Source organism: Zosterops lateralis (genome assembly GCF_965231275.1).
Source record: "Zosterops lateralis genome assembly, chromosome: 1".
Taxonomy (NCBI): Eukaryota; Metazoa; Chordata; class Aves; order Passeriformes; family Zosteropidae; genus Zosterops; species Zosterops lateralis.
This window is the reverse complement of record NC_139762.1, coordinates 56921387-57054226: the sequence shown is the minus strand read 5'-3', so window position 1 is coordinate 57054226 and position 132840 is coordinate 56921387. Positions and strand designations below refer to the sequence as shown.

Sequence of the window (132840 nt, the reverse complement as noted above, 5' to 3'; positions counted from 1 at the left end):
TCTTTGCTAATGAGTAGATTACCACAGTGGTTTCCTGCTTGGTGAGTAGAGTTCCTGACTGTAATTCAAGGGGGCTGGAATTTAAAATAATCTCTTGAATAAAAAGGTCACAGTGGATTTCCTGCTTCTGAAATGTTGTGATTTAAGCATTCAAGTATTGTATGTCTGCAGTCACCTTGGAAATACAGTGTCATCTCTGCAGGTTGGTTGCACTGGTCCTTGCCTGTGCTGAATGATAGCAGTTTGGAAAACTACTTGCAGGAGAGTTCTTACCTAATGCTGAACAAGGGTGATGATCTGAATGAGAAAAATCTCTCTGAGAAACTAGTTTTCTGTCTCTTGTTATGTAGTTCTGGATATCTATACTGTATATTCAGGCAGTCTAACCTTTACCCCTGTTTGTAAATGCTAGACATAACATCAGGGTCTCTTCCTCTCCAGAAAGCTTCCCCCTCAAGTGCATCTTTGCCAAATACTTGGTATAAATCAACTGCTGTACTTTCAAAACAATTCAAACAAGACTAGTAAGAAAAGAAGTACCTCATTTAGAGAATGACTCTTTAATTATATACTTTTGGGACTGTCTTCTTATTCTATTGTCCCATGAAAGATTAATTTACTTTTGGCATTATAAATATCCCTAGATGATGTTTTTTCTGTTCTTCAGGACAATGTGTGCTTTCTTTTACTGTAATCAGATATTAAATTATGCATAAAACAGGACACCTGAAGTGTCTGAGGCATCAAATGTAGAAGAGAATAGAGTGTGTGAGAAGTTCTAAGAGAAGTTAATGAGTCATAGTAGGAATGACCTAAATTTAGCCTTAAAAGCCTTCCATAAATGGGGATAATAATAATCCTTTGCAATAGAGCAGGTCTTAGAGGTTCTGGTAAGTTCTGACTACGACATTCACCCAGGAGTCTGTAGTGTGAATGGACAAGGCTGCCAGTGGCCTCTGCTCCTGGATTGTGCTTAGGACCACTCATGATTCAGGAGTCAGAAATGTGCTGAGTGGAGGCTGATACCCCTCCAGCCTGAAGGAGCTGCCAGCGGTGGAGGTGTAGTAGTATAATTAAGGGCTAGGAACTGGCAGGAACTGCAGAAGGCACTTGAATTGGTGGTAGGGTTTTTCTGCCCTTTTAGTCAGATCCCAGTAGAATTTAAGTCCAGTTAGGTTTACAAGGTAATAATATCTTGTTGTCTGATAGCTGTAAAATCACATTTACCAAGATGTCAGCTGGATGACATATTCCAAATAGTGCTTACATAGGATACAGATTTATCTGTTTTGCTGAGAATAATGGATGGGAGCCACAATAAATAAGTTGTGAATTTTTAAAAAATCAGTTTAAGTGAAATGTTATTTAAAATGAGTAATTGTCTTACATTTTATCATGTGTTTGGAATAAAGCAGTAGTTGGGAAGGTGCAGATGAAAACAGTGTTTTTATTGTTTAAGACCCATTCAGTAGCAGCTATTTTTGCACATGCTGGCACAAGAATCACTGAAGCACTTTCCAGTGTGTCCAACTCTAGTGTGTCTTCATCTGGAATTTCTTCAAAATCGTGAAGATCTTTAGTTAAGCAAAGCCAAATTTGGTAAGCATTTTCCCTGTGTTTCCCTGAACACTTCAGCCAAGAATATATTTCTGGCATAATTAAGTTCTATGCTATACAGACTTTTATTCTCTCCGCAGTATCAAAAGGCTTTCCAGTGATGGGCTAAGAGAAGTATGTTCCATTTACATAATTTCATAACCATTATTTCTCTCTTTTCTCCTTCTCCCCTTCACCACTCTCCACTCCCCTCTGAATATATGGGTTGGAGTGAGTGCCTGTTTTTTAATTGTGTAGTGATTTTGAGTCATTATCTGCAAACACACTGTGCTGTGTATGTGTTAAAGCATGTATTTTGTATATCCTGTGGAAATAGCCAGGTCCTTGTTCATCGTTGGTTCCTGGGGGAGTTCATTATGTGGTGTCAAGCTGAGGAAAACATTTTCCTTCAGAGGCAAACTTTCCAGGACAAAATTGTCAGTGGTACAAAGAGAATCACTGAGATAGGATGGGACCTTTCTGGATCATCTTATCCAGTTCCCCGGCTCCAGCACTGGTTGCTCCATCACCTTCCCAGGGATTGATTGAGTCTACAAGCCTGTGATTTTCCAGATCCAACTTCTTGTCATCTAAAGTTGATGATATGGTTAAAATGAGAACTAGAGCATTGAAGAGTGAGATCTACTTTTCTCCAGTCTTCAGAAACCTCTTCTGCTTGACATGGTCTTTCAAAGATAATCAAGAACATTTTTTTAATGCTGTAGGCTTTGTGCCTGGGTTTTTTATAATGTTGCGGTCTAGTCCAGAGATGAAGCCAGTATAAACTACTGTTGGGCTAAATCATGTTCCCCAGCCAAAGAGCAGATGCTCCTAAATGCTTTCACAGAAACAGCACTGAGTTCCTCAGCAGTGGTAAAAATGCAGCAGCCACCACCATCTCAGTCCAGGAGTGGCCACCTGGCTGGGACTGCATGGCGAAGATCAGGATGGCCAGGGGATCAGGATGGCCAGGGGAGTGCCACGTGGCTGCAGCTATCTTGGCATGGCTCACAATGATCTTTATTTGCTTAGCCACTTTTAGCCAGCCATAGAGTGAACAGAAGGGCAAAAAGCAGCAGAAGCAGCTTTTCCTTTTCAGCGCTCTGCATGAAGAGAGGTGCTGAGTCGAGCCAACGGCCGGCGCAGCCCACATGGTGCCAGCAGGGACCGCATGACCAGCAGTGAGAGGCATGGCAAGCAATTCCCCAATGCAGAGCCCAGATGGGATCAATCTTTCTGTGCTGCAGAACTCTATAAAATCTTTTCAATTAATAGAAATTGAGAACAAACCTACATACACCAATTCTCTCCCAAGTCAGTGAAAAGGAAGAAGTGAAGACGTGAGGAGAACAATATGGCAGCACTAATGTTCAATGCAAAAGAGGGAGAGGGAGGAAGAAATGCTTTGAGTGTCAGAGCTGAGATTCTTCTGCAAGCTGTGATGAGGATTAAAATACAAGAGTTTCCCTGTAATTCACGAAGTGCATGGGGGGATGCAGCATTCACAGCCCATGAGAAAAAGGCACTCGTGCTGGAGCATGTGGATGCTGAGAAGCTGTGATCTGGTGTGAGGCTTGAACAGAGTGAGAGAACCCTTGCTTCCAGAAACAGAAGAAGACCCTTGCTTTTATACTAGAATAGCTCATCCTTATAAACAAAATCCCATTAACTAAATGGCCCACCAGAAAAAAAGCAGTCGTGGGAAGACTGCTTTGCCCATGGGACATGGCAGCAGACTTGGGAGGGACTGCTACTCATGAAAATTAGAATCACGTTGGAAAAAGTGCACAGAGAACTGTCTCCCATGGGAAGGACCCCATGGCATGCAGCATTCATGGCCCATGGCAGAACATGCAGGAATAACTCAAACTGTTGGTCATGGGAGGCTTGGACTTGACATGAGGAAACACTCCTTTAACCAGAGGGTCGCCAAAACCTGGACTAAACTTTCTGGAGAGGTGCTTGAGGTCTCCCCCAGCTATGCTTGTCAGTGCTAAAGAGGCATTTGGACAGTGCCCTTAAAGCCATTCCATTCCATTCCATTCTATTCTATTCTATTCTATTCTATTCTATTCTATTCTATTCTATTCTATTCTATTCTGCTCTGTTCCTGTGCTCACCATGAGCTGAATAATGATGAGATTGTTGTAGATGACAGAGGTTTTCAGCTCCAAAATCACTTGAAATAATGTAATACAGGCCTGCATGTTGACTAAAAGTCCAGAATCTTCTTTTAGATATTTCAAAGCTGCATCCTACAGGTTCCTTGAAGGTCTACATGTAAGGTCAATAGATCATACCATTAAAACTTACACTGAGCACGTGAATGTCTTTCATCTTTTGCCTCTTGTATGATAAAAAGAGGTTTGTTCCACAAAAGGTTGAGCTGCACAGCTGAAATTGCTGTGGACACAAGACAGCTACAGTATTTAGTTCCTCAAAAGATAGCCCTTAATTTTTGCTAATGTTTATCTCCACTACTACTTCAAAAATGTGCAGCTAACTTGAAGATAAAGTTCACAAACAAAAGAGAAATTAAGATGGGATTATAATGGCTCCATTCAAAGTTGCATTCATGCCTCTTCTGATGTGCTTTCATCAGGCACAGTCACTTTTACCATGGTCCCTGTAATGAAAGAGTGTTTGGGGTTAATGAATCAGAGGAAATGTTTTTCCATTCAAATTTGTTCTAAGGTAGCAGATCTATTTTTATGTTGATTTAAAGTCAGTTAAAATGCTTTGAGGAAGCAGGAAGGTGATCTGAAATAACTCCTCTGTGGAACCTCAGTGATTTCTGACACAGTGTCCTGTGTTCAGGCATGAAGCTCACAGGGACTCTGTGGTAGTGACTGATGCCAGGCTGGTGTGTCAGCAGAAAACCAGCATTTGTGTGTGTCTCTGACAGGCTCTGCATGAGCAGAGCAGGACTGTAGCAGGCTCCCCTTCCTTCCCCATGATGTCAGATGCTGCCCCATTTGCTGCAATGACAGCTTGCTTAAGGGGCACACGCCAGCCTTGCCCATGCACAAGGTCCCCTACCCTAAGCCATTTGATCTGCTTCATTTGGTACCAGCTGTGCCAGGATGCTAAACTCTCCCCAGTGAAGGAGCCAGTAAAAGCAATTTAGCATTCCTACTCTAAGCATGAAGATGTGAAGCACAATACCTCGTTTCATTTACTCAGTGTAGAAAATTTGGATCTTTATTTCTCTCAAGCCAAGATTTGTTCCCAGATTTGTTTCCTTTCTGCTCTCCCACTGCATATCACTGTAGCAGGCATCTGGCTGGCTGCTACTAGGTTTTAGGGATGGTGGGTGGAGGTGATGCACTAGAAGGGAGCACTGCAGTCCTTCTGAGACAGACATCATTGCTCCACTGTTATTAATCTTTCATTGGCACGAGAAATGTCATTGACTTGGGAGCAAATATAATCAATGATTTCATTCAGCCAAAATCTCTCATTGAGAATGTCACTGCAACACTTTCAGCTACTCAGACTACTGGGTGGTACAACAAAAGCCCGTACCTAATATAGCTGCAATCCTGAGAGGTCAACAGTTCAATTCCTGCTTCACTTCAAATGGCCAATAAAACTCACTAAATGATAGATGGTTGGGTTTCAGAATGATGGTGAAAAGAAAATTAGCTGGTGCTAACTCTGAGAACCCTGGACACCAAAATGGCTTTGATGCCTTAGAGACCTAGAAATGAAACTACACACTTCTGAGATAATATTAACATAGGAGGTAATATAAAGGCTGGTCTTTATTGGAGGCCTCCAGGGGCAGATACAGAAAATGCCCACCCCTGCATGGGGTGAATACAGTTTTATAAGCTCAGAAAATTAGCATAATTTACAAAAAACCCCAGTTAGCGATGTAACTGGTGAGGTAATTCCCACACTGTTCAACCCTTTTCTAAATCCTTCCCCCCTTAGATAGGAACTAAACTTAGTTTATGAAAATGTGTCTTGAAGAGCTGGTTTCAACCTTGGCTCCCAGGAAGAACTAAGATAGGACAGGGGCTCTGGATCCCTTGGCTTGGAGCCTTTGGGTTGTGTTTTGTTTTTCTGCCTGTCAGGGTAGGGAAAAGTACTGGGGCTAGCTGTGAATACAATAATAGGCTACAGAGCTATAAATATATGTGTAAAGAATATAGAGAATATATAAAAGCAAAAAAGGCAAAAATCAATTTGACATCAGCTTGATACAAACATAAGGTCAAGATAACCTCATAAATGATAGCTTGCTGTTTGGATTAAAATAAATGCATGAAAAGTGTACAGGGTCCAGCCAATACATAGGCTTTAGCTCCTCTTCATGTGTTTTTTTCCAAAGAAGTGAATATAACTCTTTGCAACCTTGTTTATGTGTTTAGTTTCTTTCCATCATGCGACTGAACTGCAAATCTAAAATCAGGAAACAACTAAAAACAGTAACAATAAAAATTGTAAAAATGCAGGTTAAAATATGTAACACAGAACATGACTGTGGTAAAAGCAAAATCTCTGTCTTGCACTCTTACTTTGAAGCAACCATTCCAGAGTGAGGTAGTAGAAATCCATATTTTGGAGTGGTTTCTTAATCCGAAAAACAGAGAACAGCTAGGCTGGCATCAGAGAGCAACACAGTGTGAGTGGAGCAAAGGAAATAAGGATGAGGATTCAGTTTCTTCCTTATAGATGCCTTTACCTGTCTTGCTTTAGAATCAGTCTGGTTTGGTCCTTTGGGCTGTGCATCAGCAGCAACTGGAGCAAAAAAGGATCAATTCTGGAAGCACATTTTCTGTTTTAGTTACATACAAAAGAATCCAGTTTGCATGTCGTGCTGCTCTGAGGCATGAACTGAAGCACTGTGAATGGGCATGATGGAAGAATGGCCTAAGCCACAAGACTAACAAGATCAGTGACAATCTGTGGTTGTATTCTCCACCTATGAGGACAAAATAGCAAAACTCAGCCAGAACTGTGGTAGAACTTGGTTTGGTAGATTTGTAATGTTTTTTAAGAAAAAAGGTAAGGGTAGATTCATACCTTATATAGTAACATAGTTAATTTGATTTTTATAGATGTATTCAGATGTATCTAGTTTTACATCTGCAATTTGTTGTTTTCCTGGACTCCATTTGGATGGACTTGTAAAGCAAGAATTATGAAAACAGAACCTCAATAAAGCAAGAGTTAAATTCACTGCAGTCGTTTTAATTATATTCAAGCTTTCATCCTTCTTTTCAATACATTTAACTGTGAAAAGCAACAGAAGAAACGATACTTTCTTACTCAAAATATATTTGATTGCTCTTCCCAGTTATGTATTTTAGGAAGCAAAAGGTTGGTGTGTAAACAGCTATAGCACCTCCTCTTAATGTTGTGTTAATCTGTTTATGAGATTGCCTCTTTGTGTCTGCAATACACTTATGCCTCAAGCTGCCTGTGAGTATTCTGCTGGAGTGCAGAAATAGCCCTGATTTGCAAACTAAATCAGTTTCACTTGAAAATTTTAAAGAGCACCTTTGAGATGAAAAAAATAAAAATAAAAAAGTGTAAAAATATTCTGGTGACGCATCTTTCATATGATATGTTTTTATTCGCGCATAAATCCATTTTTCATTTAGTTACCTTTTAGCTTCACAATTAAAGCAGAAATGGGCGGGGGAAAGCATTGTACAGGCATTGTCATAATTTCCAGGGTTTTAGGGGGTTTTTTATATTTCTCAATGCTCAGTAAAATTCAGGTTGAAACAAAATATTCACATCTGGAAATCCTCCCTCAGTTGATACTTCTACAGTTTTAGCTACTAGCATTAATGAATATATAAAATGCTCTTTTCAGAGCAAAGGGTTTGTTCCAAAGTGAACTTGTTTTCTCTATTTCATCCTGTCATTAGAATCCTCTCCTCTGTTACCTGCTGACCAGTGCTACAATGCACTAAATATATTCACATCAGTAGTTCTTATCAGCACATGCCTTTTGTTCTCATCTGCAGAATACTAAAAAAATCGCTGGATTATTGAAAAGGTAGTTTTCACTACTCTAAGAGTCTCATTGCCATCAGCAAACCCCAGATCAAATTCACGCAATTTTGGATAGCTAATAAAATCTTTCTGATCATTCAACTTTTCAATTTCTCCATAGGCAGATGAATTACTAAAGACTGGTTAGAAGATTTGCCTAATGAAGTTAATTATGCACTTTAGAAGGATCTCTGTAGGGACAGGAAAAATAATACTGGTGATCAGCTTGCTGCCTTTTGTTGTTTTGTCTGTTCTGAAATTGTACCAGTTCTTGGTCAGCTGCCTTTCCTTTTTCTGTGGTAAGTCATGCACAGCAGCTCTTAGGATTAATAAGGGCTGTTCCTAGCATGTTCCTCTCATTTCTGGTGTTCCAGTATAGTCATAATCTGATTTATTTATGGTCATGACCTGATTTATTGAGATATTACAGTCGTATATTAGGACTGCTTCTATGACTACCTTACAAGGGATGCACAAGATATCTGGAATTTATAAATGCAGTGGTGTAACACACATGATGGATCGCCAGTGTAAAAATCATGGCACCAAAACCATGTTGGAGATCCTGGGGCAATGAAAAATATTGTAAAAATTTAAAACTTCTGAACTGCTGGTCTTCTACAAAATTTGTGTGGTTTCATGTTGATATCAGTTTATTTCTGCTTCCATTACAGGTGACCTGCTACATCTCTTTAAATATTCATTGTGGCCATGTGCCTGAACTATGCTGACTGAACAAGATACCATAGCCTCATCTGATATGCATCCCAACCTCTCCTCTTTCTTCCTTTTCATCCTCTGGTCTCTCAGGCACTAAGCAGCAAAACTTGCCTTTTACTTTGAATTGGTGACTTTTCTTAGTGATGACTTTGACTCACCATTTAAAGATGTGAGCTTCAAAGTTCACAGCAGGTATGCCATAGGCAATTGCTGTCATTTGCTTTAGGAGTGTCCTCCCGTTCATTTGTCTAAATAGAGCCTAATTTCTTCAGAGGGCTGCAGGGAGGGGAGATGAGACCCACACTTAACAATTAGTGTAAAGACTTACAAAAGGAATTTGATTTTCTCAACAATCTTAAACCCTGGCCTTGTGCTTTAATTTTGTTCCCTCTAGAATGTGATACCGTTAGAGGGATTAGGTTTGTACTTTTTCCATTTCAAAAGGAGCATGTTTCACTTTTACTAAATGACACTGGTTCACGTAAGAATAAAATAAACGGAATAAAATATGTCTTTAAACTCACATTAAAGATAAATAAAAAGTACAAGATGCAGAGAAACTTCAAAGAAAAACTGTTCATCGTATTTGCAAAGGCATTAAGGTTGGGTAGTACCAAAGCCTATGTTAAAAGTAAAGTGGATTTGTGTTGCACAGAGCCAAAACACATGGATACTCTGCCTCAGAGAATGAGGTCCTAAACCAAAGCATATTCAAGACAAAGAAGAGTTTTTGTTTACTTTTATAGCAACTGGGACAGGACTCAAAGCCCCAGAACTTCAAAGAAGTTTTCTAGTTCCCTATGATTGTACTAAAAAACCATAAAAAGTGTAAGCAATTCCACCTGGTCCTCTACCAAGGCTGCCTCTTGATTGTTTCAGACTACAAAAGTGACCAACATTAATAGGACATTGGTTTGGTTTTGAGAATTAGGCAGTAGGTTTGACACTCTAACACTCATTCATGTGATCCTTTAATTTTCACTCCCTGTGACAGCTTTTTAATTTTTTTCTACAACAATTTTCATACTGTGCCAAAGCTAAATGTGTATCTTAGTTAGAAAAAATATTATCAATATAGAAAGAAGATTATGTTCAATTGCATCGTGATATGCTTCAATAATAGCACAGACAACTTTTCCCTCTCTCAGGTTGAGTTCTGTTAACCTTCTCCAAGCTCCTTATGTAGAGGAGTTTTTCAAAGCAATGAATGTTGCAAAAGGTTATGGCAGCAGAGAGGTTTTGTTGATTTGTGCTAAATGATAAATGATCCCATCTTACTGCCCTTCTGACATCTGCAGGCTAAATTTAGACCCCTGGAATTGGCAGCATTTTTGGATCAAGGTTTGAGTTATATCTCAAAGCATGTGGAAACGTGTCATGTAAATTCTACATGTTGAGCAATATATTGATGAGTCATATCAGATAAAGCATGACTCAAAATATCTTTTCAAGTCTAGATTACACCAGTCTGATTCAGTCTACTTCTGCTCACCTTTATCGTGTTCCATTTCTCCCTGAAAAATCCTGCATCTCCAATATGCTGTCCTTGCCTTTCATCAGGCCCAGATGCAAATAAAACCTCAGCAGGTCAGTCCTGCAAATCCTACACTGCATTGCAAAGTTGGTTCTAGAGGGTCTGAGACAGTTTCTGAAGTTTCCTCAGCTCTGATGGATGGAAAAAGGAAAAAAAAAAAACATTAACTATGCAGCCCAGACTCCCTCACTTTGTTAAGGGAGCTTTTACCATAAGCAGATGGAAACTAACAGCAAGGTGTATACAGAATATCACACAGAGAGGACAAATTGCAAAACAGTTCACTATTGTCTAATTGCTAAGACTGGGGAGTTGCTGAGGCACCACTCCAATAAAATACTGGATGAGTCTTAGCAGGCCAAGGACAGGCCTCCATTCCACCTTGTGAGGAGCTGAAACTTTGCTTTGCTTTTCTGAGTCCTTGTTTTTCCCTTCTATTTTAATATCTTTTCAGGTCACAGTTTTTCCTGAAATTTCCTCAATTTGCTGTTTACCCTAGCTCAACAAAGTTGTCTTTGCCTGATGTTTTCTTCTGCATATCTCTAGCCAATGTGCTTTCTCACAGTGTCTCTATATCTCAAGAGCCTGAGCCCAGATTGTGCAGCTGGACTTTGTCATATTCAGCCTTCAGGTCATGCAAGGCCCCAACCTGGGAATGAGGATTGAAAACAGGCTCCTCAGAGAAACTCTCACTGTGGATGTACTTCTGTCAGTTGCTAAGAAATTCTGAAGATAGGGATGTTTTTCTCATGAGAACATGGGTGTAGGAAGGCATCTTTGTGAACAGGACTCAGCACCTGATGCTTTAAATCATGATTTTTCTTCTCTGAGTGGGAAGAGCATGAGGTAGGGTTGCTACCACCCACTTGTCTAGTAATAGTCTAGCATTTGGAGCATCTACCCTACAAAGGGCAGTATGAGGTCTGGGATTTGCTTAAAGCCTCGTCTCTCAAATCCATGAGAGTGCTGTAAGCAGCAGTCTGGAGGGCAGTTATTCTGCAGTCCTTGGCAACAGCCATTCCTGGATTTTCAGCAGGTTCCTGTACACACATAGGGCTGCCCTGACAGAGCTCAAGAACAGCTTTGAAGCAACCCATGCCCCAGTATGGCTCCCTACAGTGAAGACTACGAGGGAGTCTCCTGGCATTAGGTAGACCTTACTTCCCCACAGTCCCAGTGAAGTCCTGCAAATGGCTGAAAAATATGCAATCAGGCTTTTACAGTTTAAGTTTTACGTGCTCAGATATTTGAGTTCATTTTGGGGGAAACTCAGTATGAATAGTTAATAGTTTAGTCCTCATGAAGCAAATTAGGTTAGGTATCCCTAACCTTCTCATGAATTCTTAAGACATTTTTAAAATATTTCCTCCAAGTTTTCTCATCCTATTTCTGCCCCAGGGTTTAAACTAAATGGACATAAGTGCCTGGGCATGGTATGGATTTCTTTGCATGAGCACCTCAAGGTGGGTCTTACAGCAGGTTCAGGCACAGACCTTGACTTCTACCTGCAAAATGGAACTCCAGACAGCTCAGTTCAGTTCTCTCTGCTGCCAGCAAGATGGAGTAATGCAAAGTCAATTTTACACCAAGTCTGAGGTGATGTAATGAGAAAAAAGGTTTCCCAAGAAGATTCCTCTTCTTCCTTTTCAAAAATACCCTTTGTCACACGAGGACACGAAAAGAACCACACTCACTCATCAGGACACGAGATGAAAAAGAAGGAGAGTTTATTTGGGGATCTCAATTTACATAGTCTCTGGGATTTGGTCAAGGACTGGGGGACAAGAGGAACACCTCTCTGACCCCAGTGGTCAACTTAGAAGTCTATCGATTTGTCCTTCCCTCTGGAAAGGAATGCATGTTTACAAAATATCAGTCTTTGCTTTTGTTACAATGTGTGAGAACTCTCTAGTCCAGAATGAAAACATCAGAAGGCTGAAAAATTAATTTTTAATCTTGTTTTTGGATTTATGAGCAGTTTAGCGGGTACTGGCTAACAGGAAGAAGGGGGGGGGGCTTGGCAGACATGTAGAGAAAGATCAGAAGAAACTTGTTTCTCCCTTGACATAGAGAACAGGTGAAGGCTTCAAAGACTTTTTCATGGGTAGATACATACATACTATCCTGCAACAATTAACTTTGTATATATCACTGCTCTTACCCACGCCTCTGCACCATTTCATCAATCATTTTGTTCTCCTTGTTAAGGTGCATGTCAACTGGTCCATGTCAGCCCTGACACAGTGATACTACTGACACCTTGCATTCAGTCTGCTAACACTCTTAAATTTATTTATTGCTCATCTACTATTCCACTAGTCTTGATCAAAAATTCTTCCCTTGAAATTGAAGGGGATATGATTAGATCTTTTGCTTCAAGAGAAAAGTAGGGTGGTACTTGAAAATACTGGGTTTGAACAAAGTTACACTGAGGTGAAGAGAAACATGGGCACAGTGAAAAATATTCCAGCAGGTTCTGCTCACGTATTTTCTACAAATCCTTACTCTATCTACAGAAACCTTTATTCTAGAAAAGCATCAAGAAGACCTGCCTGAGCCTTCAGTCTGATTTCTTTCTAACCCCATTCCTCATTTTCCTTGGCATGACTTTATTTTATTTTAGCTTAGTTTCCCTAGATTTTAGTTTCCTTTTAGATTTTATTTTAGTTTCCCTATTTTACAGGTGTTCAGGGAGTACAGAGTAATATATGAAGTCCATGACCTCTCCCTACACAGCAATGCATTCATTATTGATTATACAAGATGCATTCAATCAAAGGCATTTGCAGTTTAAAGAAAAAATAATCGTTATGTCAAAGTTATTAATTCATTAGTAATTAAGTTTTACTAAAGGTTTTCCTTCTGAAAGCATATTTTTGAGACCTACAGTCAGGAGATTTCATTGTTGTGTAGTTAGCTCTCTCATCTTCAGCATGTCGTTTCTGAGATACAACAGAGGGAAAAGTAGCAACGTGTGAACATTTCTCAATATTGTTTTGAAGAAGGGAAGAGAGAAGGTGTTAAAATTTAACTTTCATTTTTACCAAGGCAGTCTCTGATAAAAGCTGCAAGAAGCTGCAAAAAGATGCCTCTAAAATAAGACTAGCATAACATTATTAGCTAAAGACTTCTTTTTCCCACAGTGTGAGAAAAATCAGTCTCGCATGCCAAGGACTAGGAAGAGTTTGGTTCCTATAGTGACTGTTACAGCAACTGTTAGCATCCAAAGTGTCTTTTCATCTAATGATAGAAATAGTTCAAATTTCCTTCTAGACACAGTCTCTGGGTGAGTGGAGTGTTTATTGTCATGTATACATCTACAATAAGGTGAAACAGATCAGAAAAGGAGACTGAGAGAGGACCAAACAAAGTTCTGTTGTGATCCGGATGCAAAGACTATTTTGCCTCCAATCCCTGCTGTCTGTAGCTCTTTTTAAATGCTGCAGAAACCTTTCTGGTGAAAAAGAACAAAACAAAACATTACAAAACTCAGAAAAAGACAGAAATGGAACACAACTTTTCATGTATGCTGAAGAATACACTAGTCACAGCAAAATAAGAATCTCTTAAGGAAGTCTGGCCACTTACAGGTAAGATTATTTTAACTGACTCCAGGGACTGCTTCTCAGAGGATCTGTCTAGGACACTACTGGAATGAATAATATAGATGGAGCCATTGTAAATTAATGATTTTCTTTATGTAAAGAGAAATGTATGGTGCAACTTTTCAGTGCTTTTCCTAATTTTGATAAGGGAAGTGCTGGCATTCCCAAAGTCCTGATGCAGAGGACAGGCATCAAATTCAGTCTGGGATTCCTTGAAAAAATTATGGATTGTGGTAAGAGAAGTCAGGACAAATCTAGCTCAATCAGGAACAAATAATGTACTGAGAAAGAAGCATGGGGATAGTTGAATAAGGATCCTTGATAATCAAAAGCTGGGGTCATTTTTGGAGAGTCCATAGGTTTAAAACCTGACTTTTGACTATACAATTGAAAGCAGCAGAACCTACAACTTGACAGAGTCTCCAGATAGGCATTCCAGGGGCACCTTTCTGAAATTTGATTAAGTCTTTGCTATGATGTATTGTATTCATGATAAAAGAGTCTCTCCTGTGGCCAGAAGTCACACAATTCCCTGCAAATCATGGCTTTTTGGGACATGCCTGATACATCTAGGACTAGTGGCAAGAGTTGGGAAGTGCTGCTTTTGCAAGCCATCTTCTGTATCTGTGCAAGCAGATCCCTGGTTGCTCTAAATTGTTATTGCTTCCTGGAAAGCAGTTAGTGTCAAGGCAAGAAGAACTCCCACAGGAGCAGGAAAAGAGGCCTCCAACCTCCATAGTCTAGCTTCAATTGACTAGGAAGAAAAATTTCCTGATATTTAGAAAATGACATGTTAGATACTAAACGAGAACAATCAACTCACAGTGGTTTACATGCTTCTATCTTCTTAAAGAAAAAAAATTGTATGACCTTCATAATGACATCAATGTATTCATTATTTTGCATGCATATATTATTTTGCATTTCATGGCCTTTTTAAATTAGGGGCACACACAGAATAGATACAGCTAGTCACTTTTCTTCAAATTTTAAATATTTCAGGATTAGGACTGCACATTTCTTTGCTACATCCCTCCTTCTAACCCATATAAGTGGTGGAAGCAATGGCACAGTGTAAATGTGCATTACCGCTAGGAATAAAAGCAGAGAGGCTAGATGATGCTTTGTGATGTGTGCATAATGCCATTAGCAGCCAATTCATGAGCAAAGAGTAATTTAGGGAATCATATTGGTGCTATGCATGCCAAGACCCTTTCACAAGTGCCTAACCTGACTGAGAAACTCATCACTGGTGAGGCATTCCCCAAAGAGAAGGCAAGATTGTGCTGGAATGACTTTAAAATAAAAGTAAAAAATAGAGAGACTGTTACAATATTAATTTTTATTGTTATGCAAACCAAAAGGTATCAACTTCTAGATAATACTGTAAATACTAGCAATTTGTAAATATATTTGATGGGAAAGAGAAAAGGAGGGAAAGTTGCATGTAGACAAATAAACTTTTTAACTGAGACTGACTTTTCTTTCAGGAAAGATCCAAAGGATGTTCTACAGAAAGTCTTTCTGTCCTTTTTACCTGACAGGTAAAAAGGAAGTTATTTCTGGTTCTGGCCTATATTCTTCTGACCAAGAAGATGAAATGTCCCAAGCACAATGAAGTTCAGATTTTTCAAAGGCAATTTTCAATGATCTTCTGATGCTGACCTCAGATAGACTAAGGGAGCCTGAATTTTGGCTAAAAGATGTTCGTACTTACTGTGTGGTGGGTGTCTTTCCTATTTAGATGGAACAGCTCATATGTAATTAGTATAATTATTAAAATTCTTCTTTTGTGCAGCTCACTGCACTTTTTATTACAAAGAGCATCAGGAGGAGGCCAACCAGAGCACAAGAATCCTGATCAACATTCATTCCTAATGCTGGAATCAGTATTGTATCCACAGCCTGTCAAGGCACAGTTGCCATCTAAATGATGAACATAAAGCCAAATTCTTTGCACAGGACCCTTTACAACAGGCCCAAACTGCCAGTTATCCTCACTGAGGGAGGGAGCTGTGGATCTCTGCAGCTCTGGCCATGTTGAAATACATTCTTGGATCTCCAGAAGTCTTGCCCTTTTTTTCACCCTAATCTTTTCCTTAAGTTTGTATTTTATTGACATGTCACACCAACTGTGTAAAAAGTAAAAAAGCCTGGTATTAACTAAGTGATATTTAGTTATTTAGTCCTCCTACCCCCACCTGCCAATCCTAAAGGATTTTGGATCTCTCGTCATGTCTTCTTATCTACTTGCACTGCCTCAAACCTGAAAAGATTCACCCAAGGGTAGCAGTAATTCCAGGATTCTTCATCCAGAAGCATTTTTTCTATTTTAAGTTCATTTCTTTAATTCCTGTTTTTTCAGGGAAGAGGACTTGGAGCATGGAACATCATCTCCTCCCCCAGAAGTCCAGCATGTCCTGTGGGTACTATCTAGGAGTGAATTTCCTATGGAAATGTCACTGGTGCTTGTTCTGTGAGTGAGCTCTGCAGCCCTTCATTAGTCATATTTTCCCTTGTAAAGCTCATTTTACATAGTTTCAGAGACTGTGATGTCATCCCAGAAATTTGCTGATTGAAGTCAGCAGGACAGACTTTCCAGGGTAACAAAGTGAGGCCATTGCTGGACACCACCTACCTGTATGTAGCTCTTGAAGCCAGATAGATTCAAATAATGAAAATGAAATCAAAGAGCACCTTTCAAATAAAATGCTTCCCTGCGATGGAACTGGTGTTCTGTGCTGGAATGTAAGTACCAGTCTAACGTATGTTAACACTTTAACGGATGAGAGGTGTTGATCTGAAGGTATGGCAATGAAGGAAAATGAAAAAAACAACCAAAATCCAAACCAAAAATAAAACAAACAAACAACCCTCAAAATATGTGTCTTTAATAAGAAGAATTTTAACTAAAAATAAGGGTCTAAATATTAAAATATAGAACATGTATGGGTTTTAATTTAAGATGTTTATTAAAAATTTCCTAGATTTTTACAAAACTTAGAACTACATTTACTTTATGAAAACATTTTTCTTTTGATGCATGTTTTCCACTGTGTTCCTTACGTGATACAGCTCTCCCCTCTCTGACTCACATCCAAAAGTCAGCAAGACCTACAGAAACTGCTCAGATAATTTAGACAATCTTTTGTTGCTCATTACATGCTGACCTAAACCACAAGTACAGTACGAAGTTGTCACATATAAAAGAAGATTTAAAATTCAAATCCTGTACACCTGAAACCATTAATTTTCTCATACTGTTTTCTTAGGTTTGCTATTCTATTAGTCCCATCTTGCCTTGTATTTTTGTCCATACATTCTGCCTCCCAAATTCCACACTACAGTGCAATTTCAACCCCTTGAAAATTGAGGAGTCTTCAATTCTGCCCTGCAGTTTCATTTCCCACTCCAATTTTCCACTGCATTGAATATTGAATTGGTGTGCTTATAATGGGGATGCCTTTTATCTGCCATGTCTGGTAGTGTGAATTGTGATTTGTAGAGCTGCAAGTTGCTTGTTACACCACAGCAGCTGATATCTGTATTTTAATTATTGTTGCAATGGAGATGGCTGCAAGATATCTGCCAATTTTTCTATCATCAATATTGTAAAATTGATTCCTATGGACCAGTACCTTTTAATTTTACTGCTTTACACAAAAGAAGAGTGATCAGAATAGTACAAATGTGTGATGAGAAACCATGTTGTTGATGAGCCAGAAATTCTCCAGATTTTGTCTTTTTCTGACTAGCATTTTGGGTCAACAGGGATCAACAGCTGGAAAAAGTGGTGACATAGGAGTTTTACTAATATTTACTTTCTCCCTTCCCTTTAGAAGGAATTTTGTGTTGAAAAATCACCACTCCCCTAGAAGCATTTTTCTATGAATGACTGCTACTCAGGAGGGAAACTGAAGTGAAATTTCATCTTAAAATAACACCAAATAAACAATAACAAAAAAAAAATAGAGAAAAAATGGAATAAATTGTAGTAAAGCATAATTCATTTTTAAATATCATCTATTTCAGACTAAATCATGAGCAATATGTGGAGAAAAATTTGCTTTGAAACACATCTTAATGGAGAAATTTTCTCTGAAGTATTAATTGCAATAAATGTTCTATGCAACAGACAGAGAGTATGGAGAGATCAGCCTGATCATTTGCTGATAATTACTTTCCAAAATCTAGTTGATGGAGAGCAACACACACATTGATAAACCAGCCAGTGAAAAAGCATTGGCTGCTGTCCAAGGCCATTAAATGGGGCAAAGCCAGTGCAGGTCAACTGACTGAGGAGGAAGAGACTGGCTGTCTAAGAACTCATCTTCATTTTCCTCATCCACTGGCATGAAAAAGCATTTTTGGTCTTGGTGACGACGGTTCTACTGCTACAGCAAACAACAGGGATCTAAAGGGCACAAGAAAGTGGTCCTCCCACCCTCTCCTAGCCCAAAGGCAACCAAATGCACTCTGTTCTGCTGATACTTCCCACCTGTGTTACCCTTTGGTGAAGAAAATGCATGAGTAATCAGTTAAGACTACCTCTTTTTGTGATTTTGTTAATCATTCTTGAAGTGGTGGAATCAGAAGCCAAACTGGCTAGAAAAATATACTCTAGAGATGTGAAAAATTACTTCAAAGAATTTGGGAGCTCTATGCACACTGAGATTTTGTTTTGATTTTTCACCAGTTTAATAGCATTGTAAAATACACTACTGTAATATCTTAGACATAATAATTTCCTTTGTTGCTGTGATATTTTTCTTTAGTTTTCTGCATATGTTTTGGATTTGGGGTTTTTGTGTGACTACTTTTTTCTTTTTAAATAATATTTACCATGAGAATTAAGTAAGTACCTACTCTTACTAAACTCTTACTGCTGCAGTTGGCATGCTAAATCAACTTCTTAAAAGTGCAGGAAAACTTGTCAGGCACATGTGGGACTGAGCAGATGTCAGAAATACAGAGTCTCAGGAAACATAGCTGGACTTACTAAATGTATGAGACGTTTTCTTTTGGCAGGTAGAAGACCTGATTTGTGTTTTGTACCAATCTGAAAAATCAATTAAAAGTATAATGAACATAGGATAGTTCCCTATAGAAGGATACAGGCTCAGGCTAAGAGAGTTGAGTTCCAGTGTTTTGCTTTGTTTTGCTTTGTTGTGTTTGTTGCTGGATTTCTACTCTCCACATCAGGGAATTCCACGCGTGGCCAAACAACAGAAATAAACATTAGGAGTGAATTTGGGGCTTGGTATCTCGGAAGGATGACTTTGCCAGCCTTGAGTGACTGGTGCTGTGTGATCCCTAGAAGATTTTAGGGTGCTGGAGTGTCAGGGGAGGACAGAGACTTCTGTGATGACTGCCCTTTAGTTTTGACTTAAAGTTGTAATTTCAGAAATAAGATCAAAAACCACGAAACCAGTCCGGAACCGTTTTTTTTGCTGTTGGTTGCTACACTGAGACAGGAGTGAGGAATGGATGGGGGGAGGATGTCGAGAGCAGCAGAGTGGCAAGTCAAGGGTACCACATTGAGCAGCACAGGCAAGGGAACCCCAGAGCCGCTGGTGGCTGTGCCAGCAAGCCCAGCCCTGGCAGAGCTGGGGGTGCAGGTCCCTTAACCGCAGCAACATCTGCTGCACTTGATGCTGCAGCCCCCAAACCAGGGAAAAGTGTCAAAGGAGTTTGGAGTTGTGGAAGCTTCTAGGGGAATAAGTAGGTGCCTACGGTTCTCCATGCTGTACCAGGGAGCTTGTGCCAGTAGTGGACGCAGCCACCGGCTGGTGGTTCTATAAACCATCATCCTCATTATCTCTCTGGATGTGTTTTATGATCATCTGCAGGAATCACCGCTATCCCCCAGCGGGTCCCGACAGCGCCTCCCCGGGGCGGGGGGGGCCGAGGCTCACCTGAGGCGGCGGCGGTGGCCACGCCTCTCCCTGCTGTGTCGTTAAAGCCCTCCTCCTCCTCTCCCTCCTCCTCCTCTCCATCCCTCCATCCCTCCTCAGCGCTGCCGCTCGCAGCCGCCGGGCTCTGCCTCGCCCGCCTTCTCTCCCCACCCTCCCCATCCATCCCGCACCGCCATGGCCGACATGAAGACCGGCATCTTCGCCAAAAACGTCCAGAAGCGCCTCAACCGCGCCCAGGAGAAGGTGCGCTCCGGGGCGGGGGAGCCCTGGGGAGGGGTGAGGGGGAGGAAGGATGCGGCGGCGGTGCCCGGGCTCTGTGAGAGGATGCGGCTCCGCTCCCCCGCCGCTGCGGCTTCCCCTGTCCTTGCCCGGGGGGCGGGGGCCGGGCCCGCCGGCCTCGTTATTACATAACTGCCCCATTTCCCCGCCTGCCCCGGCCCTCCGGCCCCTCGCCCCCCGCGGGCACTGCGGGCGGCCCCTTCTCCTGCCCCAGCCCGGCCCCGCCGCTCCCTCTCGCCCTTGGGGGGCTGCCCAGGGGGGGCCGCTCCGCACCTCGGTTTGTCTCTCCTCGCCTCTCTCGCCTCACCGCCCGCCCTCCTAAGAGGATTGCCTTTCCTTTAATACCCGCGCCGGCTCATCCCTGGCTGCGGCGACCCGCCCGCCCTGCTGCAGCCGCGGCGCGACAGACCCGCTGTGTGCCGTGACAGGACCGCGGGGGATGCTGGCGGGGGATGCTGCGGTGCTCAGCAGCTGCTCGGGCTGTCGTGAGGCTGGGGCTCTGCAGCTCACAGCGTGCGCTGCTTAGCAAAGTCGGTACCGATTCTGGCGTTATTGTGGCCTGGAAATGAACGACGGGCGAAGTCGGGGAGAATTTGCACGAGTTCCTGACCAAAGAGAGGACCTTATGTTTGTTTGTGTTCATTATAGAAAGCTGATAGGTATAAATGTTATGCGTAAATAGCTCCTGTGTAGCTGTTGGGTGTCTCAAAACAGGATCACAGATAGAGATGTTGGGCTCAGCAGAAAAGCATTTGTGTGTGATTATATGCAGCAGCCGTGTCTGCTGTTAGTACAGTTTGCAGTGAAGCTGTTGCCAGCGTGCATTTTGCAGACATAGTTGTTGACAAGTGTTGTAAGTCATCTCTTTTGAGGGTTAATGAAACCTTTATACCCCTCTAGCATATATCCCATATTGCTAGGCAGCTTAGGTAATAGGGCTCTGGTGCATTAGGAAGGATTGTTTTATGAACATATTTTTTATACTTCACTTCCTATAAATCCTCATTTTCTTTTTGGCCACACATTGAATTCTGTGGAGCTCGGGCAGAAGAAAAAATGCAGCAATTAATATGTACAAAAGTCTTATACATAGTGGTGTTATTATTTAAGAATCTAAAAGTTGAGGCTGTCACAGACTAGTGGTTAATTTTTCCTTTCAAATACTCCTGTCTAGCCCACCAGGTTATAAAATACTAGACTTTTCAACATCAAAGTCACGATGTGTTTCCATTCTTGCGGGTTTGGACTGCAAATGTTTTCAGGTAGAACACATAAATCCTCTTTAATATTTCAAAGAGATCTGATGACTTTATGGTGGGAGTTGACTTGAGTTCGTAGTTGGAGTAGAAGCCTAAAAATATTGTTTGTTTCCTTGTGGATATGATTAACCATCTGGAAAAGCACTGGTGCAAGTCGTACATGTACTGCTTCAAGCTGTGTCTGTTCCAGTGTGGGGATCCTGCTCACAGAAGTGTGTGGGCACACCAGAGAGAACAGCATGATGTGAACACCTGAGATACCCCACACCTCTCAAAGACTGCTCATGCACTAGCCCCAGGATGGGTGCCTTGGGTGCAAATTGAAGATGCTGTTGGGCTCTGACAGATGGTCTGCTCTACTTCCATTTTGGTGATCAGCCACGCTAACAAGGGGGAAATTTGTCTGGTTTGATTTTCATGTACTGCAATCAGGCATCTGGCAATTTTGGCTTCCTTATAGTCTCTGTAGTGGTAATTTCTTATGTCAGTGATCTGAAAGTTGCTTATTTACAGGGTTATTTACAAGATGTTAGTGTCCTTACACAGAGTAGGTCATAGTACCAGTGGTCTGACACAGAGTAGGTGACAATACCGTGTAGCTCTGTATCCTTGCCTCCTCCTTCCTGGCACGTGTTATTGCATGAGCTGTGCATGTGTACTCTCTCATGTCTACATTTCTGGTTAGCTTTGAGTTCATTTATGTCTTTACAGCATAAAACCCTTCATTATTTTTGCTGAAACTTTACTCAAAGAGAGAATACAGTCCCCAAAGGGGAATGATTGGGTTTTATTTGCTTTGGGTACTTGATGACGACAAGTAAATTTTGTCTAGGAGTTGAAAATGTATGATTTGTCTGATTCTTAATGGTGTAAATGGGATGGCATTGTGACAGCTGCATAATATCACACTGGCTTAAAGAGATAAATACATTGAGGTTTTTTTATCTTGATGCTTATACTGGATTTGTGCACCTTCAGTTTACTGAATGCATTCTTATAGCTCAGAGTTTTTATAAAGCATTTTTGCATTGCTTTCTCGTATTTATTGATGCAACATATATTAAAAACATGGAGTGGCTCTAAAACATAGACTTTAATTTTGGATTTTAGTAAAGCTTTTGATACTGTCTCTCACAGGATCCTGCTGGATAAAATGTCAAGCCCACAGCTGGATAAAGACATCATGCAGGGGGTGAGCAACTGGCTCACAGGTTGGTATCAAAGGGTTACAGTGAATGGGGTGACACCAGACTGGTGAACTGACTGGCTTCATCTTCAGCCCAGTGTTCTTCAACATCTTCACAAATTACTTGGACGCAGGACTGTAAGGGATACTAAGCAAGTTTGCAGATGATAGAAAACTGGGAAGAGCTGTTGGGTCCCTTGAAGGCAGAGAGGGCTTGAAGAGAGAACTTGAAAAATCAGAGGGCTGGGAAATCACCAACTATATGAAGTTCAGCAAGAGAAAGTGCCAGATTTTGCACCTGGGATAGGGCAACCCTGAGGAATGGGACCTGGGGGTTGAAATGGGACAGAAAGTTGAATGTGAGTCAGCAGTGTCCTCACAGCCAGGAAAGCCAACTGTATCCTGGGTACATCAGGCACAGCATCACCAGCCGGGCAAGGGAAGAGATTGTCCCACTCTGATCTGTGCTGGGGCCACCTCACCTTGAGTATTGTGTGCAGTTTTGGCTACCACAATGTACGAAAGATACAAAGCTACTAGAGAGCACCCTAAAAGAGAGTTAACAAAGATCATGAAGGGTCTTGAGGGAAGTTTTCAGGGATGAGTGACTGGGGTCACCTTGTGTCTTCAGCCTGGGGAAGAGGAGACTGAGGGGAGATCTTATAGTAGTCTATACCTTATTCGTGAGGGATAGAAGGGCAGACACTGATCTTTTCTCTTGTGGTGACCAGTGACAAGACCTGAATGAAGGGACTGAAATTATTTCAGGAGAGATGTAGGTTGGATATTAGAAAAAGGTTCTTCCCCAGTGGGTGGTGGTTGGGCACTGAGCAGGCTCCCCAGGGAAGTGATTGCAGCACCAAGCCTGACAGAGTTTAAGAAGTGTTTGGACAATGCTCTTGGGTACATGGTGTGACTCTTGGGGATGGTCCTGTGCAGGGCTGAGAGTTGGACTCAATGATCCTTGTGGGTCCCTTCCAACTCAATTCATTCTGTGATTCTCTGATTCATTAATGGAAACTATTTTTCTAATAATGCCATCATTATCTTCAGTTCCTTGCTGCCTAGAAGAACTTTTAGTTGTACAGTGTAGGTAGTGTGTGTGTCTAGTTACTATTTATATGACAAAAGCTAAATAACTTGAAAATTTCATATTGGACAGATGTCTAACTTGCATTAGAAGTGCTAATCTGAGAGTTAGATGGAAGTAATAATTGGCCACTCGATTTTTCACATCATCCAGATGATAGTGCTTTATGCAGTAGCATATCTCCCCTGGCACCCTGATCTTGAATCCATGAGTGTGCCTCTGTTAAAATCCTCTGGTCATCACATTTCTTCAATGACTTTTGCCCCAAAATGCAGGAAGTGTGGACATGCTAAGCTTGCAGCATCTGTTAAAATCTGCCAAAAGTCAGCTGAAGAAACAGAATTAAAGTTTTAAAATGACCAGATCGATTTAGGAGACTGCATCCCAGCCATAAAAATTAATGAAATGCCAATGCGTTTTAAATGAAACACATTGGTTTTGGTAACGAAGGCTGACCGAGTCAATTCTAAGGACAGGGTTACTTGAATGAAAAGGCTGAATTTGTATCCCCAGGTTTCTCTGGGAAAATCCATTTAAGCAGATAACCCAGTGTATAACACTAGTTATCTCCTTGTCCTCTCTTCTATAACCCAACAACTCTAAATGAATAGAATAGTTCAGCTGGAGGAGACCTACAATGACCATCTAGTCCCACTGCCTGACCAGCTCAGGGCTGACCAGAGTTAAATCATGGCTTTAAGGGCACTGTCCAAATGCCTCTTCAGCACTGACAGGCATGGCTGGAGGAGGCATTGGCCACCTCTCTAGGAAGCCTATTCCATGTTTGGCCACCCCTGGAGTCATGAAATGTTTTCTCATGTCAAGTCTGAACTTCCCCTGATGGGCTCAACTTGGAACCATTCCCAGTGTCCTGGCACTGGGACAAGAAGAAGAGCTCCGCACCTCCTTCTTTACTTCTCCTCAGGAAGCTGTAGGCAGCAGTGAGGTCACCTCCTCCTCTCCAAACCATAAAAGACCCAGTGGCCTTCAGCTGCCCCCCAGAGCACATTCCTGCCAGCCCTTTCCCCTGCTTTGCTGCCCATCTCAGGACATGTTCAAGTACCTTCACATCCTTTTTAAATGGTGGGGCCCAGAACTGCTCACAGTACTCAAGAGGCTGCACCAGTGCTGAATTCAGCAGGATAATCACCTCTCTTGGCTGGCTGGTGATGCTGTGTTTGATGCCTCCCAGGATGAGATTTGTCCCCTTGGCTGTCAGGGGACACACAGCTGATCCCATTGAGCTTCCTGCCCACCAGCACTCCCAAAACTCTGCTCCAGTTCAGACTTGTGTCTGGCATTACTCCATCCCAGGTGCAGAATCCAGCAGCATTTGGTTGGTCTTGCTCAGCTTTGTCATTGGTGACGGCTCAATACTCAAATCCATCCAGATCCCTCTTCAAAGCAAATCCTCTTGTCGTATGGGAGAGCCAGCAGCACTTCCCAGTTTGGTATCATCACCTCACTACCTGTGCATTCAACTGCAGCCTCCAGATCACTGAGACTGAGCCAAGCTGCCTCTAGAACTGAGCCCTGAGGAACTCACTGGTCACCAGCCAGATGTCCTGTTTGAGCAATAATTTCAGCCCTGGTATTCAACCAATTCTTCACCCAGTGCACTGCATACCTGGTCATCCCACTGTTGGAAAACTTGTCTAGAAGGAGGCTTTGAGGGACAGTATCAAAAGCCTTTCTAAATCCACTGTCTTTACTTCATCCAGGCAGGTGAGCTTGTTGTAGAAGGTTATTAAATTAAACAGGACTTTGGCTTTGTGAACCCATGTTGACTCTGTCTGATAATTGCATCGTTTTTCAAATGTCTTTTAATAGAACCCAGCGTGATTTTCTCCATACATTTTCCAGGTACTAAGGTTAGACTAACAGGTCTGTAGTTTGCTTGGTCTTCTCTCTTGCTTTTCTTGGAAACTGGTGTAACCTGGGCTAATTCTTTGTTGGTGGGGCTTCCTAAGACCTTTTGTAGATGATTGGAAGTGGTTGTGTTGTAATGTCTGCTGCAGTTATGCACAGTACTCTGGGGTGAATCCTGTCAGGCTCAATGCACTTATTAATATTCAGCTGATGACAATTGGTCCCTTTCAGTTTCAATGTCCATAAACGGAAAGTTGGTGTTCCTGCAGTCATTGTCCTCCATGAGAATTGGAGAACCCAAAGTAGCAACATGGACATAGTTCCATCACAGGGAGAAGACAGCTCTTATGGGGGGCATTCCTCCGAAGAATGCTGGGAGGAGGGATGGCTGGTCTGTGACAGGCAAGGCTGTGTATGAAGGACCCCACCACCCTCATGTCACAGTTCACTACCCTACAGTGCAGCCGTGCCTTGGAGGGGCAGGATAAAAGAGAGCATCCTCCCATGTCCCTCTGTCAAAGCTGGCCTGGAGCCAGCCCACAGACATCCAAAAGAAAGCCCTTGAGGAGACAGTGGAATTACTTGGGGGAGGCTAAGGGAGGAAAACTGAAGGCAAGGCCAGCTGGCATTGTCACTCAGCCTTTGGGGAACAGATGCAAGCCCCTCAGAGGAGAAGAACCACCAAGCTCTGTAGGTGCCTGAGGTTGTCTGACCTTTTCAGCTGGATAGCAAAGTTCAAGTGAACACGTTCTTGAGGAGCACTGCACAGCTCTGTCCTCAGCCCCTTGTGGAGCCAGGGGCAGCTGCTGTAAGAAATGGGATGCAGGGAGGTTGTCAGAGGTTCTAGGGCTTTGTAACACCCACTGGTGCCCTGCCAAGATTCTTGACCCTCAGGTTGATCAGGCTGAGGACATTTGGCAACTCTTGGAAGCCCCTGAGATGGCATCAGGTTGAGGGAGAGTAGGGGTTAGGCATGTCCTGGAAGGCAAGACCAGACTGTGGGATGAAGACTGAGGCCTTCCTCACATGCTTAAGGAATAGCTGATTACCAGCAATGGCATCAGGAGGGAATTTTGCCTTGGATTAGATTGGCACTGGTTCATGGGGGCAAGGGGGAGAGATGGGGTTGCACTCCTCTGCAGCACTGAGCATGACTGCAGTTCAGGAATCCTTCAGTCCCTTTTTGGCTGGGTTGCTGCCTGCTGCTCATGCCCCATGAAGATGGCCTGTCATGCCCTGCAGCTGCAGGCAGGAAGTTTTCCAGACTCTCAGGGTGGGCCCCAAGGGTGACCTGGGGCTGTCTTCTTGTCCTCCTGTAGCACTGGGCACAGCCCCCCTTCTCAGGGCTCCTCTGGGCCCCTGTGGCTCTGTTCTTGCCTGCTGCCCTCACACCTCCAAGGCACCACTCGTGCCCTGGCTCTCTCTGCCTCTCTTGCCCATTGCAAGCTTGGAGTGGGGCTGAGCTCTGCTCTTCTTCTGCCTCCATTTTCTATGGGGTTCTTGGTTGTTCAAAACATGTGATTGGAAAGGTTCCAGGCTTGCTTCCCCATCCAGAGCTGACACTCTTCAGTTTTCCTGCCTGCAACACAAGCACAAGGGCAGGCACAAGAGTGCTTTTCATACACCCCTACTCTGGCTGGGAAGTTCAGCAACAAAGCAAGTTTTGGAAGGCAAGATTGTGCCCATCATTTATATGTGTTATACTTTGGAAAATACCTCATGGTACCACACATCTTTTCTTCTGACCTATATGCCTGCTGCTGCTTTCTGTAGCTCTGTCATTTGCCTTTTCCAGACTACAGAGAATGTATTTTCGAATAAGAAATGAATCAGTCGCTCCTGGCTACACATGCATGTTGTGTTAGTGCTTGTGAGCATCGGCTCTGACACAGATGGAGAAAAATAAAAATTGAAATATTATCCTGCTTCCAGTTATAACCTGCCTGTTATGTGTCCTTGAATGTCTTTTTTGGAGCTCAAAACCACCTGGTGTGTCAGACAAACAACAGTCTCACCATCATTTGACTCAAGGTGAGTGCAGGGAATAGAAGAGGACAGAGCAGTTACACCCAGAGCTCTGCATGACAAGGTCCCACCCAGGTCTGAGGGTTCCACCTCAGAGAGCAGCTCCGTGCAGGGCAGGTCCCAGGCCAGTGCACCCAGCAGACAGGGGCAGAGGCAGGCACACCTACAGCAGGGCTCAGGCAGGGACTGAAGGTCCCAGGCAGAGGTGGGTCCCTTGGCAGGAGGTGGTGGGGCTGCAGGTCCCAGGGGAGGCCAGTCCCAGCCACTGAGGCCTGTGAGCACCCCCAGGACCCTGTCAGGACTAGACTTCAGTGCTCACGTGCTCTTCTTCAGACACAGGTGGTTGGACACTTTGGAGACAGAGGATGGACCAGATGGACTTTCCCTCTGAGGGAGTGCTGCTGTGCTCAGGCTCCTCTATTTTGGTATGTTCTTCTGTAGAAAACAGACCAGACATTTCTAAAAATGAGTACAAGGAGCAAAAACGAATAATCATGGGGAAATGAACAGGTATTGCTCCTCTCCAAGGGTTTGCAACCATTTAGATGAGAAGCACATCTTGCACCAGACAGAAGGCTTTATTGATCTTTGAGCCTCACTAGTGTCAGTGATGTGGTGTTTTGCCATCTCATGAAAACCTAGCTCAGTTGAACACTGATGAGTTTAAAAAAACCACATGACACTTGCTTTTTCCTAATTTGTGCAGATGGTCCCTTTATCTTGAGATGATCCACAGCCCTGACCACCCCCAGAAGTGACACCCCTCCTTCCCACAAGGTGACAGAGCCAGTGCCTGGGCTGGGAGATGCTCATGGGTATTCAGTGCCTTCTGCTGGTGCAGGGCTGGCAGGAATTGTCTTCAGAGATTTCCCCAGTGTCTACTGGTAGGGAAAGAAGCAGGTAGGAGAAGATAGATTTGGGTAGAATAAAATAGTTCAGTTTAAACAATCTATAATAATCATCCAGTCCCACTAACTGACCATTTCAGGGCTCTCCAAAAGTAAAAGCATGGCTTTAAGGGCACTGTCCAAATGCCTTTTCAACATATAGACATGGGTTCATTGACCACCTCTCCAAGAGGTCTCTTCCAGAGCTTGACACCCTCTCATAATAAACCCAGCTGGTGCTGTCACAGCATTTCCAAAACTCGTTTTCAGTAAAGTTTGTTCCTGGGCGTTTCTTGTGTAGCTTCTGAAAATCAAGCTAATGTGCTTTTTGATGTTTAACTTCTAAGTCACAAATATATGTGGTTTCATCTGAAACTTAAGCCAGTACATACTTCAGTGTGTGGGAACTTTGGAGGCATAACAAAGGTTTGAATATTGTAAAGGAGGAGATTCTATGAAGGAAACAGTAAACTTTCATCTGGAAGGGAATTTTGCGGTTCTGTACAAGTTCTGTTCTGTAATTAATAATGTCTGCTCTGAGGCAGGAGTATGTGGAAGAATATACTTGTGAAAGGGATGTTACATCTATTGTAGCAGTGCTGACCTGCTTGCAGTTTGATGACATGGTTCTAGCAGCCTCAGGTTCGTAACAGAAAACTACTGTCTAGTGATTTAGAATGTTGGCCCCACAGATATTATAAAATGTATTATACTGAAGTCATTACAGTATTATGACAGGCCTTGCTATTTGGAGCCCTGCTGGCCCAAACATACAAAATGATGAGGCAACTCCACATCTGAAGAGCTAATTCTTAGTCTCTGAGTTTATAAACAAAACCAATAACAAGTCAATAATTTCTCATGTGAATAGTATGGTCTAAATTACACAGATGATATTTTTCTATCTCAGGTTCAAGTGTAATGAAAATTTTAATTTCCTTTTTTAAAAGTTTTTTTTTTTTTTTTTCTAATAGAAATTATAGAAAAGATGGAGTGCAAGTGGTTATCTGGCCCATCCTACTAAATGAAAGTGGAATCAACTGTACTTTAAAATATTCCTCAGGAAAGATTTTCTGGCCAGCCTTTTAAAGTTTGTAATGGTGGAGATTTTACAGGCTCCCTAAATTGATCTGTACCTTTGCTTACGCACCTCCAGTCAGAAATTCTCTTCTCATAGAACATAAATGTCTTTTTTGCAGTTCCAGTTTTTTATTCCCTGTTCTAGCTTTCCTTGTTGTAGAGGAATGTGTTCTTTCTTCTTGCCTCAAAATTTGGAAGTGGTTTTCATCTTTTGTCAGCATTCCCTCTGATCTAACTGGAGTTATCACATGACTCTCAATCAAGTGAAACAGTAGCTCTTATAAAATATTGATTGCTTTCAATTATTTTAGTTTCTAATTTGCAGGTTAAAAGGTAGAGATAGGTTTTGGTTTTCTGGGTGCAAAGCATGGAAGAAAGGGGAGAGAAACCCCCCAATGCTCCTTCCTGTTAGGTTCTCATATGATATTTTCCCTGCTTTATAAGGAAAGGTAATCTGTTTCTCTTTTCCCAGTTTTCCCCATATATGCAGTATTAACCATGATCCTGTAAGTTGTTACATAATACACTCTTTCTCATTGTCACTTAGTTTCCACAAGACAAGGAAGTGCTGATTCTTAAGTTTTAAGGGGATCCATAGCTCTGTATTCACTGGCCAAAGCATTATTTGTATCAAGGTGACGTCATCCCTTGTTCTTGCTTGACAATTTCATATTTTATCTCCTATTCTTTCCTATTTCCTTTTTAGTTCTTCAGTGTGGGTCCCTTCCTCTACTGTTCTCTCTATATTTCACTTAAACTCTCTCTTAAAAATAAAGTAAAATTTTTAAAAATCTACTGCTGATTCATTGGATTTGGGTCTAGAGTGCCTTCCCTACATCTTGCCCCTCTAGCAGATCATCTATTTGGCATTGTTATATTATCTAAGACTTGATGTTTTGGACCCAAGGACTACCCCGTGGTAGCTGTCAGTGGTCTGCAGGCACTCCACAGTGCATGCCACCTTCCTGTTGTGGCACTATTAAGAGTGTGACTTTAGGGGCACATAGAGGAGAAATGTTGAGGTGGTGATAACCTGTGTATCTGGAAATGGCAGGAATTGCTGGTCTGGACTGCTCACCAGTGCCTGCCTCTTAGGATGTGCACTGGACCCTGGTGCAACCAGTTGTTGTAGATGGCAAGGGTGAGAGAGCAGTAGGCAAGGGCAGGAAACGAAAATACAAGTTGATTTTCACCTCAGTGGCCCAGGTTTTATGCACTGGCTAGGAGGAACAGTGAATAAAACTGCCCAGCCTCTGTCATAGCAGCATATTTCAGTGCAAATAAATGGCAGAGAAAAGCAGGCTAGGTATAAGGTGGGGGTGAGCATGGAGGGGAGAGCAGCATGCCTGTGCTCACCTTTCCTGCAACACACCTGTCCAGACTGGGGAGCCTCTCTTACTGGCTTGCCAAGCCAATGTGGGATGATGGACAGTATACTAACCTTGGTAGAAAACAAACATAAAGGGTGAAAATGCCCTTGGACACATTTTTTGTGGTTGCCTACATGAATAGGACTGTAGCTCTCTGAAGTTGCCTGAAGATGGTAAGGGGATTTTTCATTTGCCTAAAATATACACAGGGGGATTCACCCCCACCAAAACTGCTGATCAGGCAGCAGTCACTGCCTGTTACGCCAGTGCTCTCACTTGCCTCAGGCACTGCAGTGTGTGGGGAGAAGGAGGAGAAGAAGGTGGCTCTGCTGCTTCAATACAGAGGGCATTTTCCCTAGGAAGCAGTTGTTTGGTTTAGTTCATTTGGCTCTGCTGCAAACTCAGCTGCTTGGAGCCTCCGATCCAGAATGTTTCAAGGGCTGGTTCACTCTTCCCTAAATGTTCTGTGGCATCAGCGTCAGTGCTGTGCAACACTGTGCAAATCTTTGCTGTTCTCTAACACAAAATCACTTATTCAAGACTTAATGAGTAGCCAGTTAGTCTGTAGTTGTCAGAATGATAAACCAATGACCAAATAGGGAAAGCAGTTGTGTCATGTTCGATCATGTTGAGTCTCTGCTAATTGGAGTTTATTAATTGGTTTAAGATGCTAAAACTTAGGCTGCAGTAAAGACACATGTAACATATTTCTGCTTGGGCTATGAGAAAGCCAAGTCCTGTTCCTCTTCCTGGTGGCTCTACCTTTCTTTCTGTTGTCTCAATAATTATTCTTGTTATCTGTAGGACATTAGCACCTATGAGATTCTGCAGAATTGGGGACAAACCCAATTACAAGCGCGTAATGGTGTGGACAAGCACTTAGTTGGTCAAATTCTGCATAGACAATTTCTCAGAATGTTGGTAGGGCAGTGGGAATGCTTAGAGGCTTTTCGGTGGGAAGGGTCACAAACAAGTCAGAGACTGTACCACGCTTCAAGGCTCTGGGCTTAGATTCCCAGTGCCCTGCTGCTACTATTTATTGTTGTGTCTTTTTACCACCTCTTTTCTGAGAAAAAGCTTCTGCTTACTCCCAGATCCTCTGCTTTGTTCTCCCTGTCTCTGTAGCAGATTAATTCCTTTGATGCTCGAATCAAAGCTGAAATCTCAGCTTTCTCACTTTCTAAGCCCACTTCTTTGTACCCACAATATTGCTAAATCTGTGGTTTGTAATGATACAGAGGCCAGTGCTACAGTCTATGAACTGCAGTCTATCCTCTTTATCTATGATATGAAAGAGGAGAATATGTACACATGAGCCTGTACATGCTTGAAAAACACTGATGTCGCAAGAGGACAGGAAGGAAACTACACTCACCTGTCAGGTTAAAGTGAGGAAAAGAAGGGAAGTTTATTATGATTTGGGGTGTAAATAGGATTTGGAATGTGAACAAGGATTGGGAGATAAGGGAACACCCCCTCTGACTCCAGTGGTTAAACCAGCAGTCCATCGCAGAGAAAAATGAAAACAATCTACTTTTTTTTATGTTATATTCCTGAGACACTCCACTGAAAAGTATGTTAACAATATCAGAAGGTTAAAGAATCAAAGTGACACACTAACTATGGTGCTTTTCCCAGGATAAATTGACAGACATGCTAGGAGTAGGTTCATGCTTTATTTTTGGACAGATTTATATGGGACAGATTTTAGTCCTGTAAAAATCATAGAGAATGGTTAATGAGCGTAATCAGAGAGGAAAGAATTGATTGTCTCATGTTTTTCAAATCTATACTAACCAAATTCTTATCACAAGGGAGACAGAAGCTGTGGATGAAAGGCAGAACAAAAGCAAAAGAAGAGTTCATAGGTGTTCTGAGGCCTGAAGAGAGGCAAGAGCGTGGTGCAGTCTAGAGGCAGATTGGTCTGGGACAGCCTTAGGGCAGACATTCCCATGATTTGTCTTGCTCAGGAGACAAACTCATTGGGAGAAAAGTGCACAGTAGTAACTGAACACAGGCAAGGGATGGTTGGCTGCTGCTACCACAGCATGGTCACTGCAGGACACAATTAGGAAATGGTCATGGAGTGGATTCATACTATGTGAAGCAGCAAGTGGAAAATAAGCACAACAGAAGAAGGTTAATGGCCATGGTTAGCTGAAGGCCAAAAAACAAGCTGTGCTTTTGGAGATGTGATGTGAATTTGAAATATGGAATTTGGATTAAAAGAAATGTGGAAATCTAACAATGCAAGGAAATTTTTTTTGATTTTAAAAAATAGCACAGACCTCCTTTTCTATTCTTCAGTGCTTCTGGATTAATTAGTTAAGAAATGCGTATACTCCTTATGATGTGATAGTCTTGCAAACTGCCAAAATGTGATTTTATTGATAGTACATCTATAAAAATTGTTCTGTTTAATTCTCAGCCAAAATGTGCAGGCAGAGTTAGTACCAGGAAAATTGTATCTTCATGTTTGTTAAACTTCCTTTTTTTCTTGCTTATCTCTCTGTTTCTGTTCTTCTGTCATCCTTTCCTTACTGCTTGCTCTTTCCCTTTCTCTCTTATACATCTCACAAAACAAGTTGTTGCAGATATAACCACTAAAGTCATTTAGAAAATGATTTGACTTCTATTACTTGATAGGTGAACCCAGTTGCACACCTCAGATTGTTTAAAAATCAGTACTGAGCCTCCAAACGTTGTAGGCTATGAAAGAATACTGAATGCTCATTTTGTTTTATTTGACTTCTGTTGTGCATGAGAGGAGGGACAGATGGTGCTGCTGGAACAGGGCTCTATTCCCTCAGGGTCTGCAGGGCTGACCAAGGTCCTCCCTGTGTGGAGGAAAGCTGGGAATAAAGTGGCAGCACTGCACATAGGCAGTGCTGAGTATCTGCATAAAAACTGAAAGACAGCGAAGGTGACATGGAGAGCCAAGTTGCCGAGTAATTAAGACAGTAATTAGACAGGCACTGTGAGAACTGTGAGTGTGCAAGCTGAAGGAGCCTGCAATGGGCTACATTCATAAGCTTTGGTTTTATCAGGAGCTCCAACTGAGTTCACAGGAACTTCACCCGACTTGTAGCCTTAGGGTTAAGCCCAGCAGTGCTGTCACTCCAGATTCAGCAAAGTCAAGGTGCTGTTTGTATCCCAGGGCTTTTCAACTTACTTTTGCTCTCTATTCTTGTACTAAAAAAAAAAAAAAAAAAAAAAAAAAAAAAAAAAAAAAAGAATCCCTCATGAAATTTGTGCTTCCAGGGTCTGAAAAGCCTGTTTCAGAGAAAACAAAACTCACTGATACTTTGCAGAGCTGAACAGGGTTTTATTCTTAACACCACCCTGGCATCACGTTTTCCTGTAGTATCAATCCAAGAATGTAGTTGTTGTAAGCATAGTGCCAGCATCTTTTATGCAGAGTTTTGTATTAGGGTAAAAATAAACAGTAATTCAGAAGTTGGCTGAGAATCTACATTGATTTGACAGCCAAGCTGAGAAGCAAATCAGGAAGAAATCCAGGCAACCCTTAGATGAAAAACATACATACATGCCATTTGAATGGCATCTTAACTTCTAAACAAGTCACTTCTCCAAAAGTCATGACTTAGCACTTTCTGTAGGAAGACAGAGAGGAACAAACTCCATCAAATACGGTTCTAGTATGGACTGAAAAAATATTTTGGATCAAGAACACGTGTTTACAGACTGTGGGATGAATGCAAAATTCAGTACAGTGTAGTTTTTTCTCAGCATTTCAACTCAGATCACGCTGATTTCTATTGTGAGGGTTGTGTTCTATATGCAATGTTTATCTGGAAAAGAAATAAAAAAAGTGTACCCCATGAAAAAGGACATTTTAAAAGAGGCACTGTGCAGTATTGAGATTACTAAGTCACTTCTCTGAAGGCTCTGTTTTTGTGAGCAATATTGGTTTTTCCCTTTAGTATCCAATTTCCAGCTTGCCTCAAAGCACTTACAACAATATTGTTTTGCTAATCCACATCAGTAGTCCATCCTACCAAAGGCTTACCATGAAGTATGTGATTAATACTAGTGTTGGATTGCTCAGTAGCATCTGTTATCAGAAGTGTTGGTGGGATTCGAAGTAGTCATATCAACCTGACTCAGACTTTTCCCTTCTCTGACTCAAAGAAGGATATTTTTTACACTCTTTTATATAGAAAGATTCCTTACTGCGTATAAGCAGTCACCAATCAAGCAAATTTTGTTACATATTAATGCATCTTGGATTTTTTTGCACATTGAATGGGTCTAAAAAAGAAAGCAGTGTGAACTCAGTCTAAAATGCCAAGCACTTGCTATTCCTCCTCTCTCATTCTGAAGCTCAGTGTATTTTCAGTTCTTCAGAAGGAATGTTTGCATTACATGTTGAACAAAAAAATCCAAAACCACCTCTGGTGGACTGTGATAGATCTCTATCTTTTTTGTTAAAAAAGTGAAAATAGAAAAGGGTTGGAGAAAGGCTTTCTAAAAGTGTCACAAAGGCTTTCTGACAGTGTCACAAACTCATTTCCACCCTAAGATATGTATGCCATCACATACCGACAGGTTATGTCTACACCTAAACCAGCTTTAGCTATACCAGTAGTGAGCAGGATGTTTCCAATCACGACAAAATTACTTGCTGTACTACTGAAAAGTGTTAAAAATAAAATAAGTTTTGTCCAAGGTTTTTAACTCTAGGACTTCGGACAGAGCTCAGTTCCCACTGCCTTCCTCATTTAATTTCAAGTTGTTGGTAAGTCAATTCCTTAGTCATGAACATGCCTTTCTGTGCTGCTAGCACCTATTCAATTGTGGTTTGGAGAGTTTCCACATTATACCTTCAGTTATCTAGAAATCATGGCTCTGGGCAGACACAAAGAGTACAGGTTTAGGTTCCTCAGGGAAAGCATGTTCTGTTGTCTGCGTCTCATCTCTAACAAGTGTCTCCTCTAGTGAAACAGGGGTTCTTCAAGCCTTCATTTGGTGTGGTCTCACCTGAAGGGTGGAAAGTCCCATGCCTGAGCAGATGTATGTCTCTGTGTACTGCAGGAGAATGTAACCCACTTGTGTTCACCCAATCTGCACCCTGAACACAGTCAGTCTGGTCCTTACGGTGTTAGCAAAATAAGTCATTGAGAGCACATAATTTTCTTATCCCTAACCTAATGCTTTTGTGCACAAAAACTTTAGGGCCAGTCTAATATGATGCGCAACAACAAAGTTGCTAACATTTACAAATCAGGGACATGTAAAAGTCGTACACTTGGTACTGACACGTGGTCAGTCTGTGCATCCATTGAAATGAAAGAGAGTAGTCATTGAGATCACTGGGAAACAAACTGAACATCCATCTGTCAAGGGATGTTGGTTGCAATGGGAAGCTGGTAGACAAGCAATATATGGCTAAGATAAAAAGCTGCTAGATAAGTTCCTTGTTTTTACATTTGCTTGAGGTTCTTTCTGTCCCAAATGGGACATACATAGACTTTGCTTTGTAAGTCTTCCCACAACAAAATACAACTCCAATCTAAAGCTTCAGTAATACATTCCACATCCTCTACAATAACCTTTTCCATTTTACTTATTTACTATGATAAAAAACAAACATGTCTTTTGCATAATTTTATGCCAATATAGAGAGTAAGCACACTCATGTTTAATATAAATTGAACCCAAACAGATAGCTGGATAACTCTTTGATGTTATGAGAATTAAAGAACTCAGCCTTAAAGCACTTATAATTTATTAAACAATGAAGAACCTGTGTATGATGCCCACAAGATGATGTTGATACAGACTAAAGTGACAGAATGGTTAACAAGGGCCAGTGCCTTCATATGAGAATTTTATTTTTAGTGGGGCTACATGTTTAAAATTAAAGGGAAGGTGTCTTAGTGTCTTTCCACATTCTAAAAAATAAGAAAGAGAGGACTGTTGGTTCAAATATATGTAAAAATCAACACTGATGTGTTTGACATAAAATTTTGTATATCTCTATTAGGAAAAAAAGACAAAATTGTTAAGATTTACAATTAGTATGTCATATTTTTCAGAAGAGTATGTCTGCTGTAAAATATCAAACCCAGTTACTCTTTATGTTATGTATAAAGAGCTATACTAGAGAGCATAGTAATTTCAAAAGCTGTTTTTTGTTTTAAACCTAGATAGGTGAGTGTGTATTTTTCTTGGTCCATAATATCTGCAGTAGCTAATTTTACCAGAGACATGAGAAAATCTCTGTACTCTCATCTGCGAATCTGACAAACGTAAGAGTGATAGAGCTCTTCCTTCCTCACCCCTCAAAATAAAAGGCAGTGGTTGATTTGTATTTGATAAATCAGGGGGATGATCCTTCATTGACATGAGTGCTTGTGATTCATACTTAGAGGTATTTTACACTATCAGTGATCTTATGGAGATATATGGAACTATGCAGATTATTCCTATGTACATATAGCAGGAAGAAATGTGCAAAAAACTGTAAACCAGCTTTCCACTAAGGCTCCATTTATTCCCTTTGCCTTTTTTAAATGTTTTAAGTTGTTTCAATACAAAAACTGGTTTTTTTTTAAGAATTCAGATCAGAGCCATCTATTAAGAGATGTCAATTACATCCATCATAGTATTTTAGGATTTATGCCTGTTGCAAATTGTGATGAACTTAATATCAAATTGCTATAGTAGCAATATATTGCTTTTAAAGACTGATTCTCATGCCAATTTTATTTGTAGCAGGGTGAGGCTCCACAGGTTAAATATAATCCAGTTCACTGTGCTTAGATATAATACTACATATACACTCTGTACTGGCTCTGCACGGGACTGGATTTAAATTGTAGCTCATTGCATAGCTTTCTGAAAATCACACTAGTGCTTATAGCTGTAGTAGTGTGTATACATATATTCTGAGGCAAGAGGAATTTTTACCTCGAGGATATAAGAAAACGTTGCCACATCTTGAGCAGTTATAAGCTGGGGTTTCTCCTTGAATTAAGAGAATTTCCCTGGCTATGCTGGCAACAAATCTGTTCTGGGATCATAAATTTCTTGATTGACCTTCTGTTTCACCTACCCATGGCCTGCATAAATCAATACTTTTAATTTGCTGATACTTTGAATTTTGTAGCTAATTATAACTCCTTCAGCAAATTTGAGTAAAGTTGCAAGCTAGTCCATCCACTTAAGGGGAGATGGCTGACACTGACTTGTGCCAATGTTTTGCAAGGGTTCACTTGTTCAAGCCTTGTCTTGCTCCCCTTACAACATCCACTTTGCACAAATGCAAAAGATTTAATGGATCAGTTTGGGGCTGTCTGTCACTGGTTTTAATCTCCCTAATTTTTTCTTGCCTGTTTGTAACAATCATTTGATGGCACTTAAAATGGCCATGCAGTTTGATTGCTCCCTTTCCTTTTAGTGCACACCAGCACCTTATTTTATCTGTTCCACTTCCCGTGAGTCCTGGGTGAATGTGTGCAATATGTAGGCTAGACACAAACAGTTACCAGTCTAAAAGATAGTCTTTCTTCCCCTCCTTTGCTTCTTTTTCAGAATAAATATAAGCTGTTTATGTTGATTTGTTCAATTAAAAACAATAGAAAACCCACTAAACCTCCCAGCGTTGTAACGAGATTCAGAAAAGGACAGTGTACCAGGCTGGTTTTTTTCATATTTGGGGAAAAGAAAGTAATGTTGAATTTTTTAATATTACAAAATAAAAATACCTTACATGGGCTTTTTAAAAATGAGAACAGTTAGTTTCTCCTCCTTTCCCTTTGATGTGCCTTTCTCAGTGCATTCCTCAATCACTGTACAGTTCCCATTCCAATTCCTGCCTCTTCCTCTTATTGTTATTCAGACAAGCAAGTGATCCTTTATTTCAGAACAGAGTAGAATGTAGAATAAAGTATGTTGGAAGACATCAGTGGATGGTGGCTCATCCACCTCCAACTCAGAGCAGGGACAAAGTCGAATCTTGGGTAGATTGCTAATGGCTGTGTCCAGTTGTGTCTTCACTATCTCCAAAGGTTGGAGGTTGCCCAGCCTCACTGAGGAGTCTGTTGCAACATTTCACCATCTCATGGTGATTTGTTTTATCCCTTCATATCTGCTCAAAACTTCCCTTGTTGCAGCTTATGACTGTTGCTGTATCCCCCTCTCTTGTGAGCCTCTGAGTAGGGCTTGGGTCAGTCTTCTCTGTAATGACTAGTAGGTATTTGGAAATAGAAAGAAGATTTCCTTCCCTTATCATCTTTGTCTTTTCCTGGCTGAAGAAGCCAAACTCCCTTTCCATGCCCAGTGCTCCAGCCCACTGAGCATTTCAGTGGTCTGCTGGCTTCCTTCTAGTTTTCCCATGTCTTTCTTTCACTGAGTAACCCAGAAGTGGAAGCAACTGTACTCTCAGTGCAAGCTCATGAACTCCAGACAGCAAAGGGGAATTGTTGCCATTGACCCATGTCTACACTGTAGTTCTGAGTTTTGTCCTTGCAAGGGAGCACATGATTCTCAGGGCACTATCCTCAGCGGTGAAGAAGAGCAGCAGTTTTCCTTGGTTGGAAGAACTGAGAGTAAGGAGAGACAAATAGGGAGGAGGGGAAAAGCTACTGGGTACCTCAGTACCTCTTTGTCATTCATGGTTTTCAAGCTGATTTCCTGAGAAAGATCCCCAAAATGCTTACATGAAATCGGTGTCTGTGCTGCCCCTTTCCCAGCTTTTGGCTCAGATTTACCAGTTCTCTGGAATAACTTTGAGACAACAGAAATTAATTCAGCTATCACTTTTTGTGAGTTTGACTTCTTTTTTTTTTTTTTTTTTTTTTTTTTTTTTTTTTTTTTTTTTTTTTCTTTCTTTTTTCTTTTATTTTCTGTTGGGTTTTTTGTTGAGCTGTTTGTTTGTTTGCTTGTTTTTAACATGTCATTTCATTTCAATAACAGCTTTTGCTTGATCAGGGTATGAGTTGGTCCTTCTTTATTAATGGCTTCATGAAGAGTTCTGTTGATAAGCAAGGCAATATCAATGCCTCTGTGGAGAAGGTCAGGATTCAGACCCAGATCCTCTTACTAGTCAGCCTGTGGTCCAAATGAGTAGGGGATCCCACCATATGGGGTGGGTCAGTAAGTGCTGGTACCCTGCTTTGCACACTGGCTAAGAAAACTTAGGAATTACTTCAACATATTTGCAGCACCTCTCAACTTTGCAATGTCCATGGTCTCATAAGGTTTCTGGAGAGTCCAGTAACAAGAAATAACATCCTTGCACATATGATATACCAGGTAGAAATGTTATTGTTTCACATGGCAGGGAGAAAAGGCTCTCCCACAGACATACTTGTTTTTCCACACAGACATACTTTATATGGAGAGCTAGAGAAATTTTACATTATATTTGAAAATTCCTTTTCAAGCATTTACTATGTGGGAGTGACTTTGGCTAGATTTTTTTTCTATGTGTACTGTATGTCTGATTGGTAAGCGTAAGCTGTGTTGATGTGTTCAGCTCAGGAGTGCATACCTTTCTGCCTGGGAACTCAGGACCCAGAAAGATTTCTTTACATCTTGCCCTTACCTACTGTGATGCTAGATTTCTGCTATGGAAACTTTTCCTGTGTATGTTATATATCAAAACTAATAATTTGAAGGTAATATGGTGCAACCTGAAGTGGAAATACAGGGATATATTCTCAGGTGCTGTAAGCTCATGTAAGCCTGCTGGCTTCACTGGCTTTATGCTGGTTATCTTATACAGGTGAAAACCTGGCTGACTGCTAGTGCCTTTACCGACATTAAGTGTAATGTTCTTACTGCAGCAGCTTCTGTACCCTAGGAGAGTCCCACAGACATGTGGAGCCTTGTTGAAAATTTATTTAAGCATCACACAGGTAAATACAGCGTGTACCATTATATGTATGACCTGCTTACCTACTTTCTAAGAATCGTGCTACCTTGAGAGATAGACTAAGATGTTCAGTTATTTGGGGCAACCACTGTTTCTGATTCCAAAAGCATCAGGTGAAAAAAAAGAGAAATGCAAAAATTAGGCATCTAAACAAAAAGTTTAATTGTTTCAGGGTAATTCACAAACTCAAATCTGAGAAAAGACTTTGGAAACATTTTTATCCATCTTTCATGTGTGGCTACCCCTACTTGCATTATTTTCATCTTACCCATGTGGACTCTGGGCCGCCTCTTCATCGGCTTCTTTGTTGACAAGGTATTTACAATATTTAATGCAGTTGTTATGGTACTTGATAAATCACTGTTTGTATTTTACGAAATAGCAGTGGATTGCATGTTACTTCAGCTGTCTACAGAGGGAGTGTTACCTGAAATTGTCATAGAGAGGACTCTAGCTGCTATTGATGTACCTGTAGTCTCTTACAGAGAAGTCTTGTCTGAAAAGGGCCAGTCTCAGGAAGGACTCCAGTCCATGATCAAGGATGAATCTGAGACAGCAAAAATTCATGTTGGTCTGGTTTCTTATATGGATCCCAAGCATAGCCTTAATAAGATGTGCTTTGCTTCAAATTAGAAATAATAAATCAAAATACTAAAAAACCCCAAAACAACCTATGCTTACATCAGATGAGTTTAAAGCTAAGTGCAAACCAAAGAGTTTGGCTGAACCAAGACTTTATGGCTCAAAATACGCTCAAGTATCTTTAAGAGGATCTTGATGCTGGAGCAAACACATGCCAGGGGCATTAGAAGGCTTGTATTTCCCCTTCCACCATTCCCTTTTGACAGACAGTATGTCTTCATGTTTAATAAACCTGGATAGATTTTTAACTATTTACATTTTTAGATTTTTAATATATTCATGCTTTTGCAGTGTATTTTGCTCTCAGTTCTATTTTACTTCTATTTTACTTTTATTTTGGTTTACTTTATTTTCCTGACCAACAGATGCTCTGAAGCACATGATAGACCCCCATATGTTCTTCACCTAATATTTTTTTACTTACTGACTTTGCAAGCAGCATGTACTTTGCAATGTCTGTTCTTTTTAGTGTTTAATATGCAGTTAAGATATTGAATGCCAAAATGGAGACCAACTCTAAATGCTACTGGTAAAGCTCTCTTCTGCTGCAGCATAGACATCTGAAGACCTGCATTTAAGTAGTCTGTGGCATCCTTTTGCCTTCAGGATGTTAGCAAATGAAATGTCTATACATTACCTCTAAAAATGTTTCAAAAATTTGTTAAAACTACTGGAGTATTTTGAAATATTAAGAGCATGCAATGTATGGTTTTGTCCTTGTGCTGCTTTGATCAGAGCATAAAAGAGTACATAGCATATAACTCTTTTTTCTTGGGCATGTCATATTTATCTTCTGGTTTTTTTCTCCACCCTCAAAATACATGGAGATGGGAAAGAGTGGGCATGAGACCCTTAAGGCTAGGGCAGCTCAAAAAACAATGTTTTTTGTGTCCTCTCTTGAGTAATGCCATCAATCCTTCTCTGAAGTTTCATATGAAAAGGTTGGGTTGATTCCAGGGACAATCAAAAAATACCTTTGATATTGTTTGTTTGCATGCATTTTTCATTAGGGAGTCAAGGTTTTCTCTGTGGACAGAACAAAAGAGACAACAGAAAATTGTTAACCCTACACAGCTCACATGATAAAAAGCTACTGTTAGCAATTTTGCCCTTACAGGGCAGAGATGTCAGGAAGTCTTTAGATGTCACCAACTTTAAAAAAACTTTCATCTTTGTTACCTTCTTTTTTTAATTTTTTTTTTCCGATTCCAAGCCCTATTATTCTAGTGTTCTGAAGGTCATCTTTTGAGATGTGCAACTTTTTTTTTTATTTTTGATTGCAATTTCAAATCACAGCACAGTGACAAAGCAATTTGAATATTCTACAAATAGTTCCTGTGGTATAAATTGTGAGGAACATAAAATCATTATGGGTGGTAGACCTTTTGCCACTGAAACTCTTTTCTAAGTTGAGAACAAACTGTGTTTTCAACTGAATAGTTCCCCTTAATGCATAAAGAATTGAGAATGTTTTTTCAATTATTTCATCCTGTCCTGAAATTATTTTCATTATACTTTTAATTCACAGCAAAATCAACAAACTGATTTTACTTCTCACTGTTCTGTGAGCGTAACCTTAACCCTTATTTTAAAAGTCTTGAGTCTCCATCAAAAAGTCAGGTATTTAATTTTTCTAACTTTAATTAAACATTTCTACTGGAAGTTAATTTTCCATTTAACTTCTATGCATAAAACAAAATACTTCAGCAACATAACTGATATAACTCATAGAATATAGAATAACATCTATTTTCAAAACTGACAAAAATATTATTTTCCCTTTTTATGTCAGAAAGTTTCAGAGAAAAGCTGCTGATTTTTTCAAAAAAGAGATATTGTTAGGTAAGTAGTAGAAGCTCAAAAAAGGCTAACTTCAAAATATAGGTAGCTCTCCTTTTTTTGCTATCTTACGTAATTTTGTGAAACAAAGTCTGCCATTCTGCCCTATTGATTATTTGTCTTACATTAATTTTTTTTTCTATGTTTCCTATGCAATTTGGTCATCTCCTTGGTCTTTACTGTTGTCTGACAATTCCAATGAAACTTCAGAATGCTTGGCTTGGGAAAGGGTTCTGAGTGGTGTTCAGAAGGGAGACTTGCCCATCACAGCTGCCCTATAGAGGAATCCAGGTACAACCTTGAGGGAAGTTAATAAAAAAGTGTAGATATGATGAGGGAATTTCAAGCAGGAAAAAAGAAAGATTAACCAAATGATGAGTTGCAGCATTATGAATCAAACAAAAATCTTAATATGCTGGGCTGGATGGCATATAGCTTAGATATGGTATCCTGGGCAAATACACATGCTCCTTCTAGAGCACTTTTGCCATGAATACTCAGGAGATAACTTTAAATCGTCTCACTTTATGTGTAAAGAGAATCTTGGTGCAAATATTGTCACTTCTGATAAGATGCAGATACATCTGGTTAATATCTCCAACATCATGCCAGCTTGGCCCTGCAGCTATCAGTCCTTGATGGAGTAGGCAATCTGTTCAAATGACTTCAGACTGGTGCAGGATTCCCAAGGTAGAATGGAGGATGGGATGAAAATCCAAAATAATCTTGCAAACAGAACCAACAAAGTCAAATTCAGTATAAATGAACCAAGGCCAACAGTACAAGGTGAGGTCAAGGAAAAATTTCACTTTGTCATGCCCAAGAGCTAGTGGAGAAATGCTTGTGAAAATACAGGAGGTAAGTTACTCAAGCCAGAGATATTGACATCTCAGCTGTTGTCCTTTATATAGCTTTTGGCAACAATTCTTTGAAAATACACAGATGTACACAGAGGTTCAGGGAGAAAAATGATGCATAGCTAAGGGTTGAGGATATTGAGTTGTCTTAGAACAGAAAATACCAAGTGCAGGTATGGCAAGTCTCAAGTGTGAAACTACTTGCTTTTGCTTTCTTTTAAAGATGGTTGTGATCAACTGTCTTCATCTGGCTGTAGGATAAGGTGTAAACAGCTTACTCTGAAGAAAGATTTGGGCTGCTTAATAGAAAAAATGTTGCCTTTAATATTAGCAAAGCACTGAAATGGGCTACTAAGTCATGAAATATTTAGATTGTGGTTTATTTACTTGTGTTTTATAGAACAAGCCGCGCCAAGACGTCAGAGTTGGTATGGATATGCATTTCCTGTTTCAGTGCAGAAATATTGGAAAAAAATGATGTCTTGAGGTCTATTTTTCTGTACGATCTTGAGGAACAAATTAATCTTTAACTGAAGGCAAAATATTGTCTGGAGGGCAATAAGGGTAATTTAAACACAAGTCTCTTCACAGCTTTATACTATTTAATTTAGAGGACCGAACCTTTCTTACAGTCTGACAAGATGGATCAAGCCCCCATATAGGAAGGTAGATCAGAACCTCTTCCAAAGTGAGTCTCTCTAAATGCTGTAACCCTCTACATAATATAAAGTATAAAAAGTGTATTAGCAAAAATCTGATTCTTCATATTTGCCAGTGGCAAGAAAATCAGGCTAGTGGACATACATGAGGGATGGCAGGTATCACTGGACTCTGCCTCAGAAGCGGGTCAAAAATGTTTGAATTCTCTGTGATTGTGTGTTTTATTTAGGAGAATAATTTTTACTTATTTCTGTATTTTTCTTGAAATATCAGTATTGTTCTTGTTTGGAAAAGCTGTTATGAGGCCAAGTCATAGGTAGGATAAATGTGCTCTGGCAGCCTGCTATTTTATTTTCTTTAAAGCAGCATACCTGCAAACTCTGAGCCACCTAAATGACATGAAACAAAGGTTAGCTATGCATTACCAGATACAATGTCTGAAAGTTTGATTAAAATATAGGTACTTTTTCCTGCAAAGAGAAAGTTGCCTGAAAATACAGCTTTTGAGCAAGCAGGGAAAAAAGCAAAATGATATCAGTAGGACAAAACAAACCATTTAGTTCAGGCACAGAAGTGCCTTCTATCATAATTCCACAGATGGTAGCCTTGCACCAATGACTCCCCAGTTCTGCACATACCTCAGATGTTTATATACTCAGATATATATAACATACACACAGGCATATATACACATATGTGTATTTATACTTATATATGGCTGGGGGAGAAAAATCAAATTATGTATTAATCATTGCTTAATAGTGTGTGACGTGGTAATAGCAAAGCCTGAAGAAATGTGTCCTCATGTAAGGAGAATCAAAGCTGCATCATAGCTTTTAATGCATGTGAAAGCATTTTCTGGTGAAGTTACTGGACCTGTGGGGTCCCATGACCACCAGAAATACTGAAGCTTCCTTTCCAGTGGGCTTGTGTCTCTTGTTCCAATTGATTGGTCTGTGTTGTGATGGGTTATGCCAAAGTTCAGCCTGCAAGAAAACCTTAATTTGCACCACCCAAGACTCCAGTGAATCCACTTGTAGAAAAGACCTTGACTGAAAAAGGATTTACCCCATTAATTGCAGTTAAGATTTGCAATAGGGATATTGGTAAAGGAGTTTTTCTCTTCCTGTGAGTGTTGACTCTTCCTGAGAGGCACAGTTGCATATGCTCTTTACTCCCTTAGGAGCACTGTAAAGTTTGTGTCTCCTTTCATAATGAGTTTCAGACTATTTTCATTTAATAAATAGTATTTCTAGTTATGGTGCTTTCTCAGAAGTTTTCTGGTTTTCTTACAGAAGCAATTTTTAAACTAGAATAGAAATTACAGACCTATCCTCCCCAAAGTTTGGCACCTTAATTGTACACTTTTTACAAGCTAATTGGTATGTCCAAAGAGAGCTCAGTGTCCCTTCAACCCATGGGAACTCTATATGTAAAACTTACTATCACACAAAGTTAAAATTTGGGTCCATTAGTTGTGGCTTGACTCAGGGTGTCTATATAAGGACATTTAAATTCACTGAGGTGATTTTAAATGGGAAGGAATTAAATCTCATCAGTTTGAGACTGAAATTTGAGTTCATCCCATAGCATGAATAGTTTTGTGCATTTGATGGATTTAATACAGAAAATAAAGAAAATCCCTTTATTATGAAAGGGAGATTTCTCTATATCTTCTTAATCTTCAAATTTTTCATTCTCTAAACCACTGTCATGGTTTGCTAATGAAGGTCTCTTTTATAATATTACAAGATGCAAAAGCCAGTTTATAAATATTTATCTTGCACAATCTTGAATCTGAATGCTGATATGAATTTGATTATGAAAGAAGTCAAATTTTTCTTTGTTTTAGGCAAAATATGAGCCATTGGAATTGTTAATGCCTGAATAGAAACATTTTTTAATATTTTCAAGTTCTTTAACTTTTGCTGAACTCTTTTCTTCCTTAGATGCAATGACTTCCTTTCTTGTTAGACTGGATTTTTGAGCATCCACAAGGAAGGCTGTATCTTCCCTTGGTTCCACAGAGGGGAGAGGGATTAAACAATACTATAAGATACCCTGTCATTTATGATATTTTTGTCATTTAGAGACAGACTGTAATAATGCTTATTTCTCCCTAAATTTTGCTAAGTTGGGCAATATTAATATCTCTCACTACTTGTCACATATAAAGCTAGAGAACATGTAACACAACTTCATCTATTGTGACATGGCATAATAATGTCAAGATTTATTCAGGGGGAGTGTAGGAGGATCCAAATGGAAATTTCCAGCCTTAAGATGTCATTTGCTGGAAGTGCTGTCTTCAGTTACCAGCCTCAGTCGTTTGCAGATGGCATACACTTGGTTTCCTTTTCACAGAACAGAGTGTGGCACTTCTAATGGCTGTTTGTTTGCAGTGTCTGGACTGTGGGTGAGATTCTAGCTTTCTGATCAATAATGAGGAGAAAAGGACCTCTTCAAGCCTGGTGTCAGCTCCTCCTGCTCTGACAGTCCTTGGAGGCTGCAGAAGGTGTCAGGCTTGGTGCTGTATCCGTGAGCTACTCCTAAAATAGAACTGTTTCAAAGCACAATATAGCCCTTAATTATTTATTTTGAGCATGAATTATTTATTGAATTGAACACTATTGTCTTCTGCCAAGGCTGGAATAATTTTATGTGTACATTGCTCACAGCTTTGCTCTCAAGCTTTGATTGTGATGTCTGAATCCAGGGAACATGTTTTAATTTCAGTGAATGTGTAATTCCCAGAGAGGAGTGTGTGGGCATCAGGAGCAGGATGAACCTGAATGCCTAAGCTATAGACACAGCCAGAGGAGAGAGATATTTATTTGTTTGTTTATTTATTTATTTAATAAATACTGTCTTTGTTGTAAAGACCATGGAATAAAGACCATGGAATAAGCTGAGGAAAAGTGTGTGATGGATTACTAAGTATATGCCTGTAATGAGTCTCATGTTGCTCTGAAGTATCTATGTTGCTTCACTTAAGCACAATAGTGTGATGTGATTATGGGGTTCCACCCTATTCGGCTGATAACCCCATGTTGAAAGCTGCTATGATCTTAAATGGCTGTGATCTTACATAGAAAACATGCTCCAGACATTAAATTAACAAGTTTTCCCAGTACCAACTTACTTAAGGACTAGGTGTGCTTGCTTGCTGACCCTAGTATGGTCTTGCTAACTCAGGCCCTTTAGGAATGAGGTTTATTTCACAGCTGCCTGTTACTCATAACATATTTTTCCAGCATTCCTGTAACCCTGTTGACCTCCTCCTGAATGGGGAAAGAAGTTGAATAAAAGTGCCATGGTAAAAGTCAGGTGGAAATAGTAAACATAACTGGAACAATTATGCCTTGAGCAAAGGTTTGTAGAGAAACACTGTGAGTCTTACATTACTGTATATATATTTTCTGAGGTGAAATATAATTGAAACTGTTAATTTTCACTGTAGTTTACAGTACTTACCCCTTCCTTTCCCTTTCTGTAAACATCAAAGGGAAGTGAGTAAAATTGAAAGAGTTCATATGAATAAATTCTTGTATCTTGTTATCTTGAAACAACTACCTGTAAGGATATTTGTTACTTCATTTTCCACTAGTCTGAAGAATTTTGTATGCCTCTTTTCGAATGCCCAGGTCTTTACTGGTTTTATTCATGTGGGTTTTCCTTCTGGTTTTAAACAAAAATATTCAGACTCCAGTAGAAAGTAAGGAGGAATAACAGTTTGTTGGTGGGGTGCATTTAATGTACAGATACACACTCTTGAATCAGCACTGAGCCTCCAGTGAATTCTGCCTGAGTGGTATGGCTCTGGAGCACTGTGGCTCTCCTGCACCTGAAATGAGAGGTGTAAAACACAAAGACTAAAGCTGCTGGAGTCAAACAGAAGAGGAATGTATCCTATTCTACAATATATCTCCTCATTTTGTGTGTTCTTTCCACCTGGTAACCCAAAGTTGAATTATCTGGCACCAGTTTTTTTCCAGAAGCTTAAAAGCATCTGGGCTTCTGTGTATGTCAAAATATTTCTAGTAGGCTTATGGCTGGAAATATAATTTTAAAAATTGTATTCAGATGATTTCATGGCAGTCTTTCTTCAATATCCTTATGTGTACTGGTTTCCAGAACACATGGTCCAAAGTGGTCCTTGCTGGGATGTGTCTACCAAACACTGGAGTCCAAGCCTGCTGTTTCAGGAACGTGTTTCAAATACCTGCTTGGGATTGCATTTCAGTTTATTTGTTTTTTTCTAAGGCATTTAACACATTGTTCAGTGAGTTTTAGGATAAAGCAGTGATTTTATGACCAGGTTTCTTTGGAAGAAGCATCTGCACTGGAGGACCATGTAAACTAGGCCATTTGGGGATATCTGCTGTGTGCTCTGCAGCATTGCGTGGTGGTATCCAGCTCTCTTTACAAGTGTCTGGGAACCTGGTGTGCTATGGCAATGACACCCATGCTTCTGGTTCTCTAGGTTTGCTAAAGTGTGTTGGAATGGAGTTACACAGCTGCCATATATTCTGCGTAATATAATCCATCACTGATGAGAAAAGGCTTACATTTTTACAGTATTGGCTCACATCCTCTGTAAGTTCCTAGAAAGGAAAACTGTTATCTGAAAGTATATAAATTTGAGTCACAAGTCTGTCTTCTGTAACCTCTCTTCCATGATGCCTCAAAACTTTGGGTTCTGATGTTGTCTTGGTTTAAGAGAATCCAAGGGGAACACTCTATACAAATGAGTGTTCAAAGTGTGTTTCGAACCAATCCCTTTCCACCAATAAGGGAAAACAAAATTCCAGTAGACATAAGTGAAAAAAATAACACTTTAAGCAGCAGAAACAGCAACAGGCAAAAATAACAATAAATAATCGTTGGCTACGAAACTGCTAAATTTAAACCTCTTGAACACCACGGGAACTAAAAGAAACTTCAGATGGTGGAATATCCCTCCTTTCCAAGACAGCGACCTTCGCAGGTGACTACCAGCAGTGGCAATTCCATCAGCAGGTATGACTGGCACTCACCAGTGGCCAGTGTTCAGCTGGGGGCTGGGGCTGGCAGGGAGCCTTGTCCTTGCTGTGGGCACCCAGAGCAGCAGCCAGCCGGGGGCCCCCGGGGACTGTGCAGGGTGCGACCCTGTGCCCCTCTGGGTGGCTGCAGAGGCACGATGGAAATGCTCTCTGAAACAGGAGGTCTTGATTGCCACACGGCTTCTGCTCACCGTACTGCTGTGGAGAGCAAAGGCAAGGAAAAACCAGAGGCAACCCAAGAGATTCTGCCTGGGTGCCTCCACTTTTAGAGGGCCTGGAACACCCACCCTCCCTCGGCCCCGTTTTTGTTTTCCAGCAACAGGGTATGACAGAGACAGTAGCAATTTTTTGGGCACAGATAGATATGGAATACAACATTTTTGGTCACCTACGATAGTGCATTGCCCTGTAAGACACTGCTCTTACCATGCTGTGTTCCTGTTGGGTTTGTTATTAATTTTATTTTACGCAAAGGAAGAAAACTTGCCAGGAAACCATACCTGCATTTCTCAGAAAAGACTGATCACTTGCACCCTAGATGTAATTATATGAAAAATATTTATGAAAATATAGTATGTGAGAGACTAATGTATAGACAAACTATTCACACCCTACCAACAAACAGCAGTATTTTAAAATTCTGATTTAAATAGATTTAGATATTCCTCTGTGTTTACTTGAATTGGAGGTTATATTTAAAGGAATAAATGCTTTTTGAGAAGCAGCTTAGGCTATTTAGCAATGAGATGGTAAAATGTTGAGATAAGCCAGGAAAACTGAGATAAATTAAATGGAACATTTTTTAAAAATCATTATGAGTTACTTTTTCCAAACTCCCCCTGACTGATTTATACACTGCTAATGAACATTTCATGTGATGAATTAGCAGTTAGTGCTTCACAATTTGTTAACAAAGAATGGAAGCTTCATATTGCTACCAATGATTTGAAAGCATTGAGCCTTGATCATTCTGAGGTCTACTAAGTTCAGATAAAGAGCCTGAAGCCCTGATTTATATATTCATAGCCTCTACTTCAGAGTGAGGAAAAAAAATGAATGGTCCAGGAAATGAAAAATAATGCAAAGCCATTCTTTGATAAAATTTTCACCACAGTTTGTAATGCAATTCCCAGTTCAGGCAGTTATTATTTGATTCTGTTAAGAATCAAATGTGTTGATTATTACTGGGGGTGGATTGACTCTGAAGCTTTTTCTTTTAGAGTTGTCTTCATCGTCCTTCTCAAAAACCTCTTTGTTGTTCCACCATGTGATGAGAGATACACAGCAAGAAAAGCACTAAAGCCAGTTTTGCTCCTTAATCAGATCAAACAGTAGCAGGCTATTCCTGAAAAGATAAAAGCCTCCTGTGACTTACTCCCATGAGACACCTTACTAATATGAAACTGTTTAACTCTTGCATTAATATGGTAATAATTCCCACTCATGAGAGGTTGGCTTGGGCTGCTGTGATTGCACAGGGAGGTCTCCCTGTAGCAGGAAACAATATCAAAGTGTGAGCATGTCTAGTTACAGCTGAAGAAATAATTCCTGTGGAAATAATGTATATTTCTGAATTTAATCTGATTTTCTTAATCTTTTGTGCTTTAGAGCAGATTGTAATTCTTTCAAAGATAGTTACTGCTTTAGTGCATTCTTTAAAAAGATTTTCAATTATTTTTAATTCAGATTTGCTAACCTCCAAATTGAATATCTCTCTGTTGTATTCCATGGCCCCTCACTTGCTATAAACAGACTGTATTTTTTTTAATCAATTAAAAATAGTTTAACTGGTCATGCAGCTTTTAAAAATTTATTTATAAAGTAGTTTGAATAAATTATCAGTGGGAAAAAATATAATTTAAATTAAATTAAATTAATTTAATTAAATTTAAAAATAATTACATTAAAATTTAATTAAACTAGAAAGAGAAGTTTATCAAGCTGGATGTGTAATTAAGAGCCAAAAAGTTATGTCTCTGGTTATGAGAGGAGTTTTTGTTTAATTGAAACAATGGATCTAAGAGGTAGTACCAAGTTAGATTGTGCAGTAGAGATTTTTAGTTGAAGATCAAAAGCTCTTATCCTGAAAGAAGAGGTGATCATAAATTGGTAAAAGGAAAACAAGCTGAGAAAATTACTTCTTTGGAGAGAAAGGAAGAATTGGACTAAGGACAGAACATGAAAACAGAAATCTTGGGAACTCTGCTACAGAATAAAAGGGTAAAACAAAGAATAAAAGTGAAAAATTAAAGGGAATGTTTCAAGGGAAACTGTTAGTGGAGCTGTAGATGGAAAAAAAAGGGGGAAAGAGCAGAACTATACATCCCTTGTCCATCACTGATTAATAACTATATGCATGTTTAATTTGGGAGAGTGACAGTTGCTTTCTCTAAGAAATGCTGATTAATTTCAATTTTTTCTCACATGATATACTTTAGGAGCTTGATGCAGTATTTCACTCTTGCATATGAGTATTCAGAAAATGACAGAAAATCCTGATGTAACCTTGTATATTACCTGTTTGTTGTCAATAAGACTTTTAACAAATAAAGCTGTGATTCACAGGAACTATTAGTGTGCTGTATTGTTAAGGGCTCCTTGAAATATACTTTTCTGAGTTAGCGAAGGTTACTTTGCTAAAACCTGAGTCATCATAATTTCCTTAAAGCCTGTTGTAACAGAAAATATTAATTGCCAAAGGATTTTTTTGTATCTGGTTACAGTTGCCTTTATTTTTACAATTGCCACTCCTTTCTATAAGTACTTCTATTGCTAGCATTTAAACAAATTTGTATTTAGGTGTGTAGTAAAATAAATTCAGTGCACTGATACCAAAACTATGTCTTTGAGAGCTGTATAGCCGTGTTAGCTTGCCCACAAGAGCTGGAGAGGGATTTCACTTGGCAGGATGGAGCTTCTGCTCTAGGAAAGTTACACAAACCCACCCAAGTCTGGTGTCTCTGTGCACCCTTACACTTATGCTTTTTGATCAGCCATCTGATATTCATTTAGCTGTTAAATCTGCCTCCTTCCTTCATTGCAACAGCCTCCAGTCCTCTAAGTCAAACAACAACTTTAGACATTTGACAGCAGGATAATTGAAATATCTGATTGTAAGCAATAAAAACCCCATTTTTTTGATTGTGATTTTTTGCAGCAATATGGTCTTTCCAATGGCAGAAATCAGGTTTGGAGGATTTATTCTATAAGAAAACCAAGGGCTCAGTTTATAGGGATGTGTATAAATTGAATGCGACGTATTGCTAGCAGTACAGCCAGTACCTTTTTTCAGTAAGAAAATGCTCTTGTATTCTTGACAAAAATCAGTGTGAATATTTCACCCTGTGTGTCACTGGTACAACTATGTGCATGGAGGCTCTCAATTTATGTCTATATTTGTGCTCCCCTATGCTTTATTAAATACATCTAAGATGCTGGTAACCTTCAGCAAGGGCTTCCAGCTAAGCTCAGCTGCTCTTAAATTTTCTTCCTGGCAGCATCCTCCTTCCCACAGATTCCATGAACAGTGACAGTGAGTGTATTTCCTTTTCTATACTCAGCCTTTTCCTGAGCTGGCAGTGATGGGACTCACCTTGCTCAGGGACACAGTGAGTCAGCAGAACAGCTCAGTGCAGAGCAGCAAACACTGGGTGAGCACAGTTGTGGAAAATATGTTTGTTTACAAAAAGCCCTCTTATTTTTCAAGAAGGAAAAAACAACTGAGCAGATGCTTCAGTCCAACAAAACTTCTTTTTCAAGCATTCATTTGACTTACATCTTTCTATCAGAGGCTATATTATCATTTGGGAGGTGATTATCTGATCTCTGAGGAAAAGATAAAGAAAATTAAGACACACTGTTCTGATTCCAGCTCAACCACTACAGATATATCAGAAGATTCTTCTAACCTGGGGGCTACAAGACCAGTCCTGTAAACTACCCAGCAAATGTTGAGAATACATAATAGTGGCCTCACTGTATGCCCAGATGTGTTTTCAATTTTCCAGTAACATCCTCCTGTATCTGTTTTCCCCCTCTACATATGAAAAGCTTATAAATCTGAACTAATCTGGACAAGAAATAAATTCTAGAAATGGCCAAGTCTTTCATTATATTACTCAAGGGTAAACTGTCTCAATTTAAAATTTAAAAAAAGGCAAAACCAAACAAGAAAACAAAAGAACAAAAACTTTCCAGGTCTAATATATTGATGATATACAGAATCCAGACTGTGGGAATTAAGTTCTTGCTGTCATACTCATTGATGAAAAAATAGACTTTTCAACCAGAATTTATCTTTTGAAGTCTATGGGGAATTTTAATGTAAAAAATTATTGCTCCTTATTGGCACAGCAATTCTAACAAAAGGAGGTATAATTGCATTTTAGAGGCCAACATTAGATATGCTTCTTGAAAGACATTGGAAATTGTTCTCCAGAGTAAGGAAGTCCTTTATTACAATGGGTTTTAATCACATGGAAGCTGCACTTAGTGACTAAAAGGTCGATTTAAAAAAAGTGGACTTCAAAAGTGCAAACCTTGTAGATAGGAAAGAAAATAATATCCAGCATTTAATAGGGGAATCCTGATTATCCTTTATTATGGACTCTTGCTCAGTTTTTTTATGTAGATTACTAAACAGTAACTGAACGGATTTGTTGTTCTCAAAAGAATATCATGCCTGAATTCCTCAGCTCTCACCTCAAATTAAAATTTGTAGATGTCACTGTAATGACCTCTGTGCAGCATACAAAGATCAAGCTCTCTGAATCCCACAGAAAAAGATTATAACACACAGTAATAAAGCAGTGTGAGTTGGTGCTTCAGAACAGTACCATATCCATCATGTCTCTCTGACTCAATGAAAGTTGTTCTATCCTTGGGCTTAAGGGGGTTTTTGGACTGTAATTTGCTTGATATGTGACAGCATATTTATATCTGATCTATGGTGCACTACAGTACTTTGCAAGAAGAGAAAGAAGGAACTCCAGCTACAAAAGGAGATCCAAGTCCTGCAAGATTGGAAGAAATGAGAGTGCTGTTAATGATCAAGGGGCAAGGTAGAGTTCTTCCTGCCCTGTCCCTTGCTGTGTATAGGGTACAGTGTATTCTCCTGATATGGACATTTCCTGACTCTCTTGAGGAATATCTATTTCCTTTAAGTTAGGCAAGTTAAAAAGTGAACTCTGAAAAGCTGAATGTTCATTACCTTTTATATCACAGCTACTGCTAAGGTTCTTCAACTGTTTGAAAGCTGTGTATGAGTTTCCAGATTTATGATTTGGAATGATACGGTGAAGAGAAAAGAAAATCCCTCAGATAATAAGTTTCTTGAAGGGAGTGTTTAGAATGGCTCTGTTATTTCAGGTTAAAAATCTCTGTTCACAGATGATTCACTTTCTTCATAGCTGGTTGTCTACAGTAAGTCTTACTGAAGTATGTTCTGGATTGAAACTGATAGAAAAATCCTTTTAGTTTACCTCATGACACAGAAAACTGGCAAAACATGTTACACCTTTTAGACAGGGTAAAGGGTTCCAGTTTATCTGAAGGTCTTTCAGACCTTCTTATCAGGTTTTTCTGTTGATAACTAGACATTAAGCTACTTTGCAGTTTAGTGTCTAAATATTTATTAATGCGACTCAACTTTACTGATCTGTGGACATGTAGATGTGTATTTATGTTTCAGTTCTCCTCTCTCTCTGTTGGTCCCTTTACTCTATTGGCATCTTTTTATAATGTAAAATCTGCTCACAGGAGAAGTAATTGCATTGAAATTATCTGGCAGTGATTGCATAGTTGGGCAGAAATTAGATGGGGTAAAGTGATGGAAAGTTAAAGCTCAACATTTTACGATATGTTGTGGAAAAAATATTTCATTCTTTCACTTGTGCAATAATCTCTCCACTCCTTCCTGGACTTTCTATCCTGGATAAGTTAACAGGGTAAATTCTCCTGCTGCTGCTTCAAATTCTTCTCTAAATTACCATGTCAGCAGAGTTGCATTCACATTCCTAATGTCTTTGATTATTTGATTGATTCCCTGATGATATCCCTTAAATGTAATAGCGGTGGCTTTCCAAGCTGTTTTCATGTGGAGGTGAAGTTTTGCAGGGTCCAGTGCATTTGCTGGGGTTTTGTGTTTTCTTTCTTGTGTTTAAACAGTATTCCTCAGAGAGTTTTTTCTTTTTATTTTTTTGTTTGTCGGTTGGTTTGGTAGTTTTGGTTTTGTTTTGTTCTTAGAATGGACAGACTCGCTGCTATGAAAAAAAATTCAGAACTACTTTTTTTTCCTTCTGAAAGGGTATATATTGACAAGAACTTCAAAGCATAATAGTGTTGAGCATGCACTGCATACTAGGAGGGGGAGATGTAGGATCGTTGGAAAAATCAGATCTGACCAGAGACTAGCAGATTTCCTAGGGGTTATCATACTCTAGAATATGCCCAGCACTTCCCAACTGCTCCTGAATAGCACAAGAGCCATCCTAGAGGATGCAGGATAGCACAAGGGCCATCTCTCTCAAGAAAGTGCCCATCTGGGGACCAGGCTTAGGCTGAATCTGAGACAGATTGTAGAGTGCTTGATTTTGGAACCCAAATTCTACAGTAAATTGTTCTTATTTCCACATTTCTTTTCCTGAAAGAAGCAAAGAAAAAAAAAAAAAAAAGAAAAAGAGAGAAGGAAAAAACCCATAAAAACACAAAAAAAGGGGAAAACAGTGGGGAGGGGCACGGGGGAAAGGCAGCAGCTCCTGAGATCTCTCCTATATTTCTGCTCTTCATTGCACTGATCCTTTCTATGGGTTTGGCTATTAATACCTGATTGTGGGTGCTGTGATGAGGGGTCCTGCTCAGCGGGTGAGGGGGAGCAGGTAGGGGTGGGAAGGTCACTCGATGCCCTTACGTAAGGCGCTGAATCCGCAGCGATTTGTGCTCAGCAAAGCTGCCTCTGACTTACGTCATGTGGCTGCAGAGCCCAGAGTGGTGCCCAGTGCTGCCTGCAGCAGCAGCAGTGTAACCTTTCAGTGAAACTGTCAGTGCTTTCTCTCTCTGTGGAGAGCCTGGTGGATGTAGCAAGGTGGCTGTAAAGGGAAAAAAAAAAGCACTTTTTGATTGACCAATCTTGATTCTTGTTAAGGATAATTGGGTTTTAGAAGGTTACTGCTTCGAGCAGTATGTGTCTGTCTATTTATAAGATTTCTGAACACTCAGGCTGGATTCTTCCCCATCTTTGTCCAGGGATTGAGAAATTCTTGCTCTGGTCTGCGATTTTTAATAGATTTCATATACTTTCAAATGCTGCTTTCGGAGCTGGTAAGGAAAAATATTGTCCATACTCACATAGTAGCACTGTGGTAAAACTGTCTATTTTTTCCTTACCCAAACATGACCCTGAAATGTTTATTTTTAGACCAGTGTTGTAATCACGTACAGTGATTTCCCCAGAAGTCTGCCACTGTGACACTGAGAGAGATCTTCAGGCATTCACAGATGCATATTAATTCTCAAACAAAAGTATAAGCAGCTGAAGGTTAGAATGAGAAGTTCTATATCAACGTGCTACTTTGGTTCTGAAAAACTTCCTTTAAATAACATCCTCTCATCCTAAATTCAGAGCAGATTTAGAAACAATTTGGTAAGTTATGGGAAAAGAAAGCATTAGGACCCGTATTTGTAGCCCTGTTAATCACAGCTTGCACTTAATTACACAGTTTTGCATAAATCATAAGCATTGCATTTATATTGTTTTACTGTCTGTAAGGACTGCGGTGCTTTATGCAGACACTATTTCAGGCACTACTGAAATGCAACGTCCTTTTGAAGGATGTGGCAAGTGTATCATAGTCCATAGGACTGCTGACAGTGGCTGTGGGCAGGAAGAGGAGGACAAAGTTAAGAAAGGTAGAAAAGAGCTACTTGAACCATTTTATTCTTACTGTTGTGAAAAACATGTGAAGAATACCTGAGATTATCAAATATAGTTTTGCAACTTTTATAGAAAGACATCTCTGATAGCCTCCTAACAACCTGCTGAGGAGCTGAGATTAATATGAGGAAGCAATGGCAACTACTGAGCAACTAAAATGATTTCTTGCAGCATCCAGAATTTCCATTGTAGTTATCAACCTTAGCAGGTATCTTGTTCATAAAATTTCTCTCAAGGAAAACAAAAGGATAAAAGTTATAAAAAGACACAAAGCTACAAGTAATAAATATGTCTTTTGACTACTTTGCATTCTATGAGCTTTTGATGTAGAGCCCTGGGTTTTAATAAAGAGGAGCATCAGAATAACTTGTCAAGGACTATGCTCAGACGAATAGTATCATTATTCAGGCAACCTTTCCTTTAGGGTGCATGTTTTCAGCTTTAGTTGCCTTAATACTGTCACAGTTTAGGAATATCTCACACAATCACCTGCCCTTATTTTCATTGATTTGCCTGCAGGCCTATAGGAATCATAGCAGTCAAGAGCATTGCATAGATTACATTAGTGTGTCACGTTTAAATTACTGTGGAGGAGTCATAAATAGACCTGGAGCATTGATATATAAGTCTTGTCCTATAAGTTTATCATTCAGCAGCATGAAGTCTAAAAGAAGCATCAGATTTTAAGGTGTGTTTCTATTTCATAACATAACAGATAACAAATCATAACAAATTAGATCATGACTCAATGTAAGTTCTCTTGTCTCCTAACTCTGTGGTTTTTATTAAGAATTAGGAAATTACATCTCTAAAATTACATTTACTAACAGGTGATTCATTCAGTTTATAAGGTGTATTAAATAAAGCTTTTCCAACATTCACATTTATTAATGGACTCAGAAGAGACTTTTGTGTGGTACTTCATGAAGTTACATTTCTGTTACGTCAGAGTTCAGATTTCAATACAAATGGAGTTCTTAGCATTGTACAAGGAAGTGTCAGTCTCTTTTTCTCCAGGCTAAACAACCCCAGCTCCCTCAGCCACTCCTCATATGACTTACTCTCTAGACCCTTCATCAGCTCCATTGCCTTTTTCTGGACTCTCCCCAGCATCTCAAAGTTTTTCTTGAAGTGAGAGGCCTAGAACTGGACACAGTATTTGAGGTGCAGCTTCACCAGTGCTGAGTACAAGGGGGCAATCACTGCCCTGGTCCTGCTGACCACACTATTGCCGATACAGGTCAGGATGCCATCCTTAGCCATCTGGGCACACTGCTGGCTCATGTTCAGTTGCTGTCAACCAGCACCTCCCCAGTCCTTTCCCAGCAGGCAACTTTCCAGCCCCTCTCTCCCCAGCCTGTAGCACTGCAGGGGCTGTTGTGATCCAAGTGCAGGACCCAGTACTTGACCTTGTTTAAGCTCCTATTGCTGGATTTGGCTCCTCTATCCAGCCTGTCCATGTCCCTCTGCAGATCAACAGATCAACACTGCTGCCCAATTTAGTGTCATCTCCAAACTTACAGATCATGCACTCAATCCCCTCATTCAAATCATCAATAAAGATATTAAACAGAATTGCCTAAATACTGAGTCTTCAGGAACTCCACTAGTGACTGGCTACCAACTGGATGCAGTACAATTCACCAGATCTCTCTTGGCACAGACATCCAGCCAGTTCTTAACCCAGCAAAGAGTGCCCCTGCCCAAGCCCCAGGCTGCCAGCTTCTCTGGGAGAATGCTGTGGAAGACAGTATCAAAGGTTTTGCTGAAGTCAAGGTCCATCAACAGCCCTTTTCTTCATCCACCAGGCAGGTCACCTGGTAATAAAAGGAGATCAGGTTGGTCAGGCAGGACCTGCCTTTCCTACACCGGTGCTAACTGTGCCTGCTTCCCTGGTTGTCCTGCATGTGTGCTGTGATCACATTCAAGATATGTGCCAGAACCTTCCCAAATACCAAGGTCAGGCTGACAGGCCTGCAGTTTCCTGGATCCTCCTTCAGACCCTTCTTGTAGGTGGGCATCACAAAGGTTAGCCTCCAAACATCTGGAACTTCTGTGGTTAAGCAGGACTGATGACAAATGATGGAGAGTGTCTTGGCAAGCTCTTCTGTCAGCTCCTTCAGTATCTTCAGGTGGATTTCAGCCCTGTAGACCTGTGAGTGTCTTAAGTGGCACAGCAGGTCACTTAACTAATTCCACCTGTATTACAGGTTTTCTATCCTGCTCCTGTCCCCATCTACCACCTCAGGGAGCTGGTCGATAACCCATCTTTCTGTTGAAGACTGAGGCAAAGGAGGTGATAAGTGCCTTAGCCTTATCCTTGGTTACAATGTTGCCCTTTGCATATAATAAAGGATGGAGATTTTCCTTGGCCATCACTTTGTTGTTAATGTATTTTAAAACTCACTTTTTATTATCTTTCACAGCAGTGGCCTGATTGAGTTCTAGCTGAGCTTTCACATCTTTAATTTCCTCTCTGCATGACCTAATGACATCTTTGTACTCTTCCTGACGTACCTGAGCTTTCTTGTGATTAAGTCTCTTTTTTTCCTGAGTTCCAGCAAAAGCTCCCTGTTCAGGCAGGCCAGTCTTCCCCTGAGAGTTTGCCTTTTGGCACATAAGGACAGCTTGCTCCTGCACCTCTACAGTTTCCTTCCTGAAGTATGTCCAACCTTCCTGGATCCCTGTGTTTTTAAAGGCTGTTTCACTAGGGGATCTCAGAACAGTGTCCTGAACAGGCTGGAGTCCACCCTCCGGAACACCAAGGTAGAGATTTTGTAGTCCCCGCAGATTACTGCAGTTATTTTAGGTTTATCAGCATTGAGAAAATTTAATAGACTGCATCTTGTGGTGTTAGTGTATCTTATAGTAGAGTAATACCATACTCAGAGATAAATTATAAGAGATGCAAACTATTGACAAACTTCCACAACTTCTAGATGTCAGCTATTATGGGACCTTTTGCTGTGGAATGCATTAAATCTTTCTATTAGATTATTTCATTAATGTTATCATAGATAAGAGGATCCTGAAAACAATAATCTATTTTCCTTGTAACTATAGTGTTCCTTAGAGCTGCTGCCCTCAAGTACCATCCTAACCATCTTGTATGTATGAAATTCAGCAACAGGACTGTATTGAGACTCGGACTGAAGTACTTCGTTGTAGTTGGCCCAAGAAGGGGTCTATAATTATATATAATATAATGTATATATATATGTAGTTATGTATGTGTATATATATATACACACACATATATATAGGGGTTCTCTCCTATGTTATAAAAATTTGGCGTCATGCGCAGGTACACATCTCTGCACACTAAGGAGCAGCATACCTCTCCTTCCTTTTCAGCCTTTGTGTAGCCATCCCTTCTTCTGCCATTCCTCAGCAGCCAGCCATAAATACTTTCTGCTGTGAAAAGCTGGCTTTCAAAGGACAGATCTAATGTTTGACTGTCGTATATACTGCCTGAAGTTTGGTGTCATACAGATATTTTAGATAAATTGAGACTGACTTGATAGTTGTCTTCACCTTGACATTTAAAACCAGTTCATCAGACATCTCACAAGTCTTCTTGAGACTATGCTTATAGCACCTGGTTAATGGAGTAAAATACCAGATAAAGACAGCAATTCTATTTGGTTATAAAGGGTGATGTTTCCATTAAAGCTGAAGGGGACCTCTAGAGAGGGAGTCCAAAGACATTTTGATACACAAATTGGAAAGCTATTTGCACCCCACAGGCAGGCAAAAGAGTGTCACAGTGTGGATCCCTCTACAGTGTTACGGTAGACTTACATATCTCTGATCTTGTTTCAGTTTCTGTTTTGCAGGCTTCAGAAGGAAGTTTCCTTCCTTTTGTATAAAGTTGTTAATTTTCCTCTTGACTCGCAGGAGCATAAGGCATCTGATAATCAGAATATTCACCCTGAGTGCGAATATTACCAATTCTTTGGTGTAAGACCAGATTTTCCAGAAGCCCCCCTACAAGACAGGCACACTGTGATTCTGCTGCACATGGGCTGAGGCCTAAACACTATAGTATATGTCCTGCTATATGATTAATCTCCATGTTCAAGAGAATCCTGAAGCTACCTGAGATAAATATCTCCAGACAGACAATTTATCCCTGCAACTTCAGTTATTTCATTAAACAAGCTTCTGTGCTCTTACAAGGCATGAAGTTACCTTTGTTAGCCAGAAACAATGTCTCTATACGTTTATATAACAAAACCAATATGTTTTTAAAGTCACCTAAGAACATCACCAGTTTTCCTAGTGCTCCTAACACTCTTCAGTACCTGTAGGTTACTTCTGTATTCCTAGAAAAACTCATTTGTATTCATATAAATGAACAAAATGTTATGACCATGATGCCTTTCTAATCTTTTAGTAGCTGCCAGAAGTTAAATTATTATTTATAAATGCTTCAATTCTACTTGCCTTTTAAAGTCATTATAGCTCATTATGTGAAAAGCCTCTTTTATGAAAGCATTTAATAAAAATCACTTAAAACATGTCTTTGTTCAGAAATTACTTGCAGCAGGAGCTATTTTACACAGCTAAAAGTTTCAGGGTTAAAGGAAAAAAGAAAATCAGTCTTTACACTTATAGAATGATTTCCAGTAAGCTTTGATTAAGTTGTTTTTGAACCAGTATCTTTAAATTTTAACTTTTGCTACATGAAATGTGACAGCTTGAGTAGATATGATAGACAATATTAAATAATAGTTGCCATATATATCAGTTTATTTTGGGGAGTGATAGAGAAACTAATCCTGCTTCTCTTTCTCACACATTCAGATCCACAAATCTAATTACTTGATGAAATAAATGAGCTGTGAACTTTTTATATATTTGTACTCTGTTATATTTGCTTTTTTAGTTCTTTTTGTTGCTCAGTAGTTGTTTAGGCACAGTGTTGATGCACGACATCTACATGTTCAGATTAAAGCTGTCCCTTTGGTCTATTGCAAGATTAATTAAAACCTGGCACAGCTGCTTAATCAATTCCTGTGCCTCAGTTTTCTCCTCCAGAAATGAAGGTGTTATAATCCAATCCCGAAATGATTTTTAAAGGTGCTTGGAAGATAGTTTTTTTTCTAGTGATCATAGGAGTATTTAGGCTGACTGTATATTTGAGGTCCAAATGTACGAGACACTGAGGAATGGGTAACTTTTTTATTAGACATGTCCAGTGGGGTTTTTTCATACAATTTAGTCCTGAATATCAAACTGCTATCGTTTAATCTCTTTTTCAGGTCAGACAGCATTTTCTGATCCATTTTTACATGTAGGCTGATTTTCAGTGCTTAACACCTTTTTTTCCACCACTGATTTTAAAATGTATCAAGTGGGTTTAGGCATATTATTATAAGAGCAGCTGCAAAGAGTCTAGACAAAAGCCAAGAAAAGAGTTGAACGTTAGTAAACTTGGCCACAATGGAAGGTTGAAGCCAGAGCATTTGGCTAGTATAGAAAAGTGTAGACTGAAGACAGGAATGGTGATAATTTTTCATTTTTTTGCAACTGGATGCAGGACATGAGAACAAGAGAAAGACTAGAATTATTTGCCACTCTCCCGTGCTGTTCCATGACACTTAATGTGTAAATGACTATCAACTTAGCTTTCTCTTCCCCCCAGCTGAATTCACTATGTACCATATTCCCAGTGGCTTTCATGGTCTCTAATATGTGCCAATTTACTCCTATCTTATGTGTGATGAGAGATTTCTACTGAGCTGTTCATTGACACATGGCTTCAGCATCAGTGGAAAGAGTTTGCTTCTGAAGAGTAAGTAAAACAGGCCTTGCAGCATCAGTTTTGCTGGTGAGGGTTGCTAAGGCTTGTCTTTGCTGCTACTGTCTCTCCAGCATGCCTTGGTGACTACATTAACAGGTTATAAGGCCACAGCATCCCACTGTTATTTTATTTTCTCTCAATTATGGAAGTGCTGTTTTCCAAATCTCCTTGCACCTAAGGGGATTTGTGATATTTTTTCTTACCTGTCCTAGTCCTCTTTCTATATTGAAAATGTTTTTTGTCCAGAGCCTGAATTTTTCTCCTTGTTAATCTTGCTCTTTGTTATACTCCTCTGACTTGCTGTTTGTCTTAGTAAAGGACCATTAAAAGGCATCAGAATGTTGCTCCAGATGAACAGTATCCTCAGAAGAACATTGCTTCTCTTGCAGTAAAACAGTGTTCTTCCTACCATTTATTTTCCATCATTGGAAGATAGGCTCCTTTTCTAGACCTCTTTTTGCCTGGAAAGTCTCACTGTTAGAGAGCTCTTAAATGGGTTGTTTTCACAGCAGCATGTTGAGTAAAAGGGGACTGACGTTGCCTCAGCAAAGAAAAGACTTTCCTGAAAAGGGGACCCTATATGTACTCTGCATGCTGCTCATCTGAGCAGCACATCTACTTCTATGTTCAGCAGCTCTGAGGGCTGATTCTGGAGTTCAATTCCCCAAGCTCCATGGGAGAGGATGAAGTCCTACTTGTCTACAGTCTCAAACATCAAAGCCGGAGCACTGGCACCACCACTGCTGGTGATCCTTGATGTTCTCAGCATCAGTTCAGTGCTTTTTTCCTTTTCAGTAACTAAAAGTCCATGACGTGGGGTGAGCAGGAAGAAATGATACACATAAACTCCTGAAAACAGGCAAGCTTATCCCTAATAGCACTGAACAAGAAAAGTAGAAATATGCTTTGTTAGCTGAGCAGCCTTAGAATACTTTAACATGACAAGGTTTGACCTTTAGTAATGTGAAAATGCTGAATAGTTCTGAAAAGCAATGAGAAGGAAATCTGGTAACTTTCTTCAGAAATATCTGACTAGCACATAATGTTATGCCTGTTTAATTATTTATTTGTGGAGATAATCTTGGGAAATTTGTGATTATTAGGAGACTATGCCTTCACCAATTCTTCCAAGAAGCCTGAAATAAATCTCTTTTGGATCAATACATTTCTGACAAAGCTATTTTTAAAAAAGAAAGACAGACCTGGCTGGCTTCAAAGGTTTCCCAAGTTGCTAGGCTTGCTGAACCAAGTATATATGCTCTATCTAAATTTTCATACTTTTGGGAGCTCAATTTTTTCATAAAAACTTATTTGTCATTCCATCTAGAGAAGAATGAATTTATCTGGAAGTGTTCCATCAGTGTCACTGCCTTCCTGCAGATGAGGAGAGAGAAGTTTCGAGCATTCCCAGTGGTGAAAAGTACCTCATCAGCAACTGTTGCCATGTCAGGCACATCACTGATATTTAGTGTACAATGTTTTCATGATCTATCAAGAAAGATTAAATTCCATAGATGAGCATCAATCTGGAAAATGTTTTGCAAAGCACTAGACAAAGTTATCTTTATGTACTGCATTGCTATGTGTGGCAATGACATGAGGCTGTCTTAACAGGTGGTGAAATATTCTGTTGGCAAGCTACCAAATCATGCTGGAAACTTTCGGTTTTGTTTCCCCAGCGCTCCATTATACCAGTTCTGTAGTGAAGGCTGATCTGAATCTGCAGAGAGAAATAACATCCTTGCTGGACATAAAGGAGCCTCTGGGTGGGCAGCATCTTCACCTCAGGGCATGCTGGATCAAATGTGGGTGTCTCTTTCTAGCCCCAGCCAATTCCTTTCCAAGAAGTATCTGTGGAAATGTCACAGATCAGTCTGGAGGAGGCAATCGAGATTAGGTGTCTGTATTGCTACTTTGAGCATATGGACTAATTTAGAAGCCAAACTGGTAAGACACAAAAACACTAGTAGCCTTTCTTGTAGAAATAGTGATGTAAGTGGAAGGAAAATAAATTAACCTGTTAGCTCTTTGATGCTGTGAGATGAGAAATAAGTGAGCTCTGTCAATTTACCCACGTCATGAATGGCCGTAATGTTGTCTCTAGTTGGCATCATCTCTGCATAGTTACTGACGTAAATGTAATTTTGTGTTTAATTATAATCTTACAGGCAATCATTTGAAAGAATGTATTAAATAAAATAAAAATATCTCTTTTATAGTTTTTTTCCCAGCAACTCTGACAATTTCTTTAAAAACTTTTATTCGGTTCTTCCTCCACATTGAAAAAATTGCTGTCACTCACAAATTACCTCTGCCTTCTGTGATGAGAAGTAACCTATAATGCTATCAAAAGAGACTTACAACTTCATATCATTCTACTGAAAGGACATGTTTTGCCACTAATGCTTTTTACCTACTTAATGCCAAAATCCATCTATTTTATTAAAAATTGGTCCTGTTTTATTTTAATCAAGACCAATAGGAAATATTTTCAGTGATCTTGGAACTGAGAAAATCAGACACAGCAGAGGGAATATAAGGGAAAATAGCCTGAAAAGCATCACTATTGAAAGTCAAAGCCTAGTTTCCTTAAAATCTGTGATCCACTAAAATCATATCATCAAAGCTGAATAAACAAGACTGCTATCCTGTGGAGCTAAACAGTAGGAAGATGCATATGCACTTCAAGGTGTCTTATATTGAATTATTGAATGAAATCTTTTTATTTGGCCATGTGACTGAAAAGCTTTTTGTTTGATTCTTTTTTTCCAACTGCCAACAGCCAAGAAGAACATCACATATTTGCTCTGATAAATCCAGAGAGACAGTCTGTAAAGGACAAAGTTGTCTTTTCCCAGGTAGAATTTAAATGTTTGATAACTAGAGATAAATTAGAAACTTATATTTGATATATCTCTTCTTTGCTCAGAAAAAAAAATTATTTAGAATTAGCACAGTGTCTGTTAGGTATCACTATGGAGGACTTTGGTACGATAAACTGTCTTAGTTGACAGTCTTGCTCAAGGATGAGCCTTAGTGGCCCTTCTGTACAGGAGAATGAATCGTTTATTGTACTGTGGCTTCTTCCAGCTTAAAAAAATTCTTGCACTTAATTTTTTTAAGTTGATTTCTAATGTTCCTTGACAAGATCTCAGAAGCATATTTTTAAGAAGTTCAATCTAGGCCATCACTTAATTTTTAAACAATCCAAATCTAATTTGAAGTTTCAAATTGAAATTTTGTCAATGGCAATTATTTTCTATTTGATCCTATGGTTTTTTATTCCTTGGAAATATGGTGGAAAAAAGTTTATCAAGTGGCTGCTTAAGCCCTTTTTTTCCTCATTCCTAAGGACTAGGAGTATCAAGTAAATAGACAACAAAAGAACTAGCTGGTCACCAGGTAAATATAGCCATCAGAAGTTAAATTATTAATCATATTTTTTGGTAGGATCTTCAACCAACTTGAGAGGATGGCTCCCTTGTATTCAGTGCTATAAGGGGCAGATGTTCAGATTGTCTCTTGGTTTGAAAAGCTGGCAGCCCAAAAGTTACTAAAACAGGTAAATGAAGTTGTCACATGAACAAACTGAAATGCTATCAAAGGCAGTAAAAAAAATATTTATTCTATTGTTGATGTTTTATGGAGGGAACAGTTTTAAGGAAAGTGTCTTCTCAACAGTAACAGTAACAGTAGAGGACAATCCAAAGGGTAGTAAGAAAGTGGAGGAACTGGTAAGAGGGAGGGAAATAAGAAGTGTGAACCTGAGTGCACAGCTAGTACCCCAACAGCTGACACTCTGGTCACTATTAGAAAGCTGTCCAGGTACTTTTCAGCTAAATTAGTAAGTATAGGCAGTAACAACAGATGATGGGGTGGGGTTTTTTTTGGGGTTTTGGTGGGGGTTTTGGGGTGATTTCTTCATTTGTTTGTTTGGTTTGGTTTGGTTTTTTTTTTTTTTTTTTTTTTTTTTTTTTTTTTTTTTTTTTTTTTTTTTTGATTCAGCAGGGTAATGTTTTGCTTTATTTAGGATGAAGTAAAGGACACAGAAATTCAGCCAAGGATATCACTGCTAATAAGACCTTGTTCAATCTTTTCAAGAAGTATGAAAGCAACATAAGCCACAAAAGGGCAAAGAGATTGTCTTTGCAGTTCTTTGAGATGCCTTTTTGTCTCATTCTTTCTCTTCTGTATAGCTCTAGAGCAGACACTCTGAACACAACAGATTTCTGTACTGCTATTCACAGGAGGATGACCCAGAGGTTAAGACGCTAGTCTAGAATAATCAGATTTTGGCTTATGATCAACATTCTCTGAACTTGGTGTAGAAGTTTGCCTTTTCTGTACCTTTTTTTGCCCAATGGTAAAATGATCAAAAATGCACTATTACTGTATTAAGCAATTTTGTGAGGAAACAGCAAACTCAAAAGTTTGAGGATCGTAGTTGTTACTATGCTATTAATAGTTCAGTTCAGCAGCCCACACAGACTGCTTGAGTTGTATCCTGCTTTGCCTCAAGCTGCCATCCTATGTCATGTTTGCCACCTGCACAGAGGTGTTTGAGACATCCTGTGTGATCAGAGATTACTGTGGGAAGGCAAATGAATCAAACCCGTGATTTCTCAAAGTTGATTCTTTGTTTTTAGCTTGGTCCCTAGTCTCTCATAATCGTTTGACTCACACTTAATTCCTTCTTTGATTTCTTACTCTTTTTTTCTCTATATATCTTGATCTATGTTGTTTACTGTTTCTTTCCATTTTGTTTACCTGTTTAAGCTACAGTCTATGAAAATCACCTGCCGTGCACCATTCCAGCATCTCTGCCTTGATACTGTCCTGTTATATAGGCTACTCTCACACACAGTCTAGGGAACAGCTTCTTTATCGTTTGAAGCTGTACCAGGTTTCCACATCCACTGGGGATAAGCACTGTTCAGAATACATACAGAGAGTATCTGATGAGCCACCGTATCATAGGGGACCCCATAGTATTAAGTCTTGTGAAGTTCTTAAGAGAAAAGCAGAAGTCCCTAGCAGAGTACTGACATAGCTGTTAGTATTCTATCTCTTCTCATAAGCAAAATGAGGCCTTTGTAAACTTAAGAGCTCATCCTTCAGTCTCCTTGTATTTCTACTGCCCAGCTAAGTTTTACTGCTGGACCTCTTAGGGTCACACTTGATGCAAAACAGTAACCTCCTGCTGCGGAGTTAAATTTTGCAAAGGTCTTTACTTCCAGTAAAAGAAATTTTCTGGATGTTGCAAAAAAAAAGGGTGAACAAAGGTCTGTGTACATACTGTGGTACACTGCAATATGCAGATCAGTGTCCTCTACAAAGTTCTTTTTGGTTTTAACCAAATGACCAAGGACTAAGGTAGCAGTCTGTGACTTCATTCCAAAAGCAATCAAATCTTGTTTATTTTGTGGATCTCTTTAGAGATCATTATCTGGGCAATGATGAACAATTTGATTCTGTGATTTGCAGCAATGTTACTATGATCATCTCTCATTGCATAATGTTCACATTTGTAATTTAGGCTCTATTTCCCTCTTAAATTTTGATTATGAGAATGTAGCTTATCACAGTGGTTTATGCTTCTCTGGATATTATTCAGTACTCTTCTCATTTGTTAAACCGTCTGTTCCAATGCATCATGGTATTTCACAATACTCAAAGCACCAGCAAGCAAAAGCTTACAAAAAACTACCAAAAGCAAAGCATTTGTAAGAGAAGTACATCTTTTTGCTTCTTTAAGTAGTGAATACCTTATCAGAGCTTCACAAACATCAGGACTGTCCATCAATAAGAAAAATCCACTGGGTCTATAAAATGTAAAGAGATGACATCAGTAATTCATTGAAATTCAGTTTTAGTGCTTGGGAGAAGGCTCTGAAGTAGCCTCACTGCACAGTTGTCATGTGTCTTCCCTAGTTGTCTTCTTTTGAGGGGGTTTGAAGAGAGATTCATTAGAGGTTAGGTCTATATCATATAGACAATTAGTCTGACCTGTAGAGTTGTCTTTATGCTCTTCCATACTGGAGAGTGCCTGGTACCTAGCAGCTGCCCTCCTCCATTACTTGGGCCATATTTCGTGCATTCATTCAGTTCAGTAGATGATTTCTCTTTGATTTTGCACAGCAGAAGTTGCCTATGTTATACATTAGGATAGCAATTGTGGAGCTGCATAATCCCTCTAAATGATACATTCCCAAATGCAGTTTACTGTGATGGCCTTTCTTGGAGGATATGATCAACTGTGTCAAACTTGAGCAGTAAAACTCAACTGTAAATGGTGGACAAATTAGCATTATTGTGCCCAGTGTAAGAGAAGACCTAGTGGAGTCTAGGAAATCATTACCAGTACAGTAATAAATATATACAATACATTACAGGACAGTGAAAATTTTCAGTAATTTGATGAATTTGATGAGTTGTTTTGTGTGTCATTAGTAGTGCCAGTGTGCACAGAAAAAAGAACTGGTAACCACAGATGGCCTGAAGCTGATCTGGAAACCTGAGCTAAGTTCAGTCATTTTATAAGATTAGTAACAGAAAACTAAGTAATTGCTTATAAATGAAGGGCTTTATTATAGCATCTTTCTGCATTTTTTGTGGTAAAAAATCTCATAGGAAAACGCTCAGTGTTCTGTATTAATCACGTTTTCACACTTTTGAGTGGCAAAGGGATTTTTTTTCCACAACCTTGCAGCAGATATTAATGAGAACAGAGGCTTCGGCAAACATTTCACTGTCAGCTGTTGTTGTTGCAGGAATGCAATTGTGAAATAGCAGCAGGAGTATAGGGCAAGGCTGTTCTTGGAAAATGTGTGACTGTATACCATGGAGAGTATGAAATTCAGTCAACTGCTTAGAGAAGAAAAGCGACTGAGCCTGTTGCATTAGAGCTATGATGAGATCAAAATATTCGTAGCAGAACTGAAACTGAGCAATACACTATGCTATTGCACACACAGGAATCTTAACTCTCTCATAAAATGGTAATTTATACTTACTGAGTGTGTTCAGCACTACAGAAAAAATTAGCAGGTTTAAAAAAAATTATATTTATTCTTTTTCTAATTATGAAAATCCATCTAATTTTTAATCCTACAGTGTTACAGTATTGAAAAATATCTTAATGCCTATCTTCTTTTACTGACCATATTTTGAGATTTCAGTGCTGAGGTGAAATGGAGGCAGAAGACTGTAGACATAACAGAAGAAGACTGGTTTTGTTATTAAATGCCACCCAACTAGATCTTAGATTTAAATGTTACCTCTTTGGAGAAGAGGCTTTCTATTAACTGGACGAAACAAATAGGTCCATAAGCTCAATATTTACATATCTGTGATCCATTGCACTATCTCTTCCTTCCTCTCTTTGCAGCAGAACAACTAAGCAGAATCCTTGTATTGATTCTCCTTCTGTTTTCACTTCAGCAACCCATGTGCTAACTGTGAGGAGGTGGGAATCTTGTGTGGCTTCAATGACTCTTGAGTATTCTGTTTCTTGTGCTTAATACCCTGCTGTCAAGCTTGAGTGAGAGTCAGTGTAAAAGTTTTGAAATTATTTCTATGCTGGGGTTTATACTTTAATATGTTCTCTTCCTAGCTAGCTTTTATTTCTGGAATAAACAGGGTTTCTTAAACTTTGCTCCTACGCTTCTAAAATACCAGCTGGGTATCATGGATGTTACCATGTGTAACATTTCTGACACTTTTTTATGGTTTTGTGGTATTGGACACTGTACAGCATCCCATTGCATGAAAAAAAAAATCTTTTTAAACATGGAGGTGCTTGTGGTGCTTGTGTGGTTATTTTTGGTGGGAGGGGATGGCTGGCTTGTTGGCAAGATGATTGGTGGGATGGAGTTTTTTTCCTGTCTGGAATTACTGTCAGGCTCTGGTGAGGTTGGGGCCATGTATTTTTGCTTTATGGGTTGATGTATACTACTTCATAGTTGGTTAAGTTAAAATACAGTCATGCTTACTTTGAACTTAAGCACTTTATTGTTCTCAAAAAGATTTGGATAGGGAGTCTATGACAATAGTTTTGAACTCTGTTAAGTGTTTCTCTTGCTTTTCACACTGGGATTATTCTGTTATACCCTAAATTGTGCTACTTTTGGCATATTAGCTTAGCTTAATTTTTTCAGTATTTTAACAGTCCTTTGAATTTCCTATGAAGTCTTCTCCTGGATATCCCTATCTGAGCAGTCATTTCTTCCTGCCCTGAGTGGTTTTAAACATGTTGGTTGTTCTTTAAGAATACTGATGTGTGACTGGGGATGATGCATGTTGGGATGTCTGCTGAGGTCAGTTCCTGTCCACCCTGCTGCTACTCTGCAGCAAGCTGAGCTGCCCTTGAGGCAGCTTCTGGGTGGCCACAGCTTACATCAAAGAATCAATTTCAGGGTTGGGGAGGCTTAAATTTTTTTTTTTTCTTTCCTTGAGTTGCCATAGTCTTAAAAACTTTTTGAACAGACACATCTGTCAGGGTGGTAGTCTCAGTAAGTAGTATAACACTCATCCTTGCCTCAAGACAAGAGTTTTCAGTGTTATCAAGCTTTCTCAAGCTAATCTGTACTATATTGTACTATATAGTTTCTTCAGTGTGTTGCAAGCACTTAACAACATTCGCATTACAATCATTCTAAAATTGCTCAGTTGAATTCAAAATCCTCATAAAACTGAATGTAATATATGGTAAATAAAGGCACTCAGAGGACTAAAGGCATGTTGTTTAATCTTACATCATCTGAAGGTTTTATTGAAGATGCAGCACCCGCAAATGGAAATATTCTTGATGATGTTTATAAATTACATCAGACATGATTGATGTTCTTACTCAAATTTTGTGTGTTAGTGTAGAATCTGCCATATGTTATGTCAGTACCACATTAACTGGCAATTCCTGTCTACTTGTAATTACCTGACAGTATCTAAGTTTACCATTGTATTAAATTTAGCTTTTCATTCTCAATGCTAATTTGACTTAACTATTTAGTTCATATATTCTTAGCAACATGCTGAATCAACACTGGTATTCATTTTAGATACTTAAAAAAAATCTTTTTATGTCATTTTAAGAGAAAGTTTAGTGGTAGATGAGTTCGTTTAATGATATGAAATGAGGTAGCTTTTATCCTGTTTTATTTTATTAGGATGAACATGTTCATTGACTATTTTATATAGTCTTCAGAAGATTACAAAAAACTTGAGTATAGAACATTTATTGAGATTCAGTTTGTGTCCATTTCTTTAGTTTCTAAAATTTATTTTATTGTAAATGATACAGACTGTTCATACATATTGGTAGATGTTCTCAAACTTAGCTTCAAATGTTATTTCTCTGTATGGGTATGCTAAGGAAAAAGAAATGCTAGCTACTTGCCCTCACTAAGTTCTGGACTCACTCAAGCCTTTCAGGCCACCACATGTTCAAGATCTTTGATTCCTCTGCTCTCTTTTTTTTTTTGTTTATTTTCTAATAACCTGAATTCAAATCTGTATTATGGATTACTGACCACTTGGACCTAAAATAAAATATTAGCCACTTAGCTAATTTCCATTCTTTAGCATGTCGTAGAATCCTCCAAGACTTCAACACAATCCATCTACCCTTCTCCTGTCCACATGGGGCACCAATAGACTGAGCTATTCCTGTTACTAAAGTTAATTCTTACCTAGAAGGGTAATATTTTACGAAGAGTTTGGTGATGAGAGTCTGTGAGGTTTTTGGGACTAGTTAACTGTCTTAAAAGCAACCAAAAATGCCCACATATGCCAGAAAAATGAACATAGCTATTGGCAGCAAAAGGCTAGTCTGTCTTTTTTTCCTTCTCTCATATCATTCTTTCTGTCTTTCTGCTGTAATTATGTCAAAAGTTCCTCTCACATGCCATGTCCGCAGGTAGTGTTGCATCAGCTTCATTATTATTTTGACCTCTGGTTTCCCCTGAAGCAATGCTCACTTTGTGCACTCTGATTTTATACTGTGAAGCTGTCTGGGCTTGAGGGAAGAAGTGGTCTGACAAAGAATATGGTAGTACTGGAGCTGTACATTCTTTGTTTTGAGAAAAATTGGTTATAATGTTTATATGTTTATTCATAGGATCTGCTAATTGCTACTGTTTCAATTTTGGGCAGCTTCTGGGTTTTGTTTTGGTTTTGTTTTAATTTGTTTGGTTTCATAATTAACTGTGCAAATAAATAGTTTGGTCAATTTGTAATGGGAGAGCAATCTGAACATCAATCTGTGGGATGGTTCATTCCCACAGTATTCCAGCAAGTACTCTATAAAGATTTGGGGGTTGCTTTATAAGTAGGATGAAGTCTATTTGCAGCTATGTTTAAGTCTTCAGTATTATAATGAACAGATAGCAATGCGATTTAATAGTAGAATGCATTTATTGTGGTTAAAAACAGTATAAAGTGTAGCCGTGTCAAATTACTTTTGAGATTGCTGGTTGAATAGCCCTTATTGCTGAATTATTGTAGCATATTTATCTTGTGGATTACAATCTACTTATGAATTTAATGATGGGAGCAAAATGAACATTATGTTTTAAATAAGCATCAGCCTTATAGTTCTTTAACTTTTATGAATTTATGTTGAAAATCATGCAGATAAGAATAATGTTAATACTGTTCAGTGTCATCAGAAGAAAAATCTAATGAGGTTTTTTTCTTTCTTTGTCTAAACTGGAGGACAGCTTGTAGTGCCAGCAGAATTCTCTCATTCTTTCTTGCTTTGAAACCGTGGGATTCTTTGCTAAAAGAAAGGTTGCTTCACTAAAAAAAACCCAAGCAGCATTCCTCCAAGGACTCCATACTTGGAAGTATATTTATACACACACACACATACACACACCATACTCCTGCTTTTATCTCTTTTTTGGTTGTTGTTGTTGTTTTGGTTTTTTGACAGAATTTGTTTCTTTTGTGAACTTTGGAAATTGTAGAGCACAAAACACCCCCAAAAGTAAATTGCTATTTACGCATAACTGCAAGAACAGAAGTGTTGAAAGTAGCAGTGGTTTTGGTTTGTGCCATAAATATTAAATTGTTCCTTTTTCTTTTCACTATAGGTACTTCAAAAACTAGGAAAAGCAGATGAAACTAAAGATGAACAGTTTGAAGAATATGTTCAAAATTTCAAACGACAGGAGGTCAGTTACTTTTTCAGTTTCTTTAATTGTGTCTTAAGAATGCAAAATATTTAACTTGCTGATTTTGAAGAAGGTGTTGCAGGGTAAGATTTTATTTTTTTTGGTGGGTGCAAGATTTTGTTTTGCAGCTTTCAAAAGGAGCTAACAGTTGCATTTGTGCATGCAGAGTGCTGAAATACAGGCTGAAAATAAAAGGACATTTGTAGTCATGTGTAACATCATCATGCTTGAACTGCTTGAGATCAGCGTGTCAGTACATTTTCACCAGTAACTGAGGACAGAACCCAACCTCAACCACATGCAGCTTTGTAGTCTTCTTCTTACAAAAGGAGAAGCATGGTTTCATATGTGGATTACTTTGATTGGTGCTATATAATAATACTGGATTTATAAGAGTGAGTAGATCAGTAGTTTTGCACTCCACATGTGTTGTAACACTCCCTGTGGGTACTGGTGTCTGTGGTGGCAGTACAGATGAATCATAACTAGGCAGCAGTGCTCAATTACTGTTAGTGTTAAAAACAAAACACAGGAATGCAAAGGTGCTCCAAGGAGTTTATAACCTACTCCCAATGCAATCCTAAATTCCAACCCAAATTACTTGTTTCTTTGTTAGACAGACTTTTTGGCTCTGAGGTGATGAATTGAAATTTATATATAGTACCTTTCTAGTGCAAATTGATGCCTACCATGAACTGTAATAATATCTTGGTAATACCACCAAGAAAATAGTCTTGTTACATAAGTATGAACTGATGTATCTGTTGTTTTTGTGAGCTGTTATTTAGAGCTCCTATAGAAAGGAACTGGAGACTGAGAACTACTCCTACACATTTTACACAATGTAAAATTTGGCTTATGTCCATGTTTGCAGTTTCTGCTCTGAATCAGTCCTATTCTACCAATAGGAACTTTCCTACTGGAATAGGAATAGCACTTTCCTCCGTTCTATGTAAACACAAAGCCTGCATCCTGACTGCTAGAATGCTTATTAACTCTTTTGCATCTCATTGTCATTTAGCCTTTATTTTCCTTTCAGTGTAGAGGAGAGGGAGGTTTCAAGAGCTACTGAGCCTGCAACAACCCTTGAGAGGTCAGCTAACCTTAAGTATAGAATGATCTTTTTATTACTACTCTCCAAAGATGATAAATGAGGACTCCCAGTTCAGCCCACTGAAAGGATAAAGGAAAGAGCATAGTGCTCATTATCCAGGAAACAGAAAATTGAAAATCTGAAATTTTTGCCTGAAAAGGAGATTAGATGGTGGGTCTGTACCAAACTCAGAAGAAGGCTATGTGTAAGGTTATGTACATGTCATGGTTTGATACTGGCCAAACACCAGGCACCCACAAAAGCCACTCACCCACCCTCCCCTGCCACAGCTGGGCAGAGGAGAGAAAAATTTAATGAATGCTTCATGAGTTGAGATAAGGACTGGGAGAAAACACTCCAAGGGCAAAACAAGCTCAACTTAGAGGTACAAAGTGAATTTATTACTAACAGAGTCAGAGGAGGATAACAAGAAGTAAAATCAGCCCTAAAAAAAAAGACCTTTTCCCCCCAGCCCCTCCCTCCTTCCTACCAATAGCACAGAGAGAGTATGGGGGTTTGGTCAGTTCACCACCTGAGGTTTTCTTCCACTGCTCAAGAGGAGTCTTTCCCTGCTACACTGTGGGGTCCCTCCCACGGGAGACAGTTCTCTGTGAACTTCTCCAGCATGGCTCCAAATCTTATGAGCAGCAGTCCTGCCAAAACTGCTGCAATGTGAGTCACTCTTCCACAGGGTGCAGTCCTCCAAGGACAAGCTGCTCCAGCCTGGAAGCAGGGGACCCCTTTTTTCCCTGGGTCTCCCACTGGATCGCAGCCTCCTCCAGGCATCCACCCTCTCCAGCATGAGCACCCCCCACAGGCTGCAGGTGGATCTCTGCATCCCCCATAGATCCCCAGCTGTTTCACCATGGTCTTCACCACAGCCTGCAGAGGAATCTCAGTTCTGGTGCCTGGACCACCTCCTCCCCCTCCTTGTCTACTGACCTTGGTGTCTCCATGTTGTTTCCCTCACGTTCTCACCTTCTCTTCTCTGGCTAGCAAAAAACTGTGCATTCACACTTCGTTTTGATTTTCTTCTTAAATATGTTATCACAGAGGCATTACCATTATCTCTCCTTGGCCCAGCCTTGGCCAGCAGCATGTCCATCCTCAGAGCCATCAGGGATTGGCTCTGCTGGAAACAGCATAAGCTTCCAGCAGCTTCTCACAGAAGCCCCCTCACTACCTGTGGCCCCCTCACTATCAAAGACCAGGCCATTCAAAACCAGCACAGTGCAGCAGATCTGTCCGGAGAAAACCATCATCTAGTTTCCCCAGTCATCCATTCCCATCTCTTTCTGAATATAGTTGAATAAGAGCCTCTTCTGGACTCGACAACCCAGAGCTGAATTACCCAGATGAATCACCATGGAGAAACTGAGTCATCCCATGTCCAGAGACAACAGAGCACAGTTGCTTTGCAGAGCCTCAGGACTTTCTCTGTCAAAACCATTAAGCTCCTGCAGCTGATAGCAACACTAAAATCATTTAGATTTGTAACAATGAATACAGCTATTTTCATTTTCCACTTAAGTTGTAAACTGAAAATTGCAACTCTAAATCAAAAGTGTTCTTTTGGAACAAAGAAAATTTATAAACTCTTATGTGATATTATGACACAGATTTTAATTGTATTACAAAGAATTTCTTGGGATTTAAACATTTATTTTGCACAGCTAGTTGTGAATATGCTCAGCCTCTTAACTGACTCTGAAGTTCAGAATGACAGAAAAAAAGTAATTTCTGCATAATTTTCTCATTTCTCTTATGAAATTATCATCAAAGGCCAATGAGGATTTACCAGAAATTTTGTCTGTATTCTGTTTTTCAAGCAATTGCATCTTACATGTTCTTTTTCTTTACAGGAAATACAGCAGCAATTACCTTTATCCCCATGTATATTTTAATGACTCACAATCATTAAAAGTCACACTTTAGTGCTCTAAGAGAGCAATATTCTATTTCATATGCATTTCATATGGAAGTATATGCATACTTACTTTATCTTTCTACATGAGACTTCTTTTGCTTTACATACTACAGTGAAAATATATTTTAGTGCTTAAACCCATAAATATTATGTGCTGTGTATGTACACAGAAGAGCTATAACAGTTGCTACTACAAAAGCAGCTTCCCATGTCATATTGTCAGAAAAAAAAAAGCAAAATGTCAAAGGCTGTTGTTGCTAGTTTATAGAATTAGGTGAAAATGAAGAGCTTTTTTTAACTGTTGTTGAGTGATCACAATCTGCTTCTGGGGACTGTTTTACTTAATGTGCACCTAATAGTAAGAGCTGCTTATTGAGTGTAATTGTTATGGTTCCTGAAAAGGCTTATCCTGTCCAAATTTTCTTTCACGCAGGCATACTTGGCTGCCTTACAGCTGTGTCATGACATTGTTTAAAAGTTGGTTTGTGAGACACTTAACATTTTTGAAATCCTCTTTTTGCATCAGCTCTGCCAATGATTTTTTAAAACTTATTCATGAATTAAAATACCCAAGATGAGATTCATCACCTACACATAGGTGCCAGATGTGTCTTACAGTGTCCCACCTGGTCCCCAGACATTGCTCCAGAAAAAGACATAATGGCTTTGGCCCCAGTTCTCTATAATACCTGCTGTCTTGAGTACCATGTGGCATCTCCAGCTGCAACAGACACACGTGTTTTGGCATCTGAACCTTGTGCCTAGAGAGTCCCAGTTCCAGATTGCAATACCTGAATGTGGGTATCTGTGTTTCCAGGAGTTGGGTATTCCTTTGATGCTTGTGCTAAACTGGACAGCAGGCAAAGCAAAAACCTACCAGATTCCTGGGGGCATCTGTGGGCCTTAATGTCTGATCAGCCCTGTCTGGGTCCCCTAATTTTGCACATGGATCCAGGAATCCCATTTTATCTCAACCCTTGGCATAAGTTACACGACAGAGTCATTCCCATGCCAAGGGAACCCCTGTTTCAGCTGATACTCCTATCTGGATCTCTCAGACAAACCTGGACCTGGTTCAAACCCTCACGAAATTGTGGGTTGTAAGGAAAAAACTTACCAGTCACTGTCTCTGCCCACCTGTCACAGATCCTGTAGGATGGCGCCCATCAGTGAGGGCATAGGCTCCACTGAAGTCACTTGTGGTTCCTGGTACAATCCCAGCAACTGTGAGGGTTCTGGGTTAGTTGTCTAAATGTTGGCATCTGTTCCCACTTGCAAGGCCCTGGTGTGTCCTCCCTGGTTTCCAGTTGCTGTTCAGAAAAGCTGGGAGGTCTCTAAGGACCAGTTGTGTTTGCTATTTGTGGATGTATCAAAACCAGGACTAGATAACTATACTGGAGTGAATGGTTTTGACTACCAGATTTTCTTAATTGCTCTCCTGACTCCACGGGTTGCTCTTAAGAGATCTACATTGGTTCTGTGACAAGGAGAGACACCCAACTCATGTAGACAATGATGCTTTAATCTCGAGTTGGATGAAGGACATGATTAAGAAAGGGAGCTTCAATGTGTATTACCAATAATAACATTAAATTCAGTCTGTGTTTTGCAAAATCTTATTTTCTCTGGGAATTATTAATTATTTCATATATCTATAAACCATCTTTAAAGCTATCTAATGTCTCCCTCCCATTTAGACCCTCCCTCATTTTATAGGTCTTGTACATGGTCTTGAGATGGTGTCATAGGTTAATACAGTTTGGTTTTTTGGTTAATAGGATATTGTTCTGCTAGGACCTTAAAATTCTTTGGAAAGGACAAGGTCCTATCAGGGGCCAGTTCTTGGATTGGCATGTAGTTCTGACCAGCCAGAAAACAGAATGAGACTGTTGGTAATACCCATATGAAGCTGAGACTGGGTTCAAGCCCTCCTTTTCCTCCCACCTGGCGACCAGGTAACATCGTGGGCAGCGAAGGGGGCCCAGCTTAGGCCCTGCTGCCCCGGGCCCGGCCGAGCCTCCAGGAGCTGCTGCCCATGAGGTGGAGAGGTTTGGCCGGCTGAGCCGCCTTTTCCTCGGCTGCCAGTGGGGAAGAGGTGGAGGAGCTGCTGCTCAGCAGTGCCAGACTTGTGTCTGGGGCGGAGATTGGGGTCAGCTGTGGCAGGGCTGTGCCCCAGCCCCTGGCTGCCACCACCCCTGGCCTGGGGGGAGGATGGGATTCCACCCCCCATCCTATGCTGGGTCCCAGGAAGCAGCTCCGAGCAGCTCACGCCATCAGATCAAGGGGGGTGAGGAAAGGCACCCACCAGCCACCAACCAGCACAGCTCTGAAACCTTTGGGCTGCCGCAGCAGAGATCAAATGACCACCGCAGGCTGGGCAAGTTTTAACTTTCCTGACACAGATTGAGACTTTCTTAAACTCTGACTCTTCTCAGAGATGAGAGAAAAGGCCAAATTGGAGATATATAAAGGGACAATATGAAGATATCTAAATCAATAAACGAAGAGTGACTTCTGTTTACCCTAAGTTGGGGGCTGTTTTGCCTTTTTGTCCAAAATCCTATCTCCCAAAGGCAGAAAAGAGCCAACATTAAATTCAGTGAATGTGAAACCACTACAGATGGATTAAAGAATCCAGGCCGTAAACAAAAAGTGTGAACTTTGAAATTACTCTGAATGGGTGACACACTTTTTCCTTAGCTGATGCTCAGATTTTCTTGGTTGTCTGTAGAATCTAATACTAAAGTGCAGGGGATTCTTGGTACTTGTTAAGCTACAACTATTATGTGTTCAGTACAGTTCTGTCCATACGAGACTCTTTTGCTAAATAAAAGTGATACAAAGTGTCTCTGGTAGATATTCCAAAGTAAAACAGACACAGGAAAACATAATCTAGACTAGAGGTAGGGAGCTTTATTCTGTGAGTCAACAAGTGTTTACATTCAGGGAGACTGAGTCTGACAAGCATTTGGAGTAAACCGGGAATATACTTCAGATACTGGATGATCCGTAGGCCAAATACACTCTATATAATATATATATATATATATATATATATATATATATATATACACAATGTATACAAAGGTACAATGTATTTTGAAACCATGGGAGGGATTTCTCTGCTGATTCCATTCCATCCTAAAATGTGTGTTCAATAATTACTTATGTCTTAAGGGCCATTTTTCCCAAGACAAGAAGAAATATAATGTACCATTGAATCTCAAAATCAGGCAAGATATTCAGAAAGGTGAGGCCCTCTGTTTTATGCTACAAAATTATCTCTGTGTGGACAGCCCAGAAGCATTTCAACTGATTCCTCAGTAAAAAAGAGAGAGTAGCTGATGCAATGTTTTTCTTTTTTGATTGTTACCATTGAATGCTCCAATCTTTGAACTCCAAGAGTTCAAACCATTTTCACACTGTGCAAGTTGATTGCCCCTTGGATATAAACTAGTATGCCTCTGCAGCTTTAGTAACTGTACTCTTTTCTCCCTAGTGTAGGTGAATGTTCAAAGTTATCTCTGGCTATTTTTAAAGGAGACCTGTATATGTTTCTTCAGGACTCCTTTGGGATAAATGACCATGGGGATAGTTAGCATAGCTCAGCTCAGAGATTTAAGACATGAGATTGAACATGATGCAGTTCACAACAAACAGTTCTGGACAGTTTTCTACCTGATCTGTTAATACATAGCTTGCGTACATAATTTACAAATGTAGTTATGGGCAGCTGTAGACATAGAGGCACAAGTAGATGTTCAGAAAGTCTAGCTTGACATGAAATGTGTATAGATTACTTTTAGCCATAGAACTTGTAGATTCTTGCTTCCTCTGCAGATCCCAATTTTTAATTAAAACCATTATTCTGGGCCCTACTTTGAGGACATGAGTATACTTAAAGGATGATGTAGTAATTGTGAAGAACTGCTTAGGGAGAGGGAGGTTTAGCTCTGAGGAAAGTTGTAATTTCACTTAAGGTGAGTGCCACATAATTTTCTGTTTAGTCCTCATCTGAAACAGAAAGTGATAGTTCAGTAGAAGGGTTGGTTTAGTGTCTCTGCAGGCACAGAGCTTTCTTAACTTGGGCGTTGCTACTAACACAAGGCAGAGCTCCCTGGTTCTTGCCTTTAGAGCTGAATTTTTATTTTTTTTTTTTTTTTTTTTTGGATTAGTGTAAATTATCAGAGAAGCCTGTTTTATTTGATGCAGTTCAATTCAACATGCTACTGAGTAACTAGAACAACAAAGTTCTTATTTTTCAGCCTTCTTAGTGGCTGGGCCACAAATTTGGTGCTCTCCTGAAAGATACTGTTTGAGAAATGACACTCACTTCTTAAAAATTTTTAAAGTTTATTGAACTACAACAAGGAGCAGAACAAGGCAAAAGGGTGCTTAGCCACAGCCAAGGTACAGCCAGGGGCACAGCCAGAGGCACAACCCCAATAAGAGTAACATTCCTTATATACCCTGGGTATTGCATTAGCCAACACTGCCCCTCCCAAAGTCTGCCACTTCTTTGGCATCCATTGTTGGAGACCTTCTTGCAACTTGATTGGAGAGGAGGTGTTGTCATGCCAAGTCCTCCCAGGGACAAGCTTCTCCCATTCCCATCTTCCTCATACAAGGGGCATGTGTACACACCCTCCTCCCACATCTCTGACAGCCCTGACAGCCAGGCTTGTCTGGTGGCAAGAGGGGACTAGAGGGAGAACAAGAAGGGGCCCAAAAACAACCTGGATCACCCACATACAACAACAGAATCACACATAAAAAGAAATTTAAACCCCAACAGAACCTCCCCCAACACACACAATATCCATTCCTCATTTTCAAGAGCCTATCACCACACTACACTTCTATAACACACTGGTATGCCTAAAACCTCTGTGTTTCCAGCAGCTTGTCAGATACCACCTTGGTGGGTCTATTCATGTGCCCAGAGTTTAGTCAATTGAAGGATTTGAGAGCTATAGGTGACTTGTTTACAATCAAATTAGTGTAAAAGGAAGCTTCTGTTTGTTGAATCCATAATGTGAATTCAGTCTGCTTTCTAAGCCCACTCAGACATTTTTACCTTCCAAATTCTTCAATATTTCCAAGAGGTAAAACAGTTGCTCTCTTTTTACATTGCACTACAATTTGAGAGATGGGGGTGGGGGCTGCTGATGATCCCATTCTAAAGGCCTACAGTTCCCTTTGAGAAGCTGGGAGAAGTGAGTTTGGTAGGTGTAATCTGGATTGTATTGTGTGTTCTGGTGAGACAAGTATTTTTTTCAGAACCACAATTTTGACTTAGCATGGCTGCAGCTATGATGGATTTTAAGCATCAGATAGGCTCTAACAGACTGATTTTCTTATGATCATCTGTGTCTGAACGCTCTGAGCATTGAAGTTGCTGAAGGCAAATCCTTTACTGACATCAGGCATCCTTTGAGTTAAGAGGAGTTATAACAGCTTATACCTTCTGCCTTCTGAAGTATTCACATTATTCACATGCACCCTTTAGGTTCTGATTTTCACATGAAAAATATGAGAGAAACTCCAAAGCAGTCAGTCATATTTTGAAGCTGCCAGTCATATTTTGCTGCTGATTTTTCCATATAGTGTAGCTGTACGTGAGAAAATGTGACTGCAAGCTGATATTCCTGTAGTTTCTGCTTAGATAAATATTTTGAAAGATATTGGAAACTGGCAAATGTGGACCTTTCAAAAATTTTCAGGCCATTGAAAGTGTCCTGGACAGCATCTTTTTAGTAATAAAGTATGTGTGTAGCACAGGTTTCTTTGCAAATCCTAGGAACTGTGACACAAGTCCAACTTGTCATACAGTCAGAGATAAAGTAACAAAATCCATTGTTTTCTCTGTTCTGAGTATTTCAAATGTTGTTGGTATAAGAGAAAGAAATATAGTTTTGGTGTATTTGCCAAAGAAACAGCCAAGATTTCACATTAGACTGCAAGATGCACTAATCAAGCAAAACAAAAAACTAAAGTTATTGCATTTTAATAGTTATTTACTTGCAAAATGTTAAAATTCTACAATACTTGGGAAATTGCTTGCAAATATAGTAAATAACTTGTGTAAGGGTAGAACTTTCTTCAGGTCTAGACTGGCCTCGTTTGAGTGGTTTCCAGTGAAAGTTCACCATTTTTGATTATACTTCCTTGTGTTTCAGATCCAGGCCATAGGCCCGACTGACTTGAACTGCACCTTAGCTGTAAAATATACCTGTCTTTCTTTTAGTGGAGTCTTCCCTGTACAGATGATTGATAAAATAAACCCAGAGATTCTAGCCTAAGGAGTACACTATGAAAGCCTCCTTTGCCAGGTCCCCTTTTTATATGAATCTGTGCATGCTTGCAACATGTGACACTATTAATCAGGTAGCTCCTTAAATTGCTTTAATTGTTGTTTGATATACTGCATGCATGTTTCAAGCTATTAAACATAACTGACGTGGGTTTTCACTTCCATGGGTGTTTTTTTTTTCTTCTTTTTCAGGCAGAGGGTTCCAGACTCCAGAGAGAACTGAGAGGATATTTAGCAGCCATTAAAGGTGATTTTTAAGTTGCTTTAATCTTGCTTTCATAAAGCAAACTTTTTTAAAAAGTTGAGACAAGTAAGCTTGTTTAAAGTATACAAAGACAAATACAAGTAAGATTCTCTTTAACCTGATTCTAGGGATTCTACACCATCAGTGTCAACTCATGTGTGTACAGTCTTGCATCCTTGATGGTCCTTTGCCTGCATCCTCCACTGCCCAGATTCTCATGTTGCATGCATTTTCAGCACCCACAAAGTCTACACACCTTGTTATTCATCTTTGCAAATGCTAGAATATGAAGTACCTCATGCAAAGCAAGGGATTTCTTGATCTCCACGACTGGAACATTTCCAGATTATTACTAGTTGGATGATGAACTTCCTCCAAAACCACACTCCCTGTGATAATGTGATTTCTCATCTATTTCTGGCTGCTTAATCCATTTTTTAAAAGTTTAAAAGTCAAATGTGATGTCTCTTGATACTACATTGAAAATCTAAGTAGCAGAAGTTCACTAACCAGTGCTTAAATATCAGAGACAAGTAAACAGTCATTTAAATCCGTAGACATTTGTAAATCCAACACACTAAACAGAGCACTATGCAGTGAAAGAAGAGGAAGTGTTCTCTTTCTCGTGCCATCTCTCTTTGGAGGAGTTGGAGACTAGGGATCATTTAATCTGAGAAGCTCAGTCTTCAGTTACTGGATTATTTAACAACGTTTTTCCAAAGTGACTCAAATATTTTGGCACTTTTAGCTATTAAATAAAGGACCCAATTACCAAAAAGTAGTACAGAATTAAATAATTGATGCTAAATATAAATTTCTAACTGTTCGTCAGCAGTAAAAATTCACATTTCTTAGCACTTTAATGACTTGCTTTTAACAATTTATCTTTCTCAGTGATAGCAGTTTAAAACAGCAGAGAGAGAGAGAGCAATCTCTGACTAAGACACTAATCCTCTTACATTTAGTGCTGAATAATGCATAAAAGGTATCAGTGTGTAAGAAATAATTTTATGTGAAAACCAGCCAAATAAAAAAATATTGGACACTGAAAGTTTATGTCCAGAGGTGTGTAAAAGAATGGGAATTCACTGGATTGGTATTTACCTCTTCACTCATCTGGTGTATTGCAGTAAGCCTGGTATAGATGCAGTCAGAGGGAGTAGAATGGATGATCTGAGCCTGGAAATTTCAGATTGAAGCCCCTGACTGAAAAAGCCAAATACTTTACTGCCCATTTTCCTGACACTGCAGGTGGATTTGAATGATTTTTTTACAGGAATGTGATGGAATGGAGGATTATCCAAGTCTCAGAACAGAAAAAAGTGTAAAAGTTGGTGCAGTTTTGATATGACTCAAGCATGGCATATTAGGTGTGTTTTACTTATTCTCTTAAGCAGATACATGCCTGAGTCCTAGGAAAAGATGTCAGGGTGGTCTGTGACCGAGCTGAGTGCAAGCACCAGGAGGGATTATCTAGCAGCTGTGCTTGCCTGCCTGCCACAGGAACCCTGTCACAGGTTTACCACACAGAGTGCTTAAGGGGAGAAGTTCAGACATCAGAAAGGATCAAGTGTGAGCAGGGATGAACAAACCCTCCTGGTTTGTATGTTCACCCCGGTTACAGAGAAGCAGCTGTCTTAAGCAAAGAGATACTCTGTTGGTTTTGCCTTACCTCTTGAGCTGACTAATTTGCAGTGACAATAAGGATTTTAAATGAGTCCTGCCTGAAAATATACGTGAAGATCATCTGTATTTGATTGTAATTTGGTATCTTCTAAGGCAAAGAAAAAAAAGTCTTTTTTATTCAGGGGAACACTTCCTTAGTTGCAGATACATCATTCTAAGAATTAACCATGAAGGAGAAAAGGAAGAAATGCATCTCAATTCTTGTGCTATCCTAATAGTCTAAGATGCGGTCTGTCATTAAAAACCACCCCCAAGACAATTCATTAAGAGATCAAATATTCTGTTTTGGCTCAGTACCTTTTGATTTAAGGGTGAGAGCTTGTACCCTCTAAACATCAATATTTCCTTTGTACTTGTTCTCCCCCATGCCATTCTCTCTTTTGTACTCAAGGACTGAGAACAGGCATGTACTTCCAGCTTTTTCATTATGTTTTCCTATCCTATCCATTCCATAGACCACCATTTTCTTATTAGGAAGTGTGCATTTCTGCATTTATTTTCCTGTCATATTTATAGCATGTATTTTGGGAGTGCATGATGGAATACCAACTGACTAGATCAGATCTGCTCTTCTACACATTCAAGTTTCAAATTAATTTTCCTTTTCTACTTGTGAATGTTTCTTTATGCAGAAAACAAAAATACTTACGTTATTTCTAAATTCATTCACTGAGCAGTTAAATCTGAAGATCATACTTAGAGATATTTTCAAGATAGCAAACAGATTTTGACTAGAGAAGAAAACATGCTTTTTAAAGAAAAATTTAATGCTAAGGAAGATTTGAGATTTTGAAAAGAAATTGAAATAAAATTTGTCATTTTAAAATTACTTATTCTGAACTCTTAAAAAGTTAGGTAATATGAGTTTGGTTTCACTGGATTGAGAACCATATTCAGCATCTAATGAATTAATGCTGTATCAAAATGCAAGCCCCAATGCCTTCACTGAGGGTGTTTTTATATTTATTGGGGGTCAAACTGATCTCACTGAAGATAGATTTAGGGCCCATCTCACAATATCATTGAATCTATTTTACATTTAAGCCAGCTCCTCTGTGTATTACAGAGTGATAACCATCAATAGTCCCTGTTCTTGTTCCAGCTGTGGTAGCAAGAGCTCCAAAAGTGACTGATCAGTTTGACTTCACAAAATCCTCTGCAGGCACCACCCTGTTGCAAACATAAATAAGCACTGGGCTCCACTAATTTCTAAAATTACTGGGAGACCATACAAGATCTTTCATAAAAACATGTCCATTACAGCGCTCTCCCCAAGTTCAGGTATCTCTTTTCTAAATTTGCCAGAGGGAATAGCATAGTGGGTACATGTGACTGAAAATAAAGATATTTAGCAACTATTTCTTGTAGTTTGCACCTCTATGTTCCTCTTTCTGTCTAACTGCAGGAATGCAAGATGCTTCAAAGAAGCTTACAGAGTCTCTCCATGAAGTGTATGAGCCAGACTGGTATGGACGTGAAGATGTGAAAATGATTGGAGAGGTAAGATGTATGGAAAGAGGGAAAAAGTATTTTGGATGCAAATGGATTAATCTGAGCTGTTGAGGAGAAGTATGGATCCAAAATTGACCTTAATCCTTCATGTCATGTTAAATCCTGTTTTCTCAGCATATAAATTATGGATCTTGTGAAATGCAGCTCCTGCTGGCCAGATGCAGCACTTGCAGTGTCTATTGTATGAAATAGCTGATAAAAGCTCCCACTGAGATAACATCAGTGTGAGCAGAATTGGTCCTGACAGCATCTGACTGACAAGTTTGTAAAAGGTATCTTACATGCAATTTTACAGTTGGGATTCTCAGTTTAAAAGAATGTTAAAAATTATCAAATCTGCTTGTCCTTTTGTGCTGTGTAACAACTGTTGTATCAGTGGTAATAAACAGGGTATCTTACGAGACACTCACCTCTCTCTTTGAAAACATGGAATTTAAAGGCAAATTAGAGTTCAGGACACTATTTATTTTTATTTTTTACTTTCCTCCAGTGATTAGAGAAGAATGGGTTTTTCCTGACAAGTCAACAGGAATTTAACTTGAGGTGCTCTGAATTGCCTGCTTAAAGAGCCTCAGTTCTGGGGGAAGAACAGATCCCCTATAATCCAGAAGGAATCAGTTAGTGACCTGCTGAGCCAATTCGATGTTCGCAAACCTGTGGGACCAATAATCCCGGAAAACCTGGCAGCCCATGGCTTGGACAGGAGCACTCTTTGCTGGGTTAAGAACTGGCTGGATGGCCAGGCCCAGAGAGTGGTGGTGAGTGGTGGTGCATCCAGCTGGCAGCCAGTCACCAGTGGTGTCCCCCAGCGATCTGTGTATGGGTCCAATCCTGTTTAAGATCTTTACCGATGATCTGGATGAGGGGATTAAGTCTACTGTTAGCAAATTTGCATTCGCACCATGTTGGGTGCAAGTGTCAATCTGCTGGAGGGTAGGAGAGCTCTGCAGAGGGACCTGGACAGGCTGAATTGATGGGCTGAATCCAACAATATGAGGTTCAACAAGACCAAGTGCCAGGTCCTGCACTTTGGCCACAACAACCCCCTGCAGCACTACAGGCCGGGGACAGTGTGGCTGGACAGTGGCCAGGCAGAAAGGGACCTGAGGGTACTGACTGGCAGCAGCCTGAACATGAGCCAGCAGTGTGCCCACGTGGCCAAGAAGGCCAATGGCATCCTGGCCTTTATCAGGAAAAGTGAGGCCAGCAGGACCAGGGGAGTGATTCTTCCCCTGTACTCTGCACTGGTGAGGCCACACCTGTGTCCAGTTCTGGGCCTCTCAGTTTTGGATTTTGAGATGCTGGAGCATGTCCAAAGAAAGGCAGCAAGGCTGGTGAAGGGTCTGGAACACAAATCCCATGAGGAGAAGCTGAGGGAGCTGATGTTGTTTATCCTGGAGAAGAGGAGGCTCAAGGGAGACGTTATCACTGTCTACAACTCCCTGAAAGGAGGCTGTAGCCAAGCAGGGGTCAGTCTCTTCTTCTAGGCAACCAGCAACAGGACAAGAGGACACAGCCTTAAACTGTGGCAAGGGAAGTTTAGGAAGACATTAAGAAGAATGTCCAGCCATTTTTTGACAGGAGTGATGGGGCATTGGAATGGGCTGCCCAGGGAGGTGTTGGTGTCATCATCCCTGGAGGTGTTTAAGAAATTACTGAATGTGGCACTTAGTGCCCTGTTATAGTTGTGTTTAAGAAATGACTGAATGTGGCACTTACTGCCCTGTTATAGTTGATGTGTTGGTGTTAGGTCATAGCTTATACTTGATGATCTCAAAGGTCTTTTCCAACCTAGTTGATTCTGTGGTTCTGTAATTCTGTGATCTCAGCCTAAAGTAAAAAAGAACTATGTATCTGTTCATTTTGGGATATAAATATTCATTCCAAAAGGGAGCCACTTAAAAGACCTTATTCTGTACGGTAGGAAAGATGATGGCTTAAAGAATTCTTCCACAATGTTGTTTGAGTCCATTAGCTTTCAGAAAATCTCCATTATTTTAATTTGTTCAAAATACATATCAGCAAGATACAAAGGCAAACACACAAGACTGGCAGTTGCTTGCTATGATCTAATGCTGTGGTGCTTTGTAGACCACTGTGATTAAATGCTGTGTTAATAAACAAGGTATTTCTTTTAAACATGTTTAATAGATTCTAATCATCCATTAGGGACTCTGTTAGAATAGGAAATGAATGAACTGAAAGCTGGCATCACACAGCATTTATAATATGCCGTATAGTAGGTTATGATATAACAAACACTTGGAAATAGTTTTCCAGGCTTGTCAGTGAGGACAACAGCTGTGCTTACACCCATCAGCCTCCCTCCCATCAAAGGGAAGGATGTTAAGTGATTTTTGAAATGTGCAAAGAAAGGAGGAATCAGGATGTTTAACATGTGCTAATGATTTGTTCAGTGGAGAACCCAAGACCTCAACCACTATGTCTATGTAACAGGATCAGCTTCTAATAAGGAATCTCACCCATTTAGTCCTTGTCACATGAGCTGCATTAGAATGTTCATAAAAATCAGAAAAGTACAGGAGGTTTATCCTGTACTCCAGAGCTCCAAAGAGGACTGGGGAAAAGCACTGCACCTTCAGGGGTGTGGATTTTGTTTATTTTGCCAGCTGATGTTGGGATGTTTCATATCTGTCATTCCAGTTCTCCAGCAGCACAAGGTAGAGAGTTCTTGTCTGCATCAGCCATTTCATCAAATGTACCTTAATGGCACAAAAAGAATGAGATGGAAAGACCTTTCCCTTTATTTTCTCTTCTATTTTTTGCTGTACTTCGTTTCTCTGCAAGCAAGGTTCATCATTAGTCAACACACCTAGACATAAGAGCTAGACCAGGTTCAGATTCTGCATTACTGACCCTCAGGGATCTGAAACCCTGAGGAACACCTTTAATCTCCACAACATCCCTATTTTCACATAGCACTTACTATTTAAAATAATGAAAACACAAACTAGTTATTAGGTTTAATCTTAGTTTGTTGTGAATTGAACTTGAAACATCAAAGTATTCCTTTTCATTCACCTTATGTTTATGCTCTGATTTATTTCCATAAAGAACATTTTAAAACTTCAGAAAGATTAATCTTTGTCAATTACATTTGTATTTCTCCTAGGTTTAGAGTGGCATTAAACTACTAAGTATATTTTTCTCTTTTCTACCTTTTCAGAAATGTGATGAACTTTGGGAAGACTTCCATCAAAAACTGGTGGATGGGTCATTGTTAACGCTGGATACATATCTAGGACAATTTCCTGATATCAAAGTAGAGTAATGATTTTCTATAAAAAACAAATTTTTAAGTTCTGTTGAGTTGCAAAATAAATTGAAAATTAGATTACAAGCAAAAAAAAAAAAAAAAAAAAAAAGAAAAACGGTGGAAGTCATGCTCTGCTGTAATGTACAAGATATTGTTCAGTAAGTGAATTCCTGACATTAGACAGGGCTGATTTTCCAAGTAAACAAAAATATTTTTCATGCAGCAGTCCTCAAAAGTAATTAGCCTTTGTAGAGGAAACTTTTATGCTTTTTTCTGCTCCTGTTTCTTTGGTATGAGATAATTTCAACCAACTTCAATAAGGACACATTAAGCTCTTCAGCTGTTAAAATGCCAGACAAATTACATGGAAAGCAGGCTTTCTGTTATTGGCTAGATTGTACTCGTGAGTATCTTTCTTTTATCTAAGCCATGGTTCCTGTCTTTTAATTAGTTATAAAAAGATTTTGTAATACACATCATGAGAGAATGTTATACAGATTCTAGCCTCTGCCAAATGCCCATCTGGTGTACAGTCCAGAGAGATGACTGCTAAATGAAATGTGTGAGGATAATGAAGAAATATAGGTGAGGTAGATACATTTATATTTGAATATAATTGTATGGGCATAACTGGATTTTTTGTTTGGTGGTGGTGGTTTATAACTGAGTAGGTAGCACAGAGTCATCCCCTTTGTAATTTACATCAAGGACTAAGGAAAAATTATCTAAAAATACCAACGTTAATGATGTACAGTCCTAAACTGGCTTTTAAATCAAACTGGGTTTATGCCCTCTCAGTATGTGGATTTTACATATAATATATAGCTCTGTAAAATCTATATCAAAGTATATAGATATCTGTGTCTTAAGCTCCAGTATTTTAGGTATGTGTCAGAACAACTATACAGAGTATATTTTAGCATTTTTCCAACTCTAGAAAAAATGCATTAATTGCTGAATTTTCACACTATATGTAAGGGGAAAAGATAGTGTTACTGTGAGTTTAACAGGTTCACTGATTCTAGAGAATGTGACTTAAGACATAAGAAAGTCTTATGTAACACTGATACCTCAACTCTAAGGCCTGTAATCCCTACACCCATGAAAACCCTTTCCAAACTATATGTAAATTGATTCCTTATTTAAAATAATGTGATTCGTTTGTCTTTCTTACCATTTCCATGTTCCTCCTACATGATACAATAATTCAGACCTGAACAACAGAGAAGGGAGAATAAAAATATGTCAAAAACTAAATTGACAATATAAGTAAAATGGCTTTTTAAAAACTGCTCCTTATATTTACTTTCATTTCTACCCCTGTGCAGACTCGCATTGCAAAACGAAGCAGAAAGCTAGTGGACTATGACAGTGCAAGGCATCATCTAGAAGCCCTACAGAGCTCCAAAAGAAAAGATGAAGGCAGAATCACCAAGGTAGCAATCAAAAACATGCTGGCAGAAGACTTGGGGAGATTGGGTGGCATTTTTTTCTCTACATAGACCAAGCTGAAAATTTCCTTTTGCTCTCTTAGAAATATCTCTAAGCATAAATGTGTACTGAGTACTTTGGTTCATGTGGTAGACATGCTCAGCATCTTTCACAAAGTAGTCCAGTTTGAGATCTAATTTGCTCTCTTGATGAGACTGAGGGGAGAGCAAATCCTGTATTGGCCTCCATGGTGTGAGACTGAGTAACATCCTTTGTCAATAAAAATTATAAAAGACCCACCAAGAAAGCCACAAAAAATAATTTTGGTTTTGTTATGTCATAGTGATTTTAGAAGTCAGCTGTTTCATTTTGTTTTAGGCAGAAGAAGAATTTCAAAAAGCGCAGAAAGTGTTTGAAGAGTTTAACACAGACTTGCAAGAAGAGTTGCCATCCCTGTGGTCACGGTAAGCCTAGAGAGATACTGTATGCAAGGCCTTAAATGGGGAGTAAGGAAGGGGAATCAGGGGATTTTAATGAGCTGATATAAAATGGATTGTTGGGTTCTTGAAGATTCCATCCATTACTTTTTCAAAATAATAAAAGGAAAAATGTATGCAAGCACTCCTAAAATATATGTACTGTAAGTGTATTTATACTTATTTCTTTCAATGTTTGTTGGCACTTAAGATTCATTACCATATCTCCATTCTGAGGGGCAAAAAGATTTCCATTTCGTGAGTAAATAATTATGCTAGAGCACAGAGTAGTCTGTGGTGATCTGGGTCTACTTATAGGTCATTTTTTATTTTAACTACACCAGAAGACACATTCTATAGTTTTGCACTGATTATGTTGCGATGTTAAATGATTTGATGGCATAGGTCATTCAATCAAGATGTCTAATCATGAATTGTGTTTATACGGAAAATGCAGACAATATGAACAGGAAAAAAAAAGCAGTAGAAAATAAGCATTTCATTAGTGTGTTTTGTTCTTTAACAATTGACAATCTGGAGTGGAAATGTAAAGTATCCTTTGTCTTCTCTGCCTTCTAAATTAAATCCTGTTAAATTTCAGACCAATAGAGGATTTTCCTGCTGTGTTTCTGCCTATTTCAGTGTAAATCTTCTTAGCACTTCAAGAGATTTGTTTTATGGGCCTACTAAAAGGAAAACTGCATATGGATGACTTAGAGTAAGGGCCCTTTTGCTTCAGTAAATTTTGTATAAAAAAGCAGTATCTAGTCTCAGGGAAAGGTAGAATTTAACTTGAGCAATACACATAATTTAGAAAGCAATTGCTTTCAGAGTCCTTTATTTTAGTTATTACAATTTTTCAGGAAGAAAATTATCTATTGAGCTGACATTTTACAGGCTTATCCTTATTCCAAAGATAATTTTCATTAATAAAAGTTGGGAGAAATTATACATGAAAGTTTTAAATAGGAAAAAGAATAAAACAAAACCTAAGAAAACGGCTTCTACTTTTGAAATGTAGAAGTATGTAATCATTCACTCCAAATAAGGAGATTCTCGACTACATGCACAGAAATGTCTACTCTGTATTACATTCTTTTTCTCTTATATACATGTGCATGTGTTTCAGAGCGGAGCTTGGGACACCCACACCTGAGCTGTACTGAGCATACATTAAAGGTGACCCCAGATGCAAGTGCATCACCTTGGTGCTATCATAAGATTTGGGCACAGGGGCTCACAGTGCTGGAATGATACCTTTCTCCTTTCGAGAAATGGTTGTGTGCTGTCTGGTGGAAGATGGATGCCCACAGCATCTTGCCTTCCCTGTGCTTGTGCTGCACTTGTGACCATCCTTTTCCACTCTTCTTTAAAAAAGGCTGAAGACATCTGATGTGGTCACAACTTGGTTGATTGGATGGTGTGAAATACGTCTCTCAACACTAATGGAAATAATCATGAATAAACTAGTCTGAAATTTTGACATTTCATCATTTGCTTTGCTGAGAGTAATAGTCAAGAATGTTGCTTGTAGTCCAGAAAACAGTTAATCAATGTCTTTGTGGCCCTCCTCCACATAAAATATATTTTATTCTCTTTTTTCCTTTCTTTGTGCCATCCTTCATAGACGAATTGGCTTCTATGTGAACACCTTCAAAAATGTATCCAGCCTTGAAGCCAAGTTTCACAAGGAAATAGCTTTAGTGAGTAAAACTGACTATCTCATGTATAATGGATTATGATACGCATGACAGTTAAGAAATGTCTTATAGTAAAAATCTAGCAGAGGCACACATGAGAATTTGCCATAGATCCAGATTTGTGGTATAATCATCGTATTCATTTCTACTTGCCATATTTGCTCTCTCATCAAGGAAGGAGCAGCCCCCACAATTTGGATTGCAGTGCATTATCAGTTGTAGCACTAAATTCACTTTCTATTTTGACAATTACTGTTGCCTTCAGTATTTTTGGTGTGTCCAATTGCTAAGCACCTCTTTGCTTTAATCGGTACAAGAAAAATATGTCAAACCTTCCTTTCAAGTCTGCTATATACATTGTCAGCAATGCAATATTTTTATCTGTGACTCTTAGGCAAATCAAACTGTTTCACTGAGGATCTTTTGAATGTACCTGGCTAAATAGTAGCATATTATCAGTAGCAACCTTCAAATTGGAACCAACATTTTTTTGAAAACTCACTTTACTGAAGCTCGGTGAAATTTTGGATTAGATTTTTCAGGGGAAAACATGGATCTTCTTCACTGCCCCTGTTGCTTTAAACTTCAGATTACCTCCTTCATCAGAGCTCACATAGCAGTCAGTCACACTTATGAACTTCTTCTCTAAAAAACGGCTCATGTTTTTGAAGAACTGCTATTATCTTTGATTCTGTGGATTTTGATGTATTTCTGTTTCGGCTTTTGCTATACATGGCACTGAATTTTTGGAAGGTTTTACACTGTAACATAAAGTTATCAAGTTATTTATCAGACCAGATTTATTACCTATGTTTTTAATCATGGCTCTAGTTGTTCACATAGGCAACTGTTTTGTTTTCACAGTTATGTCACAAACTATACGAAGTGATGACAAAGCTGGGGGATCAGCATGCAGACAAAGCCTTCACCATTCAAGGGGCACCAAGGTGAATTTATTGCCTTTTTAATGAATTGCATCACTGTAGGCTTTGTGGGTTTCAGTATATAATCACCTACACCATGTGTAGTGATTGCTGTACAACATGGTAACAGGCGTTATTTGTTCAGGATGGTAGGTGAAGGTGTCTCGGATGAAGTTCTTCTCAACAGGGAGTAAAGATGCAAAGCTTCCTTCTTCGCTGACTATTTTCCTAGAAAGTCCTTTCAAAAACAAACAAACAAACAAACAAACAAACAAAAAAAAAAAAAAAAAAAAAAAAAAAAAAAAAAAAGAAAGAAGGCTGCTTTAATTTAGCCAAGTTCATTGTAGACTTACATCAATTTGCACCAACAAAGTGCACTCACTTAAGCTTTGCACTAACCTTAAGCTCATTTATTCTTAGATGCTTTGTTTACAGCAAGTTGCTAAGTCTCATAATTTGTTTAAAGCCTTGAAATATTGAGATATGTTTTTAGCTCCTATTATTAGGTGAGAATCGCAACCTTTGAATGTCAGCTTTTATCTCTTCTACTTACAAGGAAAAGTAAAGATCTGAGGGTGCATCATAAAAGCAGAAAAGCTTAAATAAAGAGAATGTCAAAAATATAATATTTTTAAAGACCTTCAAGTGAAATCTTGTTTTAAAGCACAAAATCAAAAGGAGTTTAAAATCAGATGGTTCTTTCTTAAGGTCAGTGGATGCCAGTACGGTATTTCTGATTTTTTGCTTTCAACAAATGTAGCCTTTCTGCCATAATTTTATTTCTAACACTGATGTGCAGAAAAGGTTGAAATGTAAAACAGTGAGACTTACCAAGACACGGTGATATTTACAGTTAATATATAAAGCCTGAATTTCCATTTAATCCCAGCTAGTCATAAGCAATCCAAACAATGTGACAGCTTTTCACATCCCACTCTTAAGGGAAACTGCAGGGGATTCTTATTTTAATAGATTTCTTTGACAAAATCAAGCACAAAAAAAGGCAAATATTACATCTGATGTGAAAAACGAGGTTCACTTTTTGGCAAATTTTAAGAAATATGTTTAATAAAAAAAAAATAAGACAATTAGGAAATAAAAAAAGCCAAGTACGGCTGGCTGGGTGACTTGGCATTCAGCCAAGTCCACACTTTGCTATCTCAGAGACATTCTTTAAATACACTTTCTATCGCAACAGTTTATGAATATTCATATAATTCCATAAACTAGTTTCTATATTACAGGAACTGGTTTACATGGTCCCTCCTTGGGTCTGCCTTTTTAGAGCATGCGTGGTTTGTGGCTGTGTCTTTATTATCACCTCCAGCCTGGGCCTTGGTCCATGCTTTCTTCAGATGGGAGATGCTGATAGTTGGGATATCAATAGCAGAGTCTTCTTTACATGTTCACTGGATGTTATCCCAACCAAACAGACAGTTTAAGCATAATATATCAACTACTGCCACTATGCCTAATCTTCTTTTACTAATACTAGAAATAAAAAACTTATATCCTATGTTCTTACCACAACGTTATTAATCATATAGCACCCATCTTGCGAAAAGCCAATTTTATAATACACATTTGTAACATCTGAGAACTATTTATTGATAAAGAAGTATATGTGTCCCTACTGGAAAGGGACAGAAAGTTAAGCAGAGAAGGGAAAAGAAAAGGAGGGGGAGAAAGGAGGCCAGGGTCAGATCGTTACCTCCAAAATCCCGGGATGCACTGTCGGCATCCATCGGCAGGTGATGTGTGCGCCCCCTGCCCTCTGCATGTGCCCCGTGTTAGGACTCAGCCCATGGAGAAATTTTCCCCCCAATGTCAGAAAATCGGTTTATAAAGCCACATAATATTGAGGCATAAATAAAGATTAAATTTGTTTCTCACAGAGCTACTGCTAATTTGCCCTCAAGATGGAGCTAGATTAGCAAAAATTAAGACTGATCAAACAACCTAATATTTGCATCAAAAATATGGGAGATATTCCTACATTTGTTTTCGTCTCACTTTGGAAGAGCAAAGAATGAAATACCGAAACTACTGATGTAATGCAAAATTCAGAACTACTTTATAAGCACATCACTAGAATTTGTATTTTAGATTATTTCAGTGATAATTCATGCGTGTATATTACATGTTGCCTTTGGAGCTCTTCACTTTGGCCCATTTAGGATGGACTTGCAAATTGGATTACGTTTCCATAAAGGATTTGTAAAATACTTTTATGTGATGCAAAATAATGTAGTGTTGGAAGATTTCGAGCACTTTTTGTAAACAGCAGGTATTTTATCCACCTGTGTCTTTTAGACCATGTCCAACATGCACGTGTTGCCACTGAATTATTCCATCATTGAGAGAAAAAAGCAAAATTATTTTGGGTGCAAATGTCATTTAATGTAGTGTTAACTTACTTTTAAAAAGCTTTCTAAAAACCTGGTTTTTCAGTTACTTTGTTACTGTCTTTTGCTGTACTGTTTGCAGAGCCTTGTGTGAAAATCTGGGTAGATTTTGACTTCCCTTATTAGTGATGATCTTCTAAAAGACTTAAAAGTGGGTCTTCATGAGATAAAACAGCTTTCTATTTTAGATGTGTGAGAAGTTAATACTAGACAAGTATCTAACCTTTTAAAGAACTGCATAAAAAGAAACTTCTTAAAAACTTGTATGCTACTGAATACTCTATCCTGAAGGCAAACATTGTACCTGGGACATAAATCTTAATGACTGCTTATTTTTTCTCGTTCAATATTTCCACAGAAAGAGGTGGTGAGTGCAAGCTAAGTTTGTCTTTCCAAAGAACAGTTTTTCTTGTGTTAGCATTAGGATCATGTTTATGCTGTGCTCTCAATCAGGTAGTGCTTCTGCTCTCCCTGAGGATGTGTAGGAGTCGCTCTTACTTAGTACTGTGGTTGTTGAGTTCTGTAGCTCATAGCCTCCCTTACTGTAAGCTTTCAGCATATCTAGGTAGCTGAATATTTTCTCAGTGTTTGCACCAGGTACTTTTATGAGGCAGATGCTTTCTACAACTTCATCAGATCTTTCCTTAGTATCAGCAGAGCTCTGTTGAAGTCGCTAGACTGCTGCTTGTTTATAATTTTTGTGATTTGTCCTTCTAAATAGTATTTTTTATCTTTCTAATAATCTAGGCTGTTTTGTTTTATTGAAACCTTTCTGAAGTTGCTGAGCTTTTAAAATTACTTGCATTATTAGTTGTGATGCCTTCCTGTGGGTTTTTTTATCTTTAGTCTTTTATTCCAAGAAGTATGTGAAATGAAGACAGTAAATCCATTTCACATTTTATAATAGTTATAAATTTATAAGTGAAATGGTAATTCAAGTACAGAATCTGGAAAAATGAAGGTACTCTGTTTTCTTCAAGTTACAATGATTAGGTAAACAAATGTCCAAAAATCAAGAGCATTCAAAATTAAAACTTCCTTTGACACTGAATTTTAATTGTCTTTAGTTGCAATTTTAGTTTTAGTCACTATATAATGGCTTGGTCCATCTCCAGTGTGTTCTCTCTTGTGATCACTGACATTACATCAGGGATGCAGTTCAAATGTTGCATCAAATTTTCAAGGTAATAAGTCAGCAAGATATAAATGTCCTTGCCATTCCTTTGCTTCTGTCTAGTGATTCAGGTCCACTCCGCTTTGCAAAAACACCGTCACCACCAGAGGAGGTCTCTCCCCTCCCCAGCCCTACTGCTAGTCCCAACCATATGCTGGCACCAGCATCTCCAGCACCAGCCCGGCCTAAGTCACCCACACAGGTAAGGAGATACCCAGCAGAGGGACCTGACCTGTCGTGCAGGGAAAGGTAGCTGAGATGATGTATGTGGTGGCTTTTCATCTAGGCTGTAACTGAGTAATGGCAGGGAGGCCACTGGTTCTGTTGCAATCTGTTCTGTTCATCAGTTGTTCATCCCTGTGTCACAGCATGAATAGGAAATGTTTTTATATTATGGGAATGAAGAAAATTTTAGGTGCCTGGTGGATTGTTGGGACTTGCAGTGACAAAGCAAAACACTTCTTTAAAAAGTTGCATTGCCTCTAAGGACCCATTTACCAGCAGTGATAGTTTGCAAAGCCTATTTCTAAAACCTGCTTGTGAATTTTTGTACATTATATATATCTGCTCTTCATTCATCTTCAAATTTATGCTTGCCCTGGGAGGAATTAGCCAGTGAGTAAATAACTGGTCTGGCCAGTCTCTAAAACAGTGAAAAATAAAGCTAACTGAAATACTGCTCTGCTAATTACTGATAATTAAAGTCTTATTGGTTGTTTCAAACACTAGTTGGAAAGTTTAACACTGCTGTAACCAGTGGAGTAATTTCTATTCTCCACTGTATTGGTATTGGTATTCTCAAAGTATTGTTAAAAAAAAGAATTTATTTCATCCATCAGTACCATCTGTAGAATGAGTTGTATATGATATTTCACATGTATATTGAAGTCTTGTGTTGATGTTATGGATGTTTTTGGAATTGAGATAGCTTCCATGCTGATTGCTTTTTCTATGCTGTCTGTATATCAGAAAAAAAATAATTTTGTATCTAGTGAGCATGCTTATTTTATCTGATCTCCCAAAATGTGACAACTCACTGCCTGAGTATTCACCTGGTAGGAATCAGCCTCACTGGTACCAATGGTGTTATGTCACTATACCGCCTGAGGATTTTTTTGTGTATTTATTTTCTTGGGTTTTCATTAGATTTAAAAATTAAACAATATTATTTGATATTATTCCAAGCAATTAGTTTGTCATAGTTATGTGAATCTCTGGAGAGGAGGAGAAATACAGTAAACAAAGCACCTTTGAAGGGCTATCATTCCCAGAATGATATGCTCTTACCATTAAGTACACTCTAAGGCTAGCAACAGATGGGCAGGGACAAAATCCCAAAGCTAAACACAAATGAACTCAAGAAGCCAAAAAGCTGCAGTGGCATTTTTTCTGTGCAGTATCACCCTTCCAATTATGGGCTGCATAGAAGAGCTAGTGTCTTGCACTGTGTGCCTGTCACAGTAGAAAAAATACAACCAAGAGTTGCATTTCTATAGAATCTGAAACATTGAGTTTTAATGACTTTTAAACATAGGGTTCTTTTGCTCTTCCCATGAGGTTTATTTCAAAGCCTTTGATGCTGAACAGCTAAACAATTCCTTTCAATACATGGTTTATTCCCATGGCTTATTTAGTGTGAAACAGCCAAAGTAAAAAACTAAGACAATTTGTTTAGACCTAGCTTAAAGATTTTTCTTTTATCCCTGAGCTACTCTGTGTCATTTTTGCTGTCTGCCTAGCTGCGGAAAGGTCCGCCGGTCCCACCACTGCCTAAACTCACACCCACGAAGGAGCTGCAACAAGAGAACATCATTAACTTATTTGACGACAACTTTGTCCCAGAAATCAACGTGACAACCCCATCACAGGTAAGCTTCAGTGAATTGTGTAAAGGTCCAACTATGTTATCACCCTCAGTTCTCCAAGATAGTGACCCTGGGGCTGATCTTCATGGAGAGGGAGGAAGGGGGCACAGGTAGAAGGCAGAGGCACAATTACCACTTTCTGTTGTCTTGAAAGAGTTACACATATCGTGTTTTTCTTTTGAATAGGTCACACATAATCACTCAAAAGGGCTAAGACTGCTAACGTATTGGAAAAAGAGCCATTTACTGAGAGGTCTGACTGAAAATACTGTGACACAGTCATGTTTGAGATTTAAATGCATCCAGGTTGCATTACTAGCTGAGAGTTGATCTAAGATGCTTGTTTTTAATGCTAAGCATCTCAAGTGGAAATTTACAGAGATCCATCATTACTTCTGTTTCCTTCATCAAAATCATTAAAAGTATTCCTTCTTTCTGTTGAGTGATTTTTAAAAAATGGAAATTGTCTAGTTTTTACAGGTGTAAAAGACTGCTTCAGCTAGATGATTCATTCACTACGCTTTGCTCATAGAAACGTTAGCTGCACAGAAGAGAAGGGATCAAAATTAATTTTATCTTATCATTATGATACTTTTAAAAGTTGCAGAAAATAAACATAAAAACCAGAATTGTGCAAAGTAAGTCTGTAAAATTTGTATTCAGCTAATTAGCCCTTACATACTTGCAGTGATTGCCAGTTTTTTCAGTAGTGGACTCTTTCTTTCATGGTAATTGCAACTCTGAAATCTGAGCCTGCATCTGATAGATTGGAGAGAAATATGTAGATCTGAAGCTTATGTTTAGGAATTTCTGTTTTCATTTGAATCACTGGTTTTGTTCTAATTTATTTGGCAAGGAGAATGAAGGCATAGCAATAAAAAATGTATTTTATACAATTTGAACTCTGTTTTCTTGTGGTAGGGAGAAATAGGTGTTGCTGTGTATAGAGATCTATTTGGAAAAGACTTATTTGTAGTTAAGTCTCCCTGCAAGTAAAGAATTACAGGCTACTCCCAGAATGCAGCTGCTTGTAGGCACTCTTTCTGAAGGGAGATGGCAGGTGTGTTGCATCACTGTACCCTGCCTTCATAGGAATTAAATACTCAAGAAGCATGAGCCTTGAAATCACTGATAAGAGTTGGTGTAACCTGTGGTAAGTATGGCCCCCTGCATTAAATACTGTATCCAACTAACATGTATACATCAGGCCATCCAGGGAAGCAGAAATGGAACTAGTTTGCTTTTCCATTAAGAAATGACACCAGAACAAGGCTTTAAATTAGTGTAAATCACATTTCCAGAATCTTTATAACTTTTCTGTGAGGGATTGGCATAGAAATGGAATGGCATATTAAAAGTGGGCATGCTTCCGAGAACTGAAATCTTTTCCTTGTCTCTCAAGGAAAATGGATCTCCCTTTAGTGAGTGATTTATGTCCTTCCCTCCTCCACAGACAATGACCAGGGAATATCCTAAGCTGTTTCCTGACCATCTTCTCATCAATCATCTGCACTTCTCCCTCCAAAAAACCCACCCCTATCACTAAAGCATCCTACTGTATCTGAGATCTCTGAGTATGTCTGTCTTGTACAATCTGTACAAACCATGTGATTGTATAGGGTTTGTATCCTTGTGTACGTGAACCAGTTAAGGAAAATATGTAGCATGAAATCCACAGGAAATATGGACTTATTCCTCTTGATGTTTATGGCTTCTCCTGCATTCCCAAAGCCCTTGTTGTGCAGTATAGAGAAAGTTATTAAGGCTGCAGAGCCTGCCAATGGTACAGGATTTCCCAGGTGACTGCCACTGGTGTGCCAGACACTGCTCATGCAGAGACACAAAGCCAACAGACTGATGAATAGAGCTTTGCTGCTTTAATAAAGTGTTTTGGAAAGGATTACAAACAGGCCAAACACTTTGGTTTCCTGAAACACAAATATCCTGTAACTGTTGTTCCTTCTTCTTTACCAAGCAGTAGTGATGCATTCACTGTGTTAGTTCAAGATGCTGAAAGACAGTTCTGCTTGATGCTATTGAATATTTGTGCACTGATTCAACAAATTATCTCACACATCCAGGTTATTCACTGGCAAAAATGGATTTAATTACTGCCTAGTAAAAGGAGGGGAGAAGATGAAATATCTGAGTGACCAGATGAAAGGATCATTCAGAAATGTGTGTTCCTTGCTTTATTTCTCCTTTTCTTCACTTCACATTTCTCCCCAGTGTCCAGTCACTAGCCTGGGCATTGCAGGCCTTTATATGCTCCCTACAGACACATAGTGTGTCTGAGTGTGCCTGAAAGCTCTACAGTGAATGCTCCATGACTACGAAAGCTATTTTAAGGTTTGTACAGACTATGTACAGAGAGAGCGTAACAGGTTTGGTAGTCCTTGAAGGTTTCTTGTGCCTTCTTCATTCCTTGTATATAACTCTGAGAGGTACAGCCTTGCTTCTGCCACAGCTGCCTCTTTCAAATATTTAATTTACTCATGTTTCATCATGCTGTGGTGGAAGAAATACAGGATATTTGGCAGACCTTCCTCTCACAGCTTTGTCTCTTCTTGAGGGATTTCCTGAGGTTCCTGTTTATCCTGCATGTACATGATAACTTTTGCTATCAGTAATCAGTACCCTGTCACTTCCAATATCTTAGCTGTCATCACTCATGGCCTAAGTAAAACTCCTGTTCATTTGATTCAGTCCTCATAGGTAGCGACTTCATTCTCAAACCTCAGTGAAAGGTAATTATCTTTTATGTCTCCATCCAATTCTGATTATGTGCCAGCAAGTGCTGTTTCATCAAGTTGTGTGACCATATGAGTATTAGTGCCTCAAGAGCATATGTGATGAAATTCAAATACACTGGATGGAAGGCATGAGAGCATGAATGTAATGCTGATTACTAGTGGGAATGGTAGTTTGACTTTTTAAAGTGTGAGCCTATAACACTGGCTTCAGTGTGTCAGACCAGTTATGTGTCATCACCAGTGATGCAGAAGGCCGAAGAAAGAAGATAAATTCAGGCAAGCAAAGTTGGTACTCCTGACACCCCCTTCTACTACAGTCTCTCAGCCTCCAGTCATTTGCTGCTCTAGGGCTTCCTCAGCATGATTTCTACCTATTTAGTAGAAACTACTTTGCCACAGACTACTTTGCCACAAATTTACTCAGTCTTTCAGCATGTGTATATTTTTTACATTCACTGCCTGAAGCCAAGGAGGTCTCCACCTGTGCCACACAGAGCAGCACCACTTTTTTATTTCCCATTTGCCCCCATCCACTTTACTATCAATTGCCTTTCTGCTTTGGAGGAATCGGGGACCAGCCAAACCCCTGTGCCTCTCACACAGGTATAGACTCTTCTCACATCACCCCTAGCACACCTCTTACAGACTGAAGAGTTCGAGGTCACTCTGTCATTCCTAACATTTAAACTGAGGAGCTCTTTTGACCATATTTGCGGGTGACATAGAGAGTTAAGATGTTTTGTGGAATTATGGAAGCCATTAATCACCTAACTTTGAACATCTATTTACCAATAGTAACACTAATTTGGAAGGTTTATACTCTTAAATGTTTTAATAATAGAAAGTCTTTGCTCGTTTATTTTACTATCATTGTCATCATTATTATTATCTCCTAGTTTTGCTGAGTTTATACCTGCCATGTTGTGATAGACTTGCCCTGTCATACAAGCTTCTGAACAACTACCAGTAGGCAGTAGCCTTGTTAGTAAGACCAAGATGCTTGCCTAGAATATTTATAATTAATGATAATTAAATCTCAGCTAGCTTCACACTAATTAATATTTTATGTTGTTTATCAATTGTTTTTTCAGGTTATTTTACAGCAGAAAAGACCTGTAGCCCATTGAACATATATATGTGTATATATTTTTATAGTGACCTCAGAGGCCTTGGCTAATTTATTCATTGCAAACCAAAAAGGCTCTACCATGAAATCCAGTTTAATAAGAGCGTATCATAGAATCATAAAATGGTTTTGGTTTAAAGACGCCTTAAAGATCATCTAGTTCCACGCTTCCCCTCAGTGTGGACAGAGACAGCTCTCACTAGACCAAGTTGCTCAAAGCCCCATCCAGCCTGGCCTTGAACACTTTTAGGGATGGAACATCTGTGGCTTCTCTGGGCAGCCTGTTCCAGTGCCTTACTATCAGATGTTTCCTAAAGTTTAGAGCTCAATACAACATTAATTGTAAATTGGTATACATGTTCAGAATTAAAACTTAATTCAAATGCATTTAGATCCTTCTGTTTGGCTTTTTATTAATGTTTGTGTTTGGGGAGGGATTAACTTACTAGAATGTATGGACATTGGGTGCAGTTTATGTAGTTTTTAACTTCGACATCTGTCTCAAAGCAGCTTAGAAGGGCCTTCCCTGACAAGCGGTGTACACTCAACACTTATTTGGAAGGGCTGTGACTGTTTAGCCTGAAAAGGCGAAACTGTATCACAGAGAAACCAAAAACATCATAAGAGTGAATCTCATAAAAGTAAAACTTACACTAAAACTCAGGAAAATCTTCAGAGGTTCCTCTCCTTCTGGTGTGCATCACAGCTAGTAAATCTATGGGGTGTTTGGGTTTTTTTCTTGATCATTTTAATATTTTACTGCCCAGGACAGCTTTTAAAGGATAAGTTTTTTAAGAGTTATATTTCTCTTCTAACAGAATGAAGTACCTGAGGCTAAGAAAGAGGAATCATTACTGGATTTGGACTTCGACCCTTTCAAGCCAGAAGCTGTATCAACAGGAGTTAGTCATTCACCCATGTCTCAGGTATCTCTTTGCCTTGACACATAGGCAAAGCATATGAATGCAATGTACTGTGTTTGGTGGAAAAGATTTGCCTCATGTATTAATAGGAAGTATCTGAAAAACTTTATCTTCCTGAGAAGCATAAGTTTTATATTCCCCCTCAGTAACCCTGTACTTGATGATATACTGGAAGGAGAGGAAGTTGTTAGGTCTAGAAGGAGATGTCTGCTGATGAGAATTGTTGCTGGTACCTTGGCCTTGACTTTAGCATGCTGTTATTTTCCATCTTTAGAAAAACTCTTAGTGTAAACAGTATTATTCTCCAGTGATTGTTTTTCTGACAATTTTTCTGGCCTGACTTTGATTCTTCATGTCTGGAAAGATGCCTTAGGGGTCCTAGGTCTCATGGGGTCAGCATACAGTTGCTTTACTGTGATGGAGTTTCTGTACCAAGCAGTGGTATGATCTGAATGGTTTCGCTATTAATCTACTTTAGACCTAACCTCAAGGAAAATTCGAGTATGGAATAGTGTGTTTTCTTGTAGAATGTTGTGTTACTGAAAGTCTACATTCAATAGCAATACTTGTAATGGTGGTTTTTTTCAGCAATATATTTTAAAAATAATTAAAAAAATAAAAAGCAGCTAATATATCAATTTGCTGATATTCATTGGCTTATCCTACAGGACATGCTATTTTAAAATCCAGACTTCACCCTTAGTACTGAGCGGGCAGGTAGCAAAGTAGGGAAGATCTCTTGACCAGCATGTCTGTATCCCTTTCTTGTACACAAAGAAGCAATGCTAATACACTGTTAGCATGACCTGTCATTAATCTGGCTTGTTCTGTGAGACATGAAAAGACTAATCAGCTGTTCAGAAATGCAGCACTGGGAAAGGAGTGAGAAGACAAGAAGCTTTAAGACTGAGAGGGTCCTGATTCTCTGCTGATCTCTTCCTCCGTTAATTAATTTCTTATTCACTGTGAAGCCCTAGTTATGTAATGAGATCTGTAGTCATCTCTGACAGGATATGTGCTGTCAGAAGAATGATGCACTGTCAGCACTCTGAACATGAGCTGAATTTTCTCATTGAGATTCGCTACAAGAAGTGTTCCATTCTAGCAGAAGCTTTATGCATTTTACTTGTTATGTTTTTTCTCCCTCTAAACAGAGAAAAGGAAGGAGAAGGCAAATGTAATTCCATAGCATTCAGCAGTGACAGAAAACACTAAGTGTAACTTTGCTTACTACTCTTTCAGCTTGTTTTGTAATAATGCTGATTAGAACAGTGGGATCATTTAACAAAAGATACTTAACTTTTATGACAGAACACATTGGTTCTGGCATTATATTGTATAGATTGTAGAAAAAATTATTACATTTATTTTATATTTAACTGTATCATGAGATCCAGAATATAATTCTGTGCAGAAAAGTACCTTGTAACTTTTCATGTAGGGGGACAGGAAGCATTCACTTGAGCACCTTTACTCACTCATTTTACCTTTCTGCACAACAAAAGCATATGAGAAAGGATGGTCCACATCTACAAGAGCATGTGGATGAGTCAGAACACTGATTTGAGAAGGGAAGACAGCCCTGCAGTCTGGGTCTTGGTCTCACTGGAGTTGACAGGGTCATTACTATGGCAGTATAGATAGAACGAAGCCTGTGGCTGCAGAGCCCTGTGCTTGCAGGGAGATTAAGAAGGGAGCCTTAAGCGGTATTTCCATATGTGTATAATTTTTTCCTCAGTCATGGATATTTTCCATTCAGCAAACAGCTTAAGTAGTGATGTGAAGACAGGAGTAGTCATCTGTGCATGATGCCTTGGAAGGCCTGGCATGACTTGTCTATTGTTAATTTAATTAATTACCTCCCTCTACTTCTCTGCCAGGGTGATCCAATCACAGTATGTGAGCCCTGGTCTGTCTTTCCTCAATTGCTTTTCTGTTTCTATGGCTGCATTAGAAGAGACCTTTCTAAACCAGACAGGTTTTCTTCTCTCTTGATATGAACCAGCAGAGTTCGGTCTCATGGGGTGGGCTATAAATATTTGGTATGAAGTCTGCTGCTTTGCTTTCATTCATCTGTTTAGCTCTTCTGTTGAGAGGTCACTAACTGGACAAGAAAAAGAAAAGATTGGTCAACTTTTTATTTCCTTTCTCAAACAGTATGCCATTTTCCTTTCTAGTGTCAGTGTTGTGAGGAAGCCCACTTACTCTCAGTGGATAGCTGCATCATTTTTAACTGGCTAGAAAACCCCAACTTTGTAAGCTCTTTAAAGCTGTCATCTTGCAGAGGCTTGTCTACCTATTGAAAGTTCACTCTGTCAGCAGCTCAGAATCTGACCATTAGTCATGCACACAGCAATTTGAGTTTGCTGTAAAGCAGCAACTACGTTGAAGTAGGAAATACCACAATGCATTGCATACTGCCCATCCTTTATATCCAAAAGTATTATGTGCACACATGTACATGTGCTAACACATAAAATACATATGCACTGTAAGTATGCATATAAATAAGTTCTCTTGTTTTATTTAATGGACATTGTTACATAGCATGTTGGACATACAGTACAGGAACGGTATTTTTCTGAAAAGCTCTTTTCTCTACTACTTTTTTCAGACATTGCCATGGGATCTATGGACGGTAAGCCTGACATACATAATAGTATTTCTGTGCCTCTGATTTTGTAACAACTTAAACTCAGATTTACAATTCTTTAACCAAAAGCCAAGATAAAGAACTCGCAGACCATGAAAAGCTCTTTCAAGTATATGAAGCCACAGAGTATCTTTTAAAACTAACAATGACAACAAAAAAATCTCTATTGCTCAGCCTACAAGACCTAAGTTATTTCAGAAATCTAGGCTAAAAGATCCACAAGCACTACAGCTAAGTGTGTTGCTTTTAATATGCCCGAAGTACAGCTATTGGAAGGTAATAATGGATATAAGTCACTTGTTTTAAATACTTGAAGGTGTCCATTAATCCAATGGACAGCCATTTCCTCAAATTAGGAGTAAAGACAGAAATTAGCTTGTCTTTGTGGGCAATATAGTGAACTGGAGTTGCTCACAAATGAAACTGCTACTGTAGGAAACTGCATGAATTCTTCCTTCTTCCTCCTGGTGCCAAATTAGATAAAATGATCTTCAGGAATTAAACAACCCATTTTTATGAGCTTTCTTTTGACTGTCTGTAATGGAGTTAGCTGGGTTGACTTGACATGGACCCTGGTATGTTCATGTTTGACCTTTTGTAGCTTCAGCCAGCACAGAAATCTGTGAATGCTTGTCATATATTCAGATTTGCAGCACAGTTTTGTGAGTACATGACACATGTGATGTATATTAAATGCTTATCTCCTTATATTGAGTGAGGTTAAATAAAGCTTGATAAAAACAGTCATGTATGTAGGCTAGCCAAAATTTCAAGGCTGCAAATATCTAGGTAAAATAACCCAGAAATTTATTGCTTTAAACTTAGTTTAAATAGCTTTATCAATGACTTCTTTTTGCACAGTTTCATTTATAGCTTTTTAATGTTATGTATGTATTCTGTATTATAATTATTTTCATCTTTGCTCTGTTTTTTAAAAATGCCAGTGTACTGCATAGCTAAACATTTGAAATAAAAATGTCAGTGACTCACAGGGGAAAGCAAGAGGTGATCAATATTCAACATACATGAAGAATTATTTTTTTTTATAATGTAATTCAGAGGTTTAAAATTCACAGACCTGGAATAAGTCTTGGGTGGAGTGGCAGGAAAGAACCCGCAGCTCCTTCCCCCCACCCCGATTTGGTATCTGCAGCTGGTTAGAGAACTGATAATTAATGAACTGCTGCTGTATCAAAGTATATCATGTTCTTCTTTTCTGTGTTTTATGTGTATGACTTCATTCCATACAGACAAGCAGCGAATTGGTGCAGCCGGTAAGCAAACCTCCTCCCAAAATTGCAGCCACTCTAGAGAGTTCTTTAATCACTGTGGTGTAATACGTAGTTTTCTGGCTTGGTGTATCAGTGCTTCTCTTTTGCATTACAATTTATTGCCTTTAGATGTTGCAAATCCCATAGCTTTTCCTTAAATTGCTTAATTTAGTCACTTCATTCTTTAGATTAAAATTGCTCTTGTAAAATATAAATTTTGTGTTTTCTCATCAAGTCCGCCTTTATCTTTTTCATCTTGTGTTTTTTCTTTGCTTTTCTGTCTGCTGAAAGCCTGATTCTTCAAAAAGTCTTTCCCTGTGTAACCTGATCATGGAGGAAACCCCAAACAGTGGGCCATCAGAAGATACTAACAGATCTCAAACTGATCTAGGTTCACTCAACTGGGGCCTAGATGTTAGCACACCCAGTATCAGCCAGGAAGTTACTGCAGGCAGTTCTTTGCTTTTCCCTGGGGCAGAGCAAACCTCAAGCGAATCCACGGGTGCTCTGCCTGCTAGTGTCTGGCCTGCAGTAGGGGAGCAGGAGGATGCTGCACCAGGGTCCGCTTCTGTAAGCGAAAACCAGAGGACTTCACTGGAGGACCAGTTGGATGCCAAAAATGTCATGTGGGAAGATGTGGTGACCAATCAGCCTTTAGAGAACATAACCAGTTTTGAGACACCCGTCCTGGGAACTGATAGCTTTGTGGATGAACCTCTCCCATGTGATGTGCAAAAGGCAGAGGAAGAGCTTGAGGAAGACGAGTGGGCAGGTGTCAAGCCAAGTGAAAAGGTAGAGACTGGAGCTAACTACAAGGAGGTAGAAGATACAGAGGAACTGGAAGAGCAAGGTTGTGAAACCAAAGGAAACAGTGAGGCAGAATTTCATAAGGGTTTAGCAAAATCAGATCTTGAAATTTTAGTCAGCACAGAGGTAGAAAATTTACATGAGTTTGAAGATAATTATGGGGATATTGGGAGAGCTAGTGGCGCTAATTTAGAAAACTCTACAGAAGAAGAATTCAAACAGGTCATTGAGGAGACAGACAAAGAAATACAATCATTGAGCACAGGACTTGAATATGGGGACAAAATAGTCATGTACAACTGTAAGACTGTAGAAAGCACTGAACCTGAGAGAGTCCTTGGTGTCTGGGATGAGGACCATAAAAATACATTTGAGGCTTTAGACCAAACTGATAGTGGCACTGGACAGAGTACATCCATGGAGTGTATAAACATGAGGGCACATATTGACCTAGAGATAACTGACCACACAGGAAAGTACCCTTCAGATACTGGAAGTGATCTGTGTGATGCTGAATTATTCAGTGCTGAAGAGTCTGGTAAAGGAACTGAAGATAATAGCATCAGCCACCTCCCAGATGGTAGTACTGGAACTAAAGATCAAGCTGCTGCTGAAAAACAGGAGGCATTGCTGCCTGAGGCAGCTGATGCTGCTAGTGCATGCTGTGATAATCCTTGCCTAGATAATGCAGATGACCAAGTGACAGGTAGGACAGCAATGGCAGTCACTGAAGTGATTAGCGGTGGCGTTCCTGAAGCCTTGGAAACAGAGCCCTGGCTGGCAAACTGGGATCCAACAGTTAATAATGATTCCTGGGGTTTTTCTAGTCTGTCAGATAACCAAGCCAATGGACTGGATAATTGGCCCTTTTTCACCAAGCAGGAAAACTCAGAGGAAGGTAACATGGAAAATGTTTGGTTAGGCATTAGTAGTAAATGGTCTACAGAAGACCTAGGAACTACTGATAACAACTGGGGGGAAGTAGGTAGAAGCACAAGCCACATAATTCAGGAGACACTGGTAAAACAAGGTTTGCCTGGGGAGCAGGCAGGCATTAGCAATCCTGGCCTGAGCAAGGAGATAGCTAGACCCTTGTCTCTGTTTCAAATGGGAAATTCCAGAAATGCTAGCACCGAGAGTTCAACTAGTCCTAAAGACAATGAGACCAACAACTCAGATTTATCTGAAGATGAAATTGCTAACCGGAGATATGGATTGTTGTACCAGGAAATTGAGGCTGATAAAGAAGAGGTACCTACCCCAGTGTGTAGCCTAGTCTAGACAAAGAGTTCCTTAGGCCATGCATAACCTTCTTGTTTAAAAACATTCCATTTGTGTGTTTCTTACTGCCCTTCCTAAGTCCGTGCTATTCTTTTTTTGAAAAATTGCCATGCAACTCTTCATGGTGTGGTGCTTGTTCAGCCCTTCAAGCAGGCTGCCAAAAATACATTTCAAAATGATGAATGAAGCGTTGAACTGTGAAAACACATTGTGTCTGGCAGCTTTTGTGTTTTATCTGTAGATCTTTAAATGCACCTGATCTTTTTTAAATTATTGTTTTTAAAAAATATTTAAAGTACTCTGCTTTTTCTTTTTGTCATTTTCTTTAAGCCTGTGATGTCTGTTATCAAATAGCACTGTTGTAAAATTTCTTGCTGCCTTACTCTTCATTTTATTTTTTTCTCTCTCCTTTTTCTCTTTTTTCCTTTTTTTTTTTTTTTTTTTTTAATGTCTGGCCTACATTTTTATTTTGCAAATAAAAATGTTTTGACTCATATTCAGATTTAGTAAACAAATGATAATTTGTTCTGATCTTCACTTCTACTTAGGCATCCACCATAGCATTTAATGGATTTGCACAGGTAAGAAATAAACAGGTTTTGAAATAATTTTTTTCTGTGCTATTAGGAAGACATTAGAACTGGTTATACAAGTTCAGAAAATCTGTTCTACAGAAAAGCTGCATGGTAGCATCATACTGTCTCAAATCCAGACCTTGTGTGTTGTCAGAAATTCTTAGATGTTGCTAAAAAGATTCTAATACCCTTAGGACTCTTGGCTAAGAGCAAATCTTGTCTAATAGCAAAAAATCTGACTACCTTAATGGGACAGCTATTTCCTCCTAAAATGGCTGGTCTAGCTTTTTTATTGTACTCTTTTTGTGGATTATTTTCCTCACAATCCCAAAATTCTGTAAAGCTCATTTTTGGTTTCACTCATTTTCAGTAACTCTGTGTGTAAATGTGTAGTGAGCTTTATTTATTTCTTTATCTTCATTTTCAGTTAAGATATATTTTATTCTCAAAGTTTAACCTAATATATTTATCTGCTGTGGTGCTGATGGTGAGTCTGTGGTATGCATCGCAGAGATATGGCAGATAAAGACACCATGTTTATGCTTTCAGATTCCAGGGCTGTGTCAAGATCCCAAATTTCAGATGGATAATCTGGGGCCTCATTATTTTCCAACATTCTCTTAGAGATTGGGTCAACCACAGAACATACTGTACACCAAATTTTAAAAGTATCCAAAAAGGCCCAGCTTCTACAAGAATGGAAATGAGTCTTCAAATGATTCACCAGTCTGCTCCAGGACATTTAGTTTAGTAAAGGATCCAGATGGAAGGGGCAAGGCGCAAGGCTCTAATAATTAAGGCAAAAAGTTTATCTGGAAAAAATAAGGATTTTCTACCTCCTCTGCAGTAGAAAAATAATTTGGCCCAGCAGTATTTTGCAGATTAATTGGTTCTAAATGAATGAGATATTGGAAAACACCTCCATTTTTCTACTCTTTTAATGCAGATAAAACTTTGGATTTGTGATTACTGTAATTATTACTCAAATAAGACCCCATGATCAAGAAGAAAGTAGTTTAGAGCTGGCATACTCTCCAGGCACAGCCATGTGTAATCTGCAAAAAGGATTCGAGTTCCACAACTTAGAAGTGCATTGCACCTTAAACAAAGTCCTTGTGAATCACATGTATTTAATGAAGGGTATGAATCACATGTATTCACTACCTTTAGTGAGGTGAAAAATCTTGGTTTAGAAACATTGAAAAAAGAATGGTTTTAATATTAATAGTACTCAGATAATCTAAATAAATATGAAAATAATTTTTAGTTAAGTTGCATTTGTCATCTTCTTCTAGTGCATGTACTTAGTGACTTAGTGACTTTACCTGAATAAACCATTAAAAATCAGGTCTTTGATGGACATCTGCAAATATCCTGTCTCAAATATTTTTACATTGTTGCTTTTAATTTCTATATCTAGGATATCCCTGCATTTACAGTGCAATCAAATGAGAATGTGGCAGAGCCTTTGGTAAGTGGTGGCTTTTGGTTCCTTTTAAAATGTCTTGTCAAAAAGGGTACAATTTTTCCTTTGTGCAAAGATATTTTCACTTTTTCTTGTTTCCCATCCTTGAAATAACACCACATTATGCAATTCTTCCATTTGGAAGAGCTGCTGGGTGATGTAATTCTAGTTATAAATCCATACTCATTGAAAAAAACCTTTCACAAGGATAGCACAGAGCAAAAGGAAAAAAAAAACCCACAATATTGTGAGGTATGTTTATTTTATAAAGGCATAGTCAAACTGTTTGTTTGTTTGTTTATTGCATTTAATAAATCGCATAGTAATTTCTAAATTTCTAAAAGTACCATAGAATGAGTACTATGATCCAGTGTACAGCAAGGACATGATACTACATGATGGCTGTTACATATCCAAAATTGCTGTAATTTTATCTACTCACCACCATATTAGTAGTAGGCACAGTCTACTTCTAAGGAGGGCACAATCTTTTAGGAATTGATCATACCTGGGCAGTTTCTTAGCTGCTCCTACAGTCTTTGCTTAGCGTGGAGCAAGGATGAGAATAACAGCATTGCTGGGTGTGTGCTATAGTTACTTAATAGCAGCAAGGTAATATTGAATGTTATTTGATGTTATGTTTGTGCCCATGATGGTTACTGAATATTGTGAGAGTATTTTTACTTGTAGCTGCAATGTGGTTACTCATCTGAAGTATGCTTTTTTTCAACAAGTGATTTGGAGCACATAAAATCACAAGTAACATAAAGCAGATTGCATTGAAGTGTGAAAGAATCTTCCAGCATTAAACCTCAGGAAACTCATTAGTCATCTTACCTGGGATAAATCTACTTTGTGTTTCTCATTTCAGTCCTATTTCTTCTTATGAAATGCTCTAGAGCTGTCATTAATACGTTGCACAGAGAAATTTTTGCACAGTATGGTATAATATACGAGTGTATGCTCCTTAATGCTGTGCCAAATCCTGAAGGTCTTGCATAGGCAAACTTCTCTGTACCTCATTAAAAATCAGCCTGCTTAAGGAATATATGAGCAAAGAATTGAGAGGCTATGTTTTTTTTTTTTCCTGAAAAATATCAGGAGGAGAAGATCTTAGTATCTTAAAGTATTTCATAGAAACTGTCTCTTTGTCACAAGAGATATCACATTCTAGCCAGCAACCTGTTATCAACTGCAAAGCAATTGCTTTTGATCTTCATATTATGCTGAGCAATTTGTTCGTGGCAAATTATTCTATTGGGTTTATTCTATCTGGTTATGTCAGCCATCTTTATAAATCGAATATACTGAGCAGAGCTTGGAGCTCTCCCCTTGTTATGTGCATGTATTTGCAGAGTAATGTCGCCATTGGAGATTGCACTTCTGCTGTGAGCTATTTTGCCACAAGACTGAACATGTTGCAGGGCAGGTGATATTTCATAGATCCTCTTGTTGGAAAACAAGCTGAGGGCAGAATTTAAAAAGGTGGAAATCCCAATAGTAGGCTCCTAAATGGGTGCCTTGTGGGTGATTAAGAGCTCAAGAGGGAATGCATTTTAATGAGAAACCAGGGATGATTGCTCAAATTCATTGCTAGAATTCAGTCAGTTACTGTTTGAGTCTCACTCTCTGTTCATTACTTCTTACCTTCAACGGGAGAGGCACTATATTGTCTGACAACAGACAGAACCAGAGAGGAGGAGGTAATTTTTAAAACTTGTGTTGGAAGACCAGGGTTGGTACACATGAGTGCCAGTTTCAATTTCTGGCCTTGCCAGCAGTTTCTGGAGCATTTTTTAGTAGACTGGGTGCTTTCCCCCCACTTCCATTACCTCTCACTATAACTCAGGAAGCTATGCTTCCTTTCCATGTGAGGGAGGCATGTAGTACTGGCTCATTTTGCATAGAGGACATTGATGATGAAAATGCCCTTTACATGCTTTTACTGGGGACAAAGCCTGGCAAGACTGAACCTGAAGCAACACTGTGCCAGGCACTGTTCCCTTTCTCCCTCTATTTCCCCAACATCTTATGCTCCACAACAATTTTTTCACTATCTGCTTAAAAATCAATAACAAAAGAAAGAGGCTGAAGAAACTCCAACTGGGGAACCTAAGGTTGAGGAAACCACTGCTGCTGCTGTTGTGGAAAAGGAGGCTGTCCCTGCTGAGCCAGCAGAGCAGGCTGTGGTGAGTGATCCGTCCCCTGTGCCACGTCCTGGGCCTCATCAGAGCCACCTTTTGTTATGGTGAATGTGCTTGCTGCATTTCAGCCATACTTTCCACTGTCATCCTCTGTGGGTAGTTTCTCCAGTGCCCGGCTGTGTCACAGCATGCCTGTCCAGCACGTCTGCCTTTCAGCCCTAAAATGTCATTCCTCTTACTTTTGGCATCTTAGGCTGAAGTTCGGCTTAGTGGTTGTGGTTTCACAAGTTGTCTGATGCCAGATGAACTTCAGAGGGGGAAAGAATTGATGCCGTTTTTAAATTATGTTATTATCAGTTTTCTCATTTCATTTCAAGCACTAAGCCAATGTACATCTTGTATGGCTCTTACTAAAGCATGAAAATTCCAGAAAAAAAAGTTATCGTAATAGGTCTACAAGGCTCATCGTTTTAGAAGCCAGTTGTGAGCCAAAGAGGGAATACCGAACACCAGTTTGGAGACTTTTTAAGTCAGCATTCAGGAAATTAAGAAGATGTTATAGCTCTACGTGAAGAACAAAGCAGGGCATCCAATATCATTGCGAAGTAAGAGGTAATGTGGACAGTAAGCATGGGGTTTTCCTGCTGAGTACCATCCCTTTTTATACAGCTCAGTTTTTTTATCCAACTGAAGTTTCTCTCCTACACACTATTGTCAGAAGGTCTTGGTGGTGGATGATACCCACAGGCTCAGAAACCCTGGAGGAAAACTGCGTCTGTTTTTGTAGTCGACATGTTTCATGCTTTCCTCAAGATAATAACATGTTAAAAGGCTCTAATGAGTTGCTGGTAGAATATGAAGATTACCACTGAAAAACTGGATGGAAAAAAGGGGTTGTGGGTCAGTTCCTCTGCCACAGAAGCTGGTGGAAGATACATAGCTGTGCTCTTTGTCTATTGAGCATATTTGGTGCAATAAGTGTTCTTGGAAGAGAAGATTTAAGCTTGCTGAGCTGCACATGGACTTGGGGGAGACCCTGTGTGTCTTGTGCTGCTAAGCAGGGATGCTGATACCCAAATGACCATAAAATTAGGTGGTTTTCAGTAAGCACTTGATATGCTGCCATATGGTTATCAATATTAAGTTAATGTAGATGCAAATTAGCTGAAGAAAGTGGAAGCGTCTTGTAAATACACCTATAAATGTGCCAGCAGAGAGCATGCATGGATAGCTGATTATCAGATATCAAGCTAATGAGCTCTTCCTAACACAGGAAAAATAATTTGCTGTGTGAGGAAAGGTGGCAGTGCTAGATGGGCTGTTCTGCAGGACTCTGGGGGAAAGGGCAGATAATACCTGTCTCTGTACAACCTTACCTATTCTCTGAGGACACCTAGCAGCATTGGACCTATGGAGGAAAGTGGTCACAGTGTATTCCCCAGAACTACATTTAGGCTTAGTTATGATTACACTTGCATGAGCTTTAAGTATTTGTTTCATATTTTAATTCACTTTTACTTGGTTCCATGGTGCACACTGGAGCAAATTATTTCAGGATCATGCCCTTCTACTAACATAACTCAATGAAGAAAGCTTCATGGTCTGTGTAGACCAGGCTCTCCCTTTCTATGTGTTTTCAATTCATATTGTCAACTCTGTAGGAAGGCAAAACTTTTTTGAGGCACATTGTTTTGTCAAACTTTTGAGAAAAATGCCTCATGTAAATGGGATGGTTTGGAATAAAGAAAGTGGGAGAGAAGGTGGCGAGAGAAGGAATGGGAAATCAGTCATTGATATGGAGCTCTTCTCTTCCCATAAGTGCATGGCAGGGAATAATGTGGAAGAACAGATATTAATGAGGCCAGAAAGGTGGTTTTATTTTGAGGGAAAAAAAAAAAAAAAGAAGTAGAAGTTCCCCATTTTTCGAAAAAGAAGCGTTTTTGTCCTGCACTAAGACAAAGCAACGCTCTGAAGCCTGTTGCACACCTTAAGCACTAATTAAACAGTCTCTGTCTGCAGTGCCATGCATTTGCTTGTTGGCTGGCATGACTTTTCAGTTGACCCATTCTGGTGCTGAGTTCTTTGTCTGTGGTCTGTTGTCAGCTGCTCTGGCTGAGTCACAGGAGCTATTGGGAGAGAGGCAGAGAGAAACAATGCAAGAGAAAGACAATTTAAGAGCAACCCAAGAGGAAAAATGTAGCCAGTAAATAGAAGTTAAACAGTTTTAATTAGATTTGCTCTTGGTGTTTTGTTGCTAATTCAAAGTTAAGTTGTTCTTACTAATTTGGGAAAAAAACTGAAGTGTTGATTTTGAAAATGCTTGAAATGGAGTGACTGCATTTGATTCTGAAAGGTTTTTATTTTAGGGAGGGTTTTCCAAGACTTGCAAAGAAGAGTTTTGAAGATTAGGATTAATGACAAATATGTTCAAAGCTAAGGAAAAGTACACTGAATTGCAAAAGATGAGAGCATGTAATTTCCCAGCAGCAGTTCTACATTCATTTGCTTTATGAGTGACAGTTTTCTTAAAAGTAGAATTGTAAAATATTAATAGATACTGCTTCATTGGGAATTTTTATCGAATTTAGTTGCTTCCAGTTTTGAGTGACAGCCAGTCCTCAGTTCAGTTTTTCTGTGCTTAGTTTCCTGTCACATCCCATTAATCTAGAAAATTTATGGTATGGATTCCTCATTATAGGAACTTGACAGTAAATTTTCTGGTAGGGTGTTCATTTAAATTATGGAGAAAATGGTCCAGGGGATAGGGTACTACTTGCTTGTTGGGGCATTTTGGATTCAGTTACTTGCTGTTTCATAGTCTGGCTGATCAAGATTGCCAAAACTTCATTAGAAGAGCTCATCAGAATTGCTGCCGAGGATCTCATTTCATTTTTTTGACTTGATCCTTCAGATCTCCGATGCTATAGAACAAGTTTCTATTAGTAGCTCTCAGCAGTTGACCTTTTTGGGGAGGGGATAAAATGTCTAGTAATTAAAGGGACAGGATGACCCTGCGTGCCAACAGAAGAAAAGTTAACCATGGGGTGAACAGTTAATGCATCAAATTCTCCACACAGAAAGAGTTACTTTTCTGTTTCTATAGAATCTGCAAAGGCAGCTATAAATCCAAAGGATAGTCTGAAGGATATAATGCATTAACCACTGGCTTATTTCTCTTTCAAATAATACTGCCCTTCTCACCACATCAGTTTTTTACATTCAAACAAAGATGACATGAGGACATCATAATAAAGCGACAAATTAAACCTCCTGCTTATGAAATGTTGCTGTTTCCCTTTCTTCTGTTCCTACCTGTGAGACACAGCACTTGGAGATCAGCTTTTCTACTTCCACTGCACTTATTAGTTTGGAAAGAGCTTCTCAGTGCTTTGGGTCTGATGTCTGCCTGAACTGTGATGTTCTCCCATTAAAGCAGTCAGTTGTTCAGCTAAATACTGTGGTTTTCAGAGCAGTATATAAGCATATGTGAAACTGCCTCCTGATAAGCTCTTTGCAGACACTGAGTACAGCAGAGGCCAGGCAACAGCCTCCAACCAGGTGTATCTAATTAGGGTTCAATCCCACTGCAGGTACTATTCACAGTGCCCCAATGGTGGAACTTGTAGTTTGGGAGAGCAGTACAATGGTTAGATACAGAAGAGGAGTCAGCTGTGTCTGGATTCTGAGCGTGAAAATAAGTGCAGGTGAAAAATGGGAACATAAGGCCATTAAAAATATATGGCTGCCTTTTATGGTTCTCTCAGGAGAACAGAATAGTGTCTTTCTGTTAAAGTCTCCAGAAGCAGATTTTTCTCTCTGGAACCAGGATGTTAGTTTCCTAATATTATTCCAGTCATCCTTTTTACTAGGCTTTCATGCTCTAAAAATAATACAGTTTATGCTATGATGTCTCTCTTCTCAAACTCCATTATCCACAAAATCCCAACTTCCAGCTAATCAGAAAAGCAAATTGCTACTAAATTGACTGGTACACAATAATCAAATTAGCTTCAGGAAAGCTCAAGCTTTGGAGATAAGAGAAACTCTCCTTACTTTCACTTTTCCAACCAAAATTGTGCTTTTAGATAATAAGAAAACAGTTTTTATTTTAAAATATGCATATGTATATATTAAATCATTCTGCAAAGATATCCAAAGCTGGGCTGATGAGATTCTTACCAGAGAATATTGCCAGGTAATTATTAAGTAAAGGAAAACACGCTCCTGACTTTGAAGTGCAAGATTATACTAATCTCCGAAGGCAAACTGTAAATACAGCTGCTGGTAGAAATTCAGCACTTCTTAATAGCACCAGTAGGGAAGTCATCTGTGTACTAGCTTGCAGTTGGACATAAGGGTTTCATGGCCAACTGTATATGTCTGCTCTACAAAAAAAAACCCAAAAAGTATTCTTTGGGTGGCTCTGTGCATGCATACATCACTAGAGTGTGAAATATTTGTATTTTGCTATTGATATTTGGTTTTTTCTTCTTAAGACCCTCTACAGCCCTTCAAACTTAATATAAAACTGAAGACCACATAGCAGAGGCTTGGCAACTAAAAAAAAAAAAAAATTAATTATTTTTATAAGGTTATATAACACTGCAGTTTTAACAGGGTTAAGGTTATAAGAGGTTTCTGTGGCAACCCTTCTGTCAGCAAGTGCCCTGTCCTGGCATCTGGGCATGTTTGGGGCTTATGACTGACTGCAAGCAATAGTAGGTTAGAGTAGAAAAAGAAAAAAAAGAGTGATACGAAGTTTGCATGTTACTCAGCATTCTTTTATTAAAAAAGAAGCATGCAATCATTTCCGCTGAAACTTTAAGGTATTTTAGCATGACAGTTGTGTGTGTGAAGGCAGATAGCTGGAGCGTGAGTATGTGAGGTTTCCTGGCTTCTGACTGCCAAAGCGGACACTCCAATATACCATGCCCTCATGTATGCTTGCATAACCTCTCTTCACCCTTACAGCTCCGCAGAAAAATCTGACCTAGCTGTGTCAAAATTTATTAGCAAAATTGATTTCCATAACAGGCCATTGACTTGTTTTTGCTTAGCAAAGTGTCTTTAGAAATAGCCATGTCTGCAGAGAGTCAAACCTGAACAGCTAAAAAACCACTTCCAACTATTCCAAACCAAACCTGAATTTTAGTGATTTTGACTGTTGACGTTTTGTAGGAAAGGACCTGGTACTGGTAACAGGTAACAAGCGCTATTTGGGAGGAGCTTGTTGCTGGTCAGCGCATGCAATCGTTTGAACACCTGAATGGGTGTCACATTTGGAAAGACACTGATGTCTAATTTTTTAATGTCAGGCACCTGCTGCATGTACCACTGGATATGGACCTAAAGTAAGGTGATTCTGCAAAAGTCAAAAAAACCCAAAATGAACTGTGTGACCCACATCTTTTGAACAGCCCCTTTAAATGAGCTGCAGTCCAACATGAGTGGAAGAAGTATTTTATGAAGTTTACACTGAGGCCCTGGTGAATTACAGGAGCAGCAGCAGGTGATAATGGAAGCAGTTTGAGTCACAGGTGGGAGAAATTTGAGCTTGGTGGGAACTGCAAGGTTGCTTACTAAACAATTCTTCAAAGCTGGTGTTGTTATGAGAATTCTGGTAGTAAGAGTAAGTAGAATTGTCCTTAACAGTTCTAATGCAATGATGATGACATATGTAAAGGGTTTGTTTTAGTATATAAATACTTCTACTTCAGACTATATCTGGCAGTATCTTTTTGCTTGATAGCTCATTTAGTCATTCATTTCATTGCATCCCATACATGGCATGCTTCCATTAGCATGATTAATACCAATTTCTCTGCAGCCGCTGTCTCAGCATGAGTAAGGTCATGACTGTATTTCCTTTTTAAACAGGAGAGTGTCGAGGCAGGAGATAAGGAGACAACTGGAGTTGCTGAGAAGGAAAGTGAGGTACATATGAATATATTTGAGTATGGTTATGCTTTAATATTTTCAACCATTGCAAAAAATTTGTCATTTGCACGTCATCAATAGGCAGGCCAATACTGCAATTGTCACCTATCTGTGGTGTCTAAGTCTAACACTGCACAGATATATTTGCACCCATGGCATATATTCTAACAGATCTCCTCTCATTCAATGCACGATTTATCTTAGAAACTGCCTGTTGCAGCAGTATAGAGTGATAGATATTTCAGGGCAGCAAACAAAGCAGCTCCATGGCTAAAGGAGGAGTAATGCTGTTTCTATTGACATTTGGAAATACACTGCATAGATTCCCAGTAGCTTTTACAATTTCTGTATGTTTGTTTACCTAGCCTTTCTGTAAATTTCTTTATAAAAAACCACTATGATTAATTGTTTCTTTTTCCTAGCACAATACTCCCTGAGCTAAAACAGATACTTAGAAATAATCATGTTACGAGTTGGTTTGCTAAAGTGTAGTCTGGCATCATTAGATACAGTTAAAATCAAATTACAAAGCAAATGGAAGGCTCAGTGACATACTTTAGGCTGTGCATATGTGGACTTGAATGATTGCATACGGCTTATATTTCTTTAGAGGTGATAAAAGTACTTACTCTGAATCCTTGTATACTAAAGTGAAACTGCAATGTGTTCAAACGTGCACAGAGGGCAGCACAAGAGGAATGTTAAACTCAGGGATAGAAGTATGGACTGGGAAATAACTCCAAATTACTAATCACTCAGGATATGTATCTCAAGGTGCTAGCAACCTGCTTTTTCATTGTTACTCATTTTGGTGCCATGGTATATACAAAAAGGTAATGAACTGGTTTCAGAACATGCTAAGTTCAGCTGTCCAGGCTTAGGTTCATTATCTTGCGTAAAACAACATTAGATCTTCTAGAGTCAAGGATTTATCTGTGGCTGTCGGGCATACCAGTGTCATTTGGAAGTGAATTTGGAACTCACTGGTGCTGTATTCCTCACCAGCACTGCCACATCCACGTGGAAGCCAGTGGAATTGCATAGGAAGAAAGCACAGAATAGGAGTGGTAGATCAAGCCCAGCTTGGTGTGGACACAGTGCAAGAGTGTTGTTCCTCTAGCACTGCCTTGTCACTCCCAAGAAGTCTGGTTCAAGAAGAAATACGCAAGAAATGCCTCACAGTTGTGCTAGCAGCAAGGCTAAGTCTTTGAAATCTTCCCCCTTTATTCTAATACTGCTTGTTCATTCTCTTATCTGAGAGTGAATTTGCCTATGTTCTGTTTAAAACAGTATTACTGTATGCAGAAGAGCTGCCATAAGAGACGAGGTTATTTGCTAAGCCAGTATTTGACTGTTAATGGAGCATGGTCCCTTTGATACTCTGTAAGTTGCATACGAATTCTTCAGAATTTTCCAAGACTTTGCAACTGATGCATTCCCTAAAGTATCTCTCTCAACATTACTTAGCTTAGCTGTGATTATAACCAAGTGTCATAAAAATTACCCATTCCTTTCTAAATCCAGCCATGGGACAAGAGCTTCAGCTCTGGAAGATGAGTGTATCTGAGGGAGCTCCTCTGGCAGACTCCAGCAGCAAGCTTGGTACCCCTTCTCCTCTTCCTGGGCTCATTATTGCTACTGCTGAGTCTGTGGCACTGTGTTGGTCTGAGAGCAACATTAACGAGAATACAATTGTGTGGATCAGCTGCATCCTGGCTAAAGAAGAGTTCACATCTGTGCAATTAAAACAGTCAAGTGGTTCTATCACACCCCTCATTATACTGGGTGGTTCTTTCTTTCTTTCTCCCGTGTGCTTGGTGTAATAAGACAGCGGTCCAAATTTCAATAATACTGCTAGACATAGCTAATTTGGAATACTATTAGACTGTCTAATGTTATTAACTACCTATATAAAAGAGATTTGTAGGAGTGGTTTTCGGTATAAAGTAAGGTAATACAAGTACCTGTATCTGCCAGGATGTGGTTCAACATAGCTGGGTATGAATTCAAGCCTCCTGCCTTTTTTCTTTTTTTTTTCCTCTTCTGTACTAATCACATACTTGAGGCTGATAGTTTCATTCTGTGCTACCTTACATGCCTTTTTATAAAAGCCTTTTTTAATCATCTAGATTTTATTGGATTTGTACTCTTAAGACACATGAAAGAATGATTGTGTGATTGTGTGCTGTGGTATACATTTATACCACAGCTACATTTAGTAACTGTGATTAACGCAGATGTGTTTCATAACTCATGACTGCAGGTTGTGAGTGTGTCAGGTCACCCTTTCACTGTGGGGCATTTATGAGCTGACTCATGTGAATTAGTATTCTCCTCCTTAGTAAAATAAAATGGTCTATACAAATTCAATAAATAGAAAAGTTGTTGATCTTAATCAGAACAGATAGCAAGACCAATTTCTGCAGCATACTCTTAGAAATGCATGGTGTAAAATCAATCTGATGTGTACTGCATTCCCACGCTTTTCTACTAGCCTCTTCCAGGACTTTAACATTCATCATTTGTTTGTATGTCTTCCTGGATGGATCAAGACTGCTGAAATTGGCAATACTATGAGTGGCAGACTTGCATGCCTTATAGGAGAAAATGTCGACATCTGACCTTATCTGTTGATGTTATTTCCTCTACAATAGAGCATCCTTCAGCAGCAGCAGTTTCAATTTAAATTAAAGTTCCCCAGTGATTTCTATAAATCCATATAATATTTTCTGTCTTCACGGATTTCAGGAGGATTTCTTTATCACATCAGTTAATAGCAGCCAATAGGAGTAGTGGTATATTTAATATTGCTAAAAAACAATGCCTGAAGAGTGCCCTTGAACAATTGCTAAGTTCAGGTAGTGGAGTTAGCCTCATCCACGGGGGAAAGATCTAACTGAGGAAACAAAGAGCATCAGAGTATTCATTGGATATCAGAGAAATTTCTGCTAACTGTGGCTTGACATTGGTAGTATATCAAGAAGAGTTTTCCTTCAGTGTTTTTTCGTTATCCTTGAGCCATCTGCTGTCAGGTAAAAATTCCATCTTGAAGCTAATTAGATTAAAACAATGAGTTTGGTCATTTATGTTCAACAGTCCAAACCTTAAGATTAATCCATTTTAAGTGTATACGCAATATGCTACTGTAAGCAGTATATAACAATGCAAATATTAGGGGGATGCATAAATCACAAGTGTCTTGGTTTAAGACAGTTTAAAAGGAGAACACTCTGGAATGAGTTGTCTCCCTTTATAGGTTCAACCAATCCCTTTTCGCCACTAGGAAATGAATGTGGGTAGATATAAGTGAAAAAATAATAATTTACCTATAAGTGAAACAGCAACAGGCAAAAGCTAACAATAAATAACTGCTAGATACAAAATAGCTAAATCATATGAACCCTGTAGAACAGGGAGAGATCCAAAATGCCAGCAAACACCCTTTCCTGAGATAGTGCCCAACAGAGGCAACTGCATAGGAAAGACAAAGGGTCAAGATGGCATCCAGGAAAGCAGGAGCTCATTGCAGGAGCAATTCCAGTGGCAGATGAAGACCTGGCAGCCCCTCTGGGGTGAGTGCCCTCCTTGAGTGAGGTGAGTGCAGGGGACAGCAGGGCAGGCAGGGCCAGGCAAAGCCGCTGGGCAGAGGCTGCTCATGGCTGACAACAACCTGGGCCTGAGCCAGGATTGCTGCACTATTGTCAGCACAACAACTCAACTGCAGACAGGCACCTGCAGTGTTCATCCCAAGGCAGCTCAAAGCCTCCAGCTTCAGTCCCTCGAAGACAAGGAAGAAGACAAAAATATGAAAAGAGAAACCAAAAAGGAAAAGGCCTCTGCTTAAGCAATGACCAAGCAGGCAGCAAAGCAAAAAACATGCAGCAAAAGGGGACAATCTGCTGGCTAGAACAGAATTTAATAATGCCCACAATAGCATCCCATCCCACTATTTCTAGCTGCAGACAGTAACAATTTGAGAAACAGGGAATACAGTAACCTTTTGAATTACCCACAACAAGTAACAGTTTCTGCTGGATGTATCTTTTATGTATCTTTTTCACTGACATAACTGTCGATATTTGCGGTTAATTTTTTTTCTGATATTTATCCAGAAGTAGAATATACTTGCTTCCCCTGACGTAGGAGGAAGGCTTACATTTGTAAGCCTCTCTGTTAGAAAGGCATGCGTAATTAAAACTACAAGAATTTTGAAGTCAGGCAAGGTCTGTGGTGAGGTAGGTGACTTGAAGGCTTGAAGTCTCTTCCAAAGAACAGATTCCGTTAGCCGGGTCCTGTGGACCCCTGGACAGTTTGCAGGCTCCTCCTCCTCTGCAGAAACCAGTGGTAAATTTCTTTCACAATACAGCTGAAAGACAAGGGATAGAAAACAGCTTTGGCAAACAGTTACTCCACTTGTAACACCTGAGGACTCTGCTAAGTTTTGCCTGGTGAGGTTTCATAAATGTGTCTCTCACTTGTTAATCAGCTTCTCTGAACAAGCTTGTCCCCAGTGCTGCTGTTCTCCATAAATCAAGAGGACCACCAGTGAGCTCAAGACCATAGGTCAGGATCACACAAAGAGGTCACAGAGCAGAGGATGGTCCGTGTTCTCTCCAGCAAGTGTCTGTAACTCATATCCTGAAAGGTCCCTTCCTTCTGTTTTTAGGTGGCACCTGTTAGTGAGAGGACTGCAGCATCAGAAGACAGTGCAGCTGTGGCAGCAGGAGCTGCCACCACTGAGCAGGAGGATGTTGCTGAAGGTGATAAATCTCAGGGAGAAGAAAAAGAGGCTGATGTGTCTCAGGTAACTCATGTCAGTGCATGGGAGGGTGTGTTACGGGAATCAGGACAGATTCAACACCCCAAGAGAGGCAAGGCTACTGCAGCTCTGTCCCCCCAGGTTCAACCATTACAGATTCGACCAGTAGCATGGTTGATGTTCTCTTGGGATGGCCCTAGGAAGATCTCACACAGGTTATCCTTTATTCTAAGTCCTTACTTTGGGTTGTGCCTGCCTTTGTGTCTCTGTACTCCCTTAGGCTTGTAAAAATGGGACTTGATGGCCCCATGATGGTGCCTGTGATGTCCTTGTGAGCAGCATGGGCAGTATATTGTTTGGGCTGTCCCCTACTGTTGCCTCTCTGTGCTCCTCTGTGGAGGTAACATCACATAACATAGCAGGGCTATCTAGGAGAGAAATAGGCAGAGAAACAATTGGATTTTTCTTTTATCCTGGCAACATGTCCTATCAATACCATTACTTTGTTTCTTGTAAGTCATGGCAGTCAAGCCATGTATCCTTATCAGGCCTGCTGCCTTTTCCTCTGCAACCTCTGAGGAGCTGGCCAGCACCTGCTGGAGCAGACCCTGTAGCTGGGCAGCCAGTTAACACCTGATTTCATGGCATATTTTATTTCATCTGTACATCAGGATAAGATGGTCCAGAAGAGTGAACATGTTTTGTTCAGTTTGGGTGCTCCAGCAAGTTTTGTTAAATGCTTTTTTTTTTACTGGGATTCGTTATTGGTCAGATGCTACTTAGATTTTTTTGCTTTCTCTGCTCCCAGTTACATTGTTGTAAATCAGGGGAGATCCCTTTAGTCAAAGAAATAGGTCAAATTTCCTTCTTTTATCACCTTCTATCACTATTATCTTGCTGACTTCAATTTCCAAATAAAAACAGTACAGTGACTACTGGAACTACTGGATTCACTCAAACCTGCTGAAACTAAAGAGCAGAATGAAGGAAAAAGGTCTGGTAATTTCCAGGAACACTGAAAATGAAGCCCAAGATAACTACAGAGATTTTTTTTATTTAGTGCAATAATGTGTAAAGTAAGTTTAGGAGGACTAAGGGGAGCAGTGGTAACAGGGAGGGGATTATTCCTTGACATTCTTGCACAAATTTGTTTTCTGTCTTAAGAATTCATGGTAGAGAAAAAAAATAATTTCCCCTCTCTATGTATGCCCTATGCAATAAACAAACAATAGTGTTTTCCTGCTTGAAATAAAGTACTAAATAGTTTTGCATTTCTTTTCTGAGGGGGGGTTGTTTTTTGGTTTGTTTCTTTTCCTCAGGAAAAGGTCAGCAGCATCCCTTCAGTAGTAATAGAGCCAGCCTCAAACAATGAGGGGGAGGGAGAAGAACACGAAGTCATCATGAACGAGTCCAAAGATGCCACAATAGAGATGAGTGCTCAGGTCACTGACACTTCTCTCAGTGAAACTTCCCAAGCTGGAAATGATCAGAAACCCCCTGAAGAAATCCAGGCTGTACTTTCTCAAGATCAGCCTGTTCCGGCAGAAGATGCAGCTTCAGCAATGCCACCTGGTTTTCTCTATAAGGTCTGCTTCTTCATTCTTCTTGTAGATATCTCTAGCTTCTGTGGATGTGTCTTATCTGCACAGGTAGTGTCAGGATTACTTGAGGGCAAAGGATTCTTAGTTTATTAGCCACATGCACACACAAATGCATGCAACTACAACTGTAATATTGTGTTGTTGCTTCATAAATAAAGTCTGAGAAGATAAATTTTCTGCATGCTTGCTGTGCATATCCTTATGTAACTGTAAGATTCACTAAAATACAAGAACCCTTGAATCTCACCAAATGACTGCTGAAAATCAATATATTGAATAAAACTGCACTGCCACATATTTAATCAGAAATATTGTTGATATATGCTAATGATATATCTGATATGCTAACAATATATTTGATATATATTTGATCTCTAAGGTCCCTTGCAAACCCAAACCATTCTATGATTCTATGATAATTTTAAAAAATAGCTTTTTTTCTGGCCTGAAAATCTGTAGCAAAAGTACTGATTCTATTGAAACCCATGGCTACAATTAATGGTAATGAAGCCAAAATGTCGTTCAGTAACTTTAGTAATAATATAAACTATAAAGGTAACCAAACAGAAAAGTTTAAAGAGGCATAAGAGAAATTCTTTCCTTGGCTGGCAAAAACCCCAGGGTTTCCTGGGTTACAAGGTTCTTTGAAAATACTTTTCATTTAGAATCACTGAGCAGCAGAAAAGCTCCTTGAGGGTGGATGAACTTTACATGCTTCCTACTATAATTTGCATAGTTCAGACTAATTAGTCCCATAGCACTCTCTAAGTAGGAGATTGTTTTTGGTCTATTCTCATTGCTCAATATTTTCTGCAAACTTTATGGTTAACAGTAGGGTAACCAGGATCATGCAACTCAAACATGCTGACATAGTTCATCTTTTGCTTTTCATCCTACTCTCTTGGGTCAAAGATAGAAAAGGAGAAGGAGAATATAGACTTGTAATCTGGTTTTCAGTGCCACTTTCTTTCGTAATTGCAGAGTTCTCATGAACCTCTCTGTGCTTTGAGAAAATTAGGTTAGCTATCTTTTAAGGAGATAAAACCATTTACTTAAAATGGTCTGTTCACAATGACATGCCGATCTCACCAATGTTTGAATGCTCACCCCTTTGAAAGGCAGATATTTTTTGCATACCCATCTGCTGGTGAGTGGGAGTTCCTTCCAAGGCAGTCATTAAGTAGGGTTCCACTACTCACCTCTTTGATCACCTATTGCAATAGGTACTATGTGACTGACTCAAATTTTTATAGATGTTCACAAGAAGAGTAATACAACAGTGGCCACAAAAAGAGAATGAGAGAATAAGGTTCCTGAGACTCTTTCTCAATTTTGTTTGTAAAATCATGCCACCTGTAACGATAATGGGTAATTGAAGAAAGTTCCTTACATGGGAGGAATGACAGTGGCAGGCCTTGTCCAAGAGGCAGGATGTGAGGGATGTTGCAGTATCATCTGTCCTTGAGATCTTGTAATCTTGGGAAAGGATCTTAAGTTTCTTCTGATAGCCTCAGGGAAGGAAACTATCCTTAAGTTAGGAGCTGCATAAAAAACTGACATGAATCAATGCCTTTATTATCAATTTATGCCAGATCAAAGGAGGTGATTCTGTTCTTTTGAGATCCCACCTGGAGTGCTGCATATAGTTCTGGTGTCCCCAGCATAAGAACAAAACATGGAATTGTTGGAACAAATTCAGAGGAGGGCCACAAGGTTGATAAGATGAGTGAAACAGCTCTGCTGTGAACATAGGCTGAGAAAATTTGGGCTGTTCAGCCTGGAGAACAGAAGGTTCCATGCAGACCTCATGGCAAACTTACAGTATTTGAACAGGACCTATAGGGAAGCTGGGGAGGGACTCTTCATCAGGAACTGCAGTTCCTTGTAGGACAGTAATAGGTACAAATGAAAGAGCAGAAATTTGGATTTGATATTAGGAAGAAATTTTTACTGTGAGGGTGGTGAGACACTGGAACAGGTTTTCCAGGGAGATTGTGGATGCCTCAGCCCTGGCAGTGTTCAAAGCCACGTTGGAATAGGCCTTGAGCAACCTGGTGTAAGGGAAAGTGTCCCTGCCCATGGCAGGGGAGGTTAGGACTGGATGACCTTTATGGATTTATTACAACCCATTAGCATTCCATGACTCTGTGATAATTTGAATGTCTATAGCTACATGTTTGCATAAAGACTAATTTTTTTTCGGTCCAGATTTAACAGATTATTTTGTTGAGAAAGTGTCTTCATTTAGATCTATCTATATGTGTGGTGTTATTTTCTTTAGGTTGAAGTTCTACACGATTTTGAGGCGGCTAACAGTGATGAGCTTAATTTAAAACGAGGAGATATTGTGCTAGTGATTCCTTCTGAGACCACAGCTGATCAGGTAAAGACATGTGGTTCTTGCTTTTGTTGATGCTTTTCTTTGTCTCAACCTTTTTTTTTCTAACAGATTATAGTTAATGGGAATGTGTATTCAAAATTATGCTACTGTAAGAAAACACAAAGGTTTTCCTTATGTCTTTGTATGTAGTTTCATTTGAGACTAAATGGCACAGTTGACTACACCTGAAGTCACAGATACATGTTATTGGCAGGATCTGACCTCAGCATATTTTTAGGGGGGGCGGGGTTTGCAACATTTTAGTGGATTTTATACTGACACACAGGTTACACAAAGATTTCATGCAGAGGATGACCTACAAACTCTGGTGCATTGTTCTATATCATGTTGTCTTAACATTCCAGTAGAATTGATTACATGCTACCTAAATGTTCAGAGTTTTTATGTGTATTTGTAGAAATAATGCAACTTCACCCACAGAGAGCACTGAGAATGCACACAAATTGTGATGTTCTATAGTCTAAAGGTATAGAGATGTTGCTCTGTTATGGGCCTCTCATAAAGATAAATTTGTCCCTCGGAAGCCTGAAACTGAATTTAACAGCAGTTTCATTTCATTTAAGGCATCTAATTTTGTTCTAACGTTGCATTTCAGGTGAATTTTTAAACAATTGTATTCTGTATGTTAAACTGAATTGCAGTGAAGTATGTATGAAGTATAACATATATACATATATATATATACAGATAAAGGCTGTATCGCGTGCTTGCAGTCACTTGGTCTCACAAAACTGTGGTCTGGCAGAACAGAGAAAATGGTCTGTGCAAAAGTAGGGGCTGCTTTTTAGCCATTGTATTCTGAAACATCTTCAGATCTGAATCTCATAGTGAGGAATGGGCAGAGACCTGAAACTTAAGAGACACTGTCTTTTTCTTTGCAGGAGGCTGGCTGGTTGACTGGCATTAAGGAATCCGAGTGGCTTCAATACAGAGATGCAAATAGTTATAAAGGACTTTTCCCAGAGAACTTCACACGTCATCTGGAGTAGTTCTCCCAGGCAGACAAATGTAGTATGAAGCTCAAGTCAGTAGGTTTTTAACCTCTTCAAAACACAGGAGCCCATCTTTTTGTAGTTTAAGCTGTTAATGGTTTACAGACTGGTGCCAGACAAAGCTAGTTGAAGCATATCAAATGAGCATGAATGCAAACAGTTAAGCTGTAATTTCTGAAGCAGTACATGGGAAAAAAAGTCAGATAAAAATGAAATGTCCTTATTTGTTCACAAGTATGTGGCGACAGGTTTGTTTGTGCTTCGTCAGAGCTGTGGTGATCCTGTATTTGATCCTTTCCCATGAAATCTGAAATTAGCTTCCTCAATACCAAAACCTTAACTTCTCTGCACTGAGTGTATTGTATTCTGTTGCACTGCAGAAGATTTAATTAATTATCCTGTAGTTATGAAGTCAAACTATTATAAGTTTCATGTGTTTAAGATAGTTAACAACTGCAACATTTTTCAGTGTTATTTTTGGACATGCAAAATATATATACACAAGAATTTATATGTGTATATATAAGTGCATATGGCTATATATGCATTTTCACAACTTCATTGTAGTTCTTTAGCTGTGTAGTATCATCCAGTACATGCATTGCTCTTTCACTGTCTGGCATTACAGGAAATGGTTTTGTTCAAAGCAAAACTAGCTGCTCCATTGCCAAAACATGATACAATATCTGTGTTTGTAATGTGAAATTTTCATTCTTAGATGATGAATAACATCATGTTCAAAGCCGCTAACCTTTGAGAAGGCATGGCTCGGTCTCCTCTTCCAGCTGCAGTAGCTACAATGAGATAACCTGGAGGGAGGAGTTGTTATGATGCTAATCTATACTTTTTTTATTTAATTGGCTGAACACATTTTCAAAAAGAAACAGAACTAATCTCTGAGAATAAATAAACACAATATATTTTCACTATATGTATTTATTCAGTGTACCTTCACAGAACCTTTTAAAGTAAGATATATAATGTATCCTGTATCAAAAAGTCATCTGTAACTTATGTTTTCCAGTGCTGTGTCATTAAAAATAAACCTTTGATCCAAAGAAGCTGTTTCTTCTGTGGTGCTTTTGAAGTTTTATAGGAAGTCCATATAATTTATATATTGTATAGTATATAATCTAATCTTAATTTAACACCTCTCTTTTCAAAGGAATACAGCAGAACAGGTGCAACATCTAAATTCTTGCTCTCAACTCTTGTGTTGTGGCCAAAGTTCCAAAAGGTCTTGAAACCCCAGCTCAGCATGTCTCTCTGCTGCTCTTCCTGTTCCTGACTCTGACCACCAGCCAGTATCTGCCACTGAGGAAGGGAGCTTGTCTGTACTTAACCATCACTCAGCTGAAGATCTCTGCCTCTCAGTAATTTTTCACTTGTCCATTTTTTTCATGTGGAGAGTAAGTTCTCCACAAATCTGCTCTGCACAAATCATTGTGTTTGCTGAAGCATGGAAGCTGCAAATATTTAGGAATATCTATATTTTCCTAGGAATTCAGTTATTTTTCAGTATATGTTGGTCATTTTGTATTGTTTGTATGCAAACAATATTTGTTTTCACTCCTTTTCTAATTTGCTAAATCTCAGTTGAAGAAATAGGGGGTTTGTGCCTCTTGAAGAAGAGGAGAGTTGATATTTTCTCTGTTTTTCAGGATGTCTCTCAGTAGGTTTCAAAGGCAAGTCCAATGATAGCTATGTTTTGTGAAGAAGCTGGATAACTCAGTTGTGATAAATGGGATTTTGTGTTTGAAATATCCAGTGAGTCTAAGGAGGTTACAGGAAAGCACTCTGGTCTTATGTTCATTCCTTCAACAAGTTTGATCTAGGACTAAGAATATCTCC

At 39.3% G+C, this 132840-nt stretch overlaps 1 protein-coding gene across 4 annotated transcripts; it reads left to right on the top strand.

Moving 5' to 3' along the window:
* The first annotated feature begins 19479 nt into the window (after positions 1-19479).
* Positions 19480-131997, top strand: AMPH (amphiphysin). Of its 4 annotated transcripts, XM_083865410.1 has the most exons (22): positions 19480-19625; positions 74195-74275; positions 83801-83855; positions 86944-87038; positions 90238-90333; positions 91656-91763; positions 92137-92222; positions 93862-93937; positions 94799-94881; positions 98500-98638; positions 100176-100304; positions 104999-105106; positions 107718-107741; positions 109007-109030; positions 111664-111696; positions 113111-113161; positions 115237-115344; positions 121177-121233; positions 125903-126040; positions 127315-127581; positions 129878-129979; positions 130879-131997. In XM_083865410.1, the coding sequence occupies exons 1-22, from the start codon at positions 19557-19559 to the stop codon at positions 130984-130986; spliced, it is 2037 nt and encodes a 678-aa protein (XP_083721536.1). In that variant the 5' UTR covers positions 19480-19556; the 3' UTR covers positions 130987-131997. The 4 variants fall into 4 exon arrangements, with proteins under 4 accessions (XP_083721536.1, XP_083721538.1, XP_083721539.1 ...); XM_083865412.1 differs by lacking the exon at positions 115237-115344; XM_083865411.1 differs by lacking the exons at positions 19480-19625; positions 74195-74275 and adding an exon at positions 83575-83682.
* Positions 131998-132840: the final 843 nt, after the last annotated feature.

What these genes read in the sequence shown, in the direction of transcription:
- AMPH (XM_083865410.1), top strand. Translation starts at nt 19,557, where the DNA reads ATGGCCGACATGAAGACCGGCATCTTCGCCAAAAACGTCCAGAAGCGC. An exon ending in CATTTAATGGATTTGCACAG is followed by an intron (nt 111,697 to 113,110) that starts GTAAGAAATAAA and finishes TTCTATATCTAG; the next exon opens with GATATCCCTGCATTTACAGT. An exon ending in AAGAGGCTGATGTGTCTCAG is followed by an intron (nt 126,041 to 127,314) that starts GTAACTCATGTC and finishes TCTTTTCCTCAG; the next exon opens with GAAAAGGTCAGCAGCATCCC.